This window comes from Solenopsis invicta, chromosome 12 (assembly GCF_016802725.1).
Source record: "Solenopsis invicta isolate M01_SB chromosome 12, UNIL_Sinv_3.0, whole genome shotgun sequence".
NCBI lineage: Eukaryota > Metazoa > Arthropoda > Insecta > Hymenoptera > Formicidae > Solenopsis > Solenopsis invicta.
Window position 1 is genome coordinate 15,754,674 of NC_052675.1, and position 115,355 is coordinate 15,870,028.

The following is a 115,355-nucleotide window of genomic DNA, read 5'->3' on the forward strand; positions in this document are numbered from 1 at the left end:
ATAAATCTTCTCGGGGCTATCAGATCACAGAGATATTGAAGAAATTCGCAAAAAAAATTTTCGTCAAAATTTTCGAAATTTGCCTGATATAAGTCTTTCCTATTTCAGTTCAGCGATTCGATACATCATGATAAAAGTTATATCTCTTCTGTGGGCTATCAGAGCACAGAGATATTGGAGAAATTCGCAAAAAAACCAATTTTCCTAAAACATTTCGAACTTTGACTGATATAACTCTTTCGCCTTTTACTTTAGCGATTCGATCCATTATGATAAATGTTATAACTCTTCTCGGGGCTATCAGAACACAGAGATATTGGAGAAATAAGCAAAAAAAATTTTCGTCAAAATTTTCGAAATTTGCCTGATATGTCTTTCCTATTTCAGTTCAGCGATTCGATACATCATGATAAAAGTTATATCTCTTCTGTGGGCTATCAGAACACAGAGATATTGGAGAAATTCGCAAAATAACCAATTTTCCTAAAACATTTCGAACTTTGACTGATATAACTCTTTCGTCTTTTACTTTAGCGATTCGATCCATTGTGATAAATGTTATAACTCTTCTCGGGGCTATCAGAACACAGAGATATTGGAGACACAAGCAAAAAAATTTTCCTCAAAATTGTCGAAATTTGCCTGATATAAGTCTTTCCTATTTCAGTTCAGCGATTCGATACATCATGATAAAAGTTCTATGTCTTCTGTGGGCTATCAGAACACAGAGATATTGGAGAAATTCGCAAAAAAACCAATTTTCCTAAAACATTTCGAACTTTGACTGATATAACTATTTCGTCTTTTACTTTAGCGATTCGATCCATTATGTTAAATGTTATAACTCTTCTCGGGGCTATCAGAACACAGAGATATTGGAGACATAAGCAAAAAAATTTTCCTCAAAATTTTCGGAATTTGCCTGATATAAGTCTTTCCTATTTCAGTTCAGCGATTCGATACATCATGATAAAAGTTATATCTCTTCTGTGGGCTATCAGAACACAGAGATATTGGAGAAATTCGCAAAAAAACCAATTTTCCTAAAACAATTCGAACTTTGACTGATATAACTCTTTCGTCTTTTACTTTAGCGATTCGATCCATTATGATAAATGTTATAACTCTTCTCGGGGCTATCAGATCACAGAGATATTGAAGAAATTCGCAAAAAAAATTTTCGTCAAAATTTTCGAAATTTGCCTGATATAAGTCTTTCCTATTTCAGTTCAGCGATTCGATACATCATGATAAAAGTTATATCTCTTCTGTGGGCTATCAGAACACAGAGATATTGGAGAAATTCGCAAAAAAACCAATTTTCCTAAAACATTTCGAACTTTGACTGATATAACTCTTTCGTCTTTTACTTTAGCGATTCGATCCATTATGATAAATGTTATAACTCTTTTCGGGGCTATCAGATCACAGAGATATTGAAGAAATTCGCAAAAAAAGTTTTCGTCAAAATTTTCGAAATTTGCCTGATATAAGTCTTTCCTATTTCAGTTCAGCGATTCGATACATCATGATAAAAGTTATATCTCTTCTGTGGGCTATCAGAACACAGAGATATTGGAGAAATTCGCAAAAAAACCAATTTTCCTAAAACATTTCGAACTTTGACTGATATAACACTTTCGTCTTTTACTTTAGCGATTCGATCCATTATGATAAATGTTATAACTCTTCTCGGGGCTATCAGAACACAGAGATATTGGAGAAATAAGCAAAAAAAATTTTCGTCAAAATTTTCGAAATTTGCCTGATATAAGTCTTTCCTATTTCAGTTCAGCGATTCGATACATCATGATAAAAGTTATATCTCTTCTGTGGGCTATCAGAACACAGAGATATTGGAGAAATTCGCAAAAAAACCAATTTTCCTAAAACATTTCGAACTTTGACTGATATAACTCTTTCGTCTTTTACTTTAGCGATTCGATCCATTATGATAAATGTTATAACTCTTCTCGGGGCTATCAGATCACAGAGATATTGAAGAAATTCGCAAAAAAAATTTTCGTCAAAATTTTCTAAATTTGCCTGATATAAGTCTTTCCTATTTCAGTTCAGCGATTCGATACATCATGATAAAAGTTATATCTCTTCTGTGGGCTATCAGAACACAGAGATATTGGAGAAATTCGCAAAAAAACCAATTTTCCTAAAACATTTCGAACTTTGACTGATATAACTCTTTCGTCTTTTACTTTAGCGATTCGATCCATTATTATAAATGTTATAACTCTTCTCGGGGCTATCAGATCACAGAGATATTGAAGAAATTCGCAAAAAAAATTTTCGTCAAAATTTTCGAAATTTGCCTGATATAAGTCTTTCCTATTTCAGTTCAGCGATTCGATACATCATGATAAAAGTTATATCTCTTCTGTGGGCTATCAGAACACAGAGATATTGGAGAAATTCGCAACAAAACCAATTTTACTAAAAAATTTCGAACTTTGACTGATATAACTCTTTCGTCTTTCACTTTAGCGATTCGATCCATTATGATAAATGTTATAACTCTTCTCGGGGCTATCAGAACACAGAGATATTGGAGAAATAAGCAAAAAAATTTTCCTCAAAATTTTCGAAATTTGCCTGATATAAGTCTTTCCTATTTCAGTTCAGCGATTCGATACATCATGATAAAAGTTATATCTCTTCTGTGGGCTATCAGAACACAGAGATATTGGAGAAATTCGCAAAAAAACCAATTTTCCTAAAACATTTCGAACTTTGACTGATATAACTCTTACGTCTTTTACTTTAGCGATTCGATCCATTATGATAAATGTTATAACTCTTCTCGGGGCTATCAGATCACAGAGATATTGAAGAAATTCGCAAAAAAAATTTTCGTCAAAATTTTCGAAATTTGCCTGATATAAGTCTTTCCTATTTCAGTTCAGCGATTCCATACATCATGATAAAAGTTATATCTCTTCTGTGGGCTATCAGAACACAGAGATATTGGAGAAATTCGCAAAAAAACCAATTTTCCTAAAACATTTCGAACTTTGACTTATATAACTCTTTCGTCTTTTACTTTAGCGATTCGATCCATTATGATAAATGTTATAACTCTTCTCGGGGCTATCAGAACACAGAGATATTGGAGAAATAAGCAAAAAAAATTTTCGTCAAAATTTTCGAAATTTGCCTGATATAAGTCTTTCCTATTTCAGTTCAGCGATTCGATACATCATGATAAAAGTTATATCTCTTCTGTGGGCTATCAGAACACAGAGATATTGGAAAAATTCGCAAAAAAAATTTTCCTCAAAATTTTCGAACTTTGACTGATATAACACTTTCGTCTTTCACTTTAGCGATTCGATCCATTATGATAAAAGTTAGAACTCTTCTCCGGGCTATCAGAACACAGAGATATTGGAAAAATTCGCAAAAAAAATTTTACTCAAAGATTTCGAAATTTGCCTGATATAAGTCTTTCCTTTTTCAGTTTAGCGATTCGATACATCATGATAAAAGTTAAATCTCTTCTGTGGGCAATCAGAACGCAGAGATATTGGAGAAATTCGCAAAAAAACCAATTTTACTAATAAATTTCGGACTTTGACTGATATAACTCTTTCGTCTTTTACTTTAGCGATTCGATCCATCATGATAGAAGTTAGAACTCTTCTGGGGGCTATCAGAACACAGAAATATTGGAGAAATTCGCAAAAAAAATTTTTCTCAAAAATTTTGGTCTGATATAAATCTTTCGTTTTTACTTTAGCGATTCGATCCATCATGATAAAAGTTAGAACACTTCTGGCGGCTATCAGAACACAGAAATATTGGAGAAATTCGCAAAAAAATTTTTTCTCAAAAATTTTGGTCTGATATAAGTCTTTCTTTTTTCACTTTAGCGATTCGATCCATCATGATAAAAGTTAGAACTCTTCTGGAGGCTATCAGAACACAGAAATATTGGAGAAATTGGCAAAAAAAATTTTACTGAAAAATTTCAAACTTTAACTGCTATATGTCTTTAGTTTTTCAATTTAGCGATTCGATCAATCGTGATAAAAGTTAGAACTCTTCTGGGGGCTATCAGAACACAGAAATATTGGAGAATATGGCAAAACAAATTTTACTCAAAATTTCGAACTTTGACTGATATAAATCTTTCGTTTTTCACTTTAGCGATTCGATCAATCATGATAAAAGTTAGAACTCTTCTGGGGGCTATCAGAACACAGAAATATTGGAGAAATCGCATTCCATAATTGCATTCTTTCCATCATTGCCATCCAATGGGATGGCCTACTTTTCATCTTTTCCATCATTGTCATTATTGCCATCGTTGCCATCATTGTCATCCCATTTTCATCATTGCCATTATTATTACGCCATTGCCGCCAGTGCCGACATTGCCACCATTTTTATTATTGCCATCATTGCCATCTTTTTGATAACATTTCCATCATTGCATTCATTCCATTATGCGATTCTATTTCCATATTGCCATTCCATTGCCATCATTAACATCGAGAACATTGTCATAATTGCCATCATTTCCACCATTGCCGTCATTGCCGTCAGGCTATATATATTGTCATTGTCATCATTTCCATTATTGCCATTCCATTAACATCATTGCATTCATTCCAATATTTCCATCCCATTGCCATCCCATTTTCATCATTTCCACAATTGCTATCGATTAATATCGAGAAGAATTTGATTAAAATCCGTTACTTTACTGATTAACACTTTAATACCTTATATCGTATATTATTATATAATTCTTTATTAATTTTTTTTGTAAAGTTTTGATTAATCTTTACGTGATATTTCGTAAAAACTGTTGAAAAGTTGTATTAAAATCAGATCAATAATCTTCACGTTTGTAAGTTAGAGAATAAAAATAATACTCAAGTATCCATATATTTCATTGATTTTTATTACATTTTTATTATTATTATTATTATTATTTATTGTGCCATATTAATCGCGCGTAGTGTCATTTGTAAATCATGCGTATGCATGTATATGCCATTGTAACATAATAAAAAAAGAGTGGGCGCTTTCTATTCTCTCTACGTCCCTGCGCAGAAATCGTCCGAAATCCTCTTTCTGAATTTTACGGCCTAAACGTAGCACGAAAAACGTTATGGGTCGAGAGGGGAGTGAAGAGGAGGGAATGCATAGAGATAACATCGCCGCTTGCTCCATGTCTATCACCGCGATGCTTTCTCTCTCTAACTGAAGGCCTAAACAATTAAAGGACAATCACGTTAAAAGAGAAAGAGAGAAAGAGTGAGAGAGAGAGAGAGAGTTGCGTCAAGATTTAAAAAAATTAAAAAAGCTAATTTTTTCAAAAGCATAATTTGAAGACATTTAAATAATAAAGAATTATGTAAAAATAAAAAGATGGTATATTTATTCGTGGAAAGACATTTATTTCTTCTTCATCATATGATGCGATGTTAATTACAATTATTTTTTAAGTACTGCGTAAAATAAATGTTTCTTTATTAAAGAGCCAAATTCTCTCTGTTACTATTAAACATCTTTTTTAAGTAAAAATATAATTGTGCAAAATATGGGCATAAACGTATTGATATGTATTAATATCAATGTTAATGTAAATAATTCAGACTATAATAAATAAAAAATTACGCGAAAGTAGACGTAATTAATCATTTGTGCACATTCTCGACCCCTGTTCTGGATGCAACATACGCGATACGCGTCAGATTTTATTTGCAGCAAAATGGATGTTAGCACGGACAACAACTTACATCCATTTCTCGAGAGATGGATGTGGGTTGTTGTCCGTGTTAACATCCACACTGTTTTTAACGGCGAGTTGCAAAATAGATGTGACACGTAGTTCCTATTCTGACCAGAATGGATGTGCGTCACTAGTGTACGGGAGTTTCGAAGCGTTATAGGAAAAAGGCCGTCGTGGCCGCTCTCAGGTTCCTCTCTGCTCGCGCTGTTCATTCGCGAGGCGCTATTATCGTTTCCTTTGATTCGTGGACGAATTGTTTTATAAGAAAGCGTGGTGGAGAAAAATCTTTCGCTTTACTTTGCTTTACTTTCTAAAATGTCGGACAACGATAACCAGTAAGTACAGATTGATACGTAGATATTATTGTAATTATTTGTTTGTAAATTATAAAAATATTTTTTATATTTTTAGATTTTTGCAGCAAATCGATGAAAGTCAACTATATGTAGTGGCCGCAATGAGGGCAGAAATTCTGAAGTTACGCCAAGAAATTGAATTGTACAAACAAAAAGAAAGAGCTTTGTTACAATCACCGGCTGATCCCGCGACTCCGGGAACAGTCGGCGACTGCGGTAAGCTCGTAGTAAAAGTAGAAATGTCTACTCCCACAACGGGTGAGCCCGCGGGACTACACCAGTCGCCGGCTATACACGGTGCCGCGGGGCCATCACAGCTAGTGCAGATAGAAGAAAACACTAGACCTAAGCACAGAAATCACACAGAATAATTAAAAAAATAATATATTAAAACAAACTTCTTACATACATAATATAATAAATCAAATTAATACAGCAAGAAGATGGTAGAAAAGCAAACACGCAAGAGGAAGAGGAAGAGGAAGCAATCTTCCGAGGACAATCTTCAATAAATATCACGTAATTTTCAAATTTTCTTAAAAAGTAATTTTATATGTCAGATTTATATAACATACTTTAACTATAATAAACATTAAAATAAATGATAATGTGTATAATCATTGGAAAACAATTTCAACCCCTCAGAAAAGAAACTCAAAGTTGCAGCAAAAACCGGCGCTAGAAATAATATTTAAATCATCAGTTAGCATGTGCAGCGTTATTTTACGAGTTACAAAGAACTTTTAGTTTCAATGAAACTCATCGTAACAGACTTTACACCTGTACAACTCATAAAATAATGTTCCGTTTGCGACCGGTTGACTTAAAAGCCGTTTCTAGTGCCGAATTATAGTTAATAAAATTGCTCTTCCTTCCCTGATCTCACTGGTCTGTAATTTCGTTTTTATATTATGCTGAGAACGACTGTCACTTCTATAAATATAAATCTTGCTGTGACACTCTTCGTGCTTATCTGCATGGAAGTTTTCATAGATTACCAAGTTTCTAAACATAAAACGTTGAGTAGAATAACTTCCTTTTATTGTTAAAGCTCTCAATTAAAATTTTGATTTTTCATACTTGACATATAAAATTGAAATTTTTAATCATGAGCTTTAGCAATGAAAGGAAGTTACCCTATTTAACGTTTTATGTTTAGAAACTTGCTAATCTATAAAACATTCCACGCAGATAAGCACAAAGAGTGTCACAGCATTTATATTTGCACAAGTGACAGTCGTTCTCACACCATAACATAAAAATGACATTGCAAATCAGGGCGGTCAGGGAAAAAAGAGCAAGTTCATTAACGATAATCTGGCGCTAGAAACAACTTTTAAGTCATCCGGTCGCAAATGGAACATTATTTTACGAGTTACAAAGAATTTTTAGTTTCAACAAAGCTCATCGTAACAGACTTTACACCTGTACAACTCATAAAATAATGTTACGTTAATTGCTATAATTTTTATTCTATTTATCTGATTAAAGTAAATCAAAAGCCATTTTTTTCGATTTATATGTCAACAAGATAATTCAAATAATGACGAATCGATTAAGATTGAATTTAAAAAAATAAAAAAATTTTAATATATTTATCATGAAGGTGTGTATTCTAAAAGTAGAAAATTATATCTATAATTTATTTTTTATATGTTTCAGCAAACTCATTCTTTGCATTTTGCATGTATAAAGCTAACGTACTTTCGTTGTTGATATAATTGAAAATAAACGAACCGCAGCCGGTTTGTCGCATCGCGTGTTTTACTTCGGCAGTGTCGTTCAGGTTATCAAACTAAAACTTTAGTAAATAATTAGTCCGCGTGCGATTGTAATATATTATCGCGAGTGTTTTTCACGAGTGTGCAACAAGAAAAGGAAGAGGAGAAGACCTGACAACCCAGATGTTCTGAGAGGAGAAAAAGATCTGGTAAAGGCATTGGGCTTCAGCGGAGCAACTTTGAGGTAAATATAATTTTTTATTTAAATAAAATTAATAGTCTTTTTCCTTTTTATTTAATTTTATCTCAATAAATTAAATACTTAAAAAAAGAAGAATCATATAAAATTTTATATAAATTAAACTTTGTAAAGATATTTTTTGGATATTGATTACATTACTAAATATTTAATTAAAAATCGAATTTTAAGTTTTATGTGTGTATAAAAATTAATTTTTGAAATATTATTTTAAACACATTTTTAATTTAAATTTTATGTTTGTGTGTTACAATATCATCGAAGCTTCGTGACTGAATAACTCCACTCGTTGCGCTTCGGGTCGGTGAGTGACAAATTTTTTATAATATATTATATACATACATGCGTAAAGTATATAGGAGAAGAAGGAAACTCATCAGTTCTCATGAAATATTTCCATTTATTCTGAGCAAAGTACAAAATACGTTTCCAGCTTAAGATCTAACGGATTACATTTTGCAAAATTACTTCCGTCCTTTGCGCGATCGTAAGTAATCGATCAACGCATCGTCGACGATCGCTCGACGCAATTTAAAATAATTTAATTAAGGCAACTCTTGTATTACGCTATACATATCATTATCCTCCTCGCATATATATGTATTATATATATATATATATATATATATATATATATATATATATATATATTTGTATATTCTCGTTATTCATCATTCGACGATCGTACAAAACCGATCCAACATGATAGATTGTGCACGCGGTTAACGGCACTTTTCCGTTCGAAAAATCTCCAAAACACGTATATATACGTACTAAATTCTACCCCGACTAGACTAGCAAGCGATCGAGACTTAAAATCGATTTGCAATTACGCTGCTCGTGTAATTCGTGATTATGTACAACGTCCGCCGAAGCGAACTTGAGGCGGGAGTTAAGCTGCCTTGTCGTCGAAGTCGACAAATAAATTAATTTCTTAATGATTAACCCTTCATCGGACGTATGTGATCTCACAGATTCATGGTAAATATATTTTTAAATATCTAAGATTTTAATTCGTCGTAAATATATTTAATAAATCTGTGAGACTACATGCATCCAACGAAGGATTAAACTTCCAATTTAGCGTCGTTGACAAACGACTCAGTGCTGATGCTTAATAACGAACCACATACGGTAAACGATAAATCGCGTATTGAGTTAGACTTTATTTTTTCATCGTTTCTCTATTGAAAAAAAATTCTTATACTTTCATAATATTTTTAGAAAATTTTTTATATTTTATTTTTATAAAGATTTCTGGAATACTGAGTACCTCACAATAAGTAGTAAAGTAGCTGATTGTTAAATGCAATAATTACAATCCATTGAAATTCTCACTTTCCGTAATAATCCCGCACAAAAAATTTGCAGTGAAAAAATTTTATTCCATTATAAAGAAGTCAAAAACAAATTTTGTGACAACTGGATAAATAAATTATGATCTACATCTCATAATTATGATAAAAATTAGAAATAAATTAAAAAGGTAAAAATCTGCGTTTATATAATAGCAGAAAAAAAGGAAATAAAATAATAAAAATTATAGAATTTAATATACATATCTTCAAATGTATTTAAAGTATTTTCTTCTGAGTATAATGATGATCTCTCTTGAAGTGAAACAATATATATGTACATTATATTGGATTGGATTATAGCGTTTTTTAAATGAAAATTTAAAACAATGTTTAGATAAAAATTGGAAAAGTTATGTGAAAACTTCTAAGAAAATTTTTCATCAGGGTTTTAAATAAAATAGAAAAGATCACCGGTTGTCTAATAGTCCAAAAATATATTGACAATGATTGTCTCGCGAGCAATTTTGAGAACTTTTACCGTAATAATAATTCTACACTCAACTCATCAATTTCTATGATAAGCGATTTATAATTTATCGTACTTAATTTTGATGCGGTTTTTGACGACTAATATGGTCTTCTTAACTCCCGTGAATAAATTAATATTATATAGCCCAAGTGGTTATAAAATACTGCATAATATCTCGATTTGAATAAAGGTAACGATAAAATTCTTATTAGAGTTACGAAGGAGCTTCATCCCTAGTTTCTTCGTATCGTAGAGTTTCGCGAATTAAACCTTGTGCATTACTGTCGTTAAGAATATAATGCATCTGCATTTCTTGTTTAAGAATATATGCAGATGAGATTATAGTACTCATCTGATCTCTGTTTCGTTTCAAAAAGTTTAAGAACATCTGATCGTGAGCATTGAGATATTTGGGATCGTACAAAGATCAAATCGATTTCTTTCGTTTCACCGTTTAGAAGAACGTTTGCTTAGCACAAAGAATGAGAAAATATCGGGTACATCATTATTAATACGTCAATATATTGATATCTACGGCATTGCATCTTATTTTGAGACTTAAATTTATAGCGTCGTACACACGTAAAATGCTTCTTTATAAAAATTATATCAAATAGGCACTCGATTGAGAGATTATTAGCGTCGAGAATATTCTATTTATTGCTTCTTATTTGATTGAATTACGTATATGAGATTTAGCAGAGCGATTTAAATTACGTAATATAATGTTACGTACTGTAAAATCAATTTTACATTCAATCGTCAAAATATAACATAATGTAATTACGACGTTATTGGCGCTGATTATTTGCTTTATGCAAGAAGTCTTGCAATACTGGGTACTAAGTTTTGCATTATTACCGTATCACGTTTATAAATTATTGTCTCTTAGCAGATGCGAGTTGCTGTAATTAGGATAAAAAAGTCAACCTAAATAGGTCATAGTTAATAAATAGGTCGCGTCGGAATTGCTAAGTAGATTCAGATGTCCTTGCTATTAACTCTTCATTAATGTACTAGATGGCATTATCAAAAAATTCTAGTTGCGTCAGTTTTTTTTTCGAGAAAAATTTTAGAAAAAATTTAGAAATGAGGTCTACTGTTATAATAAAAGTACTGCTTGATATTTTTATAATATATGTACAAATCAGTTTTAATTTAAGAAACTCTTGTATGTATAAATACTTGACCTACAATTTAATATTGTAATTTGATATATTAAATTTTGACTTATTAAACTATCTTGCTAAATAGAGCAAATATACATATTGTACATCACAATAATGAAGAGCTAAATTCTTGTGCAAGGCCGTTGTCCTCATTATCGACATATTCGTGGATCATCACAGAGCGGTTTCAAGAGTAGGAGCACTCGGACTGCGTGGTGCAACATTTTGTGTCACCGCGTGTCGCGGAGATTCCGATCGCGCTCTAAATCTCTTGCTGAAGTAGAGATTTTGCGATGGATTGGTGCTCGTGGGTGTGCTGGCCAGGAACTGGGCTCTCGCCAGTTGGTTGCTGATCCTCCTTGACTCGAGAGCACTTATGGCATCCTGACTTTTAGATTCGAATGTACCTTTCGAATACTGTATCGCTGTGCTGGCGATATCGTTTCGAGGCAACGAAGTATCTTGGTCGGTTATCGTGGTTTTCGCGGGTGATGTGGTTTGCGTAAGATTATTTGGCGTGCTTGTAATTAATTCTTGGACATGGTTGTTTTGATTTAACGATTTGATTGCGGGATCGAGATTGAGTTCGTTCATAAACGTTTTGCTCGCCGTTAGTCTATCAGTGAGGTCGTTGCATTTGATGACACGCAGGTGATTTGGTAAATCGATGCAAAGATCCAGTTGCCGTCTAGAATTCAGTCTTGAAATGGGAGATGTATTCTCCGGCGAGGGTTTCATCGCCTTCTCCTCCGCCGCGGTGTCTTCGATTATGGTAGATGAAAGAACGTCGGTTCTCGGGGTCTGAAACCTCCAGGCCGAGCGTGGACTTAGGACTTTCGCCAAGGGACTCTGATGAGCGTTCGGCGACGACGGCTGTTGCTGTTGTTGGCACTGTTGGCGCGATAGTTTCAGTTGTTCTGCCGCCGATAGTCGTATAGGATTGGCCTTTATACTCTGTTGAAGGAGCAAACGTTTGAAATCCATTCGTGACGTGGGCGACTGCACTGTAGTCGGAATCTGGAATGGATAGGGTGAATTAACGGAAGAAATAAATTATAGCGAACATAAATCAAATTACAGGATTTTAGAAAGGTCAGAAATATTTTAAAATTAATGTTAAAATAAATATACGGTTTATCTTTGATATTAAATAAATTAATAACTAACGAGGAAACGATTTCTCTAATAGAATTGAGGATATGATCCATCTTTGAATCGATGATTTTCGGTAATTACCTCTATTTTTTGAGACTCGGGGCTCCAGCTATGCCTGGTGCCGGCCGGTGTTTGCACCAGGGAGTTCATTGACCCGTATGGCGATAGATTTTCGCTGTCGTTTTCGTTGAGCTTAATATTGAGTTTCTTCTTGGACTTGTGAATCGCGGCAAACAACTCCTCGTTGGACATGGTGCTTTTGGTGGGTGACAGAACCAGATTGGTCGGCGTCGTTCTACCGGAAGAGGTCTGGACGGGAGTGCTTCTACCTGAGGAACTGCTCGTTGGTATCGGCGATGAGCAATTATTGCCGGTGGTGGTCAGAGCTAGACGTTCCGCCACGGTTGGCACCGATCGTCCGTGGTGGTTGGTGGGAGTGGACGATTTGAAGCCGTTACCGTAGCCACTGTGGCCAATCGGCGAAATTGGATTATTCCTTAGAACGTCCGCGTTAGGAGACCTTGTAAGAGGATCGTTGGCGGGTGAAGACGCGAAGAATCGATAGCCGAGTGCAGCTTGATTTAAAGGCGTTGCGAATCTGCGTACAAGACAGTGAATCGTTTAAAGGTCAACTATAGCGCTGGTGCGATAGATCAGATTATTAATGTTTTCTATATTTTCTTTCAATCAGTCTTTTATAACAAAGATATAAACATTTAAATAACTATGATTGATATCTAACTTTTGATATTGTTATATCATTGTTAATAATGCTATTAATATTATTAATTTTTAATATTTTAATATATTACTGTAAAAATTTGCAAATGATTTAAAAACGTGGGTTTGAAAGTTAGAAGAAAAAGAAAGAATCGTCTTTCTCTTTTTTAATTATTCTTCCAATCCCTCACCTATTTCTAACATCCACGACTGACTGAGATTGACTCTGCACAAATCTGCCTTTTGTCTCTTCTTGTTTCAAATTTCTTCTCTCCGCATCAACGTGAAAAACGTGTCGAGCCTGCTCGTTCTCCACAATCGTGACTCTTTGCTGGCCTTGTTTCGCCAGCATATGCATGCTGTTAAGAGAACCGCGTCCCAAACCTCTCGTAATGTCTGGCGTGACACTACGAGGCGGTTCAATCTCTCGCTGAGGTCTTCTTGTCGGTAGGGTGTAGAACTGCTGTTGATTGATATCTCTGGCTGATGAATTGAGCTGCTGATTCCTCGCATTGTACATGTGTACTGTTTGATAATTGCAAACTCGTTGCTGATACTCATAATTCGACATCTGCTGATCAAAAATGTTTTTGCGGTTGTCATATTGTTGGACGTTTCTACGAGGATCGTAGATATCCTGCTTTCGATCTTGCGCGATCGATTGCTTCTCATTCTCGGGATAGGCTCGTAGATTCGGTGGCAGGGTGTCCTTTAGGATCTCTTGGTACTTATGTCGATCCTCGGGTTTTGGTGGAGCGATGTAGGGCGGCGGTTGAACGATCGCCTGTGGCGGCATAGATTCCGGAGGTATGGACAGTAAAGTGTTGTCTGTAACATTTAAGAAGACGTCTTTACATTTCTCACAAGTGATGGGATAGGGCATAAGATGTTTCTCTTAAATCGATTATGATTATTTTTCTTTTAGTTGGATAAAGTACAGTATAAAAATTATTATGTCCTAAAAGTCTTAAACTGAATAATCTCGAAAAGATCACGCAAAATGATTTTCTTGAAGATCTGTTAGATTTAAATCATGCCTATATGTTATAATTGATATATATTTTATTATACGACTATTTCTTATGTTGCTTTATTTGAAATATATGCGATTAGAAATTGTATTAAAAAAATTGTGTCAACTTTGACGATTATAATTTTACATGTTAAATACTGTAATACATATGGACTTAATATGTTAAAAGTATTTACATTTCTATATTATTAAAATTGTGAGTGATTAATTCAAGCAAAGCGATCACGTTGCAAAAGCATCACAAACACAAGCATGCGATAAACAAAACGTGAGAAAATCATAATAGCGCACGAGTCTGATGCCAATTTAAGTATGAGTTATCTAAATTATTAAATTAAATTTTAGTATTCAATAAAATTAAGTCAAATAATTAATAATAACATTGAAAACTACATGTTAATATATGTATGTTTAATATTAAATACATGCAGACACAACTTAATACATATTTTTAAAAAGTTGAAAGAATTATTAAAGTATTATATACAAAGAAAAATTTACATCTCTCTTTACATCAAACTTACGCGCAATACCTAGGAAGTTAAAAAAAAACGTACTCACCAGAGGTACATGGAGCATGGAACTATGATATGTGGGTGAGTTACTAGTGCGGGGTGCCACACGCGCGTGAGGTGCATATTTTTTCTAAAACTATACAGTAGGCACATATATGGAGAATACATAAAACGAAAAATAATAGGCAAAAAAAAAACAGGCGGGAATTCAGGATGGTGCAATATTTACAATCTCAGAGGTGCATATGATGTGTACATGGGTGAAATGAGATGATACAGAAAAGAGAGAGAGAAAAAAAAATGACAAAATGCAAGTGCTTTCCAAAAAGAATGACGTCTATTCACATACATTCCTAAATTGTTAAAATGACATCGACGATAGTAATATTGTACTTTTATGTACACAGGCAAGATGCGTCGCGATAACGCAACATTGCGGAAGTACAAGAAAAAAAATGTACATATACGTGACTATATAATAACGTTGCTTACAGCGGAACATATGAATTTCTTAACGATCTACACATATACACATATACAGTACACGCTGATAGTGCATGCTCCCCTGCCCAGGTTGTAAGTACGTCCTCGCGATATTAGTTGCAAGCTGATTAATCAACACTGCTGTGTCGGGGTAATACTGTGAGGAAAGTGCGCAAAGTGCGACTCGAATCCCGTTCCCCCGCTATTTCAATTAACGCGGCTTGTTTTATGGTTGGTGTGCTATTATACCTCGCGTTATATCCCGTAAGCAGAAGGCGGCGCGAAGTTGCATACGCGCGCGATATTATCGCGCTAACTAAACGCTAGCGAAATCGACGTGATAACTATCGCGTATATTACAGGCGCGATATATACCTATTACAAGAGCAGCATTATATCATCAGTGAAGAGAGTAATCGTTTCAGACACGTTAATCCTCCGTGAAATTTGTTTGGTCTTCTCTAGTATGCAATTCTTTACATTGTAGATTTTTTAATCAACATTTTATTGTAGATTAGACCAATTTTCTTGGTTTGACATAGCATTGCGGCAAAAATTTAGTAATATTTTATTTTATAAAATTAAAAATATATATACAGGATATTTGGCAACAGGTGGAAGAAAATTTAAGAAATGATAATTGATTCTAAAATTAAAAATAATAAAATTGCCATTATGTGTGCGAAGCAAACATTTGAGGTCGAATTGAATCTTTAATAACATGTTCGAATTGAATATGAAATTTTCACGTCGAATCAAATCGAATCAAAGCTGTTTAATTTGAATATAAATATCGAATTTGAATCCAATTTTGCCGGATTTACATTACATGTTAATTTAAAGATAATGAAGTATTTTTCAATGTTACAGATCTTTTTTAAGACGAAAAAATTCATTGCAAATAGTTTAGAAAATAATTACAAAAAATAATGTGCTAAATAAAAATTTATAATAGATATTATAAACAATAAAAGTGTGAGAATATTATACTAATAAATAAGCATATAATGTTACTATGAAAGTGTGATAGTACTTTAATGAATTTTTATTAGGAAAATATAATGGAGCAATTTCAAATTTTGTTCTAAATTCTATAAAAACAAACAATATAAATTTATAAATTTAAACAAATTTGCGAAAATGGTTGTCTATCGTGTACACAAATTTTTGAATAATTTATAAGATGTAGAAACCTCAAAGTTTTTGAAGTTCACGTTAATAAGATTGGTCATGTATAAATGAAATATTCAAAGTGGGCGATTGATTCAAAATCGATTCGAATCATCGATAATTCGAAATTCTCAAACTATTCGAATTCACATCTTTCAGATTCGAAAACAACTCGAGTCGAAATGGATTCGATTCGATGCGAAATCGAACTGTTCGCACATCTCTAGCTTAAGGCTTTGCTTTTTAATTATAAATGTTTAAGTATTTATGTAAAAAAGGTTTGAAACACGCATGTAAATCTTTAAACGTTATAATTGAAAAATGCTACTCTTGATTTTGTAATTTCCGAATTTTAATATGCGTGTGTATATTTTTTTTACATATATTATAATCGCAGAAAACGCACAAACGCAAAATACAGTATCACCCTGATTGCAGCTACGGGGTTCTATGCACCCACAGTTAGTCCTTGTTAGTCAGTAATAGACGCTCCTTACAACGAGAGGCGAGCACGCATCTCGAGCAAACATGCGACACGGCAAGTTAAGGCACATTTACGAGGATTTCACAAGCATGCCGGAACATGAACGGCCGTTATCTCGATTATGGAAGATGACGGCTGTTTATAGAATATTTAACAATGATCAGTCAGTGAGAAATCTTAACACCTTTCCGACCAGAGGACGGAGTTAATTTTGTATGGTTAAACTACAAAGTCTTAAATCAATTACATTTCAGGTCAAAGTATAGATAAAATAATATTTAAATATAATTTTTAGGTTAACAACAATAAATTTATATCTAAAGTTTAAAAATAATTATAATAGAGATTCTCTTCTTTTAAATTCCACGGAAATTTCCAATTACAATAATATAAGCGAGATAATCAGCAAAGTGTTAAGGTAACTTAAATACAATAACATGATTCTTGTATTATTAATATGCAGATGGAAGTCAATAACTTGACTTCATGTAACGCGTTACTTGTCAATCAATCGCGAGTGGAACACAAAGGGAAATTGAGGATATCATAACCACGTTACTACGTTTAAATGCGTGTGTATTATGGAAAACACGTTTTTCTCTTATTCCTATCAACGTGAAAGAAATCACTCTCGTACGTCACGGGATCACTTTCTACCCTCATTCTCGATTTATCTCGCTCACAAACGCGAAATAAAGAGCGAGCGACGACGAATTACGCATTTATCGTGAGCAGATAGTAGTTTTATAAGCTATGACTAATCCTCTCCTGTTCTTTTTATCATCTGGATTTATTTTCACGGTATGCGATATTTATATTGCGTCGCAAGAAACAGTCACAGAAATTGCGTAAATCATCATAGCAACAGGCTCGTCAACCTCGCCTCGTGAAAATCGTCACAATCACAAATCATCACTGTCTCTAACGACGCAGCAAAAGTATTCTTACGTATGCATAAAATGTGTAGTGACATTCCCAGCAAACGAAAATAAATGCGAATGAATAAAAAATTGCCCAATGAGCGCTACAATATTATTTAATATTAAATAATATATCTTGAAATATTATTTAATATTAATTAAAAGTAATTATATGTCCACTCATGATAATATTATATGAATATTATTTACTTCACTATTTTAAATCATTGAAAATATTTTATATTTTAATTTAATAATTATAAAGTTTATGAATATTTTATGGATAATAATTCACATTAATTTGTTAACAAAAATAATATTTGTACATTTTCATAATATTCCACAGAAATAATATACAATGAATATTATATAAAGCAAACATATAACAATAATACAATATTTCTATAATATTAAAAAATATTACAACATATTCTCGGAATATTATTTTAATATTGTTTTAATTTTTAATAATATTCGTATAATATTTTAGGGATATTGTACTTATAGGGTCATTTTTATTTATCCGAGTTTGCGCTTCAGAGTCCAGGGGTCTTTTTGGATTCAAATGAACTCAAGTGGATTAAAATACGAAATGTGCTATTCATTATTTTAAATTCCGATGGATTCATGCATTACATATAAATAATATGTTATGTTTGGATTTTAATGAAACGAAATACGAAATGAGCTATTCATCATGTTGAATTCAGATGTATTCATATCAATATTATATTATTTTTGGATTCAAATGAATTCGAAAGATCTGCAGCGCAAATTCGGAAATGTCGAAATGAATTCACTTTCATTTCAATTCATTTTCGTTTGTTAGGTTAATAAAATACGGATATTATCGGTAGCAAACGCAATTTGGTATAATTACTCACGAGAGTATCCTGGTAATAAATATCATTGCTATAAATATGTGACAGATTGGCCACGTTTAAAAACTGGCTATATAAAGACACGCGTTGCTCCTCGATAAGATGACTTAAGCGCTCGTTCCAAATGGAAAATTCAAAGATCGACAGCAACGTAATTAAATTATGTACGTCTCTTTGTCACTGGCCATACGTGTGCGATTATACAAGTGGGCATGGATTAACATAATACTTTCGGCGTAAAACAGCTACTTACATAAATTATATTTGAGCTTAATATCTTGCGTATTTCTAATTTACGTTTGTTCTTAACATAAGTAATGTAAGAACCGCGATTACAGGCCGTCTCATACAGCCGATTTCGCAACGATTTATTATACCTATTGCATCGCATCGACGCGATTTCTTTGCACACCTAAATTGGACGGATCTCTGTTCTTACTACGTCTCACAACTTAAGCGTCTACGTTGTATACTGTGCGTCTCAAAATAATTGTAAATCAGCGAGATAAAAGTTATCTACCGCGATGGTATTAAATTCGACGACGAGATTTACACGTGCTCCGTCCGCATTTCTCTCTTTCTCTCTCTATCTCTCTCGCTCTTACGTCAACTGTTTTGGTAACAACGCCAAATTATCTGCGATATATCCAATCGTTATCGAATTTCGGTTACGATTTTACGCAACAGTATCGTCCGCTCCAAGGTCTCCATCAGAGACATCGCAGGTCGTCCAGGACACTTCGATTATCTTTATATTGTTTTTTCTATCTCGCTCCATGCACATGTATCTACGCGTTGTTGTCAATCAATGTTAATATTATTGTTTACACAGTTCGCGGGAGATCGGGCCGGTGCACGGTTACGCGGGCCGATAAAAGTCCGCTCTCCGAGATAAGCGCACACGCGAATCGCCGTTGTGCATCCGTTCGTCAAGCCGGGACTGTTGCGATGGATAAAATACCAGAGCAGAGGATCGACCTCTTCATCACTCTCTTATTTTTTTATTCTTATGTTTATGTATTTACGGTACTTTCCACTGAATTTCTTCTCCTTCTTTCCACTCTCTCTCTCTCTCTCTCTCTCTTTCTCTCTCCGTATAGAACTTCTTTGTAATCGTGCGCTAGTTTTGCAATACCGATAACGGCGCGTGGTCACTCACGCGATGCCGACGTTTAATATTCTCCACCAGTGATGTCACTGATATAGTCATGGACTTGACAGACAAATTAGCGTTCTATTTGCCCATTTGTACTCCACGGAATGTTTAATGAGAATTAAAGATGCATCGACAAGACAAACAAGAACGGAAAAACACTTGATTTGTTGCCAGAAAATGACTCAATTTTCTTTTGCATAAGAAAAAATAAATAAATTGGTGAAGTAATGAATAATACAATAAAATTTATTCGTCGATATGTACGAGAACGTATCCAACAATTAATAATTATTATGAGATATTGACGCAAATTACGTAAATTCTATTTTGAAATCTTAAAGAACGTTATTTTATCGAATATTCAGAAATATTCGTATTTCAATTTATTTTGTTTAAAATATTTTATATTTAAAAATAAAAATTCAATTAAATGATTTATATATCAATGAATATATTTTTTGTAAATTAAAATTATCAGTTTAGGTAATGGATATAAATATATTTTCTCGAATATCACACATACTGATACAAAATATTTTGGTTCCAAGATTAATCCGAAAAAAAAAAATCAAGCATGAAGCAAACATATACAACACATATATACACGATAACGTTTCCTTCTTCTAACAATGATCAACTGAAACTATCATCAAGGAAAGTTCAGGTTTAGAGGACACGAATTTGTGTGTCAAACGATACGCAGCTTAAAGCACGATCGAATTGATATAAGTGAAAGTTGATAAAAATATTAGAAGTGCATTCGTAAACATCATCTTTTTCTATGATAGCAATTTCTAATCAATATGCTATAATAATGTAATTTGACTAAGTTTTTTTTTGTATAATAAATAAAAAAGGTAAAAAAAAAAATAAAAATGTGATAAAATTAAATATAAAAATGAGGATAAATTCATTATTCAAAAATAAATTCTTAAGTTCTTTTATATCTAATTCAAATGTAAATCTTTCACGCACGTATAATATATACAATCTGAGTTTGTCAAAATAATATACATATAAAAAAGTGATATATTATACTTACATTATTTTAAATATAAAAAAAGTTTTAAGATAACTAATGACAGCAGACGACTCATGTCTGTTTTTATCAATGTAAATTAATTAATTTAATTTTGGTTTGACTTACTCCTTATTTTGTTCTAGTTTTTAGGACTAGAAAAGTAGAAAGAATAAGTTTAACGAAGATCAAAGTTAATCCACATTGATAGAAATTAGAATTAAACATTAGAATTTACGTTAAACCCATAACTTGCAAGGATGCAGCTTGCAATTATAAGGATGCAGGCGTGGGATTGTAGGCTCAACGATTACGAAGCGATGCGACGATGACTTTTATGATATTCAACTTACGGGGTCTCCTAGTCGCGATGAAGAGGAGATGTCTCGCCAGCATGTTGAAGTATTGCCGCGGCGCGGCGACTGATCGAGCCGGGAATCGTGAATCGACTTACGACCGCGCTGCTCCGTCTATCAGTAGTATTGCCCCGGCGACTGTCTGTCTAGCGACAAGATTTCCTCCCCGTTTTTATACCGATAACGTTTTATCGTCGAGCCAGGCTAAAAAACTCGATTTCGTTCTGCGGCGAGTCATCCGACTGACATACGAGACTTACGAAGACCTTTCGGAAACAGAAAAACCGGCCTTCGTCCGAAAGTGATTTTCTTGAACTGGCAGCTCGATGAGTCGTACATTTACGGACGAGTAGCAATCACGGAAGATTGATCACGAGTCACGAAACCGACGAGATCTCGGGAGAACGTGATCGGATCGTGATTAGACGCGACTATGATTTAAAGAGTCGCGACTCCGCGTGCTCGCAAAAATACAAGCTGATTTCCTGCAGCACTGCATTTTGTTAATCGGGACTTAGAGTCGCGACTTCCGACCGGATTGAAGGAGGAAAGAGTGTGTACCTTGCGGACGAACGACGAACGATCCCGCGATTCGTTCGTTCGGATCGGAGTGCACTGAAAGCGCCGGGACGCGCACGAAAGTATTTCAATCCTCGCAGTGGGGATTTTTGTTTATCGACACCCCGGCCATTATCATGTCGGGATAAACATCACGCTGATGCAATTCGCGTTGCTTATTGAGCCAGCGGCTAATGATGCTGATAAGGGTTAACAAAGTGAGTCTTTAATTGAGAGCTTCGTGGGAGTTTTCCAGCGAATTACTAAAGCGGAAGATTGCCGACTCGCCACCCCAGCGTGATAATTTCCTGTCTTCCCCTCCGATCGAAGAAAGTTTAGGACGTTTAGCGATTTAATACGGTTTTATTTAATTTGGATAAAATGAATGTAACGTGAATGAAAGTTTAATGAATTAGTCCAGTCTAGTACGATTAGTTCTTTAATTTATAATTTACCAATCTTCAAAAAGGCTACTAATGCTAATTTCCTTCATTTTAAACAAAATAATTTGAGTTTACGCACATGATTGGTCTGAATAAAAAAATGAAATATCTATTAATACAAATGTAAATCTTTTATGCATGATTCGAGTTTGTCAAATGTATCGTAAAACAATGTATGTAATAACTTGATATTTTACAGAGAAAAAAAGATTATTATGAAATGGCCATAGTTATGCAGGAAACGTCCAACCCACATAAAATCCGTTTCAAGAAAAATACAAATAATATTTGACGCGATTTAAAAAATATAGGTAAAAGTTGTTTTTATTAATTTTAGGCACATATTAGGGGTTTGGATTTTTTTTGTTTAATATAGAAAAATGTATGGACTACCCGCTGATTACAATAATTCAAAAATTATAATTTTGGATTAAAAATTCCTCGCATAACTATCGCCAAATCGATAAACATATTGCCATATATAAGCAAGAGTATAAAATCTTCTTGAAAGAATTTGATAATCTTAAATAGACATAACTAGCTTATATTAAGATTTCTTATGTGGAAAATTTTGTTTCGTCATAAAAACAAGTTATGTCTGTAGACAAAATTTAAGATTATGAAATTCTTTCAAGATTTTATATTCTTACTTGTATACGAGAATTGTTGATTCAATAATAATTTTTTTTTTTTTGTATATACACTCACATACATAATTATATTATAAATGGTAATTATAAATGAAATTTTCAAATTCTCTTTGACAAAAATCAATATGAAAAATGAAATGTTTGAGGACAATTTATTCAGCAAAAAAATGCAAAAATTAGTCATTGCCAGTCATCCCATTAATCAACTGTTTTCAAATGCGTTCTTTCTTCTTATAGATAAAACTAATGGATTCTAAAATATTCCACACACAAGGACTGTCATTTGATGATAAAACTTGAGATTTATCTCCTCATAAGTATTAAATGCACCGCGGGGATCGTCGGCCGACACGCAGCTGGAAAGATCGGACACGAGTGTCAGATAAGGGAAAACGTGACCGGTATGCGTATTTCTCCGTCTGCATCTTTGTTTGCGCACGAAAAAAGATCGGCCAATCTCGCTTTTGTGACCGTTGTCAAACGTTCGTTGGTCCCATAAATTTGTGAAAGTGACGCTACCTCGATCCGACGACGCCGCTTTGCATAACGCGCTGCAACCCGCGACGCTGATATCTCCCCCGCGACTTCTCGCTCCAATTATATCTGATTAGACCTTGATGATTCTCGCTCATTTGCCGATGATCTATTTTACGCCATGATCTTTCCGTTATTTAATAAACTCGAGATATCAAAGTCTCAACGCATCGAAATAATTCTCTGCAGAGTTATCGCGCCGAACCTTTGACAGCAAAAATGCCGATTTTCAAGATATTGCGATGATTACTGTAAAAAAGCTTGCGATATTCTATTTTCAGGCTTACAAAATTATATGCCATTTTAATTTCTTCTTCGGATTATTCTTTTTATAATAGTAAAGAGTATGAAATTTTTTCTTCCTTTAGAAATAAAAATATTAGTTTTCAAAGTAGTGAAACTTTTGCTATGTGTAAAAAGAAATTTATATTCTATCATGATTTTTTTTATTTTGACTTTTTTTAGAAATAAAATTATGTGGAAGTGCAATTTAATTGTAAAATAATTCTCAAAACAATTTGTTTATAATATCTTGTAAATATAAAATGGGACATTCTCATTGAGTAACTATTACGTAATTATCAATTGCACTTGGAATTATTCTCAAAAAGTCGATTCCAAAAAGTATCATAATGCAGATGTACTCGGTGCATTTAATCATATTATAAGACATATTATCACACGTTATCATACTCTCGAAGTGAGTAATGATTACTCTCGACTAAACGTAAGCTATCATCCGTTTGTTTTTCTAAGCGCGACCCGACTTATGTCAGAACTTGATATAGTCGCACGCATTATCTCATCACACCCGCTTCATATCAGCATTGCAAAACTAATATTGCACACTAACGCAATGATCTCTACTAGATTTTGATATTGTTAATAGACTACTTAGTGGAAGTATCTTAATCGCGCCTACAACTGCAAAATCTTTATGAAACTGACTGACTTCGTTAAGATAGAAATATAAACTCTAAATAGTTAAATTACTAATCTCGCATTGATATTGCAAAAATTGCCGAATTGTAATTGCTAACGTGTTATCCTTTACCAGATTTCTGTATCGTTACTAGAATACTTGAGCACTCTAGCCGGTTCTAGGTCCAAAGCCCTCGGTCTAGGACTAGTTGGCACCGTTTGAAGAGGTACCGTTACATTGTTGTCGCAGGTCACGTTGTTATTGACCCGCGGCTCCGGACTAGACACCGTCTCGGGATAGTTGATCCTCTCCCTCAGTAATTCCTCCTGCAGCTCCTCGGAGGGCGTCCTGCAAATCTTGGACGACTTCTCCGTTTGATTGCCCGCGGAGAATTTCTTAATGAACATGATCGGACTGTTTGCCATACGATAACTTTCGCTACGTTTCACCTTACGATCCGCCCTGTCGCCGCGCACTGGATCGGAATTTGCCGCGGTCTGATTATTCAATTCCGTACAATCGACAGTCGTGTTCTTATCGACGGTGTCGCAATCACTGAGAGCCGTATCGTCTTGACTTTCGGAATCAGGTTTTTTCCTACAGAAGTTCGGAGTATCGAGATCCGAGACTAACAATTTCCTACCTAACTTGGGTGTGTTGCCAGTTACTCTTAAAATCTTTGGATAAAGGCCCGATTTCTCAAAGTCTAGTCGCGAATTTGCGGAATTAATATCGATAGAGTGATTAACTTTGGACGGAGCGATCGCGCGAACGCTTGTCTCGACGACATCGCCGTTGAGCTCTGGCGGATGGTTTTCGTCGCGATCGAGTTTGCGCTTCGTTTGTCTGTCTATCTGCGATCCCCCATGATGGATCCTGGCTTTGTCTACTTTGTCCAGCTCCGAGAGCTTGTTGCTCGACACTAGAGCGAGAGTCGTATTCCCGGGCTGCCTAGACTCGTCCTTAGAGCGTGACGGAGCGATAGTCGCGGTGCGCAGTGCCTCTAATCTACCAGCGCGGCAATCGCGATGCTCGTCAGTGCTGGACGTCTTACCTTCGTCGCCTTGCACGTTGACGTAAGCCCCGCGGACTTGTCTGTGGAGACTGGTCGGGCTCGTGGGACCGACCACGGTTGCCAGCGTGCGCACGTAATCCGGACTGGTCGCGCGATCGGGACTCCGCGCCGCTCGAATTATTAGCTTGCCCAGCTGAGGTGACGTTGGCGGTGTGATTCTAATGTTCGAAGCGTCCACGACGTCGGCGTTCTTCGTGACGGCGCGGATATTCGGCATCGCACGATGAAGCAACGGCGATGGACTCGGTGATACTCCTTCTCTGACGAAGGGACCTAGACATTGACGTGTAATTACGTGAGAATTTAAATTTAATACGCTCAATTCAATAATCAAAATTAAAGATTATCTAATTATTAATTTGATCGATTAGTTAGTTCTATCAAGATCTTTTTTAAATGTGGTCGAAAATTTATTTGAAATATTAATAATTTATTATCATTATTAATATATTGATAATTATATTAATTGTTAATATTAATATTTTAATATAATTTGTTTAATAAAGCTCAAGCTAAGTTGAAATTTTAATAGAAGAAAAATCTTTATTCTGGTAGAAGAATAATTAAGATAACAATCGAAACCTGGATTAAACGTCGTGTGCGCCCCCTTTCTTCTTTTCAGACTGTCGGAGGAGTAAACGACTTTGCCCTCGGAATCTAAAGTGACTCGAGCACCCTGTCTTTTCCTTTCCAACGACGAATCCGGTTTCTTCGGCAATTCGCTCAGACTCACGTACTCCGCGTCCTTCTTAAAGATGTCGGAATTGGCGTAGGTGGTAGTCGGTCGGACGGCGGTCATGCCTGATGACGACGACGACGACGACGATGACGATGACGAAATCGGGCCCGCAGGGCGTTTGTCGTTGTTGTTCCTCACGTCGGCTATAGTTACATAGTCGCCAGAGTCTGCGTTTGACATTTCCTGCACGGCGCCGTTCTTCGTGGCGTGCTTCTTGCCCGGAAGTACGCCACGAAGTTTACCCAGAACTCCGCTCAGCGGACTGATTTTGATCAACGACGACGACGACTGGCCTGTCGTCGTCTGTCTGTCGTTATTGGTTGCCGCCGGTAACACTTGTACGGTGGCATACAGATTTTTGTCCTGGCCATTAATCACCTCCATTTTGGAGGTGCCGACGGTGGCGGACATTAATACCGAACCACCGCTTTGAAGTTCAGTCCTCCTCGTTGGCTCGTTCGCCTTTTTCTCTCTCTGATCCGTCTCTCTCGCGTGCTCGTCGTCAGATACGGGTGGCGTGATCACGCACATCGATGGAATCCGACTTGTCGTCATTGCCGTCTTCGAGCGAATCCTTTCGATTCGCTCGCAGCCCTCCAAATCGCTGGACTCTGAATACTCGAACTCGGAACAAGAACGGCCGGTACAAGCCGGGCTCGAGGCAGATTCAACGGGAGACGAGGATGTGTTGTGACCGCTATCGGGCGACTCGCCACCGTTTTGATTTTGACCATGAACCTGCCGACAAAATTAAATATACTGAAGATATACATGTAGGTGCCCTAATAGATTTTCTACAAATATTATATTAAGTTTATTACAAGAAAATTTAAAAATATTTAATAATTTTATGAAATATAGAAAGTTTGTTGTTATTATAAGGAATATTTTAATAGAAAGATTGATATTAGCTTAAATTTTTTTGTATAATTTAATAAAAATATAATTTTAAGAAATCTGTTCATTTGAAAAGAAGAAGAACAAAGAACAAGAAGAACAAAAATTAATTAAAACCGAGTATTTTTGCCTTCATAATATCATGTTATTAAAAATCAATATAATTTATATAAATGTCATTGTTTAATTTACACACTCCAATAGCGTTTATTCCCGTTATTTAATTTCATTCAATTTTAGTAAATTTTTTTTCTTTCAATAAATGATACCCAATTCGCAATTTTATTCCGTCGTCTCGTAACTAGACTCTTAGAGGTCGTACCATAGCAACCACCGTGAGACTGGATTTGCGCTCGGGAGGCGGTGGTGCCATAAGAGCGGTGCAAACCGTTCCGGCTGAGCTAGTCGTTGTGGAAGTTGATCCTCTGCCAAATAGTTCGTACTCGTTCTCGACAATCGGCGAGCTGGGGTCCATGCCGACGTCGTTAGTCTTGGTCAAAGGACTCTGTGGCATGGGTTCCTCTTCTCTGAGAGTTTTCAGGCCCGAGTCCATATGAAACGAAGTGTAATATCCTTCCGTGTCGCAGGAGTACACCGACGATGTTTCGCCATCGTCGGAAAAGGGTACCACCGTGATGTCCTGTATGATGTCCGGTGTTAGGGTGCCTTCGGAGGTTACCGAGGATGAGGCTGAAGTGTCCCTCCCCTTCAGTCGCCTCATGTGACTAAGGGAAGTGGAGGATGTGCCGATCGAAGCTGTCGTCGTCGATCTGAGAGAATATATTGGAGTATATTAAAAAGTGTAAAAAATTGTTCTAATTTAAAATAGTCTAGTCTCTTCATAATTTCTGGCTTAGGCGATTGAGACATTAAATAATTTCCGCGAAATAATTTTTAGACAGATTTGATAAATTGTTCAGCCAGGTACACTCAAACACTTAGAATTCATTCTTAAAGATCTCCTCTTAGTTCAGTAAATTAATAACCGCGTTAAAGGATATTCAATTAGCCGTGCAACCAGTAAAATGCAAGATTTTCGTTAATATCGAGACATTACAAGATAATCTCAGTTCGATTTTTCCTTCTTACCTGGGCTGATGCGTGGTGGTAGTGGTCTCGCTGCCGATGCTGGCTCTTCCGCTCTCGGACGAAGCACTCCAGTTTCCGGAACTCGAGTGCGGCGCGTCGTCGCGATTGCCCTTCCGTCGTTCTCGCCTCTGGGCGGCGCTCTCGCGCAATTTCACGCTCGGCTGTTTGTTGTCCGTGCTCGGCACCGACACCGGTATGCTGGCCGTGCTTTTGCCGCTCGAGCTGGACGAGCTCGGCTTCCTCTCGTGCGACTTGTCCCTCCTGCGTCTCGTAGTCACCGTCTCGTAAATATTGATCTCCTCTGGCGATCTCGTCTGGCCTTGAGCCTGCTCGCTCCTCTCCGCGCTGACTACCGTCGTTTCCTGCTGCTGCTGCTGCTGCTGCTGTTGCTGCTGACTCGATTTCGGACTGATTAATTTCAGTCTAGACATGCCCCACGCTTTCAGCGTGTTGAAATGCGATTTCTTTTCCGTGGGTGAGTCCTTCTTCGTGGAACCCAAGACGTCTGTGCTCGCAGAACGATGCGCTCTCGGCGTGGCGCTTGGCATCGTCTCCTCGGGCTCGTCGCCAGTCGTCTCCCTACAGCGATAAATAATCTTAACGACGTGAACACGATGCGAAGTACTGTAGTGAGTGCGATTTGCATCAAACAGTTAAGAAACGACGCGTTCACGCGCCGAGCGTGCTATGATTGATTGGATAGACCGCGAAATACGATGACGGTTTTGTTACAGATTTATTATTCGCGTATACCTCAATTGATACGATAAGTTAGATTGTCGGAGCCCGGGGGATCTCGCTCCGATATCTTACGGCAATAATATGGGAATGATCTGAAACTATTATCATGGCAATGGGAGTACAAAGGTAGGATAAGAAAGATTCTTCGTGCTTGGACGACTGCGAAAATATGAGCGCACTTTATCGAGCGTGACAAATCGCCGACTATTTTCGAGGTACAGATCTCCGGAACCGCGCGTCCTTATAGCAACGCTGCGATAAGGTGTATCCGAGCAAAATGCATGCTTCTTGGTTATAAGAGTATATTTATCATGCCGTAAAAGTTGAAGGGGCTAAGCATTCAGCGAATGGTCCATTAATCCTTTCAATGATATAGCATTTCTATAGTAGTAATACTTTTTAAATGACGATGAAAAATTATTTGTATTATACGAATTGTAAATAGGACAAACTCGAAACGGTTACGCGGAGAAAAAGGTTTCTTCAGATTCAGTATTCTTATTTATTTGACTGAAATTTGTTTCATTGAAATAACATATGCTTATATGAAACATTATTTGTTTGAATAAAAATTTTGTTCTTTCATTAAAAATATCTCTATTATTTGACAGAAATAATCCCTAACAGCACAAGATATCGTATGAATATTCTAGAATATTCTAGATATCGTACGAACATTCGCACAATATCGTGCGTATATTTGTAAAATATCACAATATTCGTTCGATATCTTATGCTGAGGAACACTATTATTTGAAGTAATGTCTTTCAACTAAATAATATATTATTTGATTACAATAAGTATACGAACAATGAAACAAATAATTTATTTATATGAAAATGGCAAAATATATATAAATCTTTCGTTTCAGACGAATGATTTATTTAAGACGAAGATATATATTGTTTCAAGTTCAAATAATCGTCCTTATTGATTCAAACATTGGTTTGTTTGGACCATTCCAAATAACAAATTTGTTTGGATACAATAAAATTTATTAAGTTTGAAAAAAATTGTTTTCTCTGTGTACTTTTAGAAAGGTTGACAAAATAATTTTTATTAATTGCGGAATCTGAACAGCGGTTTGCAAAGCGGTATTTTAATTACATTAATTTGGAATACGAAATACGAAACAGAGAACCTTTTGCTCCCTATCTGAAATAATAGAAACTAAAAAAAAATTCCAGTGAACAATGTTATAGAAATTCTCAAAACGTCTTAGTTTGGAATTGAAGAGTTAATTGTAACAACACTAACCCTCCGATAGCCTGTCGAATCTCCTTCTGATCAGTACCGGCGATCGTATTTCGTCTCTTCCCTCTCGGTCTGCGCGGCCGCGATCTCCTCTTCACTGCCGTTTCCTGAGTCTCTGGTCCTGACAGCAAGGACCTCCTCCTCATCGACATTCTTTCGAAACCTCGTCCGCTCACATCCACTGCTACGATTTCCGCTGGGAATCTACAATGAAAGCGTTACGTTTCGGGATCACAATAGAGAGTCTGTCATTTCTCGATCTGTCATTAATCGAAAGCTGAATGGACCGGAGACAGAATGTATCGAGTCACGTAACAGGAAACCGTGTGACAGACTTTTGACTTACATATGCTTACACATGTGTTTGTTTATATTTAAACCATATACGATTACATTCGTATTTCACTAAAATTCTCGTAAATTAATCTATAAATTAGCGATTTTTCATTCGAGGCTCCATTTTCTTTCTCAATCTTTGTCAATCCATTTTTTCTCTAATATTAAATCAATAACATTTATATCAATCAGACACTAAAAAATAATTTGTTTAAGATACAGTTAGTAAAAATATCCAGTATTATATTAAATTCCACTTTAGTCGTTTTCCAAATATAAAAAGAGAATCTATTATTCTTATATAAATATATTCTTATGTAAATAAGAAAATTAAAAAATTTAATGATGGCGAAGAGACATAAAAATTTAACCAAAAATAAATTGTGGATATTTTAGCGTATAAGATGCTCAATCGTAAATCGTATCCTTAGTGTGAGAGAGAGAGATGAAAAGATTTTCCTATCTCTCTATTTCGTGTGGCAGTTTCTACAATTCCCGTTCTATCAGCAATCAAGCGACGTATTGAGATAAACCGCTTACTTGAGCGCGATAGCCTGAACCTGTTCCTCGGGGCTGGGTAGCTTGTGATCGACGGCATCGTCGCTGGTCGTGTCGCCTAAGATTCTGGACGAACAGTCCGGTGGTACGGTGACGTCGCCGAGCGCTTCGGTGGACGTCCACCTTCGAAGATCCTCGATAGCAGCCGGCTGCAACAGAATAATCGTATGCACAATAAAGCCGCCGACCCATCTATAAAAGATTTCTTTTCACGTTTTGCATAATTATTCGTACATCATTTTCGATTCTTCAACATAGATAAAAATTATGTGTACACTAGGAGAAAAAATTTCTAAATTTCAATAAATATATATTTATTTGAAGTACTAATGAAATATTTACTTACGGTACATAAATATTTATTCTATAAGAAAAAATAATACTTAAATTGAATTAGTGCTTAAATTCTTGTATTAAATAAATATATATTTATATTTAGTAAACATTACATTAGCACTATTCAAATATTTATTAAAATTTGTAATTTTTCCCTCAGTGTATAAAATTATTAAACTTTATGTAGATATTTAGTCAATGCAATTTTAAAAAAATATAATTATAAAATATGTCTGATAATTAATATTATATAGAAGAATATCTCATTTATAAAAGAGCATTTCTTGCTTTTTTATACTTTTTCTTCTTTTTTCACTAATTTTATAACAAAAATCGCTCAATCTGATCTTACAAAATTGAGAAATTATTTGGGTAGTCACTTGGTTACTTAGACGTAGTGCAAATATTTAAAAAAAAAAGTGTTGCGTTTCTCTCGCGCCGTGTGAAAGAGCTGTGTCATTTCGTATGTACGTGTTTGCTTAATGTTATTATACGACTTGGTCCCAGAGCACGTAACAACTAACTCTTTTCTTCTTCCGCGGGATCCGGGAGCCCCGTAACAAGGGGGTCGCGCCTCCCGTTCACCCCTGCGGGAAACTCGATGCCGCGGCGAAGGAAGAAGAGCACAAACGTATTTTATGCGCTGCGGCACCTGCGTGGGTGTTAACCATTGTCGGGGTGTCACCTCGCCGACCGGGCAGGTTTCACGCACGGGATACGGAACGGATTCGGTTCCGACCGTCTGCCAACTTTTCCACGCAATGCACTAACCGTTGTTCTCAGCTAGGCTGTGAAAACGGTCGGGCCATTGTGCAAGTTTTAATTTCATATATTCGAGAAGCAGAAGGAAATAAGTCAGGAAGTAACGATTTTAAAAATATTCTATTTCATTATGTTTCAATTAATTTTGCATGTGATATTACAAAAATTCCTACAATTAATTAAAAAGTATATTGAATTGGTTTATAATACACTAAATTAATACATTAATTTATATTTTTTAACAACTGTTATAAAATAAAATCAAAGTTTAATATTGTATATTTTAATAATGTTTTACATAAAGCCAAGTCATATCGAATTTGTATCTAGACGTACATGTATGTTTACATTCAATCGATTTATCTTGAAAGTCCTCCTGAATCTTTGACGGAAGATAATCTATGGAATTTGCATTCATCTGCTTGTCAAGTACAGTATTACTGTCATATCACAATTGTGTGTCATAAGTGACAATCTCTGTTTGATGTAAACCAGTTTAATGCGCCGGTTCAAGTGCAGAGAAAAATGCTAGTTAATCGTGACACATTTAATGTCAAGTGGAGAGGAAATGTTACTCGGCGAAATTACTGAAACTGTTTCAAAGAAACGGGGTTCGATCCTATGAACTCTTCAATTATAAGGTGAAAGTTAATTACCTCGAATTAAGTAGGCAAAGAGGTCAGATTTAACTCTACTTGGTATTTGCGAGTTAATGCCTCATCTTGAGGATTATTGAGTCATGCACTGTAATCTTTGTGTTCGGTCATCCGATACCAACAAAAATGTCTGAGCTCAATACTCAGGTTCTTCCGTGTTTCGAGAAATCAATGGGAATAGTGTAATTGCGATAATGAACCGAGTATCGTTATATAACTCATTGAGAAAATATATGAATGCGGTGCCTGTGTAACTTTCTCATTCGACAAAAAGATTTCACAATACGTCACTGATGATTAGACAATTGTACGACAAAGTTGCTACACGTAGATTTCAGTAAAGTGCCAATTTTTGTCTTTAGATGAAGAATTACTTAAAAAAAATTGTTTTAATTATTTGTTGCGTAATTCGTGTATTCTATAAATTCAAAAACTCATGGCTTTGCTGATGTATATTTCTTCGTTATTGGTTAAAAATATATTAGTATATTCTATATAAAAGATTTTTCTACGATCTTGAAATCTTAAGAAACTGATTGCTATATTAAGAAAGGTAGAAAGATTTAGAATGAACAAAGAATAGAGAAATTTTGACTCACTGAACTCAATATATGAGTATAAGAATGAATTGAATACAAAATTTTGTTGTGGGTTATTTTAGACTATGTATAAACAATCAAAATTTATTTGCAAAATATTAATATATGAAACTATTGCAGCTGAATCTACTGTGATTTTGTAGGAATAATTCGGGAGGAAACATCGTTTTTGTTTTAAATAAAGAGTATTAAATTTTTTTACAAAATAAACTGCAGTCGAGTTTACATTGTTATTTATTTATATTTTATATCAATAAAAAGCATTTTATTGCTTCGATCTTTTTGTATTTTTTATCGCCATTTAATTAATTTTTTTGTTGATTTCTTTTTTATTTTACAGATTTTAAAAAAGCTTTTAAAATGTAATACTGTTTGATTCAGTTAAATATATCAACTAAATCACATTCACAATCTCTGCAAAACCATAGATTTACACCATGCGATGGACCAAGTTGCAAGAGCTTCATACGTTAATATTTTGAAAATGTAACTTTGAAAATGATTTTTTAATATTCAACATAAATTTCTACAAAAGAATTTTTTGTATTGAATTTATTCCTATGTCTAAGAAGTCAGAAAGTTTCCAATCTTTCTACTCCTTTCCTCCTTTTTTTTAAATTAACTTGAACCGCGGAGAACGATACCAATCCGAGGAGGTATGTCTTGACATTTTCCTAAAGAAAGAGAAAGAAATGTACTTACGACTCTAGACTCGATGTCGAGGCTGCGATCCCGTCTCCTTTTACCGAGAACCGGCGTGCAAAGGAACATATCCATCGAGCTGCCATCCCGCCTCAAGGAATCCAAACTTCGTACGGCGACTATGGCAGCGAGCTCGTATAACTCCTTCAGGGCCTTCGGTCTCGTGTTCGCCGTGAACAGCCCCGTCGATGGTTTATTCGTGATGTGAAAATGTTCCGTCCTCGCCGCGAAAGTACAGATATCCGATTCCGCTGTAACACGAAGGATACGGGATCTTAACGATCGCCTTGTCGCCTAAGAGATTGTAGTCAAACTGTTATATGCAGAATCGCGTGTTTATCTAATTTCCATCATTTATTTCGATACACTGCACGTAACGATACTATCGTTATCGTGATAAAAATATAAGGGTATTCTTTTGCAAAATCTAATGGCGACCAACCAATGAAAGTTGCATCTTGACAACGTCACCACTACGTCATCATTAAATGACAATTTGACTTTTCGAACAACATTAGCTTAACAATATAAATAAATTTAGCGCAATTTGATATTAAAGTTATGGAAAAATGCACATCTTATTAAGATGTTTGATCTTTGTGATTTTTTAAATATTTTTATGTAATCTTTTGTTTCTCTCTTCTGCATCATTCGTGTGCACGAATGTGACGTAATCAAAATGCAAGATGCGATGCACAGTAGGGTTCTTAATACTCGTATCCGGGAAGAGTATACCCTTGTGTTTCTACCGTGATCGCGATAAATTTCTTTCGAAATAATTTCATCTCTCGACTTACCATTATACTTTTTACAGATACGTAATTATTAGTATAAGTTTGCAAAAATATGAAGCAAATGGAATGTTATAACTATAATTTTTATAAAAGGTCTTTTATAAAAATTTATATTCAAACATTCCATGAATATAAATATATATTAAAATGCTAATAATAAATAAAAAACTTAAAAAGTCAATTAAAATTTTGTTTATTAAAGATAAATATATGACAACTAGTATAATAAATTACTATTAATATATATTGTAAACATAAATGTACAAATATTTACTAAAAGAATTCTTGTCTAAAAAAATATTTTAAAACAAGTTTCTGAAAAAGATGAAAGGAGAGAGATTTATTGCAAAGGGCGACAAAACGTACAAGAAAAAATTCAATAATCAGAAAGAAAAGGAATGTCTCGCGCCTCATGTCGAATTTAAGAGGCGCTCACGACCGCGTTTTTTTTTTTTTTTTTCTTTACAGCTGTTCTATAATGCGGCATTTCAGCTCCATAATATACTTTTTGCCGGTCGTATGTGGCGGGCGAATATCACGACGCTGACATATCTTAACTGTAAACATGTTCCATTCACGGTTTCTTGCACCGCAACGCAGACCCGGGCATGAAATCAGTAAAAAACCTAACTCATGCCACCCGCGCTCGAGGAGCACGCTTGATTCGACATTTCCGGTTGTTTTCAGAAACGGTTTCTTCCGTGACGAAGCCGGGGCCTTAATCTCTGACAACAAGATCCTTCCTAACGTTTTCAATTGTCAGAGAGTGGCAGTAATCCCATAATACACATTAATTATAAAATAACAGTTTATTTGAAAAACGCTCGAAATAAATTAAAATTAATAGTTTTGCTGATTTACATTATTATTAAATTAGATATTTTTTTTCCTAATCGGGAATAAAGATAGCATTTGAAGCGATTTTTATTATTAATTAACAAACGCACACATAATTTAGTTATTGTATTTATTATTTATTAATTTTTGATTTTCAAATTTTTTTCTATAACATTTTATAATATCTAGATAATATTAGAAAAAAGCTTAAAGTATACTGATGCTCTTATTAATGCCCATTTTCATCAATGTAGAGTACCCTTGATCTCAGTTTAACTTACTTTTTATCTTTTTCTAATTCTTGGAAAGAAATAAAGAGTGAATTAAGTCGAGCCCAGAAAACATGAAAATAAATTCAAATAAATTAAAAATTACAATTTGTTTTAATTTATTCGAGTTCGCGCTTTAGGATCTCCCAGTATTTTTTAATTCAAATGGGCTCAAATGGATTGAAATACAAAATAATCGAGCTATCGTGTTGAATTTATATTATTTTTGGATTCAATTAAAATAAATTCGAAAAATCTGAAACGCAAATTCGAAAATGTTAAAATAAATTCATTCCTATCCATTTCAATTCATTTTCGTTTGCTGGAAGATCAAAGTTAATCTACACTGGTAGAAATGACTATAAAAGTTGCGCTTACACGGAGTGGTACTACAAAATCGTGCAGTCTCATTGTATTCCGGTACACACACACACACACACACACACACGCACACACACACACACACACACACACACACACACACACACACACACACGTGAAACATGTGAATTGAGTGACGGATGAGTCATAACGTTTGATTCGTGTTTTTATCGGCGACGTGATCGTCGAACAATGAATTCCCGTAAACATCGCCGCGCTCACGGACAATTAGTTCCGTTATTCAGAGGGATCCTTAATTGCCGACTTTTTTAAATCAATCTTTCGGCTTGACAACGCATAGCACATTTACGTCTCGCAGCGCTATGAAGTGCTTTCATTATCGCGTGCTTCTTGTGTTTTCTCCTGTTGTACGCCTTTTGTTTCGCACAATACCGCGAAGGGTTAATCTCCATCGGCCCGACACGCGATAGGGTCCGTATTTCCCATTAGAACTTCGTCCCTACGAGCTCGCGCCGCATCCTATAACGTTTACGCTCGATTCTCATGCTCGATTTGCCTTCTGATGCTATGATGGAAAGGCTATTCTGCAGAATGCGATTTACCTCGTGAAGTAATTTCTGTATGGGAAAACTAAGCTAATGAATTTCATAATCAAAGTCGCGAATTCCAGTTTTATGCTATTAATTTATTAAAACTTGTGTTTATACAAGAAAGTTAAAATATTTTACAATTCTAATCCGTAGGATTATTATTATAAATATATATGAACAAGAATTAAATATTTAATTCAATAAAGTTAGAATTAAAAAAAAAATAAAATTTTATGATTTTAACTCATGAAAATTGATAAGCTTTTACGATGAATCTAAAAGATTTGTAAGAGTTTCGAGCGCGAGCGCTGTGTTTCTTTGCTGTCAACTTCTTCGGTGTCCACGCTCCAAATGGCTTCTGGAATACTTGAGTATTAAGAGTTATGCTAACGGTTCATTACGAAGCAAGATAATAATATCGCACGACTGCTTCAGGCATTTATGCCATAGTGTATAAACAGAGCGATGCGTGTACGTGCGGGCCGCGAGCGAGAAAGACTCGCCAGTGTTCTGCCAAGCTGCAGTCCGATTCGATACAATCGCCCGTGGAGTATTTCTTACTAACCGTCTGTAACCTCGGAAGCCGATGCACATAACTACACAGCCGGTACAACCTTCTGCGCGGATGAGCGGGGGATCGACCTTCCTCCGTGATGTTCTGCAATCTCATCGCGCGCGCGAATAATCGAGAGACTGGAACCGAAGCTCCGTTTCACCGTACAGAAGTTCTTCTAAAAAAATTATCATCTTCGTGCGAGCGTTACTTTTTTGCCATTTTCAAGCAATTATTGATAAAAATGTCGATTTTATTTTAATTGATCATCTAGATTTTGTTTTTTCCTAAAAAGTGACTATATGTAAAAATTATTTTAATGAGCAAAAAGGATGTTATTTCACTATCAGTATTTCTTTACCCCTTTCAACTCCCAATTAATTGTGTTGAAAAAAAATGTTTTTCTTTATTTATTATTTATTCTTAATAGTATAGAGATGCCTTATAAACGCTACAATATTATTTAATGTTAACTAACATTCATGAAATATTAATTAATATTAATAAAAAGTAGTTATACTCTTGATAATATGTGAATATTATATGAGAAGTAAATATTATTTGTTTTAATATTTTAAATTATCAAAAATATTTCAGCTTAAATGTAATAATTATAAAATTTACGAATATTTTATGCATAATAATTCACATTAATTTTTTACCAAAATAATATTCATGGAACATTTTCATAATATTCCACGGATATTGAAATATGATATTTACCATGAATATTATATAAAAATGAACATATAATATTGATACAATAGTCCCATGATATTAAAATAATATTAAAAATATTGCATATTTTGGAAATATTATTTTTATATTATCTTAATTTTTAATAATATTCGTATAATGTTCTAGAAATATTGCAGCGCTTATAAGATAGCACTTGATTTTTTTCATAATTTTCGTAATAATGATTTTGGAAAAATCAAAATTTTGTTGTTATTCAAATATCGATTAGTTTAGATGAATTTCAAGATTGTTGCCTCAGAACAACGACGGGTGCAAAAAAAGTTAAAAATAGTAAATATTAATACTCGAAAACATTGAATAAATCAAACAGTTCGAATCTCAAAATCGAACGTCAAGTAGTTCAAACTTTTTGAGATATGTATGTTCAAACTATTTCAATTCACTTTTGAAAGTTAGAAATTATAGGTGCGCTCCGTTGTTTACTCAAAGTACTAAAAATTTATTGTATATATAACGTGAAATCAAAATATGCTCGAATCTTTTATCTACTAATATCAATGTTAGTAATATCATAGCAACAGTGAGTCCGACATTTTCATCCTCGCATAAAATAAGACGAGTAAAGTAAAATATTAATAAATGTCGTTTCAATTGAAGAAAAAAAAATTTTTTTGATTGTGTGTTGGCGAAGAATGTGATTGGATGCATTTCGAAGCGCGCTTGTAGAACCGAGCTCTCGTCTCGATAAATGCGCGGAGAGCGGCATTAAGCGCGTCACGGCTGTTAGTAAAAGAGGGCCGGACTCCGGAGATTTTTTACAGACGCCAGAAGAGAGCGAGTTACGAGTCAAGGCCGGCTGCGCAGGTTGCTCGGTCATGAGAATAGAAATATGAGCGGGTAGGCATGGCCGTGTTCGTAATAGTCGTACACACCTGAGTAAGCACCGGCTCCTCGCGCGCGCACGCATCCCGATCTCGCAATAATAGGCTTCAAGCTATTCGCAATCGTTTCTCACAAATCAGCACGATCCACCGTAACCACGGCCGGCACGAGCTAATTACAATAGTAGCTTGGCAGCGACGTATGAGGTCCGGGAAGTAATGATGGAACCGCTTTCAATGCAATCAACTTTAACGCGGGGTGGAATTTGTTCGTAAGAAATAAACAGGGGATTTTTTGCCCGTGATGCTCTTTGTTGCAAGGTGGAGTTCTGAAAAGCAGGTGCCATTCCGAAATTACAGGGGAAACCTGCTCACGGTTTCTGTCTATCGAACAAGAATTTATATCAAGTTATATTGAGAATTGTGTGCTAGTTAACATTATAGTTTCATACACTTCTAGAATATTGCGTATTGCGTATTGGTCATAAAAATATTTAATTGCTTCTCAGAGAAGAAATTAAATTGAATCGACTCCGAATTGATCGAAGAATTTGTAGATGAAAAATGATTCGTGAGGCTCGTCGTCAGGGTACCTGAAAGAGACTACGAGAGAAAGAGAATTCTATTTATTTTTTATTCAGCTGTTCGCTGTTCTTTCTCCTCTTATTCTCCATTAATGTCTGTCCAAATCTGGCGTACACTTTCAACTGTTCGGCTTTGTCTAGCGTTCGCAACAGTCAAGCTGAGGTTTCACAACATCCGGCGGATCTCTCTCGACTCGTCTTCAACTCTCTCGTTCGACTCACCGCCAGCGAAAGCGTGGAATCGTCGTTGATCTGGTGGCACGAAGCGAGCGGTTCGACGAATCGAGACAGGCCGAAGGAGGACAACGAGAGAAAGAGAGAAAGAGAGAGAGAGGAGAAACACAGAGGTGGGCAAGAAGACGATGAAGAAGAGGAAGGAGAAGAAGAAGACTATGAGGAGGAGAACGAGGGGGAGGAGCAGGCAGATTCTCGATGGTGAAGAGCCGGTCGGCCCGTGGGAGGTCCGCTGTAGCCGATGAGCCTCGGCTGTGCAAAGTGCCCCGAAGGGCCGCTCGCGCGGCCCTTCAGAGGGACCGACAGACGGCTTACCGGTTGCTTCGGCCTCCTCGCAGGCCGTGGCTCAAACCAAGATATCAAGAAAGCACGTAATTCACGGTTGCCTCCCCCCCCCCTCTCTCTCTCTCTCTGTTTTTCTTTGAAGAACGCGAGTAAATCGGGCTTGAATCAGCCCCTTTGTCGAGAATGCCTAGGATTAGTTAGAAACTTCCTAGACTTTCCGCGTTGCTCGCGAATTTGGATATTGATTGCACTGGGAGAGCGAGTGTTGAGTTTAAAAATAAATTTAAAAAAATTGATTAGTCTGTTGGAGGATTTAGGATAAGTCCGATACTTACGCCGCAAAAGTCAGAAAAAATAGTAGAAGCGGAGATAACTTGTGTTATATTAGTATTTTGTTGTAATTTTAGTTCTTTACTCTTAATAAATATAATCTTGATAAATTAAACTTTCGATCGCGCGGTGCGGCGTATATATATGCGGAGTTACTCTATAGATAATATTACAGACAATGCTACAGTACTTTCAAGTATTTTCAGTACATCTGTGTTGAGATGAATCTTCACTAATCTCGTTCAAGTCAGAATTATTTTCAAAAATTTGAAGGTAAATTTACGCATAACTCTTGATCTTTGAAAATCTACAAGCAATCGTGATAAATTTAGATTACATCTCTCGCGATCGTGATTAGAGTTTTGAAGAGACTTCACGTTACGATTCGCCCCTCCGCAAATTCGGCATACGGGGGCAGTGAATAACGTGATGCGAAAGCGAGCATTGATCTTTGCCGATGATAAATCGGCGTAGATGGTATCTCGGATCGAAGTGGGTATAAGGTGAAATGCCATGACGCACGAGATGATGTATTACGTGATGATCTTAACGAGTAACATGATTGTTACATAGGAAGAAACTCGCTGCAATAATAATTGGGAATGTAATTGTCGTAAACGATTACTCATCGTTACGTCGACCCCGTACGCATCTCTCGCGTCGTCGTCGTCGTCGTTGTCATACCGCGTTAATTGTATACGTCGACACGCGTTATGTACGTCGTGGCGCGACCGACAGTCGGGCGATCGACAGACACGATCTATCAGGCCTCTAATTACGACACGTACCAGCATCGTATGGTCCGCGGTGCGGGAAAGATCGCGCCCGGGGTCGGTCTTCTCGACAAAAACCCGGAATCTCCGGTGAGCGAAGCTGAAGGGAAGTGGGAACCCGGTCGTCACGTAACGCTCGTATTCGAATACCAATCGGGGCCCGTTTATCTCTCTTCCCTTCCCTTCTCCTCACCCTGCCCGCGTCTCGTGCCCACGGGGTCTCTGACGGATGGCGCAAGCACGCAGCATCCAGGCCGAGGTTTCGCGGCCGGGTAAACACGGGCCCGCGGCAGGTTGGGGACTCCGTGTAATCGCGAGCGAAACGAGTTCGCGCGCGAGGCCCGTCGAATACGAGTTTCGGAGCCCGAGCCATCTTTTGTGCACCACGTTCGTTAGAAGCGAGAGAAAGAGAAAAGGAAAAAGCTGGAGAAGAGAAAGGGAGAGACATCGTTTTTCTAAATAATATTTATATACTCGGAAAATAAATAAGCTCGAAGATTGTGTCTCCCTATATGATTTATGATGTATAAGTAATACCGGTTAATGTTTGCATTAAACGTACATACGTGACAGTTATAATGCTGCCAGTTTAGCATGTGAATATTATAATGAAAAAATATGCCACTTGTTGTTTTTTCAAAACTTGATCTCTCGTTGATGTTCGACATAAGAAGTTCAAATAAAAAAGATTACAAAAAAGAAATATTGATGTAAATGGCAATTTATTAATATACAATTAATCCTCATAATAATCTTACGAATATTAAAAATGTCATTACATTGAATGTATTTTTAAATTACACAAGTATATTAAATTTAATGTGTCAAGCTGTAATTGAAAAATATGTGCATGAATATACTTTTGATAACATTAAATGTTTTTAACGTACCAGCTTGAAATTTGCTTCCGTTATATTACATGAAATTTTGCTGCCTATTTTTGGCAGTGTAATTAAAACAATCGGTTCAAGATTGAAACAATAATTTAGATAGTTATCATTGAACAAGGAATCGAAAAAAAATCTCACTGAAGAAGAACGAAGAAATAGTAGAGGAACAAAGAGAGGAAACGATCGCGGCAAGAAAGAGAGAAAGAGAGAGAATAAAAGCGGCGAGTAGAGAAGCGAGAAAGAATGAGAAGGGAAAGGGACAAGGAACAGGAGAAGAGAAGGAGGAGGAGGAGGAGGAGAAGGAGAGGGAAGCCAGTCAGTGAGGCACAAGGGAGGCTGAGAGGATCGTGCGAGGGGCAAGATGAGGTAAGGTGGAATGCGGTTACGGTAGATCGCGGACCAGTCCTCGTACAGGTCCTGCAGGGCCCGACGGGGCTCACGAAAAGAAAAAACGACGAGAACGATGAGTACCCCGCCGCCGGGTCTCACCGGATCCCGAAGATCGCCGCCGCCGACGCCGCCACTGCCGCTGCCGCTGCCATTCACTACCGGGCCCGCGTGTGCACGCTTGTGTATGTTAGCTGGCCCAATAAATTTCCGTCGTTTTATAACGCCGACCTGTGCGACCCGGCCTATCTACGACTACCGAGATTACTCGCAGGACCTCACACCTGATTCCTTCCGCCGGAGAAAAGTGAAGGGCGCGATTGTCCTGGGAAGCCGATAGCACAATCGTGGCCGATAAGACTCGGCGGAGTTTCTCGGAATCAAATGTCCGTTGCGTTTACAGACATTTTGAATTTATATCTGCCACACGATTTCTCTAATTACTCTCAATTGAATCGAAATAGCATAAAAATGAAAAATGAAACGCTTACAATAAAACTTGACAAAAAATACGCATTTTAATCGATTTTCTGATCGGCTCCGCCTACCACTATTCCTCTTATCTCATTGCTCTGCGAGCGTCCAAATGCCGATCGACATTCAGGATAGTATGAAGTATGTACATGTATATTTACCCTACCAAACAAATTTTTTTTAAAGAAAAAATATTTACATTAAATATATAAAAAATATGTCGTATGCTATAATCTTAGATCAAATATACTTTTTAATAAAAAAAGTAGTGAGAAAAAATCGCAAAAAAATGCGGAAACTGCGGAAAACCGAAGAAAACCCTAAACCGCAACCGCAACCGCGATTTGCGGTTCTCTGCAGTTTACGTTTTTTTTTTCGGTTTTCTGCGGTTTGCTGCGGTTGCGGTTTTTTGCGGTTGCGGTTTGTTGCGGTAAGCGGAGCCGATTTAAAAATCGGTTGAAATGTGAATGTTTTGTCGAATTTTAGTTTACAAGATGCTGAATAAGGTAAGCGCGTTAAATTGTGATATAATTATGGATTTAATATTTATCTTCGCTAAAAGGAGAGATATTTTCGTAAAAAAGTCACGAAGATACTTTGAATGTTATCTCAAAGAGATAAAATAGAATCTTATTCTGTACATCGTGTGCCTTTTTATCACTGTTTTTTACGAGTGACCATGCGCGCAATGATGGCGACTGAGGATAATATTTCAACGTAATCGCAGCCACTCGCTATGATTCACTTTCGCCGCGAAATAAATTCGACTTTCCGCAGAGAGCACGAGTAATGTTTCAACGAAGTTGTAGGCTCCCTCTCTTTCTCTCTCCGTCTTTCTCTCTTTCTTCCTCTTAGGACGCATACTCGTTTCTTAGGATCGGAGCTCGTCAAAATGCGAAGGGAGTCCCCCGATTGCTTGCCAGGACATCACTCCTGCGGAAAGAGTGACGCATTCTCCTGCCAGAATCCTGCCACCGTCTCGACGATCCCATTAACTTCTCCAAATTGCTTGCTGCAGCGAGAGTGAGAAAAATATTTCGCGAACGAATTTCAGACAAATTTCATCAATCTTTATTCAATATTATAATACATCATAAAATGTGTGAAATTAAAATTGAATTTTATTAATTTAAAGTTACCTAATAATATGCTTATTATTTGAGAAAACATTTTAACTTAATTTAGAGTGAGAAATTTTATAATAATTTTATAATATTTAAATTTATTTTGATATAATATATCTAAATCAATTCTTTCTATATTTAATTATATTAGATCCTTGTTTTTTAATTTTAACTTTTTTATTTAAAAAAAAACCAAAAAAATCAATTATTACGAAATTGCTCGTTCGCTGTTTCGTCATGAGTATTTTCTGACACTGGTACAGAATGAATCAAGTCTTAAATGCAAGATGCAGCGTGCGAGAGTTTATTGAATGCGTGCATTATGACGTAAAGGAGGGACCTCGTTAACGCCAAACTGAAACGGGAGTTTATGACTGGCAAGGACATTATGTAGAATTTGACCGATTCGAACGCGGTGACAAAAAAGGGTTTATTGACACAGCACAGACATGCAGTTAATCAGAATTTCAACTACTATTCACTGGTTTAGAATAATTAATTACTAATTAAACTTATTGAAAAGATATAAAAATAATTACAACATTTTACATTTATAGATCAATAAATAAAGTAAATAAATTAAATTGTAGATGTATTCGAAATTAATTTTCTTCTCAAAATGATTGTATGCCGCAGATACACAATAGAAAATATTTTGTAGCTCTATTAAAACTTTGTTAAAATGTGTTAAATTTTTAACATATTAAAGTATTAATTTAATATAATACGATTACGTTATTTGAACATTTGCGAAAATTTCATTTTTAATTATGCTATATTTTCTCCGAAAAAAAAATCGAGCGGTTTATTTCAGATTATAGTAACTGGTTTTCTGTAAGATCTAACTGCAATCTAAAAAAAAGTCAAATCATACAAATACACACGAGAACACAGTAGATAAAGTTCTATCAGATCGTCTGCCGGAGCTGAGAACCGACACGACTGGAAAACTAAGATCGGACCGATAACTTCGCAACAGAATGTAAGTTCAAGGAATGTAGACTCTTGGCCCCGAAGAAAAAGGCAGTCACAATGTTCCGCTCGTGCTCGTCGCAAAATCCTAATGTTTCAATTAATCGCGTCGCAGATTCGGCGAGCCGATATTTTTCATCATCAAATCTTGATCGAAGTAAGAGATTCTTATTATAGATTAAAGTACTGTGCATGCATACAAATTACAGAATATATACGAACTGGTAATGGATATATGCAAATTTTATTTTGCGATATATCCAGCGGTATACTGTATTGGCTACTTTGTTGCGATTTCTAATTTTTTTTTGCTGAGTTCAAAATTAAAAACTAACGGCCAGATCGTTCAAATCGTTACGTCGAAAATATAAATTTAAATAGTGTTGTAAGATATAAATATAGAGCTGCAATAATATGAACTATGGGGATTAATAACTTGATAGTTATAGAAAGCAGTAACTTTCCCACGAAATATTACGTTATGAGAACCACAACCAAGAAAATTTTACTTTTGACCTCATTGTCAAGAACAGAATACACAAACTGAGCAGTAGACTATTGCAAACAAGTCAAGTTGATAGCCTGTACGATATGCTAGCATTATTTGTTCAATTCACCATGTAACTACTTAGAAATAGGCCATATTGGATACAGTTACTTTACTTAATTTTTTTTCTTCTGAGAGACAACACATACTCCGCAATGATAAATTAAAGTGTACGTATACGGCAATATAATAATATTTGTAACAAGGCAACGTACAAAAATACCCATATAAGTAACCATCACTTCAATCCACTTGCTACAAGACATGACGACATGAGATGGCTCGCAGAAAAGGCGCGTAAATGACCTCACGACCACGAAAAACGAAACTGTCCGCGCGAATTGTCCTGATGGGACATCCAGGCAATGTGCGAAGGATGCTCGCCAGAGCGAAAGACGGATGACCGTAATTTGATTCACGTGTGTCCTCGAATTGCCTAAGAACGAAAACGTGAGATAAAGGCATCCGGTACCGGCGCAAACCCGTCAGACGACTTTGAGCGTCACGGCGACGTTTACTTCGGAGCGGGTGTACCTTTGTGTGTCGCATCGAAGCGAGTTTTTTTTCTCCTGTCATTTCCTCTCTCTTCTCTCTCTCTCTCTCTCTCTCTCTGTTTCTCTCTTTCTCACGTTTGTACGAGGACGAGATGAGCAGACGACCGAAGATACTCGCGGCTTTATAACGAGCCTCCTCCACCCGTAAATTATGAATTATTCAATGATTCATGGTTTAAAGATGGCGGATTGCTCCATCATGAATCGATGGAGCTGTTGACGCGACGCGTGAATGACAGTCGGATTTAAGGCCCGCTCGATATTAAGTGTCGTGGCAAATTGCGGTCCTGATATGGTCGTACTATTCGTTTTCGCTGTCGCATCGAGATACAGCAACGTCGTTTCACTTTGCGTCCTTACTTTCATGTGTCATGACAGCAAATATTGTGGCACGATATCGCACATCGAAAGCGGACATCTCAAGAACCTGCACGCCGGCTTCAGATAGCAGAATAAAAAGTCACATTTTCAAAAATTAACTTTTTTTTTCCACACTCACTTAGGCATTCAATTACTTAAAGATGTATTGGTTATATCTGAAAACATTACCAAAATTTATATAAAAATTTCATAAAGAATATTTTAATATTGCGTTTATCTGTGCAAAATTTGAGCACAATTCACTTGTTGGTTCAAAAATTATTGTTTATTGTTTCCTCTTGTTTCTTATGTTAATTTGCGTTTTACTTATTTGCAAATTTAATGAGGAAGTAACATTATCAATTAAATCAAAATTTTTATATATACTAATAAATATTCGTATAAAAATTCATTTAAATCTACTTACTCGTTTAAAAATTATATATTTAAAACGGCAGCAAAATATAAATAATTTTTGCTGCAATCCATTACAAATCAAATTTTTCATTGTTTTTTTTCTTTGCAGCAAGTTTCAGGATCAAAATTCGGGCATTCGCGATCAAAATTTTTTGTTGTTGAGTAGGAAAAAAAAAATCTAGAGAAGCTTTCAGTTGTTAAATTTCGATAACATTTAGCTCGTATTGCATAGCCAAAACATTCTTAAAAATATGAGACAATTCTATTTTTTTCGCCTCAAAAACCATTGCGTGTGATCCTACTTTTATTAATTAAAAATACATTAGAAATATCGATTTATAAATTCAACGACTATTATTGTCCATTGAATCTTAATGTCTATTGCGCGCGATTCATACGTGACTTCAATAATATATCAACAGACAATAGCGCAACAAAGAGGGATATTCCAATGACGCATTAATGTATTCCCACATATTAATTGGCGTCTGACTGGACGCGGTTTCTCCATAACGCTTCTCGCTGCTAAAAGAACCGGATCAGCAAACATCGGATTAAATTATAGCGTGCGGTCGACGCTCATCTAATTCTGTCAATCAAGCAGATATTTTTCCGGCCAGTGCGGTGTCTGCGGTGAGACCGCACGACAGTTCGCCGTAATGATGCCTCGTTTAATTAATTTCTTTTTTCACGTATCTTATTTCATGTCGCAAAGAGAATGAGAAAGAAAGAGAAAGGGACTGTAGAAATAGGGATTATAAAAAGGATAGAGAAGGATCATAGAAATGGCGTCGGACCTTGTTCCGACTCTCATTAGATATTCATTATGTACTGGTTTGCATTCTGGCCATAATTATTAATACATAAATAGTTAAGCCGTTATTAAACTTTCTTACAACCGGCAATAAAACCGCTGCGTAACGCACGTCTCTCGCCTTTTCTTCCGTTTTTCTCTCTTGCGTACACATTCAGTATCTGAAAACTGGATCAATCTTGTTCTGGTACTGAATGGGATTGCCTTAAGTTTTGCTTAATTAACAGCGGATAATTGAATTACCAACTAAGCTTGTGTTGTAACAGCATGCTGCTCTCTCAGGGACAAACTTACGCTAATTGGTACATCTGACATGTTGTTTCTCCAAGTATCGTGCAATGCTCGCAAATTAATGAAATTCATTTACTGGTTTACTCGTTGATCAGTTTTCTTTAACGGTACATATTTCTCTCCAGAGTTACCATTTTAATGACATTTCAATGTTACGACATGTAAACGTAATCATTTATTATCAATGAATAATATTATCCTATTTCACACACACGCATACACATAATGCATATATGCTTTAATGTGTATAAGATAAACTTCTTGCATATACGACGCATAAAACTTTTTCCGCGCGTTTCATATAAGATAAATACTCAACTGTTGCTTCCTGACGCAGCAAACACGAAAGACGCGGTTCGCGTGACGCAAGAATTATTTCATAATTTCCGGTACACGAGATGCACTCGTTGGCGGACGAGTGACCTAATTTTTCACTTCCTGAGCAAGATGTTACGGCGACAAACAGGGTAACAGTCTTTTATTTTTTTTCTCACGGTACGCGTTGTCGTGCTTTTTACCTGCGCCTGTTCATTTAAACTTTAAGGATGTATTAGGACATACAGTCCCTGCAAAGTAAATAAAATTTGAAATTTTGTTTAATATTAACGTTTCAAATAAACTATTATATATATGTATATATATGAAAATTAAGTATATATGTATATATATGAAAATTAAGTAAATAAGCTTATATTTTTATTTAATAGTGTATTTTTACAGTATATCTATTTTTTCTTAAAAATTTAATTATTTTTATAACATTAAGAAAAATCTCAATTTTTTTGTGTAAGCATTCAAGATGATTTATATATACAAAGTTTTATTATGATTATATGTTTAGTTATTTTATAAATGAATAAATAAATTTTGTTTATTTTACAGAATTGACCTCTGCATCGCAATGAAACTTTAATCATCTTAAATATTAAATAAATCATCTTGAATATTATTATTTTAATAACAAAATTCAATTTTTTTTTTTATTTCTTTATTATATTTTCCAATGAAAATTACAGATATTAATATTATTTTATACAGAAATTAATTATATTTTCATTGAAAAATATAATTAATATCTGTATAAAAAATTATTCAATAAGAAATAGAAATGTGAAAATAAAATTAATTTTCACATGTCTAATTCTTATTGAAATAATTTTTTATCCAGACAGAAAATCGCAGCCAAATTTTTTCTACTTTTAAATGCAATATAAAAAAATCTGTAATTTTTTCATTATTTTCTTAACATTTTGAGAAATGTCCTATATATCCTTAAAAGTCCATCGACCTTATTTGTGATTTAATATATACTTTTCTAATTTACATTAACTCTTTTACTTCAATTAATTTACTTATATTAATGAAGAGATATGTAATTATACATATCTTTAAAACAAATCTCACTGAAGATAATTGCGATACATATAGAATCGGAATGTTAAAGCGAAGTGAACGTTTCTCTGCCAGATTTCGCGGCTGTGATAAAAACCGATTTCCGTTATATGCGTGAGACAATGCCACTTTCCACCTGTGCCATCGAACATTTGCGCTTCGCCGAGCGGCGAACGCGCCATTATCAGCGCACACGCTCAATGTCGCGAGCGCCCTTGTCCGCTCGGGTCGTAAAATAGCGACAGACAAAGAATCGCTTAAACGGTCACGCCGCCATTTTCCGCGAACCGCTCGTTAATCTTTGCGGTCTCGAGGCACGAAACGGAGAAGAGGGTGCCTCTCCTCCTTGAATGCAATCTCGTCCGTACTGAATACACAACGCGATACACGGCGGTGCGCTCGGTTGCACCGGGCGCAGTGCAGCGCGGCGAGGCGCAGGGTCACTGCACTGTGTAGGCCGCCCGGCTCAAAAGTCGCACGCGTTGCGACGTTATAGGTGCCCGCCTGCCATAATACGTCCGAGAGGACCGTATTTCGTCAGAAAAAGGAGAAAGCCGCGCGCGCTTAGACCCGCAAGCCGACCTGCATCCCATTCGGCGCTAAAACGCGGCTTTCTCCGTTGTCCGGGTTCATCGGCATTTGCATAGTGGGCAGATTACGTTTTGACTTCGTGTGGCGCAAGAAGGAAGAAAGAAAGTTTCAGTATCTAGTTCAAACTGGCGACTGGGCCATTCCGTATAACGGTAGTTGGTTTTCTTTTTTTCTTTTTTTTTTTTTCATTCTTATTCCTCTTCCCAATGGTATATTTGTGAAACCGGTACTTTACTTTATGATTTTGTCAGTCAGTAATTATTGCCTCCGATAATGCAGAGTCCGAGTTCCGCGAAATTGTTGCCTGTTAACCGGGCGGGGGTTAATTTTCATTGGGATGTGGACGCGCGCGCAGAAAATTCAGTAGCCGGCCGGCAATTTCGCCGGTAACGACGCGTCATTCTCCCCGCGGGAAATCGAGGTGAGCGCGCGCGAGATCGAAGAGAAGATTAACAACTACGACGACTATGAGCAATGGGAGGCACGTTCGATCCGGACGGTAATTAATGCCGGCGGCGATCGCGATTCCAAGGGCGGTACCAAAAGGAAGACAACGGATGACGCGGGAAGTCCTTTGAAGCGGCGGCGCATCGCCGCGCGGATTGCGCCGCGATGCACCGATGCGGTGGAAGCTGCGCTGCCAACAGGAAGTGCATTGTGCCATTAGCTCTATTTAGACTTCGGCTAATTGAAGATAAGAGCTGAGCTCTCTTTTCTTGATCCCGTACGGAAAAGGGGGAGGGGGTAACAGTGATTGCTCTCTCTACGTGAGGACGTAGCAATTTAATCGGGATGCACAAAAACAAAATAATTACGAAGTACGAATAATTGTGCAATTTTGTCAAAGACCGATCCTCTTAGCGATTTTATCTCAATTCAGATACACATTACAATTTTTTATTCACTCGGTATGTTAAAATGTTGCATTGTTGGAGGAGAAAAGGGTGTATTATGATTACCCCTGTTAGTTCCGTTATTATAAGTGACGAATTCTAACACTTGCTTATGAAATTATTCATTTAGTAGCCAACCATTTTTTTAGTAGGGCTAGTATCAATGTATACAACAGTTGACAATTGTTACAAAGCATTTTTACTTTTGGACACTTCAAAGCTCTTTCAAGGTATATTTTATCATTTATTACATCTACTTCCTCATTGTTTTCAAATTTGAGCATATTGTCACACAACTGTATATATACTCAAGGGTTTTTTTATTATTTATCTTTTTATTCAGTTGTACATATTTCGAGTTATGTAAGCAAACAATAACATGGGATTTTGTTAATATTTCGCTTTTTGAGCAAAATTTTCATATCAAAATATTTTTTTGATAAATCGACTGTCACTCTAGAGGACTGCGTTCAGAAACATTAAAGATATTATTTTATTCTCGTTGCTTAACGTGCAAAAGAATAAAAAATAAAATACACAAGAATAAAATGACCTATGTTTCTAAACACAGGAAAGTTCTGAACAATGTGGAAAATTAAAAATACTGTTTTTCAAACTAAACCAATTTTTTAAATTTATTTTTGGGGTAGTCATATTACCCCCCCCCCCCTTCTCTTTTACTTTTTAATACAATTTTATTAATTAGTATAATTTATAAAAAATGTACAATTTGCGTAAGAACAAATTAAAAAGTCAGTGCATCAATTAAAATACTGTTATATTTATTTTATTTTTATTACTTATTCTCTTGACACTCATGATTTTTAAATACAATTATTGATAAGATAATAAAAATCAATCGTGTACAATGAAAAGTTAGTATGATGAAATATTGAACAAGCAAACAAGTCGTCGCTGTGAGAGAAAAAAAATGAACGCTATTGAGAGATTAACAATCGGTCTGCGAATGAATATCGATCGGCCTACGACAGTGTGTACCACGAGACGCGCCATAAAATTTCTAAACGTTCGCCATGTCACGATTTGATCGTTTGCCGGCCGACTGATCGATCGGGCGATGCTTGGCACGATCCAAGGGAGATACGGCACGCCCGTCATGTGCAACGTACTTCGTCTTGTACGTTGGAACATTTCCACGTCGCTTAGTGGCCAATCCCTATTTCACGCCGGGTGACAATTAAAGAGCACAAGCGTATCACAGTAAATCACACGAAACAATCCAGTCTGCGAGCGTTTCGTCGGCACGTGTATTTAACTTTGTCAACTTTGCTGCATAAATACCGCGACTGCCATTGGCAAGGCGAAAAAATGCCTTAGCACATTCTAGTTCTAAAGAAATAAGAATACAATTCAAAGAATAAATTATCCCGTCGTGATAAAATTTCTGTGCTTTATAATGTCTTATAATTTCAATTCTATTGATATAAATATATAGAATGAATTATACACGGGAAAAAATCAGTTGCAATTAGTTACAGCAGTAAAAGCTGTGTGTAATAGCTAAATTTCAGTTATATACATCTGAAAATTAACTACCACACGAATTCTTGCTGCTGCAAATAATCTCTTTTTCTGTATATATAAAATATCTTTGATATATGTTCCACCTATTGAAAACTATCAAACATTATTGAGTATATTTAAAAAACGTAAACTTTATACTATGACTATAAAGAAAATTGAAAAACGAAATATTTATTTTCTTGTATTTGAACAAAATTTTATAAACCCTTGTGCATTTTTATTGTATATCGTATAAAGGGTGGAATATATGGCCACTCATAAATAGGACAATCAAGTTGAACAAAGAATACAGCAGCTAAGTATTTTGACATTCATGTTTTACTATCCTTTTACACTTAACAGTACCACTAAGCCTTTTACACTCCCTACAGAGAGAGTAATCATTTTACGTAGGTTGTAACATATCGTTGCGCTATTCACAATATTGACAAATTGATTCAACTTACTTTTATTAATATTAAAACAGTAAAAAAAATTGAAATCATAACATAATACTAATGCAATATAATATATAAGGTTGAATGATACGAGTGAGTATAAGGCTGGCAAATTACCTTCACTCCTACTGTTTCTGACTCCCACGAAAGCGCGATGTAGATATTGGAATCACCCTACTTTTCAATTTTTACAATTAATAATAAACTTAGAAAAATCGTTTTTCAATGTACAATCAGTATACAACTGAAATTATTCGGTCAAAAATCACGCGAAGCTGTTTATACCATGTAAATGCAAAGTTTGCTCAATCAAGTGAAGTTGAATGGCGAGGGATACAATCAGTTTTTAATACACTATTAAGAGGTTTCAGCTTCGTATTGACTCAAGGACCAGCCGCGTCACGATACTTTATTCCGCTTACGTCGTATCATCGTGCCCACCAGAGTGGTTTTGTATGCACATTGAACGGGTCTCATTGCTCGATCCCGTCGATCGATCACGCCGCGAATGAAACTGGCGCCGTGAATGGCACTTATCTCCGTGGCAGACAAAGGGATAAAAGACGAGGACACTTACTAGTTAAACTCAAATGAGATTAGTACCAATTGCCCTGACAGGAGACATTCAAAATGCTCGACAGTCGCTTCCTGGCGACACCGTAGACAAGGGCCAAAGCTCTATCATTATATTATATCGGGCACGCTGTAGCGTGCCGCACAGAGAGAAATTGTACTTTCCGGTAGAACGGTAATCGCAATTATAATTATCTCTCATTGTTTAATCGGTATCTCGCAGCGATGCCCATCTATTCCATTTCTCCTATTTCAATTAACGCGATCCGACTTCTATTTATCATAGTGTTCCCATTGTCGGCGCGCGCAATTACGGTAATTACACTCGTAATCTAGACGCTTCATCAATCAATGTATAGACAGATAAACGGGGCTCGTTAGGGTCCGAAAATTGACCGTCTTGTTTATTCGCCGGCATAATTGGCGTGATGCGTCGGGAGAAAGAAAAGGTCCGTCAATCGATGGACCGTCGCGCTTTTTTTCCCGCGTGGGTGAGCGACTCGTCAGGGCGACGCGAGTATTGATGAGAGAGGAACATCGGGCGTGCATTGTCCTCCTGTTAGACAGGCTGCACGGGGCACCGGACAAACGACCGCGCCATGGATGGATGGATAGACCCGGTCGTTGACAATTACAATGAATCATACACGATACGTCAGTCTCGAGACTCGTGCTCGGTCATGCTAGAACACGTCTCCTCGGCCACTGTCCCTTCGCTCCGGTCCGGTGACTTGTGTTCGCGTTGCTTACATCGCGTATAGCTACGCGAATAGTTTAGGCCTCGATGATTGATACGAGTTCTGCAATGGAGCCCGTAATAAGTAACCTACCTAGCGACACTTTGTGTAACATTAAACCGGTGGTTCATGCTACCACCGGTATGTGCGTTCGTCCATCTTGTGAATTTCTTTGTGGTTTATCATACTAGCGAGAAGAGCTCAGATCCTCTTCAAACTTTCCAAGTTTTGCTCTGTAAAAGCGTTTCCAAGTAATAGTTACCAAATGTTGAGTGAAATAATATTCCAATTAAATATTCGATTAATATAACCAAAATTAATTTTACTACTAGATATAGATCTGAAAATAACTTTATTGAATCACCGAAATAATTACAAAAGATTCTCAAACATGATGAGTAATGTAAAAAAAAATTTCGAATATTTGAAAAAGTAAAATTTAATTTTTTCAATATATTAAAATCAAATATATTTATTTAAATATATTTTTGATTATATTAGCCGAATATTTGATGAGCGATATTTATTTCACTTCACTTTGACTAGCTATTACCAAACTCTTTTTTCAATGCGCATTATCGGATTACAATTTTCCATTATTGTGTATTGGACGCTTAATGCACTTTGAAATAAAATACTGTTGCCTGTTGAATAATATTGGAAACGATATTATTATTTATGTGTTGCATTGTCAGAATTTAAATATAGCAGAGAACGAGATGTACATAATTGGCTCATAATTGGCTGTACATCTTTGTCGGAAATTTTTCACGTTCTCAGGCTCGTAAGGAGCTTCGCTCCTTCGTCTCTCCTCTCTGCTTGTACACTTACGATGGCCCTGTAAATCAACCCCGGATCTTGTAAATCACGTCACAGTTGTGGATAAATGATAGACTTTAGCATGCACACAAGGTTACTGGCACGCGGTGTCGAGCAAACTCTCTCGTAGTTACCGCGTATTATATTTGCATAAACCGGTCACGTTATACTAAGATGCGGATGACAATGAGAGGCAAAGCCGAGAAACCCGAGCGTGCCCTCGTTTTTCAGAAGGAAGTAAGAGCAGACGAGTAACACATGTGATAATCGCATTACATACAATGAGGATATTCTCGCATCTAATTCGTATCTAGCTAATAAACATCGACATTATTTTCGATTCTTTCCATTTAAAAATTATTACTTTCTTAATTTTTTATTGTTGCTAACATTTTCTTTCACACTTCGAGTTCAAACAGCTAACCGTTCCTTCGTTATCGTCATCCAATAGGTTTCCGATCCTGAGTGTCCCTTTATCAAAGTTTGCTTTTCAATAAACACAGTCTTGTCCCGGAACCAATGGATATCATAGAGGATAGAATATCACAGTTGCCCGATAAGCGTCGTATCACTTTTCTTTCAAGCTGCAAGGGTGCCGTCTTGCTCGCGGCGTCTGGCCGATAAAGATTTCCACAACCCTCGTCTTTCACGGATTACCGCAGTTACCGAGCGGTCAGAAAAAAAAGTGGCACACATGTCTAGTCGGGCAGAGAGGATTTCTTCGAGGAAGAAACGCTCGCGCACGTGAAACCGCTTTGGTCTTTCCACAGTTCAGTTTCCTAGGAGATAGCCGTGAACTAGGAGCTCGTCTGTCAAAGCGAACGTCATTGAATGACTTAATGTAACATGATATGTTGCTTCCTATGCCACGTGATCGCCATCTTGGTCATGGATACTGTTTCGAGATATTAACAACGAATTACTGCTATCGTACGTGAAATGCTATGCGATAAATTGCGATATCACATCTAAATATAGCTGTTTGAAAAATTATATTCACTTTATTCGAGTTATAAGCTTTAATCTTTGATGTACCGCACCAAGGAGAATAAATACTACAGATAACGTAGATAGTACACGCAGAGAAAAGTTTCTTTGATTTGAAGAAATTTTTTGATTGATCCTTTTATTAGAATTAAAGAAATAGTTTGGTTGTGCAACGCGCAAATCATTTTTTAAATGAAAGAAGTATATTTTTTTTTAGAAAAAAACAACTAAATTATCTCTTACATTTCTGTCAGTGCTTCCTTGAATTAAAAAATTATTTGTTTAAATTAAACAAATAATTGATTTATTTTATAAAAGGTTAATAACATCATTTCTTCTTTGACATCGTATAAATTTTTATTTTCTTCAATGATATTTTTACTTTAACTTAGAGAAAGTTAAAGAAATCGATTTCATCAATTTAAACGTAACTTTTCTCTGGATGTAACTTAAAAAAATAAACATGAAAACCTTCTGTTTTTCCATCGAGTTAAGAGACGAAAGCATGAAGAAATGGCGAAAGCACGAAAGAAATTTACGAGCAACATGTGACGGGGACGAGGCCCAGGTCTCCGTTATGTCGTCACGGTTTCCAAAGGGGTACTCGGTTGTTGCCCGAGGGCCGGAGTGACGCTCTACCTCTCTAATCGTGACTCTTTAAGCCCGGTTTTCTGATAGGTGACGATCTAATACGAGATGAGATCTGTCCGCGTGTGAAGCAACCGTGAAATATAATATCGCGCGTGCAAGGCTCGCTTCTTGGTACGCACACGTTGATGTCCCTCATCCGATTCGCTCGTCACACGTGCTCCGGACGATCTCTCGTTCACGTACCTTCCTACGTGGGCAGATGGTGCCTCGGGCCTGTTTGCCCACACACTCGGGCAGCTCTCGCGAGCGGATATATGCGGTGAACTCCTCGCGGATGGTAGGGACCGATGAATGTCGATTGCGTTTATGGTAGCGGACCGCCATATCGCGGCGATGATGAAATTGCTCCCGCAAAATTTTTTCAGAGATCGTACGGGAACATACGGAACGTTTCAACTTTATTGGGGTTTTCATTGCTTTTTTTTTTTTTTGTTTAATAAAATCTAGAAAAGAACGCTATATGAATAATAACTTATAACATAAAAATACGACACTGAAGAAAAAAAAATGTTTTTTTTTTAGAAAATGTAAGAAATTATATTTGCATATTTTATTCTATTTGTTATGAGAAAATATACAATTATTACTCCTTAAATTTCATAGTGTGATGAATCACTTACAAAAATTACACAAGCTCAATTTTCGTTCTTTAACGTGAGAGTGAATTTTTACTCTTATTTGAGCGGCAAACCTTCGCTCTTTTAAAGTAACGTTTCACTTTACGAGATTTAGAGAGTTCGTATGAAAGTTTACTTTTCTCCGAAGAGATGCGCGTGCGAGAATTTAAAATTTCATAGTTCTCTGTTCCCCCGATTATAGAGTAAATGTTGAAAGGCTACAGACCTGAAAATGCGACTGAATCTTTCAGGAGACAATAATTCAGGGGAAGACAAGAATTCGGCGGGCTCCCTATAAATTTTGTCTGCACGCGCCATTATTTCGTGGTAGTTGCTCGGTCTAGTTATTTTGGGCGGACGCGGTCGAAAGGTCGATTTACATAACAAGAGCCTAAACTCACGCAATTTACATTTCCTTTTCTGCCTCTCTGTCCTCTTGTCAGCAACGTACACGTATGCGGAAGAATTGAAATCGCGCCACACGGTGAAAATCGATAACATGTTAGCGGTTTCTCGCTACATTACGCCAAAGTGAATTAAACAAGCTGATTTAATCTTTATAATATTAAAATATTCGTGTGAGACTCTAAAATAATATTGAAAGGTGCCAAAAATATTTAATATAAATATGTTCTTTATAAAAGTTATTATGCATACATGTTAATAATTAATCGATATTTATTAAATATTTCAATTAAAAATAAACCAATATTCATTGAAAAGTTGCAGTAACAAAATGTTTTTGCAATTGCATGTAAAAATTATTCAAGCGAATACGTATGATATTTTTTCCTTTTAGCGTTTCAAGAACTAAACTTCGTCTTTAAATAAAGCTGAAAAAATAACATTAATCTTGGAAAAATATCCTATGTGCGTGTATATATATTCCAACTAATTAAAGGTACAGTTAAATATATATTACGCATGAGAGCGTTTTAAATCTCGAACGTATTCGCTTTGATACAGAGGAAAAACGAAGCACGGAAGGAAGTGCTGTACCGTGACGACTGATATTTCCGTTTGGGACAGAGCCGGCATAGACGAAAACTCGTCGGCGGAATAAAAGTTCCATCAGCATGCCGGAAGTAACAGCCGTTACGCCATTATCTATTTGGTTTTTCACCCACATAGGTTTTGTAGACGTGAGTGCAATCCCCGGTACAAAACGCCTACGGACAATGCGTTGCACATGGTTCCGAAACAAACGACTTTCTTTCCCGAAGAGGGGACAAAATTTCCAAGCCAAATTTCATATTCCATGTTTCATAAAATAGCATACTGTTATTTTTTATACCGTGTTCTGTGATTATGTGTAACATTATAGAAATTCATACATTGCAAATGTGCATATTTAATACGTAACTAAAATATATAATGTAAATGCAATCATATAAATGCAAGCCTTTACACATTTCGACTGCACTACATGCATTGTTCGAATAATATTACAAGCCTCGTGTTTGTTTTAACAGAGTATCACGCGAATCGAAACTGAAACGTCCATTGCAAGGGTGTACGCCGCACCCTTGTAGCAAGGGTTCGACGCATCGTGCAGGAAACCATACGTAGTTGGAAAGGAAATAGCATCGAAGGGGATATGCTCCATCGCAAGTAAAAGGGCTTCTTTGTAAAGTAAAAGTGTAAAAAGTTCGTAGCTTAGGTTACAAACAAAATTTGTTTCTTTTTCGGTATTTTGTATTAAAAGTTTTTTGTCAACAATAAAATTTTTACAAAATTTTTATTAATCCTTGCGGTACAACATGAAAAAGGATATTTGTTGACAATTGTGAATATCTTCAAGCGTTTAATCACTTTTTCATCTATTTAACCCTTTTTCATTTCTCCGTTGAGATGCATCTGCTGAAAGAGACGCCGCGCTAAAAGTGTATACACTGTGCGCGGACAATAGTCAGGGATCGGATTTATGTCTTCTACAAAAGTTGTTTTGACGATGCTTTTTGAAAGAAAAAGAACTTTTCTTAAAAGAGAATATTTATAATTTCGTAGTAAAGTTATTTTTACGGAGAGCGACTATAATCGTCCGTCATAACGAAAGGATTAAAGTGATCCAAAAAATGTCAAAAAATTCACAAGCATACTTTCAAGTTTCTAAAACAAATACCTGTACTTTTTGCGGGAAAAAATAAAATGTAGTATAATTATTTTTAAAATTACAAAAAAATTTTATAGAAATCAGTCGTACACAGAAGATCCACGATTAAGATGTATATGTGCTATATCTCATTCAAAACATTACCAAAAATATAAAAATTTCCTAGATTGTTCTCCTATTTTATTTTAGTATTTGTAAAATTTGAGTATAAAATACTCTTATTGATTGGAAAGTTATTTAACTTTTTATTTATTTTTGACTTTTAAAATCGAGTTTTATAAGACTTATTGCAAATTTGAAGAAATGAAGAAATAGAATCATAAATTCAATCAAAATTTTTACGTATAGTAATAAAATTCTAATAAATATTCGTGCAAAAATTTATTTAGATCTATTTATTTGTTAGAAAATTATTTATTTAAAACTGCAGCAAAATATAATATTTTTATAACTAATTTTAGGGCATTCGCGATCAAAATTTTTTGTTGTTGATTAAAAACAAAGAATTAACTCAAAGAAATCTTCAGTTTTTAAATTTCGATAATTTTTAGCTCGTATTATATGTATAGTCAAAACATCTTTAAAAATTAATTCATCATCGTTAATTCATTATCTCCATTTTTACTTTCAACTTCATCAGTGGAGAATGTTGCGACCTCACGTCGCGAGTGCTCAGATTGATCCTACATCATGTGGCTCGATTTATCACTATACAAAAGATTATTGATGTTCACGCATTTCAACGACCTGTCGAAATAGTCATTTCCTCCTGTCCCTACAGCGAGCATGCACGTCTGCGTTTCCCGTCGAAGAGCATTTACAGTTGGATGCTTTTACCCATCCCAAATTGGGGTCGCACGCTCTTATTGAAGTGTCGACCGATTAATGACTGGCGTAGCAATGTGCACTGGCGACCTTGTGTAAATTTACATCGACTTACACACGCCTGCTTCCTCTACTGACGCGTCCATCACATCGCTTATCCAAACAACAGCGAAGGCTGAAATCTTAATTTATCGCCGCTTGGGATTACACCAGCTCGCAGATGCGCAAAAAGGAATGGGATTCACTAATTAATTCACAGGGATAATTTAATTCTTCAAGATGCTGCGGAATCTTTTTTTAAACCCTTAATGAACGTGGGAACGTGAAATGTAGCAATAATTTTTAGAATTTAATTACAAGTTTTTGTCTTCTGTTTTTTTTTTTGAAAATGACATCTGAAGTCATAACGCAATTTTTAAGCTACTATTATATTTTAGTCAGCTTCAACAGAATTGATCCTTGAAATTATCACTCGTTGCGCATCGCGCTTCATTCGCGCTTCTGCAAATTCTGCTGTTGCGGCTGAAATACGATCGTAATAAAAGTACTCGCACTCGCGACTTTCGTTACGATCTTCCGAAGAGCTCATCGCGTGGGTGTTTGAGAATTACATGCTGTTCTCGCGCAACGCGCGAACTCCGACCTCGGCTCGCTTGTCCCCAATTTCGAAACTTAACCTCTCGACGAAGCCCTGTGCTAAGTGCTACCTAAGTTAATCGTTTAATTAATTCTCCCCGTCCGGTCGTTCGCATCGCTTTCACCCAATTAACTGTCCCATCCCTCCCTCGCCCCGCATCTCTACGTCGCGAATTTGGGATGAAGCGCAGAGCGTGGGGTGTAAGAGAAATTGGGCTCTGCGCTACGAGCACATGTTCTCCGCGGAACACGAGAATAATTATTTAAATGGATAATTGTCCGCTAGGCAAGAAACTTGAAGAAAGAGAGTGTCTGCCGCAGCACGAACAGTCTCGTCAAACTGTCATGACGTTGAAAGAAGGCAATTTAAGTAATTTGTATCGCGTGCGTGAGCCACAAGATGTTTCTCGAACTAATGTTACACATGATTTTTAAACAATGGAAAATATAGATTTTAGCAGACATCAATTATAATAATAATTTGTTACGTTCGAATCCTTTTACATTATGGCAACTCATGTTTTGTTTTACTGAAGATGGTCTAGTCTAAATCGCAGATCGAAATATTTATAATTTATTACAAGTATCATAGTACACGCGATTATCTTGTGTCTGGCTCTCTATTGGCATCAATCTGTAAAATTAAAACTTATTTTATTGCAGCTTAATTGTGAACAATTTCAAAATTAAAAAAAAAATAATATTTATTCTCGCAATACCATATCGATTTTTTAATGTTATGTGTGATAATTTATTTTATGTTTTTATTTAATTTAAGTAAATTAAATTAAGTAATATTCTAAGTACATTCTTAGAATGTTAAATATAATATAATTTATTCTAATATTAAATAATATTTCTGAAATACTAATATATATTTTTTATTAAAGTAAAATGAAGTTTACGTAAAAACTAAAGTTTAAACGTGCCAATTATTATTAACAATTTTATAATATATTTCAAAAAAATGTTTATTTCTTCAAATCTCCAAATTATATGAATAATAGAGATATTACAAAATATTAAAGCAACACCAAGAATATTGTGTAAAATAGACATAACATTAAAAGAATGTTTTCACGGTATTAAAAAATATTAAATAGAATTCTCGGAATATTCATAGTATTATTTTAATTTTTAATAATATTCGTATAATACTTTGGGAATATATTGTGTGCTTATAAGATCGTATTAACTTTATTTTACGTGAAGACAATCTAATTTTAGTTTCGCACTTGAAATACGAGGCATGAAGAAACTTTTAAACATCATTATTATATTATTTCTCATCATCTCATTAGCAGGTCGCGTTTCTGTCTCAATTATAACATTAAATTCAAGAAATTCTTGATTTTGCGTGTGTACTTCAATTTTACGCGCTCTGAGATGACGATCAAAGTGGATTATTACGTCACGATGGTCTTTGTTTTACCTTGCACAATCAAGGAGTAAAATTTAGAGCGCCTCGTTAAGGGCTCGGAGGTACCCGGTTGAATCAGGGGGGGGGGGGGATGACGGAAAAAGATTGACGGAGAAACGGGCGGAAAATGAGAGAAGAGGGTTTACGGTCTCAGGATTCACTCAGCCTTACCACTCTACAGCGTAGCGTCTCAGTTTCCATACGACGTATCGCTTTCAAACCCTCCGAGACCGTTCTCTAACTCCACGCTTGTCGTCTACGATAATAACGGGTTTTCTGACGGCGGCATCAAATCGGTCTAAAAGTCAACTCGAGTGTTACACATGAATGAAATAGATCTTAGCGAACGAATTAAACCAACTGAAAGATACGATTAAACTGAAACTCTTCAGCCATATGTAAATTTAGAAGATTTATATGCAGAATTGACAAAAATACTAGAACATAACAGCGCACCTTCTTTTTTCCGCAGCAATTCTTTTACAAATTTAATAAATATTTGTAATAATTAAGCAATTATACAATTATTTAATTTAATAATTATGATAATTAATCAATTACGCAATTATATTTATATTAATCAAACGATTAAACAATTATTAAATTAGCAAATTTACAACCAATCAAAAATGGATTTTATTTCAAATTAGATAACATGCCAATTTTTAAACAGGAAAATTGTTTTGCAAAGAATACACGGAAGAAACAGTTTTGCTGATCCAAAAATTTAACTTGATACAAATCTAAAATCTAATTTTGTTGGATTATGAAAATAATTTATATAAGATACTCTTAAGCTTGTTGCAAAAATATCAAAACTTCTTGCAGCATTGTTCATCATGCTTGAATCTTCATAGTTATTTTGATGGTTCAACAAAATTATTTTCCGATCTGTATCTAGCAAAATTTTGAAATACCTCAGCAAAATCGTCCCTCCAGCAGAACAGTCAATACGTCCAACGCAGCATTTTCAATAATATCAAAAACAAATGTCGTTGTTTTTTTACCCGCCAAAGTGACACATGTAGCACACGTATATTTCGATATTTAATTACAGAAGCTTTTCATCCGAGAAACAATCTTTTTTTAAGGTCAGGTATGAATATTGCGATGCGTGTAGCGATAAGCGGCAGGTTAAACGAAGAGAAAGTCCCGCGGGAGGCGAAATTATGTTTGCGCTTCGGCTCGCCTCCGACTTCCTCCTAGTATACGCGAATTTATACATCGTCGTGTCGCGGTACCGTACGCTCCCCGAGTTTACCTGCGCGTGCAATCATAAATCGTAAACGCCACGAAATTCAGCCTCCCGCTAGCGCACGGCGACCGCCATGAATTATAGAGTGATAGCATCACAGGTAACATCGCGGGTCGCGTTACGTCACGTAAAAATTTTATCCCGGTAAAATGGTGGCCGTGGGACGCGTCCGTGACCACTGTGCGAGTTCGTAAAATGCTCAGCATCGTGTAACTTCTGGAAACTAACTTCTTCAGATCATTGCACTTCATTTTCAGAGACTCGCTCCCTCTGCCTTTCCTTCGTCACGCTCTTTTAATTAAAGGAGAGAAGATAAGCAATTAAGATCGTGAGGTGCAAACGCTCCACTTTTTGTCGTTATATTAAGGAGACATCGTGCCACTTTTTATTCTTCTGATTATCAGTACTGATCGCTCCGAAGAAATCAGCATACATATGTATGTCTTAAAGAAGTGTAATGTATAAGATGTTAAAGATGTACATACTTCTTAAAGAATACATAATCGAATATAAATTTACTTAACGGATACTGCTCTGATTCTTACATAAAGACCACGTTTATCAACGTCCCTATAAAAGGATTAAAGATTACGATGTTTTTCTGGGTGTGGTATTATCGTTCGATCACTTCGATACGTTTACGCAATCCCCGGCACAAATTATTAATCTCTCTTTCTTATTGTGCTGGATCGATCGTATATCCTTATATGTTTCTTTTATGCCTCCAACGCGCGATAAGATATCAAAAAGGAAAAAGACTTTGCAACATAAAGGAGTGTTGCCAAATACGTACTACTTAAGTTATTTTTTTATTACGCATACATTTTCGCATTTGGTGCTGTTTTGGATACAAGCCAAAATTCGAACTCGTAACTCGATATTTCAATCATCTATTACATGTTAAAATTTCAATAATAACAAATTAATTTTTCTGTAACATGCTGCGAAAGGTATGATTTAGGAAACCAATCGCCTGAAGCGTTTTTGTGATCTCTTAAATCGTATCGTCTTCGAAATATCAAATTTATGAATTAAAGTAACTAAAAATATAAGAAACCATTGAATAATATATATTTTATTATAATAATTTAGCAAAAAAAGCAATCAGATATTCAATAATTAATAAATAATGAAAAGACAAGAACATTGTACATCAAAATAAAATTGACTTGAATTTATTTTGATATACAATTTTTTTTAGTCCAACATAATTCTTAAATTTGTATTTCAGAGAAATTGGTTCTTTCCGTGTATTATTTCACAAATTGCGCGCCCAATTGTGCTCAATCATAAGCAGAGTCAGAAAACGAATGTCGCGTCAAAGTAAATCCTTCGAACTAATGACTTTTGCGTGTTTGCGTTTTCGCCGTAACGGCATTCCGCGGTTCGTGGACGGTGCGCGACGTCCCGCGTAATCGAAGAGACGTAATTTACGCTAATACGATACGTTATCGATACCCGCTGCGTGCATACGCAGATACGCGTTGATTCGCATACCCGAGAGGTGCGTCGAACTCCTCCGTTCAGACTTGCGCCTATATTAAGCGGTCCTTGACACTGTCAAACGCGCTACCAAGTGCAGGCGAACGTTAGACGCATTTAGACGAGGCCGACGAGTTTTCCCGAGACAAAGCTCGAGACCGAGTACCCCAGCGTTTCTCATCCAGTGATCTGTTCACAGAACTTTGTACACGAAGTGTTTATATGTGTATGTGTGTGTTTAAGGGAGACGACTTAAATATAACTGCAGGGGTAGCAGTCACCGCAATATATGTATATGCTGTCGCCAACCACTAAACCCTGAAATAGCTCTCGTTCGTCTCGCGGCTTCTCTCTATTCGAGATATGTAGACATTACCGCGTTTATACAGCCTTCCGAATAACAGATTATATTATAAAATCCCAGCGAACTCTGACGATGCCTGACACGCCATTTCACGGAGGAGTCTCTTTGTGAAGTATTATGTCCATCGTACGGCTATGAAATATTTTCTGAATGGTCTTGAGCGTTTCGCGTTCGCAGCCTTATTAAAATATTAATTAAGGAATAAGATTTATTAATGCACAGAAAAATATTCTTCTGCTAAGGAGAGCGATTATTCAATTTGTAGTTTTCTTTTTTTGACAAACGGTTATCTTGGTAAAGAATATTTTCTTGAAAGTAGAGTCTTAAAATGTACTTATCATTTAATACTTAAAACAAGTAATACTTGCTTGAATTAAATTTCTATATACACACAGAAAAATATACACTTGAATTAAGTAAATATTATTTATGTCAAATATATATTTCATAAAATACATTTACGATCTATCATAAGTTTATCATAAGCGTCAAATTTAAAATATATTTGAAATACATTTTGAATCTCAATAATTTAATGCTTCAATTAAAAATATTAATCTAAAATAAAAATTTAATTTGCTTGTTATTTTAATTTTTCTTCGATACAATTTTATAATATTCTTCGAAAAAAATAAGACAAATTTTTTTTAATACCTAAATTTTTTTAAAATTTGCGATTAGTATATTTTAAGATAATTGTCAGGAAAACATTTTTTATTATAAACAACCGTTATTTACATTGTTAGCAGAAAGAAAATAAATTGAATAATTGTTTCTCTTGGCAGTATTTTTCTGTGAATTTTAATAACTGAAAGACAGAAGAAAACAAACAGTCTAGAATGCATAAATATGTTTTTTACTATTCTTTTATTACATTAATCATTATTTCGCTAGCAACGTTCATTCGTGAAACAGCTTGTTTATTTCCATCGACGAGTTTTAAATTACGGGTCACTCCGCGAACTCCGAGTTTGTTGGCGCTAATTTATTACGTGACACGAATCCTTTACGACGCGCGTGAATATAAAATCGTGGTTGACCGGATGTTGCACGACCAAGATAGGGACTCGCAGCCAAGCAGCATCTCGTGGCTATTCCATCGCGTGTCTCGGAAAAGTAAAAGGGTAAAGCGCCGACGAAGGGAGACGCGACGGCTGGGACAGGCAATTAGCTTGCAGAAATAACTACTTTCCATTTCTCCACCACGCCACGAAATCTGTCTGGCTCACCTAAAGCTATCACTTTGGTGTAAATTCTAGGTGAGTTACCATTGAGAACACGCCGTGTAAAGCTAATTTAAATATCCAATTTACTTAAATTAATCAAAATTTTTATGTTCATCTTTCAGCGCAATTCGTTCAAAAAACAGTACTTTTTTGAAGAATTTATCTATATTGTATATGCAGACATACTATTGTCTGGGTATCTTTATTTTTGGTACAAAACGAGCTTGAGTTAGAAGATGTCAAATGGAACTTAAGAATTAATGTATAGGACATTACATTTTTTAAAACCTTAAGAAAATTATGGAAAAAATTAGATCGTTTCATAAGAATAGTAAAGTAATATTATATTTTTATGTGACATCCGTGGTATATTATCTCAATATCTGTGGAATATTACAAGAATGTTCTTGTGATCAAATATTTATATAAATTATTATGCATAAAATATTTATAAACTTTGTATTACTTTATTACATTTAAAAGTTATAATATTCCCCATAATTTAAACTATTGACGTAAATAATATTATTCACTTGTTATATTCATATAATATTTCAGGAATATTATTCAACGTTAAATAAGATTGTAGCGTTTATAGGGTAATTTCATAGTAATAGAACTCGCCGTCGCAATTCAGATTCGAGCTCGTTTCAAACAATAACAGATTTCACCATATTTCTCATCGATAGAAATGTACGCGATATGCCATTATATATTATATCGTGTCTCTTTGTTCCGTTCGCGCCCCGACGTTCGCAACAAGTCCGCCGTAACGTTACATAAATACTCGCAATCTCGCGAATGGATCTCGACACGTCGATGCTCGAGAGGTGAGTATGCTTAACCCGAAGTGCAACCCGCGCGTTTAAAGGATTCCGCTGTTCACGCCGCTCGAGGTACTTCGTTAATGAAATGCTAATGAGAGGCCGCGTCACCTCGCCGGAGCGGATCGTGCGAATACCGAAGACGCATAGCGGAACGTCGAGTGCGGCGCGAGTGAAATCGCGTCTCTCGAGTGGATCCTTAAATTGGACTTGAAATTTCAATCCGATTTTACGGAATCGGCTTTCATTCCGTTGTCCTTTAATCCCTTGGATTTAAATGCATCGGCGCGCGAGCATGCCCATTTAAAGAGCGCGCCTTTAAGAGCCGTTTTCACCATCTTTAGTTTTACGACACTTTACGCAGCTTCGATCTTCCCGTCGTTACTTCAGCCGTACTTTACGACTCGGCGTTCTCCACTCGACGATGTTTATACGTCGACTGTATTCAAATCGACTGTACGTACGTCGCCGACCCCGCGCGCGAACACCCCCCGATTCTATTCAAATTTCTTCACGATTGATCGTCACTTCGGCGCGAGAGGAGAAAGCGCGGTTCTCGCGCGATTCGCATAATTCGCGATTCTCCTCCTCCTGTCTCGTACCGTCGCTCGTCGTCGTCTCCGCTATATTCCCGCTCACTTCGAGTTTCCGCGTTAGAGCGTCGTTGGTGGGCCGCCGGCCGATTGCACTCACGCACGGACATTGCCGACAATCTCATGAGGAGAGACGAAGAGTGCATCGTTAAATGTATGCTCTGTGCGCGTAATGCCGGTAGCGGGATTTCCCCTCCTTCCGAAGGAGGCGAGAATATTTATGATACCGGCATATATTAGAGTGATGCAGGCGCGCGCGGATCTCGTCGGCTCACGAATTACGACTCCGTGGGAATCCTAAGATTTTAATTAAAATAATGAAACTCCTCCTTCCCACAAATGTCATTTAGCTACGCGCAGTGTTGATTATTCGTGTAATCAAGAAATCATGCGCGACGATTGGTTTCGATGTGATAAAAAATTACGAGCTTGTGATGAGCCAAACTCTTATAAGATTGTGAATAACAAAATTTTATAATTTACCGACTTACTAAGTTTGTTGTTGCAAATAATTGCGAGAGGAGATATCGAATTTTGGATAAAGCAGTAAAGGGAAAATCGACAAAAAGTAATGCAAAATTTAATGCCGTGCCTCTTTCATGTTTTATGCAGCAAGAACTGTTCGTCGGGAATAAATACTTCCGGCAAAGTATTTTCGATGTTAACGAGAATTCAACGACGATAAGCGTTACCTTGCATTGACGCTGAGAGATGGAATTATCTAAGCATGAGATACGTACCTGAAACAGAAAGAAAGCACGAGAAATAAGAAAAAGTGCCATTTTTTAGTCAAAGTGCTTAATAATATTTTTATGTCAATAATCGAATCTCGGTGCTCATATTTTTATATCAATCATTAAATATATTTTTCAGTTCTATAAATTGCGTGTTGATACGTTTGTCGGACTTAAAAAACGCAATTGTAGACTGAAGCTGGAAATAATATTTCAAATTAACTTCATCGAACCTAATAACGATGCTGTAAGCATCTTAAAAGGCTGTAAAAAATTTATTGCGAAAAAAGAGGCAATTACACACTACGAAAATAGAAGAAATTTTCATTTGTGCCTGTTACAATTAAGCTTTGCCATATTTTAGAACTCTTTGGCATTGGTATTCGCTTCGGGGAGAGGTAGATGTTCGCTAATTGAAATCCAACGAAATTCGTTACATCTATACGGAAAAGTTAAAACCGTCGGATTTTATTCAGCGATAAAACTCGTCGCGTAGTTGTACTAGGGAGTTACAGTCTTCGCCGCTTCCCTAAATTGGCCGTTGCCTTTTAGCCGTTGGATTGTAGCCAGTGTTACACCAGTCTCTCCCTCTTTCTTTCAACATTATTTAGTGCACGGTAATAATGTACGGGATATTTTGATGTTCAAAAAAATCGTTCAGTTCAAATTATATTTTATCAAAATTCTTATTTTGCTTATCAATTTGCCAACAAAAATATACTTTCTATCATAGTATTACTTTAAATATGATTACGAACATTATCTGTCTTTAAAAAAAAACAATTCTTTTGAAATATTTCCTACACTTAAATAGTCAAATTTAATGTCGCTACACAACTGACATCTTTTTTATTGGATCCTATTAAATTTCTAGTAATTTATTTTTGCCTTGTTGCGATCTGGTTGCGTAATCCTACGTGATGCGATTAAATTCTCGAGCATTGCTTTCCGAGGAGAAAATATCGCGGTTGCAACAGGCGATCCATTACCTTTCTACAGTTTTATGAACGTATTATAAATATATATATGTATAAGGCGGCAAAATCCCAAAAATGAGTCCACAACACATAAAAGACGGACTAGAGAGTCATTGTTGCAAAAGGAGTTCGCAAAAGGCGTGTTGCATATTTATGCGACGCCCACATCGCCTCACGAAACGCATCGCGTTGGTTATTAAAGGGATAATAAAGTGTATTATCTCGAAGGGTGCGCACGCGGTCATCCTTGCGATCGTAAATGCCGCCATGTACGTGAATTGTTGGCGAAAGTCGTTAGGGATTTACAATCCGAACACTCGTATATACGACACGGAAGAGATAATTAACATCTTAAGCGCCAAGATGATGTTTCAAGCGTACGTGAAAAACGTGCATTTCTTACTTAATAAGATTTTCAAGACGTGTGTGTGTGTGTGTGCGCGTGCATGCGTGCGTGTTCGTTAAACAATACAAATGATTTAATCACAATTTAAAGTAAATAATCAAATTTTGAAATATAAAATAAAAAACTATGTTTTTATTTAGAAGCATGTTAAAATTCTTCAAAAACGAAAAAAAAACAGTTTCATAAAATAAATAAAAATAAAATTTCAATAGAAATTCAATTCAGTCAAACGCTAAATTTAAGGATGTTTTAGAGCTCTACAATGCCAGTTAAAAGTTATCGAAATTGACAAACTGCAAGCTTCTTAGATTTTTTCCTGAATTAATGATAAAAAATTTTAATCGTGAATCCAAATTTTAATCCTGAAATCAGAAAAGAAAAAAAAACAATAAAACATTGCAGTAATACAAAATCCAATTTTATACAAGAATCAAGAAGAAATACACAATTAAAGAACTTTTAAACTAATAAGAAATTAATGCTCCAAATATTTAAATATAATAATAAAATAATTTGTAAAATTTTAAAAATTTTGATAATACTTTGAGATATGTGATATATTACATTCTTAAATCCTCAAGAATTATTTATTAAAAAAAAGTGTTTTAATGAAGATCTTTCTCAACATTATATCTTAAATGGTGATAAAATGACTTTCGTGTATCTTAACGACCATCGTCGCGATGAACGACCGGAAAACTTCGAAACGACAGTCGAACCTCTCGACTGGATGCCATAAAAAAAGCTAACCACCCTTATATATATATATACACGCGATATTACCAGAAGAAAACTTGGCTGAAAGTATCCTCTCGAGCTTTTATGCCGCGACAGCAGTTTGGATCGCCACACCGATCGCTCGTGAGAGAAGAAATTCGCGGCACGATAAGCCTCCCCTTCTTTGGCGGTGTGGTCGTTAAGGAGAGTACCACCTCTCGCACTTCCCTCGAACTTGCTGTGAGGGATATCCGTGCTTTTACGATTCTAAAATTGGAAACCGCCCGTTATTCCTCGCCACGAACAGGCGATGCTTTTATTTGCTCGATTGCGCATTCCTGAGCGGATCTTCGGACGCGCCGTGTATCGCGTCAACGTTGCGATCGTTCTCACGATTCGTGTTATCGAGGCAACTCTACGACCGTGATAAGATGAAGAGGCAACTAAGGAAACGTACGTTTTGCGGGGAAAAATCCGTATTAACGTGAAACGTAGGTGTTTCATTAACATACTGATATTGAGAGAATACGATGACGTAAATCTATGAAAATGAAAAATATTTTTAACTTACGTCTGCGAGAACAAAAAAGAATCAAATAAATTTAAAATATATTGTATATATATAAATATACGTTTTATATACCGAGAAAAAAAATTTGCTAAATTTTCCAACTTGTTTAAATTTCTTCATTTTAAGTACTTTTAAATATTTATGTATTTAAGTTAAATATATAAATACCTAAAGTTCAAGTACTTAATGTATTTGAATTAAAAACATAAATATTTGAACCGAACAAAATTTTAACCAGTTAAAAAATTTAGTCAATTTAACAACTTTTTTCTCAATGTGTGTGTGTATTTATATGTACATCTTTCTTTTATTTATACACATATGACAGACTTTTCTATTTATTTCTCTTTCTGCATGTCCGTTACGGCAGTCTAAGAGCGTTATATATGGGAGGTACGTTAACGAAGAATTCCGCACTCCGTTAATCCGTGAACATTCGTTGCGGACCTCCCACGTGTTTCACCTGATAAATGTACCGGGGAGGATGAAGAAGCGATATCGGAATGCACGCGAATGATTGTGCGCAAAGGTCATTGGATGCACGCCAGATCTGCATTTCCTTTCTCGTGAGATGAATACGTCGGAGACTAAGATGGATCGCGCAGTTTTTCCCGTCGCGCCGACAGATACAATTTACATAAAAAACGACCCTCCGCATCATCGCTTACCTGCCATATTCGAATCCTATGCGATATCCAAAGGTAAAATAAAAACAATAAGTAATCACGCAACACGGAACCTTGACTGGCTTTCAAATCTGTTACTTTTTTCTGTTGAAAAAAGTGTTATCCATTATTTAAAATATATTTTTATTATTAGTCAATTATTGATCTATTGTAAATCCAAATATTTTCTCTTCAATGAAGTATCCTTCTCTCACAGAATGATGTACAATACAATACATGACGACTGTGAAAAGACTGATCTATAATCTCTCTTTGCTTTCTGCTTCTTGCTTTTTGCCCGTTATCTTTTTGCCTCTTTGCGCATTCTTCTATTTTATCGACAGTCATCCTGTTACACATTTCTTGTCTCATTCGGAATGCATCAACTTTTATCTCGACAATTTCGATAAAACATTGCGCGAGGAAGAAAAAGACAATGGGCAAAAAGCAAAGAACAGGAAGCAAAGAGCACAATGTAGATTAACCTTAAGATTCTGGCGAATGGAAACGTGATACCGCGTCTCACATTCTCGTTCACAAGAAGATCCAATTTGCAATTTGTTATCATCACAGTCGTGACAGCGCACTTGAACTATTCATCACGCCGACTGTCCTCTTTTCGTTACAAAAATGGTACCGCGTGCCGCGTGATGAAAGATGCAAAGTACCAAAGGAAAGGCATAATATTCTTTTATGACATTTCCATCGTAATAAAATACGGTTCGTTCGGCGCGCACCGCGCGGCTGGTAGCTTTGGCCGTACAGAAACGCTCGGTTGTTCCTTCATTTTATCGTGTCGATCGTAAAGCTCGAATTTCAATCACAATTTCCATTCCGACTCGCTCCAGAATTCATAAACTCTTTCGTGTGCTTTGAACGTTTCTCACGCTCGTGCAAGATTGCCGTATCATTTTTTCGAACCGTTAATCTCGAAATGCCCCTTTCAAGAAACCGTATATTTCCCTTAATTAAGTGTAAAATAATATATCTCAGAAAGGGATATATACGTATTCCTTTAAAACACCTATGGGAAAGATTTATAAGGATACAGCTCTGCAGGTGAAAATACAACTTTGCGAAATAGAAATGCCACATAAATGGAAAGAGAAAGAACAGTCGGTTGCCATAAACTTTACAGCGGCGAGCCGAAGGCTATTTCTACGCACGAGTTTTTATTTTCTCTACTTATTCCGCCGTATCCGTGCGATCTATTCGCGCAATGAGCGCAGATTATCCCGGATCCTGGCGATGTCGCGAATCTACACGAATCGCGAGGATTATTTCTGCACGCGTCCCGCACAATCGACAGCATCTACCTGGCCACCGCGGACGCGTGCAATTTTGCGTGCGCGTGCACGGCGTAGCCGGCGAACTGGTTCGCCCACCCATCCTAGCTCACCGAGAGTGCAAGAATCCTGCGCTCGGGGCTGCTTCTGCCCCCCCGTGAATATTTTCGAAATTGGAAGGCGGCCGATGGCCGCCCGCTCATTCGGAAAAATAGTTATGCGCCGCTTTGCCTAGAAATCGCCGCTCGCACTCGACGTAATGGCAGACCCGCGGTGGTCTCGCGATAGTTAAGCGAGGCATAATCGTGGAGTCGATTTCGAGAGAGAGTTATAGACTCAGTTACGGATTCCGTAAATTATAAACTGTTGAAGGAGACACCGTTAACGCGTCTCCTCGCGAGATATGGCTTTTAGAAAGTTCCGATTCGCTAAAATTATTGTGATTAGATTTTTAATAATCTAGCTTCACATAATGATAAGATATAATTGTTTCTCTTCTTGCTCCAACATATATAGATTTATATTAATATTACGTATCAAATTTTATTATGCGTTTTATAATATTTTTATTTGTACAGTTTAGCCAATGGCAAATTCAAATGTATTCATATTTCATATCATGATAGGATACATTGTTAAAAATAGGTAGCAAAATTGAATCTAATATAACGGAAGTACATTTTAAAATTAAATACTATTTTAAAAAAATGTAAGGATGTGTACAGAACATTTCTCAAAACATTAAGAAAATTATGAAAAAATTACAAATTATTTTATATTGCATTTAAAAGTAGTAGTTTGGCGATTTTCTGTTTAGATAACAAATTATTTCAATAAGAAGTAGATACATGCTCTAATGAAAATACAATTAATAATGAAGTAAGAAATAATTTAAAAAATCTAAATTTTTTATTTAAGTACCTTAAATATTCAAGATGATTTATGTAAAATTTTATGCGATGCAGATATCAGTTCTGTAAAATAAGCAAAATTTACTTATTTATTTATTTACAATATAACTAAACAGACAGTCACAATAAATTTGTGTATTAATCATTTTGAATATTTGAAGCACTTAAACGAAAACTCTTTGCTTTTTTTTAACTATTAATAAACAGTACGTATATCATTATAAATTTCTTTTAAATTAATTAATATAATTAATTTAAAAGACATTTATAATTATTTTAATGCAAGCATATTTGAGCAAGATCTTATTATACATAATAAAGGGACACTTCGAAACGCGAATGCGGAAGAGAATTCGCATGTTTCTTGCTTCATATTGCAATCTCTTAACTTTTTACTTCTTTCGTCTGCGTGTCGCTGTCCCATTGAAACCCACCTTAACAATGCGCGCCCGTAGATTCTGATTAGAATCGCGCAGCGGCATGCAGCAATATTGCGGAATACCGTTAAATCTGCTTTCGTCGCTTAATTAGATCCCTTTCTTCATGTAACGCTCCTTTCGCAAGCCATACTTGTATCATAAAGCAAACTCGTTTGGCCCCTCCTCGCGTATTACTTTTTTTTTTATCGCCTTTTACTGCTGCCCGAAAAGAGCGTGACTTCATTCCGCCACACGTAATTCTTAATCACAGAGTGTTAAGCCTCATAAACCTGCCGATCTCGCATATTTCTTTCTTTACGCGAGGATAAGTACCGCTGTGACATGAGGCAAAATTACCTCGTCGATAAGTAATTGCCGTCTTGCGTTTCCACGTTCAGAAACGACGAAAGGGAAAGAATTACATTCAACCGGAATATTTTATGTAAAGGCGGAGAGACATCAGATCCCGCTTCGAGGGAGTTATACGAATACGGCGATTACGTCACGCCTCGTATCGCGAGATAGCGCGCGAAGGCAGACAGAAGAAGCGTTTCACTCCTGCGGAAAATACATAGAGCTTGACGCGCGCGGACGTTCGCTCTCGTGGAGAGCAATTAGGGACGCGCGCGACTCTTCTAAGATTTCCTTCCTCCTTCTCCTCCTCCTCCTCCTCCTCCTTCACCTCGTTTTCTTCTTCCTCTTCGCCTTCCTCGCCTCTGCCGTCCCGCAGGCGGTCGACGAACCCAGGTTCATCGGTCATCCCCTGGGCTCTCTCCAGTTCGCGCACTTGTCTCGCGAGCGGCGATTCCCTTATTCGGAGTACGCTTTTCGCCGAACCCGCCGGTCGGTTTGGCCTGCCAGGTGTCTCGCGATCACGCCTCGTTGCAAGTTCAAGTATATCTACATTGAGATGTATTTGGGAAGTGTCCGACTTTTGTCGCGTTAACGGGTTATGCTAACGATAGGTCCCCCTTGATGGATCGAGAATCGATTTTATTTTAAGAGAAGTCTGAACCGTCGAATCTAAATCAATTTACCTCGAGAACTTCGATAACGCCACGCAATTACCTTAACATCTGATGAAGATATTGAAAAAATGTTAGGCAATTTAGAGTATCTAAAAACAAACTTTAATAAGGTGCGAGTTGTCTGAAAATAAAACTTTGATTGATCACCCTATGTGAACAGCGTTTTACGTTACGATTGCATCTCGATATTTTCGATAAACTCGCGATAGGAAACTCGCTCTTGCTCGAGGGGAAGAAGTTGCGGCAGACACAAAAAGGGAGAGAGAAAGAGAGAGAGAGAGAAAGGGATGCACGCGACGCGAGATCGTGAATGTGTGCGAATATCTGTATGCCTGGACCTGCCGTTGCATTTGCACGTGCAACGGCTGCCGCGCTACGGAATTTATTGCACGCTGTATGCATCGCGCGGGGCTCTGCTCTTGCAACGCCGATCCCGCCGATGCGTCATAATTTTCGGAGGAATTGTTCGAGGCCACTCGTAAAAATACACTGCGACCGTGAACACGACGGATTTTTCGTACCGGGGCCGCGTATGCGCCCGGAGATTCTTTTCGGATTGCAGACTTCAAAAATTACAATCTTTACTTTATTCTTATTTATGTTCGAAAAGTTTCGAGATTTATATTTGATATTAGTGAAAAAGATTTCTCAGAAAATTCAAGTCGAGAAAATAATTTTCAAAAACAATTTTATTATTTAATTTATAGAAATGAATTTATTGTACTTTTTGTGTTTATTTAGTAATTTCCGATAAGAGTTTAGGTGTGTAAACATTTCGGCAGCGTATCGACAATACATTAACCAATATCGGGATATTCTGCGTGTCGCTGAATTCATGTTCGAGTTTATTGGAAATTTCTGTATAAAGAGTCGAGACCCGGGGGCGGCGGGGGGGAGGGGGTTAGGGTCGCTGGGGCAAATGTAATTAACGTACGTGAGGGGTGGTTGAGCAACAGTGCTCTCGCGAGCCACTTTAACCCTTTCAACCGAGAAGGACCGTAACGTGCGCAACGATTTTGCGTGGCACGGATGGACCGGATGGGAGCAGCTGACCATTATGCTAGGGGGTTGATTGGTCGGCACTGTCTGCTCTTGGCCGCCCTTGCCAGCGGATCGGATTAAAAATAGTGTAGAAGAATAAAACCGGACGGCAGATGGGTTGTTTAGGTTTGGCCATGCAGGACGAGCAGGACGACGAGCATTGTTATCGCGAGGCAGAGCAGATCTATCTGATTTCCTTCACCTCCGATCTCAATGCAAGCTTGTCGACAGATCCAGCGATATGCATCTTGTACTTTTAAACGCATAAATTTTTAGCGTTTTAAACAAAGCGATCGAAACAATGTGATGCGATAATAAATACGACAACGGAGCTCCAGGAAAGTCGAAACAAAATTTTTAATAAGAAATAATTTTTTTTTTTAATATGCACGATAGCCAATATTTGTTATAAGGCATTTTCACTTTTAAAACTTTTTCCAGGTATTTTAATATTTAATTATATACTTTCTTATCCTTTCTAAACTTGAACGTATTATCACGAATGTATATACACTTTTGTAATTTTTATTATTTAACGTTTTATTCAGCTGTGCACATTTCGAGTTAAGCAAAGTTAAATAGCGTAGGATTTCGCTGATGTAGCCTCTTAAACGCGTTGACACTTAATACGGAGACTTAATACGGCCTCTTTTTTAAAGTTTTCACATCAAAGTAGTTATTCGATAAATTGATTATAGTTATATTGCTAACGTATAGTTGACATTACAGATTTTTAATTACAATATTTTTTTTTATTTTGGAAAAATATAATTTCATAACAAAGCACTATTTTTTTTAATAAAATTAATTTTTTGAATCTATTTTTGTGGCCACATTACTGTTTCTGTTTCTCTTCGATCCATTACGCAGGGTCGTGACGTTTTTATAAATAATATCCTAAGCAAGAAATAATATTTCATAACTTCGAATCTAGAATCAATTGAATAACACACTGACGAATAATCGTTAAGTTTTCAATTGAAAATATTGATTATTAAAATGTCATTGTACAAAATGTAAATGGGCCGTAAAGTCACCTTCTCATCTATTATTTTTAAGTAGTACTTGTTGATTTTAACAATTTAATTTTAACAATTCTCGATGAGTGAGCAAGATTAATGAAATCAAATACGCTTGGTTATAATAAAAATTGCTATTGTTCCTTCCAGCTATATTATTATAACCGTCGTGCAATTTCATTTCTGCACACAAGCAATTAACAGTGGCTACTAGAACATGCCTAACGCCCGGTGTATAGAAAACAATCTCTCTGGCGCGGTTATAATTTAATCTCCAACGCCGCAAGCGTTGCGACATGCCGAAGAACGATTACCGTCTCGAAGTTAATGGCGAGCCACTTTCCCAAGGACTTTTAATCAAACGAGCCGTTACTCGCAAATTCAGGGAGCCTCTTGAAATTCGCCGGCGTGTTGCGCAAAGCTCAGATAACCTTAAATCAACTTTTGTCTTGAAACCTCAGTTATTTTTAACAGAATGTAGATCGCTTTGCGGGAAGACAGTGAACTTTGTTCGGACTTCAAAATGTAATCTCATCTTAAGAAATTTAATAAAGACGAGAAACACGGAAGAAATTAAATCTAAAATTATAATATGATGTATTTCTGTCACCATAATCAGGAAACAAACTCTACAATTAAAATGAATGAAATAAAAAATACGAAATAAGATAAATTAACTTGATGCTTTCAATAGATTATTAAAGATAATAGCTGATCAATAATTCAATTAATTTTTGAGCTAACATTTTGCTCAAACTGATATCTTGCACGCTGACAGACAAAATTTTTTTAATAAAAATATATTTTCTTAAAACTATATATTTTGATGCAAGTATTTGTTTGTTCTATTTAAGTAAAAATGTTTACTTTTAAGAAAATAGATATATTATCTTACATTTTTTACATTTAAATAATAATTTTACAAGTAAAGCTAACAATATTATTAAATTTGATAATTATGTTTGTTTAGATTAAATCTAATTATCTTGAATATAAAAATAATCTAGCAAAAAATATCTTCTAAAACTGCAAGAAAAAATTACTTGATTAAAAATTGTTTTACTCAATTGAAACATTTGTGTAAATAATTACACAAATGTTTCAATTGAGAAATAACTCGATTGCAAATAACCGAGTGAATAAATTTTTTTATATTAAGCAAAATTTTTTTTTGTTTTAAAGTATTTTTTCTCTCAGTACACATAAGTTCCGAGAAGACGTTGCGTCCATTACTCGTTAGCTACATCTATCAGTCTCGCTCTCTCTCTCTCTCTTCCGATTAAATCAGCCCCGGTTGACGCGGTGAGAACCTTTCGTTCGACATCGTCTAGATGGTCGCCGGTGCCGAGAACGGTACGGGACAGGTCGCCATATACGGCTGGCATTTATGCGAGCTGGCGTTGGCTTTTTAGACTTGCCGCGACTTTGAGGCTGTACCAACGAATTGCGTAACATTTTTGCAGCCGCGATGCTCGCGCGAGCACGACCGCATCGCGGCGTATGACTATACCATCTGCGCTACGGATCGTTAAGAACAGAAAGCCAACGTGTCCAGTTTTTCCGAGGAGACGACTTTTTCACGAGCGACAACAACGACGACGACGACGACGACGACGACGACGACGACTCGTTACCACAACGCGCTCTACGACTGACAAGTCTAAACAGAATTCACGTGTTCGTGGGATGTAAAGTTTGACTCTTCCCGCTTTTCTCGAAACGAACCGCCGAGAAACGAGAAACGGGAGAATCACAAAAGTCGCAATTAAATATCGGAATAATCTCGATGCTAACGTTGCGAGCTCTTAATGTAATTTAACACACGACTCCATTTCTCATATTCGCGAGCATTAATATCCCGTAAATTCGTTCCTGTGTGCGCAAACAGTATTTCATCCCAAAACTATTTCCGCTGTTCGTTCAATCTTTCATTTATTTCGCTATTAAATTATAATTATTTCCGCTGCGTATTGAAGAAAAGAGAGATTTTAAATCCGAACGCGCGCGATCTCGCCTTTCGCACGTTCCCCGTGAGATGCGGCGACGACGCAGTTAACAGGTCGCATTAAATACAAACCACAAACCAGCGATAAGAGCTAAATTGCTACAAGCGCGAACGTGTCCTGCCTTAAATGGATTCCGCGTTTCGTGCACGTCGTACGTGCATAACGTTTTGGAAATAGGCGATAGCCGGATGCACCGCGCCGTGTGCACTTCGCTCCGCGCGCTGCGCTTTGCGGAAAGTCGTAAAACGCATCAGCCGGTGAAACCTTTGACATGACCTCTCGTCGCGAGAGCAAGCTGCGAACATACAGATGAAAGGGAAAAACTCGAAGAGAGTGCAGAGTAAAACATATACGCGCGTTAGAGAAGATTGTTCTAACGGCCGTCTTTCTGCCGCGCGGCAACAAACACGCTCGCCCTTTCTCAAAATAAACACCAAGGCACCGTTTAACGAAGTGGCGTGTAAATTATGTATCGCTGTCTGTCTGCGCACGCTGTCGTACCGTGCGTCGTCGTCGCGTTTACAGGGCGACGTTATTTTAAGACTCGCCGCTACGATAAAACCGGAGAGATTACGAATAGCGTAATTCGCGATAATAGAAAGATAGAGGGACAACTGAGAACGAGAGGGATTGATAAAATTGGGTAGACATGAGATTAGATGAGTTGGAAAGATCTAAGATCAAGCGAATCTACACTAAACCATCTCTAGCAGATAAAGTGTCTAGCAACGCCCCTCTTGTGAAAGACTTAAAATTTATGAGAAGAAAATTACTTCTAGTTTATCTTTTCACCTCCTTCTTTCATAATTTATCGAAGCTATTTCATATTGTTGGCTAATGTCCTCTTTTTTTTTTTTAAATAACAATCTCATACGCTCGTTATTTCTAAACAATAGAATGGTATAAAATGATAGGTCAGTAAACGAGCAATTACTCTATAGGAGCTACAGCATTTCTAGATTATTAAAAATTAAAATAATATTAAAATATTATTCCGAGAATATTATATTTTTGAATATTATAGGAATACGTATTAATATTATATGTTCACTTTATATAATATTCGTGGTATATTATTTAAATATCCGTGGAATATATTTATAAAAATATTCCAATATTATTTTTTGTTCAAAAATTAATGTGAATTATTATGCACAAAATATTCATAAACTTTATAATTATTACATTTAAAAGTTATAATATTCCCGATAATTTAAGTTATAAAAAATTTAAGTTATTTTCTTTAATAATGTCTTCTTATGAAACAATTTGATAATGTCGTGGTCCAAAAATCAAATCTTGCAATTTTTTGTTTTGAACTCAGAAACGTGTGTATCAATTATGTACGCAATCAACTTTTTTATAAAATATTCTATTTAAATATTTTAAATGATAAAATGTCTGTAATACATTTCAACGTTTATCCGCGTAACGGAACAGTGCTGCTCTTTCACGATAATGATATAGGACACTTAATGTGGGCGATAAACCGTATTTTAAACGATTGCTGTATTTGTAAACGAGCTCACTGCGTTGGAGGCTCAAGTATGTGTATCGCGTGGCAATCAGCAGCGGCAATCTCGCGACAAACGCGTCACCAGGATAAACTACCATTTACCGACATTTAATCTCTTTGAGTTCAGATTGCAGAGTTTGAATCGCAAGCGTGGACAGCCTTATCGGGGAATTCCATGAGTAATCCGATTAAAATTAAGACCGACGGAAGTTGGGGTGGAAGGGAGGGAGGAAGAAGCCACCAATTTGTACTCTCCCCGTAATTTAATCCTCGTCAGCAGCATCATCACGCAAACGTGGCGTAATCTTCATTGCAAACTATGCGCATTTTTCGCGGCTGTCGAAGAATACCGGTTTTAACTTTAGATCCCGTGGCGCAATACAACACCCGCGAATATTTTATCGTTATTGGTTCGTTTTTTATTTGAGAGTCGAAAGTTTTTAATGAGATAACTTTTCAAGAAATCCGAGAACGCCTGCATTTATAATACAAAATTTAAGATACGTGCAAAAATTCATAATACAATTTAAAAATTAAAATTTATGAAGTATATTGCACTTTATTAAATACTGTATATTAAATATATTCGAGGCTTTTACATTTGTAAAATATAAAATTTTCGTTGTCAATGTTTCGCGCAGGTATGTGTAAAACTTATAAAATTTAAATTTAATAAATTTGCAGAAAAAATTTTTTATAAAATATATTCAATTAAATATTGCAAATTTACAAGCCAGAGATTTTACATTATAAAACTTTGTTGTAGTAATTCAAAGGTTCGACCCGATAAGCAAAGTGCCATACATCTTCCGTTTATCTTCATGACAGCCTTTCGTCAAACACCGTTACGATTCACCGTGCCGTCCGTTATTCTAGATTTGCATGCCATTTGCGACGAGTATTCGTACCAAAGTGTGCGAATGAGGCAGCAAGTTTCGCCTGTACGGTCCTCGAGCAAGGGCTACTGAGCCCCATGAGCACTCTCACAGCGAGGATGATGCGTATCCGGTTTATAAGGCATCGGCGACCGGTAACACTTGGAACGGCGACTTATACTCGCTGAGAAATTTCGCTGGAAAAACCGTACGACTGGTTCTTGGCATTCTTCGAAGGGCCGTTCGAAATGCCGTGCGTCGATACCACAGGCATGGAAAAAGATACCACTTTATCAATGATTAAATATCTCTCTCTCTTGGGAAGAGCACGTCTCTTGATTACTAATGCATCTAATCTGGCTTCCCCGTTGGAACTCCAGCTGCATTTAGTAATTTTTAAATTTTCTCTTAAGTAGCGCATAAATAAAAAAATCTTTGCGATAAACGCAGGTTCGTTAAAGGATATGTCGGACGTACAATCACTGTGAAGTAAATGAAATGTGGAAATGTGTTTAATATTAACACTTCAAATAAACTATGTAGAAATGAAAATTGTGCGAATAAGATTATATTTTTATTTGATAACATATTTTTATAGTTTATTTATTCTCTTTGTTATTAAAAATTATACTATTTTTTTACAACATTAAGAAAAATCTCAATTTTTTGTGTATGTACTTTAAATATTCAAGATAATTCATACAAAGTTTTATTGTAATTATTGTAATTATTTATTTAGTTTCATAAATAAATAAATAATTTGTTTTGTTTATTTTACAGAACTAATCTTTGCATCGCAATGAAACTTTACACAAATTATTTTGAATATATAAAATGCTTAAATAAAAAATTCAGATTTTTTTCATTATTTTTTATTTCATTATTAATTTACATTAGAACACACGTCTACTTTTTATTGAAATAACTTTTTTATCCAGATAGAAAATACCTGCCAAATATTTTCTATTCACTAACTTTCAAATGCAATTTAAAACAATCTGTAATGTTTTTCATAATTTTTTTAATGTTTTGAGAAATGGCCTATATCCTTAATAATAATTTTAAAAACACCTGTCTGATAACGTACATACATACAATTTGCATTATTATGTAAATACATAAAATTACATTTTGTATATTTTTCATTACTCAATATGTATTTATTGTGCATCAAGCAAGATGTATATTCTCATGCATTGATTTATAAGCAACATAATCGGGTTATGCTCGTTCAATAATGCATCATCGAGCAAAGAAGTATTTCACAATAATCGACCTTAATTGAAAATCGGATTGTATGCCGCTAGGCTGTATGCCTGAGGGTAACACTCACGACGTGCTGCATCGTGAATTAGTTTCCATCCGACCGTTAATCGAACGCGAACTGATCCAATTTAGTCTGAGTCGACTTGGCGAACTGTCGCCGCCGTCTCCGATCCCGAACTCTCGAGCCTCGCCTCATCTCTCGGGTTCAGCAGGAATAGGCAATGACGAGAATACTTGCGAAGATGTGGTGAAAGAGAGGATGCGAGAGAGCTGTGGGAGCTCACGATCCTCCGTACGTGCCTTGTAACCGAGATACTCGCCGCATTTAACTTCTCTCGCACACGGACAAGCCAAGCGGCTCGTCGATGATGATACATGGAGCCGAAATAATGAAAGAAGTGGGTGGTTAGAAAGCGCATTAGCGACGGACGATTTATTTTCATTTGTTGCCGTTCAGAGTATAGCGAATTTGCAACAATCGCTGCCAGATGCACGACGCGGAGGTGAAACCGAAGAATATATCGCGAAATAAGTAATTTATTTTCCCAACTATTTATTATTTATTATAATTTATAGATACCGTATTGGATCATGAAATTTTGATCGATATAATTACTTGCACATCGCATTCATAATTTTCCTGAAATATTCATCAGTGTACTCGGTGAAACTTTGGCAAACGTTAAAGCGCGTGTGTTTTAAATTAAATCGTGCGAAAATTGAACAAAGTCAATATTGCGCACCTAATGGAGAAAATGTTTCACGTGTGTCGAGGTCAAGACGTATCGCTCGGCAGAGGTAATTATTTATTTACGATCTGAGCTCCGGAGCCTTCGTTTGAACATCGAAGACTACCGCATTATGGGAATGGAATGAAGAGGTGGGTACACATGCACTTCGATCCCGGAAAGGGAAGCCCTCATAGAGCGTTCCCGCTAGGCAGAAATATGAGCCCGATCGTCGACGTTGATAAAAAAAAAAAAAAAAAAAAAAAAAGAGAGAAGAGGCAGCAGTTTCGGTTACAATATGCAATGCGGATAATTAGATGACCGGTAAACGAACCGTTACGCTAATAAGAACCGAATGGCTCGCTGAAGGAAGAGGAGGGTAGAATATTAAGTTTCTTGTTAATTAAAATAATGATGAAATATAATAGCATCCGCATATCTCGAAAATAAAAAAAAATTGTGGCAACAATCTCCGCTCCGTACGTTTACCCTGGTGCTTGAAAAAATTTACCTCGAAGAAGAGAATCGACGGGCGAAATCGAAGACGACACTTGCTACGGATAGTTGCATTTTCCGCGACGGGCGACGTTAATGATCCGCGGCGCGGTCGACGTAGCGTAATGGATGGCAAGAGATTGCGGGGTGAAACTCTCGCGCACGGCGTGACCACCATTAGCGCAGTATCTACGAAATTAATCTGGTACGCGTTCTAGAATAACTTCCATGTTTACCAACATTTGCATGCAGGAACGTCGGACGATAAGCCGAGCCGGGCGGCCTCTGCGGAGCGGAGCGCGCCTATTACGCGGCGTGTATTAAGTGTCACGTCTCGTCTGCGAGTTAGAGAACATTATAGGAGCAAAATGCTACCGTCCGCGGAGCCGGTGAACGCAGATAGCACGCCGTAATACGTCGTACGCGTTGTACTGACCGATGTACTCGCGCTTCATCTGCCGCGGCGTGATAAAAACGTAAATACACGCGTTTATGTCGGCAACTCTTCCTCACGGATGTATATTACCGTGTATAATGTGTGCATGCAAAGTTTTATCGTTTTATAATTTTTGTCGGCGGTAGACATTATCGTAATACATATATTATTATGATTAAAGGTGACTTTCCCCTTTTTTTTTACTCCCAGCGTAATTATACTCTGGATGCCGTCCAGGTGATATTTCGGTTGAGGCACGAGACCGAGTGGCCTATTCTGTAAATACTACTTCCTATTACTCTATTCCTAGTCAGGCCACAATCTAACATTAGCGTTATATCGTCCGAAATATCCTCACGGATATTTCTACTGGTGTGTACACGGACTTATACCAATCGTTACGTAATGCAAACATTGTATGTCTCTGAACTCCTCGCTCGACTATTTCAATATTTGAAGAAGATTTTTAAATAATCAATATTCTTCATTACGTTATTAGCTAGTACGAAAAGCGGAATGTATATACGAAAATTGTTTGTTATGGTCTTTGGGGATATGCCATTTTTCTTGTATTTGGATGCGTGCAGCGAGGGGAGGAATTCCATTAGCCTTAAGTCTGTTATCACTTTCACGCGCACGTTAGAAAGAACGGATAAGAGTCCCATTTGGGTTGAAGAAGAAGGGATGCTTCCCGCACGAACACGGTAGTCCGATTAGGATGGTCTTTCTTAATCCTCTTAAGACTCCCTAATCTATGGCAATCCTGATTTATAAATCTCCACATGCGTGTTTGCTGTGGAAGCGGAATCGCGTAGAACCAGATGGATGTCTTTTACTATAATACTATTATTCCTTACTGCTGTTACGCAGATTTTTCGTTATTGCCATTTGAAAGAGTCGATCTTCTTTCTTCTACACTGAAAAAAAGAGTTTGCAAGTTACCCAAATGTTGAGTGAAATAATGACAATTAAATATTTGGTTAATGTAACCAAAAATAATTTTACTTTACTACATGTTTTGTAAATATTACTAACTTTGATAATTTTTACTGAATATTCAGAAAAGTAATATTACTTTTTATTACGTTAAACAAATATTTAATTGACACTATTTCACTCAACATTTGATAGTTATAATCAAACTGTTTTTTCAGCATTATTCATTAGTAATAATCCATTAATATTGTTTATGTATTAATTAATATACAAAACTAATAATTTATTTTTCAGAATATTTTGAGAGAAAGAAAAATGCTAAATATTCGCGTAAAAAATATTTTAGAAAATAATTTGTTTTATTTTAGAAGAGATCCAAAAATCTTTTGTTATTATACTATTATCAATATTTTAATAGTTAATCCCAGAGTTATTTGTTGTATATCGTAATAATAATTATTCATGAAAACGTTATATAACAATAATCAAGCAAGCTTAAGATACAGATTTTTTGTGGGTGTAGAAAGGAGAGAATCTGTCCTTTAATGTCGGCTCGTTGTCACATAAAACGCGATATTCTACGCGTTGCATCAGTCCCACTGTATCAAGTTTTGCACGCTTACTCGATTATTTTTCTGCCTTCTGTGCAACCTGATTTGCATTCTGCTGCTTACGCGTGCTCACGCATGAACGCGATACCGGTAAAAAGTTTATTTTCTCTACATGTAACAATATCACTCGCGGTTTATGTAAGGGAGATAATTTCCCCCTTTCTCATTTGTTAATTTAATTTTACGCTTTATCAAAATGCAATTTCATGACTTTCGTCTGTTAAACAACTCGCAATTTTTAATTAACAACAGTAATTGTAAAAACGTAAAAAATCGTCATTGCCCAAGATATTTTTCAAACTATTTATTTTCTTTCGACGGATCGCTGCTTAACTATAAGACGCGTCGTAATCTGAAGTCTCTTCTTAGAATCTGATCACGTTGAAAACAAATGATATTCTGTTTGTCATTTATCATGAGCAGATGCTATACGAAAGATGATGTTATATGAAAGACATTAATATTAATAACAATTTTTGCAATCTCGATTAAACGATTCCTGTTACTGCTCCTACGCAGTTAATTGAAATGTTGTAAATAGTAGTGATTAAACAGTTATCGTTCAGTTGTCACTAATTATAATGTCCCGTTGATTTCTAACTAAATTAAATTATTCATAATTGGGCACAGGTATATTTATATAATAATCATATTATATTTCAATAATAGATATAAATAAAGTGCATAATACAATATGCCCATTGCGCACAACAATCCATTCAGACATTATTAAATATGTATCATTTTATTACTCGTCCAATAATCGTTTAGATTCAATTACACGAAAATGTCAAATGGACGCGTTATTACATTCACATCGAGCCGTTTGCGCAAAAATGTTTGACGACGGAGGAGCGCGAGGACTGCGTCAGAATGCGCAAAATCTGGTTCTTCATGCGCAAACGGAGAATTAAATTCTTCCAGAAAATAACGGGTGATTGCAGTTACCGAGGGAAACAAAAACGGCGGGACATAATTCGGCGTCCATTCACCGGCAATTTGGTGCCCTTTCATGCGAGCGCGCGTTTGCCCCCGAAACCGCAACTGTGCGCTTTCGACCCACAGTCGGACTGCTCATCGATGCTTCAAAGACGAACTACATTCAACATCTGTTCGTGTTTTGCTACGTGAATAGCCGCGCACATAATGCTCAAGTGCGATACGCACGTATCGATCCCGCATAATGCGCGCATACGTTCATCGCGAGATGAACATCCGGATAATAATGCAGTTTGTCCTGTCCTTCTTTTACAGGATGTGCGGTCCATCGATGTGGCCTACCACACTTCATTATGGCAAATTTTCAAAAATTCTCGCTGGTGTCGCTTGATAATAACTCTGCTATTAAATCATCATAATGTACTGAAAATATATATATAACGTGTACTTTACAATTATTGTGAATATTAAGCTTGAAAAAGTCTCTTTTAAACAGCAATAATTTATTTAAAACTTGAAAAAATAAAAAAAAATGTATCAAAAATTGATGTGAACGGACGTGTGTGAAACAGTATTAATGTAAATTAGATTGAGCTCCAGACTGATTCTGATCTAGGTTATATACCTTCAAATCTGATACGTTTACTCGAGCTAGGTTTAATGGATTTAACTTTCATTTTCACGCGCAGATTAAAAAACGGAGGGACACTGTCACATTAAATTTGATGCGAATGTGATATCACCTTTTATACGAATGCCACGCGATAGGGTGGCTATAATTTTAAGCATATGCGAATAAATTGCACACCCTCACTGACAGACAGGAGAGTACGTACTCGTGAACGTTCTGTTTTCGGCGCGTCCAAACTACACGGTATGTCTACCCTCAGGGTCGAGGCAGAATGCGTTTCATACGTTGAAAAGGATGCGAGGGCAACGCTACCCTAATCCTAACCCCAGAGACTACACGTGCAGTATATAATGCAGCCGGTGGCATCTCACGTGATTGCAGTAATATCAAAATACGGGGTAAGCGTTCGTATTGATACACGCGTTCAATAACGCTACACTTGAAATGGATCTCCGACATGTGGCGTGCCGCATGGTGCACGGATGTACAACAAGGCAAGTTGCCGCACGCTTTTATGCGAAGAATTTCGTAAGAGATTTACATAACTTTAGAGTTTAGAAATTTACAAAACTTTGAAAGAGACGTTGGTAGAATGGAAATTGACTTTCAATGAAGGTGTACTTTTATCTTATTTTGCATCGGAAACTGAATGACTAAATCATCATTGATCTCCAACCAATACAATTTTAATATTTTAAATAATAAGAAACTAGATACGAATGGTTATTTAATATCGGAAATTATAAGAGAATTGTTTGAAAACAGTTCTACGAATGTGAATATGTACATTTAGGGAAAAAATGACTGAGTTTTAATAAATATTTATTCAAATAGTATTAATAAAATATTATAGTATTGATAAAAAATATTTACTAAATATAAATATATATTTATTTATATCACCAATTTAATTTAAGTATCATTTTTTCTTATAGAATAAATATTTATTTATCGTAAATAAATATTTCGTTAGTACAATTCGAATAAATATTTATTAAAATTTAGGAATTTTTTTTCTCTCAGTGTACAGATAATTAGAAAAATTAATTGCATAATTTTGTCGCGCAATCTTTCATGATGTCACTGGAGAAATTTCATTTATATGAATATACATCAATTTATTGTTTTGCATATTGATTAATAATCGTTTTATTTGTATCTGGAGTGCCGCGTTAGATTCGACTCCGTTCTTTTCTCTGTTCGTCTTCACGCGATCTCGAACAACTCGAGCATCCCTTTTTCTCTTGTTATACAAATATTTTCAGACAATATTATATCTTTATTTAGAAGATATTTGATAATATCACGATCTTCTAACCTTTCCATTTTTCAAAGGCATGAGACGAACATTTATTCTCACTGTTGCCAAAAGGAAACACCTTGTCAAAATGAAATAAAATTTCTCTGGTAATATTATAATAGAGGGCGCTAAGAAATCATGCAAATAGCTTTTCTTGCCAGCGTTATCTATAGTATGTTTGTTTGCAAAACTTTTCAAATATCTCACATACGAATATCTATGATACAACTATTAGATTAAAAAAATAACTCTCGGTATAATTTTCAAAGATAAAACGAGGTAAAAAAACCTCCATTAAAATTTTGTTTTAACAACACACTGCGTATTTTCCAAGCCAATAGCTTTCAATCGATTACTTTTAAATCGACAGTAGCCATTTGCGGAATCCGTTAAATCTGGATTCGTTAATTGTAGCAGAAAGGGGGGGGGGGAGAAAGGACCAGGTGCGGCGAGCCGTGTGAACGAACGCACATGACAATCGCCGATGACAATCGCGATGCTTTGTAGACGCGACGCGACGTTGTATGAGTTCCGAAAAGCAAAGAGTTATGCCCCGATGAACTTCGCGACAAGAGCTTCGACAGGACACCCTAAGAAAAGTTGAGCCAAGAGGGCGGGGTCGCGACACGCGCTCGCGATACGAAATTTCGGGCACGTAGGAATGTCTTGGGATACTCGCTATAGCCAAGCGACATTCGCGAAATGGAATACGGTATTCCGTAGACGTCGATCGAGATTTACAGCCTGGCTACATTACGCGACCAAGATTGCGTATCCAGTGCCAAAAATGATTTTGATTCGTCACAGTTGTATCCCGCGTATTTTCCGCACCCGAAGAGAGGAGCACCGCGTGATATATCATACATTTTCTGACGTAAACTTAATTTGCGTCTGAACGTAAGTGTGTGCGGTGAGCGAGGGGCGGCTGTGTCGAAATTGTTGAGACATTTAAATATTGAAATGAAAAACTGTAGAGGCCAATTAAATATAAGTAATACACATGTAAATGACTAGACAAATTAGTTACTAACGTTCAAGCTAATACCACAATTAACGGTAATATAATTGTTAGTTGTTATTTCTCATTCAACAATATAACTGTTGTATAACACCCTTGTTATTAGCAGTTATATTGTTGCGTGGAAAATTATAACTAACAGTTACGTAACAGTTGGTATTTGCTGGGTTTCCTCTTGGTGGATATAGCAACATGATACGTACATATTATAGGGAACTTGGCGAATATATGGAAGTTGAAACAAATAGAATATAGCTTATCCTCTTATTACTTTTTATTTTAACTTTTATATTTGTTTTAACTCCCATATATTCGCCAACTTCCCTCTTGGTGGATGTAGCAACCTGACATCGTGGTATCAACCACCTGCGCAAAATTTCTCAACGATTCGCGACACGTGCGGTATATATATGCATAATTCACCGACTGCTCGCAGAAAGTGGAACGTCGCGAATGTGGGTCGGCACGTGCAATAATTATGCGTCCGCTTAGATATTTTACGCACCCCTTTCGGTCTGGGGGGACGATGGCCACGGAAGAAAAGAAAGGAGGGAGGGCGGGAGAGGGTGGAACGATTCAAAGGGGGCGAGTGAGAACCGCCGCGAACGCATTCGGGACGCCTCGCGTCGTAAGCGCGTTCTTGCGGTTAAAGACACTTCATTTATGGCGAATTAGAGCCCCGATCCCAGGGGAAAAGGACGGGGGCGCATCTCGTCGTGCTTCATCGTCCAATGCGAACAATGCGCCGCTCCCCTGTGACACCTTGTGTTCACTCGAACCCCGTTTGAACTCTCGCTGCGATTCTCTCACGTCGAAAGCGGATTCGCCCCCTCCCCGATTCAGCTCGTTCCACTAGCTCTTCTGTTCATTGGAAAATGATTCTTTTATTCCCAATCAACTCCTATTTCCAGAATACAATTCTACTCTTTCAATTCCATTTACTCGCTGTCGTTTCTCGCTCGCTATGAACTTGATAAGTTAATTTTTAATTATCACGTATCGTTGTGAGGTATCCTTTTGACTCTTTCGAATTTAGACTTCGCTGTTTATTTGAATCTTAGTACATTATTAATGTGAACATACGTGCATTTTTTTAGCATTGCGAAAATGATGAGTATTTGTAAAGCGTTGTGAGTTTAAATATTCTGAAGAAATATTGATAATATATTAGAAAAGAATATTATTAGATAAATACGAAAGTGTTGGGTTTTCATAGATGTTGCGATCAGCATTTTTTGCCGAAAAGCGATTAATTCGATGATTTATTATAAAAATATTCATTTTTATAGTACTTTGATACAGTAACGATCAGAATATCTTTCTATTTTAAAAAATATTCATCTTACTTTTATCATCCATATCTCGATATTTTATTGATATTTGAAATTATCGTAATTTAAAATAAATTTTTTTCATAGTAGAAATGTAAAACACATGGTAATTATTACTAACATTATAGTAATAATAATTATAAAATTGAACTCCTAACCGTAATTATTTTACCACGCAGTTACAGTCACAAGTACTAAACTTTTCTCCCAGTATTTCAAATATTTATTTCACTTGGAAATTCATGCATCATTATACATGTATGGAACCTTTGTTCGCTCATGTTTATTATTTAAAATGATGCCATAACTTATTCGAATTTAAACAATTTCTAAACGACAGCTGAGAGTGTTACCTCTTCAGTGATATATAATAAATTAATACTATCTGGCAATAGTGCAATAAGAAAAAACAACATTTATTGAAAATCCGTCAAAACTTTTGCCAATACACACTCAATATATTAATTGACAATTAGTCACGTTGTTACCAATTTTTTTCATCGAATTTTTCCAGCGACCTGCTGTTTCCGTCGTCGCAACCCTCTTCAGTTCGATCGCACGAGCGGTCAGACGAGCCTCTGCCGTAACATGTATAAACGAACGTTACCGCGAACCGAGGGTGGCCGAAGGGTAGCTGGATGGGCCGAAAGGGGAACTGGCGGGGACCAGGGAGAGGCTGGTTTGATCACGCAACGACTACGACGACTACGACGACGGCGACGAAGGCGAAGGTTATTGACATCTTGGGTAGTCTGCATGCGCACGCGGCATTACGCGTCGGTCTCTCGCCTTTGTTTCTCTCTTTTTCCCGTAAATTGCCGCGTGTCATCTCTCCACGCCGAACGCGCTTACTTCGTGAAACAAATTACGAAAATTACCGAGAGCGATTCTTTATAATGTTTCCTAGTTGTTGTAACTACCGGCTTCATGAAATTCCACGATGTTTTTAGGTCCCCGTGTTCGGAGTGAATCGATCCACCTGCATCGACAGTATGCATTATCGATAAAGCGATCACTTGAACGCAAATGCTAGATGTGTTTATTAATTATTAATTATGAATGTTGCGCGTACAAGCCTATTCAATTGTCGTCGTAGTTGACACGACTCAATGATGAATGATCTAGGAATTAGAAATAAAGTCAATTTTTAATACAATTAAAGATGAAATAGGCGTATAGCCATAGCAGGATGTTGGCGCTGAAATAATATTCCTTGTGGTTTTACATACAATTTCCGATTCATTCGAACTGTCTGCCGCTACTTTCGGATTCAAAATTCAAACACAGCTCTTCGATTGAATCAGAATAAGTAATATCACAGAATTAAATTGACAAGTCAATTTTATATTACTCTTCAATGCTAATACAGTATCTCATAAGATCCCTTCACTCTGGAAGAAGTGAAAACTCTGTTACGAAAAATATTCTCCCGGCCAGGCCTTGAACCCCGGATTTCGTCCCTACATTTCGTCCTAGCCAGATCGATCACCAAGTCACTTGATACCATTTCTCGCAACAACAATGATATTCAGAGAACGTATATCTACAATAATTGACAATTGAGCCCAGTTTACGTTTTGTAATTAAGGGTTAATTTAGTTAGATACAGAAACTACTGTATATAATTAAAATTTTAAATGAAGATCAGATGAAAATCTCTTCACACATTTCCAAAAGAATTCGTTTTAGAGAGAAGACACTTAACTTCTTTCGCACTTTAAGCCAGAAATAAGTAATCATTATTTTGCATAATTTTAATTGCTGAAAAATTCCCTAGTTTTCCTGCCTCAAGTTCTGAAATTTTTTCTCGCGAAGATCCATGGGCGGCGAATCAAACCGCCGCGCTTGCCATTACTCGATTTGCGGTAAACGCCACTTAGTTCCACTTTGCATAACAGCTTCGTAACGCCGTCGACGAAATCCGAGTGTGAGCGCTCGGCGTACATTGACTTCGTTCCGCGCTTACCAGGCAGCAGGTGCATTTAGTCCGTTGCTTGTGGGAAACACCTGATAACTCGTGCTCACGTAGGTACGTGCATCTGCGTGTGCGGCTCCCGGCCCGTTGCTGATACAGTCACCTGCGGCCCCGCGTTCGTTTTTTAACGTTCTCCTCGCAATCGGTTTTCAACACGCGCAACAGATTTGTACACACACGCTTCTCATCGTTTTCCCACAACGCAATGCACGAAATACATTCGTCAAAAATATATCGAGATCTAAACACCGAAATCTAAATTTATAAAAGCTAACGTTGTCACAAGCTGTCTTGTAGACGTTTTACGAATCTCTCTCTCTCTCTCTCTCTCTCTCTCTCTTGAGATAGTTGCAAATAATAGTTTTTTATAATGACGGACAGCAGGAAATCTGAAGAGACATGCGATCTTCCGATACACCTGGCGCTGCGGGCTCTCTAGAGAGGATATAGAAAACAAAAGGCACCACAAACGCCGCAGAATGCCGTTCTCTCTGACACGGATATTAAAACTCGTGAGATTTAATTTTCCTGTCATGCTTTAATAGATAACATTCTTTATAAATGATTCTCGCGTCGATAATTATTCAATTTATTGTCACAGACTAATAATAATAAAACCAAATATAAGTAAAATTACACATTAAATATTTAAATGCAAATCTATATAAAACAAAGTAACAAACACGTCTCGCACAAATTTGTAAATATATGCGAAATAATAAATATTCTTTCCATTCATGAATATTTTATTTCAATTTCGTTAATATCATTAATATTTTATAATTTAATTATAATTTAATTATAATTTAACGTCCGTTTTCCTTGCGATCGAATGCGCGCCTCAATAAAGCAGTCGAATTTATACAGCTCACATCGCAATTATGAATGAGTCTTATAGATAGAAATCAAATTTCACAATTCTAACGCATCAGCATTATCTCCCACATACATTATCGCGTGCCGCACCTGGAAAAGAACGCTAAATTAAGATTACTCATCTTCATCAATTGCTCCACCCTGCGATCACAATCGTATCCATTGCCGATGGATGGAGCGTCCATTGTTACCACAAGGAACCAACAGCTCATTTATCACAACGTTCGTTTAATTACTTTGTGGAGATCGATCTTATCTCTTCCTAGAAAAAATTCGTCATATCTTCCTAGACAAAAGCCCATTCAGAAAAATCCTTTTGCAATGAAAATTTCCTGTCACCGTTCTCACGGCGGCGCTTAATTGCCTGTTGCGAGTTGCAGGACGAGAAATCGCTCTAACGAATAAAATCGGATAAGGATAGTGCTACAAACGAACTGCAATTGCTACGCTTCGGCGATACGGAAACGGAAAGTATCGAAAGAGAGAAAAAGAAATAGAATGAGAAAGAGAGAACGAGAGAAAAAGAAACGTTCGAGCGTGGTTGTATAGAACGCGGGTATCCGTTTACCGTTTCAAGCGCGTATACGTGCGTGTATATTCACGCGGGAAAGACGCGTATAACGAGATAATCGCGAAAGGATCAATGACAATTATGTAATTGCCTGGCAATTAAGTTGACGTTATGCGCTTCCGCGTGGGCAAGCGTGGGGCGATAGAAATGCACGCGTGTTTGATGCTAACTTTATGTAATTGATCGTGATAATTTAATATGGTCATGATCATAGCTTGGATTTACGGTTAGATTAATCTTGAAAAATCCGCTTTTATGATAATGTATGATAAAAAAATTTTAAATTAATAATTTAAATTTTTATAAGCATTATTATACTTTATAAGTATTATTATATTTATAACAATATTATGAGATTTTTAAAAACAAAATTTATGTTTTAAATTTATATTTTTGCAAATTTAAGATTACATTGTAATTTATGAAAAACTTGATATATAAATTATATATTCTTTATTCTTTAAAGACATAGATTGCAAAAAGAGCCTTGAATATAAATTTGTTATTTGTATATGGAAATGATAAAATATAATCTAATATATATTAAACAATTAATAATAAATATAATAATAAGAAAAAATAAAGTAACAATATCGCTACTAGGAATCCTCGCGATTGAAATATCCGCGCAAATTAACTCCGAAGAAAATCGCGCTCACCGGCCGGAAATAAATGCAATAAAGCCTCGTTCTAATTAACGTGGTACAGGGCGAAACCGGCAAATGATATCTACCGTAACAGAACCCGCCGTTCCGCAATGCGGGCGTCGGTTATAGTTTCGGAGTTAAGTCGCGATAAGTCGGTTAGCGCGGCCGCGTTAAACGATTCGTCCGCGAAACTTTCCTACCCCCGAAACAGAGCCATCACGGAGCGGAGACAAAGGCGAGGCCTTTTAACGGCACCGTCAAGTTATTTGGGGAGATACGGCGAGACGGCTCTTTGTAACGTCAGTCAGCGCCGCGCCCAAGGACTCGAGACTCTGGTCCCAGCCAGATTCCGTATTGTTCACGTCGTGTCTCAATGGCCTCGACACTTCGACTCATCGACCAAGCGACCGACCGACCGACCGACCAACCGATTCTTTTAAACAGAGTCCACCGAGCCGAGCAACCAGGCACTCGAGAACATAACGAATGGCGCGCGGAAGTGTACCCCGAGGGGAACAGAATGTCTTCCTTATGCGAGGTGTGCATCCATTAGGTAATACTAGCGCAACCATACGGCTTGCAAGTTTTGCAACTGGTCAATCCCACTTCCTTTCGAGCAATTGAGAAAAGGAGAATGAAGAAAGAAATCCAGAAAGTGTTGTTCATTAACGTTCTTTAAAACAATTACCTCTTAATTAACGTAATAATTTTAAAAACCATAATTACGAAATTTATTTCGAAACACGTACGTTCTATTAGGTAAATTATTTATTAGCTGCGTCAACGTCGGCATTTCCTTTCTGGAGCAAGAGTCTGACGTCGCTTAGAGCGTCAATCTTCTTATTTATTCCTTCGATTAAAGACTAAGAAGATTAACGACGTTAATCGCATGGTCGGGAGAGAGACCAACTCGCTAATCATGATCGCGCACGATGCACCGAGACCGAAGAGTCGTTAGGTGCACTTTAGCGTCGGGGCGAGGTGAGAAGCCGGCCAATTATCGGCGCGAGGAGCGAGCCGCGGGATCGCGATTCGCGCCAGATACCGCGAACGACACTGTAAATCGTACAGCGCACCGGCCGTGCAGTCGCGAATCCCCGAAACGCAATAAATCGATCAGCGAGCGATGCAATTGGACGATATGGCAGGGCAGCGCGAGGGGATAAATGTGAGCCGGGATCACGACGATGCCGGATAAATGGCGAGATATTCTGTTTCGCCGTACAGATAATGGCGACCAAAGTGCCCTCGATGGGTCGAGCTCTTCCCTTCGCCAATGGATCGTCGATCCTTTAACAACGAATCATAAATCTTAACGCTTACTAGAGGTGTATGAACAGATCGAATCGAATTACATTGAATTCCATTCCATTCATTTACGAACATAAAATGTTTCGAACTCGAATAGAGTTGAGAATTTTGAATCAACGATGATTCGTTTTTTAATCGAGCGCCTTTCTTTTTTTTTATTGTTTTATATCTCCATTGTATTATTTCCATTGAAGACTCTTGTTATCCCAACCCAAACGGTCGTAGCTTTAATTCTTAGTAAACTAATAATATTGTTTCTAAAATTTTTTTCCAAATTCCTTTCAAATATAATTCTAAGCACAAATATTATATAATTATTTAACGTTAATTTTATATAACGATAAGTCGTTACTAACGCGTGTCAGGATTGCCTTATCCCTGTTCTTCAATCAGAAGTATCTAATGCAGAAATAGCATCGCAGAAAAATAAAAAGCACAGGCGTGCAATTATAAATCGCAGTCGACGTAACAAGCGATAGACTAACGATGAATACCGGTATTGTACAGCATGCGCATTCCATAATATTTGCATACGTTGTCGAGTCCAAGATATCACAAGGTTATCAACTGTCCTTTTTTATAAGGCAATTTGTGCGAAACTAGTCCAATAACGCGGTTGTACGGCGGTGCGCGATCTGCCTTCGACAGAAACGTCGTCGCGTCGAGCAGTTCATTTCCACGCCACGGTCCGGAGGAATTATAGCGTAGATAGTGAGCGAACGATCGAGGAGACTGGTCGTGATTATCTCGTACGAACGATAGCATGTGCGTTCGCGTCGGTCGTAATACTTGATGTAATCGGCACTTCTCATGGTGACGCGTTCTCTCCGAGGCACATGCGTCGCCGAAGGACGAGGCATGCTGCACTCGCTAAAGGTTTCCCGGTGGAATTCCTGCTTGCCCCACATCCGCGTTACGTAAGCAATAATTGTATCGTATCACGCGACGCGTCTTAACAATTGCTCACCGACGATCGCTTAAATAAATGCACTCGTGAGATGCAGCGGATCGACTTGCCATGCTGAAACGCATCTTTATATCTGCCACTTTTGCCAGTTCTTGTTCAGAAAGTTTATGAGCTTTACGATTACATAATTTCTCGGGAATCAAAAATCCTTACAAATTTAAGTAGAAATCGATTTCTCGCCATTTTTAATCATCAAACATGTTAATCATCTCTGAGTGGGGAGAAATTTTATATTTAATCCTGCTACGATCAATTCGCCAGTATATTATCATCTCACACTCGCATTCTAGGACTTAATTGCGCAAAGTGCTAATAAATGATGCTTCTATTGATGTAATTTTCATACGACGGGAAGACGTTTGAATGAGAATGTTTGCGTTAAAATAACGGAATTAATAAGATGAGATTTTCCAAGTACGGCGCTAAACGTTTCAAGCGATAAGTTGAAAGGGCAACTTCTATTAAGTTAAGTATAATTGACAATCTATAAAGCGGTCCATAATAAGTTTAGTCCGTTTGGACGTTCTTAACGTCGACTTGTTCACGCTGTTCACTTCTAAGTGACGTCTAAAGGTTCTTCTCCGCTCATTTAGATCGTTTATAATCATTGCATCGTTCAATCGTTCGATGCTTTCTTGCGGCAGGATAAACGATGAGAAACGATATCTATTGATAGCATTTCTGCCGTAACAAAAAATAAGAATAAAGAGTCCAACCAAACCGTTGGCGTTTGCCGCCAACATAAGAAAAAAATCATTTCTTGCCTTGATTTCCATTGTACCGAATTTAAAAATACATAAGATAATGTAAATATTCGTAAGAATATTCTCGCATAAATATAAATATGTTTATTTATTTATAAGAAAGAATTTAGCACAAATAATTTATGTAAAAATTTGCATACCTTTAAATGAGCTACATAAATATTGGCATAAATTGTAAAAATTTATATATCTTATTGTAAGATGGATGTATTTTTCTTCAATTCTCTCGGACTGTTTTCGCACGTGATCTTATCATACAAGGATGGAAATGTTTCCTCATGAAACATGCAGCGCAGAGAAACTGCAAAAGATCTAATACGATTAGAATATCGTTCTCTATTGAAGTTAAGTGGTGGACTGGTATTTGTACAAAAATCATGCTTCAGAGGCCGACGATGCATTCGTCACGTAAAGCTTGACGCCAGCACACTCATCAGCCGTTCAGTAAAACGCAGTGTTATCATCGGCGCGTACGTGAATCGTAAACAGAAACGTTTGAGTAACGGGGTCGTTACTCTCTCGTGGGATAATCGTGCGATAACGTAACGTCCACGACGTGGCATTTCAATCGAAATGCAGGCGATGGGTGGTTAGAAATTCCTCTTTCTATCGCGCGCTACATGCATTACAGATAAAAAGCCGCGAGGAACCGTTATAAGACAGCTCGTCCGTTTTGTATAAGTAATTTAAATTTATGTAAATTTTTACATTTACAAAAATTTTAGATATAACGCAAACTGTTCTAATCTATTCTAATACCTACGTAAAGATACAATAAACGTTTAATTAATCAATTTGTTTCAATTTTTATAGAAAGGTATTTCTTTTTGGTCCAAGATTATTTTACATAATTACGTTTGTGTTGAATTTTATTTATGATTATTAATATTTTAACTGTTTAATACTTTTTAATTATATCAATGTTAAATATGTAATATCAAACTGCGGCAGTTATAAAATATCATAATTGTGACAGAGATGGGAAAATAAAATCGACGATCAACCGGAATTTGCGGACTACTAACTGTACATCGAAATTGCCTCTGCTCTTTCTATCTTTTCTCTAGGAGAGGAGTCAAAGGTCACGAAAGGGCTATGGCAGGTAGATATAGGCGAGTGGTACTTAATAATAGGTTCGTAACGCGCGAGGGCAGGTGTGTGCGAGTCGCGATGATTAATTAACCAATGATAGGTTCGCCCCCACGTTGCTTTTCCACCAACTCTCTCGCTCCTTACGCGACTGATTGATGATTACACGACTCGCGGATCGGACGCTGGCTGCGATGCGTCTGTACACGCGTAGAATCGCGGAAACGCGTTGAGAAATAGCGATGGCGATTGCGACGTCGATAGTCCCATTCCGCGAATTCTTCGAAAACGTCGGCGGGGAACGATCGGGTCGTTCGATGGGTATACCTGGGCGCGCCGAAAGGTCGCCCGAAACCGGTATTCGAGTTACGAAACTGGGGATGGAATGGGCGATAGAAACGGACGGAAAAATTCCACAAAGTATTATGAAATCGCGCGTTATGAATTAGAAATATTCAATTTCGGGAGAAAGCAACATTATTTATCACTAATTAACGTCTGCCTCGGATTTCTTTTTTTTAAATCTGTCGCTTTCCAGAATTCTTGTTAACATACCTGGCATTCCTAGAATTGCGAGGAAAGACTGGCTGCAGCTGCGAGAAAGTCCCAAAGTGGAGTCTAGCTTGATTTGCGTTTAGTTTCGTTCCCAAGACAGAAATCGTGACCACCGAAAATACTCTGTGATCATCAAGGGGCATCTGTTCCCGTCTTACGAGCACGTGGTGTAAGATGAGGAGGGTTAAAGTGGCTGCTCGAGGAAATATACTTGCTATCTCCAAAAAGAAAAAAAAAGGGAAAAGAATAACACGAGCTCGAAAGAGAAATTCCTCGCGTCCGTGAGCCGTGCTCATTATTTCTCCGCAAGAGAGTTGTCTTTTTACGGTTACCGTGAGAAAGATAAACGCGATTAAGAGTCATCGGTCGCAACACGCGTCGATCTTGCTTATGTTGTAAAAATATTATCATTATGCACCCGTTAAAAATTGCCATTAATTTAATCGTCATGATTATTCGCTTTAAATCCTCCTTGTTTTTTTCTTTTTCAATTAACATAACTGTCAAATATTCGTGACCTGGTTATCTGTGAGGTTTGTGGAAAACTAAATAAATATTTGCCATTTAGATATACATTTAACGGCTAATAAAGTTAATATCATTGCGCTTAATTTTAGCCGTTAATTAAATTTTATTATGTTTTTGCGACTGAAGAAAACGAAGTAAACTTGAAACTTCCCCATCAGCAGACAATGTTTTTTAAATATTTATTCTTTATTATAACGTTTTTTAAATATTTAAAAAAACATTTAAAAAATATTATTTTCTAATAGGATTGTTTTGCTATTTTATTATTTGTGATTTTTCTAGCTATATATTAAATATTTTCTTGGCCTATTTTGACTTATTGATTAGTTTTCGTTTAAAATAACGAGCCAGATACTTATGTTAATATTTAGATATTGATTAATGATATACGAATAAATATTGAAGTATCTCTTTTAACATATTTTTTTAGGATTTCTACGGATCTTTTTCGGAATATTTTCACACATTTCGCTTTCTAACGATGCCGCACCGTAGATAAGTCAATATATACCTTGTCGATATTTGAGCGGAAAATCTTATCGCCTAGGGACGAACTTTTTTTCATAGTGATGTACGCTAACGCGGTAAAGAGCAGTTTTATTCGGAGCACGTGCCTCGGTGTCAAGCCGGCTAAAATTAAGCGGGAAAAGTCCCCTTGGATCTAGATGCCTACCTCTCCCGTGCCCTGCGTCACCCCTCGATGAGCCCCCCTCCTGTTCTTCGATGCCAGCTGGCAACCGGAAGTAAGTATAAGAAGCCGGGAGAGGAAATAAAGGTAGCAGCGACGAGGGGTGGTGAAAAACCGGAGACGCGGCTGCAGCCGAGGACCGTTGCGCCCGACGCGACCAACTTTTATTTCCGTCCGCGCGTCGTTATTATTCGTACGTACACGGGGTCCATGCTTGATATCCACAGCGGGGTTCACGGAGTAGAAAGGGGAAAATTCAAGCCAACAGCTGACGCGAGGAACTCTTTAACTCTCAAGTAGCAACGAAACGTTACCATATTTAATGTTATCAAAAGAAAATTATCCATGCAGCACAATGCACAGCAATATTGCTACAATGTTTCAGCAATATTGCAGCAATGTTAATTCAGTATTATATGTGTTGCTGCAACATTACGCATAAATATTTCTAAAGTGAACATTTTACCATTGTTGCAATGTTGATGAACATTGCAGCAATATTTTATAATGTTTTTGAAATGTTGTGCTGTATAGGTACACAACTATCACAAGATTCTAAAAAATGCATTAATAGTGTAGCTATATCTGTAGTTTTATTTTATAAATTATATATTTGTAATAATTTTGAAACATTTATTTATAAAAATTTGATAATTGATAATTTGATAATCTCTCAGAGAAAGTGGAACTTCAAAAATGATCGATTTCGTTCTGCACATCCCATATTTAAAATTTAATTTAACTTGCGTTAGATTAGTTGATTTAATTAGAGTAGTTGAATTAATCTTTTATGAGTGATTTAAAAATGAGGATTTAAAAATAATTTAACATGTGCTAGATTAATTAATTTAGTTAGAAGAGTTGAATTAATCTTTTATGAATAATTTAAACATGAGGCGTATGCACTTTTACCGCGGCTGCATGAAAATTTCCATGTCTCATCATGCATTTAAAAGAGGAAACGTTGCACAACGTGCTTATGAATTAATATCTTCATTAAAATATGATTATTTCAGCAGGGTAGCAGAGGCTCGATTACAAGGTTCTCGTACACTATGCCTAAATTGGCAACACAGTAAATTTGAAATATTTACCCAGAGGAAAGCGCACGGTAGTTTCGTGTTTAATACTAGATAAAAAGCCGGGTAATAAAATGTGTGAAAGTGAAAATTTCATTCAAACGTTTCTCTGGACGGGCATTCCATCCTCGATGGAAACAACACAATGTGATAAAAATAACAAATTGTCGTCATGTTTCTAAATGCAGCATTAAAAGTGAAAGCTAATATATCTGACCGAAAGAATGCGTGATAACCCTAGTGAATGTTTAAAAAAGAAAGAACCATTTGCTTCGTCGCGCTATCTCTCCACGTAATGAAAAAGTTTCTCCAAGTACAAGAAAAGTAAAAGACAGCTGTCAATACAGCGAATCGGAAGAAGAATGTTATTTCACAGGGCCGGATAGCCTTCCTGGGAGGCTCATCAAACTAACCGTTCGCTCGCGTAGTTCGGAGTGCTGGTGAACCTGCTCGACCAGGTCGAACCACATCCTGCGTATGGCCATTTCCGCAGAAGCCGGTCGACTGCTATCCTCTCGACGCGCACGACGCGATATTGCAGAGCCACATTAACGATATTAGATTTCCGAAGTCAATATTATGATCCTAAATTCATACACGTTTGTCTAACAGACTATTCACGCCATTGTTTGATGTATAAACAACCCGTTTGTCTCTTAGGTAACTAAAGTAAAAAATTTACATACTTTTGTCTTACTACTACGACTTATATATTTTTTGAGTTTAATCTTGGAATACTACGCATATTTTTCTGACGAATACTACTCTGGAAAAATTCACTCCTATGAATAAACATTTTTTTACACTTTTAAGATTTTTTTCTACTTTTATAAAGTGCAAAATGTTAAAATAACTAAATTAACAAATTCAATTTAACTGTATTATTATTTGGGATATTTCACGTCGCTGAAAATGATTGAATTATACAGTCGAAACTGTTTGCTGTTTATGTTTATATTTATTAAACCATTGTTATAATTATCAATCCGATTTAGTTTGCTCATTAGCCTTTAATTTATTGAATTCAAATTTTGAGGGCACGGATTTTCATATATTTATTAATTTGTAATTTATAAATTAACATCATTTTAATGTAAAAAATTTCAGTAAATATTATTTTAAACTATCAAAATTTGAATTAGCATCTGGGTAAAAATTCACTCACTGTAGCACTTTAGGGTTAATCACTTCGTTAAACATTGATTTTGGAAGTATATTTATTGCATGTAACAAAAATGTTACCAATAATTTTAATTAGTTTGTTTCTTTTTAACCAGGTAGAACCTCGTAATCATGTATTTACAAGTAATGCATTTATTTATGAGGAATTCTCCGTGACTCCAGGAGTACCATCCATAAAATTGTATAGTTTATTTGTGTAGTTTATTTGCGAGGCTAGTAATGTAAGTGATATGTTTATGTCAATATTCTCCCTTTCTCCTTCTCTCTTTCGCTCTTCCCCTCTCCTCTCGTCACGGCCTCGGTGTCCCCTCGAGAACGTAAATTCTGATTTCACCAGGATCCGTGATATCCCTGGCGAGATACTTGAGCCTGAAGGTTCAAGGCTAGCCATACTTTCAACCGCGCGGCTCTCGTGTAGCTTCGGGAGAAGTTACGTTAAATGTTGGCGGCGCACAGGAATATTATCTAGCGGACGTAATAAATTATTAAATCGTGCCGCAACGACGTCTTAATAATCTTTCAAAGCGTCACGGTGCATGGTAATTCCATATATAAATATAAAATAAAAAAAAATAATAATATGTTGACTCGATTGTCGTGGAGAGTTATTGCGTACTTACGAGTATATAAGTGAAGTACAGCACTCGAGAGATCGAGGGTAAGGGCTTAAATAAAATATTTTTCAGCTAAAATAAATTTTGATAAGCGAATATTGCGCTCTCCCCCGCACAAATCGAATACATTTGAGACGTATAAACGCGCGCACCGGCATTAAATTACACCCGGCAGACGTTATTTTATCTGCTTCTTCCCGGCGGCGACGGAGCCTGTTTCACCCTTGGGAATTAAAATTCCCACCGACCCGCGGGGAAGAATCCGAGACCCGGCGTCGTTTGTGCGGCCGATTACCTGAGTCAGCTGTCTCAGCGAGTAGCGTCTTTGCAGGACTTGGGACTGACGGTACGGAGAGGTCGGAAAAAAAAGCGCGGGTTCCTTTCCTATAGGCGTTTACGAGGCCGAACGAACGATCCCTAAGGGGTGGATGGCGCATCCTCCCTCGGTCGGGACGCAGAAAGAAGCCTCAGCTGTTTGCCGATGGAAGCCATGGAATGAACATTCACCCCCCACTGCGACATTTCGCCATAAACAACATTCTTGGCAACATAATCGCGATTTCTGATCTCAGATTCTAAGAGCGATTTAATTATTTGCAAATCGAAGCAACTTGTTGTGTCGCAAAACCATTTTCTCATTTGACGTAAATTAAAGAGAATTAACATAGTATTTTATATATAATAAATTTAGTTTAATTTTGTAACAACACGCTAAGAAAAGTATGAGTGCGGTGTGTGTATTTTTAATCTTTAGATTTAATATAACAAAAATGAAAATAAAATATCAGAGAGAGAGAGAGATTTCTCTTTTAATTTTTATTGCAATTAAATATTTGTAAAGATGCAATTCATGGAATAATGGAAAGGATGAACAGGCTTTAGAGATATCGGCGTTAGTTTCAAAAGGAAAAGTGCATTGTTGTTTTCAAGACGGAAACGCGCGGCGATAAATAGTGGTTTTCTTGACTTTACGGCTGTTCGGAGTAACGGACATCGCGCGCGTCGTAAAAAGCGACTCCAAGTCAAACCTGACGTTAATTTCTCGCGGGCGGCGCCGCCGATGATACTTAAACTAGAGTTGAAGCAATTTCGGTGAGAACTTTTTCCACCGGCCTTTCAATTGCGCTCCTCAATCGCTGCCGCGTTCAGGCGTGACCGGAATTTATAACTAATCCTTTCAAATGGTAAATCCGACGAAGGGACTTTAACAATGTTACGTCTCGTGATTATCCAACTGGCCTCTATCTTTTTATAAGCGCCGTAAATAGGAAAAACGTTCACTCAATGTAAAAAAATTTAAACAACTCACGTAATTCTTTTTATATGATAGACCTATTTCTAAATCCTTACTTTCATATATTTTACGTGTGAGATTCCAACTCACAAACTGGTCACTCCGCTATTAAAAATCCTCGTATTAAATTGATAATTTAACGACCTAACTAATTTATATATTTCTCTTCTTGAACTTTTAGCTGCAGCGTGATTAAAGATTTGTTATTCCATAGATATTCTATAGACCTCTTACAACCGTTAAGCTCAAATATAATCTGCCACTAATTACATCTTCAGAGATTGAAGTGAATAGCTTTGATATCTTGAAACGACTCATTAATGGTCCTTGTAACCTCATTTTTAGGTCTTCTGTTTCTTGTCGCTGAGAGATAAATGCTTAGACCGAGAATAAGGAACTCTTTATGCTTCCATCCTTAGGAGCTAATATACCCTGCCCAGGTGAAATCTCGGTTTTGGGACAGCTCGCAAAGCGTTTCCCACGGTGTAGGCCAGGTAACCAAGGATGTTTTCCTTATAAAGCTTCTCCGCTACGTGCCTTTCTTTCCTCATTCTTGTTTATTCTTCGTCTTGCCTTCGCAATCGAACCACCGTGAAATCGGACGCATGTCGCTTCTTAGCACCTCTTTGATGACTGACAGGTAAAAGAATCACCTATCTAAATAATAGCGCCACCAGAAAATAGCAAGTTTACACGACCGTCTCACGAAGAAGCGACACTTTCGTTGAATTTTCGCTAAAGGAATTGGAATGTACAAGAGCAAAAACTAGTCAAAGCTCCTATCCGGTTGAGTCAAGCTCGAAGACAAACGCGACATATAGAAGTGTAAACATTTGAAGAAGTTTCGTCTCGAGTTTCACGCGGAAAAGTATCGTAACTATCGAGAGCTGTCTCGCGAAATTGGAGCAATTTGAGTGTGAGCGTGCGTTCCTTCGACGGTTTTCTTCGCTTTGCAGCGTCCACTCCCTGCGGCGATTTGCTTAGTTTCTAACTTTATTCAACGGCAGTTACTTTGAAACAGCGTTTCCATGGTCACGCTACGAGCATAGCAATAGTCGTTCTCCCCCACTCCTCGTGCTCTCAGATAATTTAATCTTTATATACGCCGGCAATCACTGTCTGGCGATCGAAAGAACTAACAAGCGCCAATTTCGCTATCTCTCGAAGCACCATAGTAATTGCGCATCGCGCCGATAAGATTCGCGGCCACCGGACAAGCCGATCGAATCTGTCGTTTATCGATTAATCGAGAATTAAGATCCAGTGAGGCAAATAAATCACTCGAAATACTCACGGACTGGTATCTTCTTGGGATCGACGGTGGCGAGTCGCTCCTCGACCTTGTCGAGCTTGCGACGTAGATGCCCGCTTCTCTCGGCGACCTGGGCCAGCTCAACGGTGAGGCCCGCGAAGATGTCCTCCGCGACAATCAGGAGGGAGGCCAGCTGCTTGAGGGTGCTGGTGAGGGCGCCGTTCGCCACCGCCTCGAGCTCGGCGCCCACCGGCCAGCCCGGGTGCGAGCCCGCCGGCACGTGGCCGCGGCACACGTGCCGCGGCTCCAGCTTCCGCATCACGAACGGCATCACGACGACGACGACGACGACGACGACGGCGGTGCCAGCGGCTTGCAGCAGCTGCTGCTGGATAGTTGGGTACTCCTGAGCGGCCGCACTCGCGCATAACACACTTCAGCGTCGACTCCCCCTCATCACCGGAGCACCGCATCGCTGCACGCCGATCCGCGAGATCGGCCGAATTCCGCGGATACTCCGTTCCGTCGGCACCTCATGCTGCTCTCACTGGTGTGCCGCCGATTTCCTCCCGTCACTGTTATACCCTTCTATCGCGTCACCGCAACTTGTTTCTCTCGATTTTTTTTTTTTTTTTTTAATTCTCCCGGCACTTTCACTCCGCACTCCTGTCGGATCACAAAAGATCGAGGCAACACGCGGCGCGTCACGAACCGACGTTCAAATTTCGATAATCGGCATCGCGATAGATCCCTCGAAAATGCCGCCACTTGTGAGATTCTTACGCGCGAATCTTTTTTTTTTACGGTTGAATCGCAGAAAGGGACGCGGAAAACGCGCGAAACGACGGCGCACGTCTGTGCGAACGTACCGTGCGCCGCGACGATGGTACGCGAAGTGCCGGCCGGTCCGACAACCAGTCGCCGAGCTGCCGGCTGGTTCTCCCATTCAAGCGGGTGCGTAAAAGGCGCCCATGCCAGCTGTCTGGTTGTTAGACAAACCATCGTCGCCATCTACCGAATAACATGATCGTGATGGTATCTGCTGCTGTTAAATATTATTTTTCACGTTTTCATATGTTGGTCTATTAGAGTTGGTTATTAGAGTTAAAAATTAAATGTTAAATAATAAAATTAAAAAATGAAAAACTTAATTTAACTTAATTAATTATAAATTATTTAATTTTCAACTTTAACTAATTATTTTTAAAAAAACAATTTTGTTAACTTTTTTCCCAAAAATTTACCTATGTAAAACAAAATTATAAAAAGTAAAAATACATTCTCACATTTAAAAACATTTTTTTCGTATTTTTTATTTCATATAAAAATTTTGATAAATTTTTTTTTAATTTAATAGTTTTTTTTATTCCACCTTTTGATGCGTTGTCTCTTTTTTTACATAATGAGACTGGAGTGCTGCTAGAGTCCTAGACCATGGCATTATGCGAAAATTATGTAACTTAAATCATATTGTAAAAGAAACTATTTCTGTTGATGAAGCAAAATATGATTAGGTAATTTTTTTTTTTGCTAGAAAGAAGCTACGCATAATCATTATTCTGATATGCATAACGCTGTGAAAACTCGTTTTCGCAAAGCGGATAAACTAACCAACTATGAAACATAATCTTGATTGAAATTTATTTAAAGCTTGTATCAACTACGAAATAATGTTGCTTAACATTATCATTTTAATCATTTTATTTAATCAAACGTGTTCAAAAATTGCAAAAAAATTTCTTTAAACATATTTGTCAAAAATATTTTGATCTATTTTTTATTAAAATTATTAAAATTTTTTTTTACTGAATTATGTATTTTAACCAATTTAATTAAATTGAATGAAAAAGATGAAGTGGTGTATTAAAAGAAATTTAATTATAAAAGATGTATATATCTCTACATACTCACAACTTATGATGCGTAATGTATAACAGCATAATGTGCATCATAAATTTATAATTTAGTAATAATTTATTTTTACGTTGTTATTGCTTAATATTGCCTTTGTGTACATTTTTCATTTTACAAGTATTATTTCTTATATTTCTGTGTTTTGGTATTGCCTGATTTGCTTGCTTTTTTCCTGCTTTACGATATCTTCTTATATGAATGTCAATTTTTACGGAATATACAGACTGTTTATTCGCTTCGACCAATTGTCAGACTTGGAGATTCCTAATTGATCAATCAAACGTTGATCGAAGCTGAACAATACTCATTTCATACTTATCCTTGACAAATGTTAGTCCGCGTCTATATCCTTCTTTCCTTTCCTTTTTCTTAGTCCCAAAAATGTTACGAGGCAAGGACAATCTTCGTTTCAAAGCAAATTCAATAATTAAACCAGCAAAATTTATAATCAGCTATTAATAATATATATGGTAAAAATATTATGTCATATAAGAAATTACAATTAAATCTTTCATTGCATCTACATAGATTAATTTTCTAAAATTACATTGACATAATGATTATAAATTTCCATAATTGTGTCAATATTGTAAATAATGAAATCTTTGATAGAAGGTCATGATCCTACTACCGCTTAAGACCGCTCCCCACTCTGATTTTCCACGTATCTCTCTTCTCCTCTTCATGTCTTTATACTTTTTTTTCTTATTGTCTTCTCCCATTCTCTGTAAAATTAGGAGGGAGAGATGGAAGAGAGAGACGCACGCAGATTCTATAGCCGTTAATCGTCGCAGTACTTTATGTCTGTCGTCAAATGTATTGACATCGAATACTCGATATTCTTGTGTGCATTTCACGTGTTCCTCTTCAGTGATGGATTTGCGTCTGGACCTAGCGAAATTCTGCGTTGTAATCTTTCTGACACTCGATGTGGCCTCTGTTCTATCCACAGGTAGAAACAAATCAGGATTGTCGTTAATAATTGTTTCAAGTCAACTTATTCATCGTCAACTGGATTATTTTGCACTGTTAAATAGCGTTCCTATTGCATTATTGTTGTTGCAGTTGTTTTTTACGATTGTCGATATTATTATTAAATCGATGTATGTAAATTTTGAATACGGTCAAGAATATTCATTGTATAGTGATGTGTACAGAATTTCTTATAAAAGGAGATTTTTATATTCTCTGATTCTGTTATTTACATTTTCTTGAAATATTCCGATTTTAAAGTTTTTATATTGGCAAATCTAAATTTTCTAAAAGTATGTTGTAAATTAAATATAAAATAAAATGAAGATAATACATATGCTTAAGAAATAGTTTACAAGGTAGTACATAAATATGTATAATTCTATATTTCAAGAACTTGTAGGATTAAAAAATTTACAGATATAGAAATGTAAAAATTGCAGAATTTACTAAAATATATGTTTATAATGTAACAGGCCATGCGCTTAGACACACTTTAGTCTGGTGCATTAATAATAATTTTACAGGTCATACGTCTACTCCTACTCCAGTTTCAATCCAGGACCGATATTCCACATTTGATTCAGATGAGCAATCGGTATCAGAACGCAGTACGTAAAATATAATTATATGTTTCAAGAACTTGTAGGATTAAAAAAATTTATAGATACCAAAATGTAAAAATTGTAGAATTTACTAAAATATGTGTTTATAATGTAACAGGCTATACTTAAACACACTTTAGTCTGATGATTCATTTTGATGATTTATTTTTCTGCATATATTCAAAAGACTTATATATGCAACATAAACTATAATAATCGATAAAATAAATTTTAGAATGTCAGGAATTTATAGAAGAACTTGCTGGCGTGATCTGGGTATCGTCTTTGGATGGTTCCAAGCCAAGTGCAACCAAGGTGGTTAAAAATTGCGAGGGTACTGTGAATCAATTGGTGATTGGTGGCGAGGAAACCCGTCCTGGCGAGTTTCCTCACATGGTCGCTCTGGGTCAACTATTTCCCCAGTTCGAGTTGTTTTGCGGCGGCACATTGATTTCTCATACATGGGTACTTACCGCTGCACATTGCACTCATGGAAACAGGTACACTTCTGTAATTTTTTTTCACTTCAAACTAAAGAACTTAAGAATTCAGACAAAAAAACATTTCTATTGCTTTTCACTCATCAGATCGATACAAAGATAGATCAGATAAAATCTCAAAATTCCAAAATATTCTTTAAAACTATTTCCGTAGTGCTCCTTCAACATGACACGACATCCCAGTTGACACAGTCATGTGTTCACTATAATAGCTATAAGTTTCAATATCATATTTTATATAATGTGAAAATTGCTATGTGCCGTTATATTATAATTTCGCCCTTTTTCAAAAGTAATGATGAAGGTACATTTATATCATCTTTAAATTAACTACTTTTTTATATATCGTCTATACAACTTTTAATGTTTAAATTTTATATATTGAAGTATCACATACTTGTTGTGTAAACAATATGTAGCATTAGCACATTTATATTATATAAAAGAAAGCAATATATACAAGTAATTATGATATAAAAATCACAAAATATTTGTTATATAAAATATTCCCAAATTATATAGCAGTTACAAATTGTCTTGATTGGGATATTTTACAGCTTGAAAGAAGTTATAAAATTTTAGAAGTCCATGTTGATTTTTTAGTTCAAATATATTAGAAATTACTGAACTAGATATCTATAAAATTGATCTTGCAGTTATTTATGAGAAATAACTAACAAAACTAATTCTTTACCATGTATCTTATTGTAGCGGTGGTCCAACTCACGCAAGGATAGGCTTTCACAAGTTAACGGATACAGCAGGCATCACGGTTGCTATCAAACGCAGTATAAGACATCCAGATTATGAGCCACCTGCGATGTATGCGGACATAGCTTTGATACTGCTCATGAACCCCGTCACTTTTAGCAAATTTATTCGACCCGCGTGTCTTTACCAGCAATATTCTATTCTACCTAGACAGGCTTGGGTTAGTGGTTGGGGCGTCACTGAATACAGTAAGTAGATTACTATCTAGTAATTTCTCACACGAAAACTTGAAATTTGTGGAATTGTGGGATTCTAAAAAAGATATAAAGCTCGTAAAGTTAAATAATTTTAAAAATTTAGATGTGAAACAGAATTACATTTATTAGGAATTTCTACTAAAAAATTCTATTAGAGGGAAAACCCTTTATTATTAATTATAGATTTGTATAAAATCTATTTAAATTATGTGTTTTCAGGCGGAGAGCTGAGTGACAGCCTGCAAAAAGGTCAAGTGAATTTGGTAGACAATTTACAATGTAGACAAAAATACGGGACTTCCCGAGCAGTTCCGTATGGAGTTACACTGACTATGGTCTGTGCTAGTGGTATTAAAAACGACACATGCGAAGTATATTTTGAAGGTCCTCTGCAAATAATACATTCTAATAGCAAGTGCGTCTTCCAAATAATCGGCGTCACCAGTTTCGATGAGGGCTGCGCGATGGGGATCCCCGGTGTTTATACTAGAGTTTCCCATTATATTCAATGGATTGAAGAAAATGTCTGGCCAGAACAATAGTAATCGTTACTTGTTCCACTTTTACAAAAGGTAATGATAAAAATCCGTTATTAAATTATACTAAATCAAGTTACACAATTAATCATCAGTTAGTTATCAAGTAACTAGACAGACAATTTAATTGAGGATTAAGACATTATTTTCGGAAAAGTTGGCTTGCTCCAATTATTGCCTATTAAAGGAATTGCAAATGGCTATGCCATTTCAATTGATTATGGTAATGCAGAAATTCCCATTCAAGATAAAATACATAAGAAATTTCAACATATAAGAGCAAAGTAGCAAGTAACTACACTTATACGTTTTTAAATCGATCCCGACTAGTCAGAAAAATTAAAAAATGTTTTCTCATTCAAGCGGATGCATAAAAGGCGCCAATACCAGCTGTCTGGTTGTCAGACAAACCATCGTCGCCATCTACCGACCAACATGATTGTTATGATATCTGCTGCTGTTACATATTATTTTTCACGTTTTTATATGCTGGTCTGTGTTATTATCAAAGTTGGGTAGTTAAAAAATGAAACGTTAAATAATAAAGTTAAATAATAAAAAACTTAATTTAATCTAATTAATTATAAATAATTTAGTTTTTAACTTTAACTACTTATTTAAAAAAAAATTATTTATTATTAACTTTTTTCCTAAGTTAAAAATTTATCTACATGTATATAAAAGAAAAAATTATAAAAGATACAATTCATACAAAAACATTCCCACATTTAAAAGCATTTCTTTCGTATTTTTTATTTGTTATTTCATATAAATTTAATTTGCAAATAAAATATTAAATTTGTTTGATGTATATAGATTATATAATTCTTTTGAGCATAATAAGCTAACGAATTTCTTATTTAATGTGAACAATGTGTTTCAAAATTAACTTAATTTAATTTTAACATAACTTTTAACTAGTTAGTTGTTTGTTCATATAATTTATAACGTAAATTAATTTTATAAGCAATTAACTTTAATTTAATTAATTTTAAAAAATATTAATTTACTCAACGTAGATTATTTTTTATATAAAAATATATAATAATACATTAATGCAAATTTTAATAAAAATTGAAATAATAAAATATTGATATAAAAAATGTGCACGAGATTATTTTACCGTGTTTGTATTTGGCCAACAACGAATAATGTAGGAATCACAGAGAACCTTCAGAAGTTACACAATTTCAAATCTGCGTATTCTGTATTTGTAACTTGAAACTGAAACGGAATTAAAAACGAGCAAGTTATCCTCTGTGGTACATACTGTGAAAGATATGTTACATATTAATGATAAACAAATTAAAACTAATACAATCAAAAACAAAATAAGACTATTAAAAGATCAAGCTGATCTTAACACAAAACTTTTAAGCTGGTTTATAGCACATTTTTTATAAGAAGAAATTTAAAAAAATAAATATATTAAAAAAATTAATTTATGCATATAATAATATAGATATAAAATCAATATTTTATTATGTATTAGAAATCAAAATTAGAATTTTCTAATTAAAGATGTGAATACAATTTTTATGTTTTTCGATGGACAGTATAAATATTTAAATATATATTTATAAAAACTATTTAGGATATAGGTGATTTGTTATAAGTGAATGTTTTACGTATCGTATCAATAGCGACATCTGACATCACATCTTATATCACATAGGAAACGGTTAAAACTTAACCGTGCCGATAAAACTTAAATGTTCACCAAGTGACATTCTTTGTGATACACTGTTTTAAACTAACTTAAATTTTTTTATCAAGCTATATAATAAGCTCTCTAAATCGAAATCAGTGTATTGTTCACTGAAAGATAGTAAACAATCTGATTTCAGTGCTATACTTATAACTACATGAATCAGTGATATACGCACTGTTTTTCAGTGATAATACACTGATTCCGATCAGTAAGAATACTCTTAAGCGGAATCACTGAAAGACAGTGAATAATCACTGATGATCCCAGTTACAAGTACAGCACTGCGAGTCACACAGTAAGTTTTCACTGATTAATGCTTACACGGCGGCGCTGTAATGCACTGTTAGAAATGAAACGATTGAGAAGAATCGTGTAGCGTTTTTACGTCTTAATTATCAATTACTGATCTTAATTATATTAGAACACATGTAAATAAATATACATGCACATACTATCCAATTACATGTTCATCCTCATGGAAACTTCGCAGACGACTGCACTATCCTAACTTAGCAACGCGAGATGCGCGCTGCATACGCGAACTATCGACCCGTGATAGCCGCCGATCGAGTTAACGAACGTCGTAATTCGCGTTTATTTTCATAGCCAACTAAACAAAAAGTTACACACAGCGGCGGTAGCTCGACGAGTGCAACGCTCGTTAGCGTAACAAATTTAGCAGGCTAGCCGGATTCGATTCGGCGTAAAGTAAGCTCCGAAATTGGGTTGATGTAATTGATAGTCCGAACTTATCCTTGCCTCTTTCTCTCTCTCTTTCTCTTTTTGGGAGAATCTAATGGTCGAGGGTTAGCCCGGCAGCTAGCGCTTTCTTTCACTTTGCCTTAATTTTCTCCGTATGTGCAATTTCACACGATAAAGTCTTGCACTTAGGGCCTCGGAATGACTCTCCTCGCCCCGAAAGATCCACTTTTCGGGAGAAGCGATTGCTCGTAAAACATGCCACAACCTTAATTTTATAGAATGTGGAGAATCTCAAGTAGTATTTATTGCGATCGAAATGAAATAGACTGACGACAGAAATTTAGGTAACATGTATCTTATACGCTGAGAAAAAAAAATATAT

At 36.4% G+C, this 115,355-nt stretch overlaps 3 protein-coding genes across 3 annotated transcripts; 2 read left to right on the plus strand and 1 right to left on the minus strand.

The window, feature by feature from the left end:
• The first annotated feature begins 5,923 nt into the window (after positions 1–5,923).
• On the plus strand, positions 5,924–6,851 carry LOC105196028. The gene is made up of 2 exons (XM_039456057.1): positions 5,924–6,090; positions 6,167–6,851. The coding sequence occupies exons 1-2, from the start codon at positions 6,071–6,073 to the stop codon at positions 6,480–6,482; spliced, it is 336 nt and encodes a 111-aa protein (XP_039311991.1). The 5' UTR covers positions 5,924–6,070; the 3' UTR covers positions 6,483–6,851.
• A 1,620-nt stretch (positions 6,852–8,471) lies between these two features.
• LOC105196027 lies at positions 8,472–107,974 on the minus strand. The gene is made up of 11 exons (XM_011161746.3): positions 107,108–107,974; positions 33,831–34,081; positions 30,758–30,924; positions 29,885–30,085; positions 27,886–28,464; positions 27,119–27,566; positions 25,743–26,637; positions 25,140–25,433; positions 13,154–13,790; positions 12,324–12,840; positions 8,472–12,104 (listed from the first exon to the last, which is right to left on the minus strand). The coding sequence occupies exons 1-11, from the start codon at positions 107,394–107,396 to the stop codon at positions 11,262–11,264; spliced, it is 5,121 nt and encodes a 1,706-aa protein (XP_011160048.1). The 5' UTR covers positions 107,397–107,974; the 3' UTR covers positions 8,472–11,261.
• Positions 107,975–109,725: 1,751 nt separating this feature from the next.
• Positions 109,726–113,127, plus strand: LOC105196026 (serine protease snake). The gene is made up of 6 exons (XM_011161744.3): positions 109,726–109,931; positions 110,479–110,562; positions 110,792–111,056; positions 111,768–112,015; positions 112,244–112,596; positions 112,924–113,127. The coding sequence occupies exons 1-5, from the start codon at positions 109,853–109,855 to the stop codon at positions 112,564–112,566; spliced, it is 999 nt and encodes a 332-aa protein (XP_011160046.2). The 5' UTR covers positions 109,726–109,852; the 3' UTR covers positions 112,567–112,596; positions 112,924–113,127.
• The last annotated feature ends 2,228 nt before the right edge of the window (positions 113,128–115,355 follow it).

What these genes read in the sequence shown, in the direction of transcription:
- LOC105196026 (XM_011161744.3), top strand. Translation starts at nt 109,853, where the DNA reads ATGGATTTGCGTCTGGACCTAGCGAAATTCTGCGTTGTAATCTTTCTG. An exon ending in GGCCTCTGTTCTATCCACAG is followed by an intron (nt 109,932 to 110,478) that starts GTAGAAACAAAT and finishes ATAATTTTACAG; the next exon opens with GTCATACGTCTACTCCTACT. An exon ending in TTGGGGCGTCACTGAATACA is followed by an intron (nt 112,016 to 112,243) that starts GTAAGTAGATTA and finishes ATGTGTTTTCAG; the next exon opens with GCGGAGAGCTGAGTGACAGC.
- LOC105196028 (XM_039456057.1), top strand. Translation starts at nt 6,071, where the DNA reads ATGTCGGACAACGATAACCA. An exon ending in ATGTCGGACAACGATAACCA is followed by an intron (nt 6,091 to 6,166) that starts GTAAGTACAGAT and finishes TTATATTTTTAG; the next exon opens with ATTTTTGCAGCAAATCGATG.
- LOC105196027 (XM_011161746.3), bottom strand. Translation starts at nt 107,396, where the DNA reads ATGCCGTTCGTGATGCGGAAGCTGGAGCCGCGGCACGTGTGCCGCGGC. An exon ending in GTCTCACGGTGGTTGCTATG is followed by an intron (nt 26,638 to 27,118) that starts GTACGACCTCTA and finishes TTTTGTCGGCAG; the next exon opens with GTTCATGGTCAAAATCAAAA. An exon ending in CCGAGTCTCAAAAAATAGAG is followed by an intron (nt 12,105 to 12,323) that starts GTAATTACCGAA and finishes TATCCATTCCAG; the next exon opens with ATTCCGACTACAGTGCAGTC.